The sequence below is a fragment of the Erinaceus europaeus genome, chromosome 13 (assembly GCF_950295315.1).
Source record: "Erinaceus europaeus chromosome 13, mEriEur2.1, whole genome shotgun sequence".
Classification (NCBI taxonomy): Eukaryota; Metazoa; Chordata; class Mammalia; order Eulipotyphla; family Erinaceidae; genus Erinaceus; species Erinaceus europaeus.
Window position 1 is genome coordinate 66,663,976 of NC_080174.1, and position 144,179 is coordinate 66,808,154.

The 144,179-nt window shown below is 41.8% G+C and overlaps 2 protein-coding genes, 1 non-coding gene and 1 pseudogene across 4 annotated transcripts; 2 read left to right on the plus strand and 2 right to left on the minus strand.

Annotated features, from left to right (window-relative positions):
• Positions 1 to 11,618: 11,618 nt before the first annotated feature.
• LOC132532529 (U7 small nuclear RNA) lies at positions 11,619 to 11,680 on the minus strand. Its single transcript, XR_009544477.1, has one exon. It is a non-coding gene; the product is annotated as a U7 small nuclear RNA (small nuclear RNA).
• Positions 11,681 to 26,605: 14,925 nt separating this feature from the next.
• PPT1 (palmitoyl-protein thioesterase 1) lies at positions 26,606 to 54,608 on the plus strand. The gene is made up of 9 exons (XM_060206147.1): positions 26,606 to 26,735; positions 32,742 to 32,851; positions 34,195 to 34,322; positions 34,644 to 34,714; positions 39,868 to 39,970; positions 41,437 to 41,527; positions 43,668 to 43,766; positions 50,975 to 51,046; positions 53,181 to 54,608. The coding sequence occupies exons 1-9, from the start codon at positions 26,612 to 26,614 to the stop codon at positions 53,301 to 53,303; spliced, it is 921 nt and encodes a 306-aa protein (XP_060062130.1). The 5' UTR covers positions 26,606 to 26,611; the 3' UTR covers positions 53,304 to 54,608.
• A 79-nt stretch (positions 54,609 to 54,687) lies between these two features.
• CAP1 (cyclase associated actin cytoskeleton regulatory protein 1) lies at positions 54,688 to 90,910 on the minus strand. 2 transcript variants are annotated; one of them, XM_016190001.2, is made up of 13 exons: positions 90,763 to 90,910; positions 71,494 to 71,615; positions 69,588 to 69,688; positions 67,463 to 67,540; positions 63,065 to 63,208; positions 62,883 to 62,968; positions 61,809 to 61,914; positions 59,697 to 59,874; positions 58,210 to 58,394; positions 57,906 to 58,029; positions 57,688 to 57,770; positions 57,219 to 57,362; positions 54,688 to 55,867 (listed from the first exon to the last, which is right to left on the minus strand). In XM_016190001.2, exons 2-13 carry the CDS (start codon positions 71,603 to 71,605, stop codon positions 55,784 to 55,786), a joined length of 1,425 nt encoding a protein of 474 aa, XP_016045487.1. In that variant the 5' UTR covers positions 71,606 to 71,615; positions 90,763 to 90,910; the 3' UTR covers positions 54,688 to 55,783. The 2 variants fall into 2 exon arrangements, with proteins under 2 accessions (XP_016045487.1, XP_007527141.1); XM_007527079.3 differs by having other exon boundaries at positions 90,745 to 90,908.
• A 32,912-nt stretch (positions 90,911 to 123,822) lies between these two features.
• On the plus strand, positions 123,823 to 124,573 carry LOC107522742 (large ribosomal subunit protein uL6-like; annotated as a pseudogene).
• The last annotated feature ends 19,606 nt before the right edge of the window (positions 124,574 to 144,179 follow it).

The following is a 144,179-nucleotide window of genomic DNA, read 5'->3' on the forward strand; positions in this document are numbered from 1 at the left end:
TCCACATAACAGTACACCCCCTACTAGGTTCTCTGCCATCATGCTCCAGAACTTGAACCCTCCCCCACCCCAGAGTCTTTTACTTTGATGCAATATAAATTCAAATTTTATTAATACATATGGTTCTGGTTCTCTTTGACTGAAACTTGGTATTTCTTAATACAGCATTGGCAACACATATTCAAGTGATGACTTTAGGCAGTTACATTTTATAGATTCATCTGTTCAGATTCAAAAAACATTGTAGAGAGCTGTGGAGATAGGACAGTAGGGCGGGAAAGATGCATAATGGTTACATAAAGCGATTCATGCCTGAGCCTCCAAAGGTTCAATCCCCTCCACCACCATAAACCACAGCTGAGCAATGCTCTCATAAAGGGAAGGAGGGAAGGAGGGAGAGAGACCGAGACCCCACAATGGTGTATGCAAATGTGCATGCCTTAAATTCTGAGGTTCCACCCTAAGCCAAACCTGAGTAGTGCTCTGGTTAAAAGAAAAAAAAAAAAAAGAAGCAGCAAATGAACAACAATATCAACAACACAACAACAAAAGCTTTATGCATGCCTACTATTATCCATACTAGTAATTTAGTCTCAGTATACGTAAAACAAACAAACAAAAAAGAGGGTTCTAGAATGTTCAGTTTATCAAATTTGAATCCTATTACTCATGCTCTAAATCATTCAATTTTTCTGAGCCTCAGGTTCATCGTGAGATGGATATACTGGGCAGGGGTTGATAGCGTAATGGTTACGCAAAGAAACTCATGCCTGAGGATCCAAACTCCCAGGTTCAATCCCCCATATCACCATAAGCCAGAGTTGAGCAGCGCTCTGGAAAAAAAAGAGAGAGAGAGAGGTGGAGAGAGATGGATACACTAATCATATGAATATCATAAGAATACCATTAAGTCTGATGAGATGTAGCTGAAGTTCCCAGAATGGGCCCAGGCAGACATAGAAAGCATTCGCTAAATATTACTATTAGTTTTATAAAATTTATCTCAGAGAATAAATCCAGCTTCTCTTATTGTATATCCTGCACATATTGACTGTGTAAATGACTTATTTTCATGGTGGTTTCTGTGAGTGGCAAAAATAATCAGAGGACAGATCCATTAAAGGAGTTGATTCATTAAAGGAGTTGATTAGTTTAGAATTTCTGGTTTCCAAGTTCAAGAACTTGATTTCTGACTTTTTACCTAAGTAGTGATTAAGTCACAAGAGTCTAATTTACTAATTTACCTAAGAAATATAATGGCATCCCTACGGAGAAGTTAACTTGGGAAACAAAATTAGCTTCAGAAGGTTGCTTGGGAAAAGCAGAATTGGTATACAGGGAGCTAGAAGGTCTTAAATCATTTTTGTTCCAACACCTAGGCTTCTTTAATAATTATTTTCTTTTTAAAAAAGATGCATTTTATTATTTATTCACAAGAGAGAAAAGTGAGAGGAGAGAGAACCAGAGTATCACTTGGCCACATGCTATTCTGGAGATGGAATTTGAGACTTTGTGCTTGAGAGTCCAACGCATAATTATCCATGTGCCACTTCTCAGGTCACTAATACTTATCTTCTACTACAATTCTTTAAAAAAATTTTTTTAACAAAAATTTATTTCATTGAAAATTTTAAAACCTAATTAGTAGTATTTTATGTGTTCATAAGTTCATGACACTTATTTATACATACTATTATTTACACCCATATAGCTATGTTATATGCATACATTTTTTTCCAAATGAATTTTGTCTTATTTTTTTTAAAGAATTTATTTATTTATTCAGGAGAAAGATAGGAGGAGAGAAAGAACCAGCCATCACTCTGGTACATGTGCTGCCGGGGATCAAACTCAATACCTCATGCTTGAGAGTCTAGTGCCTTAGCCACTGCGCCACCTCCCGGACCACTGTCTTACTTTTTTTTAGTGATTTACAAAACTACAAAATAACAGGGGTCTACCATCATTCTTTTCTTTCCTCAAAACCTAATCAAATGATATTCTAGTTTTTTGTTGTTGTTTTGTTTTTGCCTCCTGGGTTATTGCTGGGGCTCAATGCCTGCACCATGAATCCACTGCTCTTAGAGGTCATTTTTTCCCTTTTGTTGCCCTTGTTGTTGTAGCCTTGTTGTGGTTATTATTGTTGTTGTTGATGTTGTTCCTTGTTGGATAGGACAGAGAGAAATGGAGAGAGGAGGGGAAGACAGACGGGAGAGAAAGATAGACACCTGCAGACCTGCTTCACCGCTTGTACAGTGACTCCCCTACAGGTGGGGAGCCAGGTGCTCCAACAGGGATCCTTACACGGGTCCTTGCACTTTGCACCACGTGTGCTTAATCCGCTGTGCTACCGCCTGACCCCTGATATTCTAGTTTTTTTTTTAAATTTATTTCTTTATTGGGGAATTAATGTTTTACATTCAACAGTAAATACAATAGTTTGTACATGCATAACATTCCCCAGTTTCCCATTTAACAATACAACCCCCACTATGTCATTTATCATCCTTCATGGACCTGTATTCTCCCCACCCACCCACCCCAGAGTCTTTTACTTGGGTGCAATAGATATTCTAGTTTTTAAAAATATTTATTTATTCCCTTCTGTTGCCTTTGTTTTTTTTAATTTTAAAAAATATTTATTTATTACCTTTTGTTGCCTTTGTTGTTCTATTGTTGTCATTGTTGAATAGGACAGAGATAAATGGAGAAAGGAGGGGAAGACAGAGAGGGGGAGAGAAAGACAGACACCTATGGACCTGCTTCACCGCTTGTGAAGGGACTTGCCTGCAGGTGGGGAGCCAGGGGCTGGAACTGGGATCCTTACGCCTGTCCTTGCGCTTTGTGCCACCTGCGCTTAATCCGCTGCTCTACCACCCGACTCCTGCCCTTGTGTTTTTTTATTGCTGTAGTTATTGTTGTTGTTGTTATTGATGTCGTTGTTGTTGGATAGTACAGAGAGAAATGGACAGAGGAGGGGAAGACAGAGTGGGGGAGAGAAAGACACCTGCAGACCTGCTTCACCACTTGTGAAGCGACTCCCCTGCAAGTGGGAAGCTGGAGGCTGGAACCGGTGCACTTAACCCACTGCGCTGTCGCCCGACTCCCGATATCCTAGTTTTTAAAAAGACATTTATTTATTTATTTATTTATCTATTTATTTATCTTGCCTCCAGGGTTATTGCTGGGCTTAGTGCCTACACTGCGAATCCACTGTTCGTTTTTTCCTATTTTGTTGCCCTTGTTGTCCTTATTGTTATTGTTGCCATTGGTGTTGTTGGATAGGGCAGAGAAATCGAGAGAGGAGGGGAAGACAGAGGGGGAGAGAAAGATAGGCACCTGCAGACCTGCTTCACTGCTTGTGAGGTGACCCCCTGCAGGTGGGGAGGTGGGGGCTGGAACCGGAACCCTTACACCATCCTTGTGCTTTGTGCCATGTGCGCTTAACCCGATGTGCTACCACACGACCCTCATATTTGTTGAATTTAATGAAGAGTAGATCCCTTCATTGTGTCACCACTCTTAGGCAAGTCTATCTCTCTCTTGCTTGGTCTATTGCAAAAAGCATTCCAGCAGGTATCCCTGCATCTAGGCCACTCTGTTCAGTGCCTGATTCATCTTCCTAAATTTACCTCTATTGCTTAAAAATACTTTTTAAAATATTTTTATTTAATTTTAATGAAAGAGATGGAGAAAAAGGAAGAGACCAGAGAGCATTGCTCAGCTGTCTTATGGTGATGCAGGGATTAAGGACCTCAGGCCTCAGGCAAGAAAGTCTTTTGCATAACCATTATGCTGTCTCCCCAGCCCTGCATAAAAATATTAAGATCCTTCTTCCTTGGAAGAGGATACTAATCTTTGACCTGGCTTTTAAAGCCAACCTTTTAACTTGCTATTCCTAAGAGCACAGAATTGCTTGCTAGCTCCCCAAACGTGTCACCCCCCATTATATAAAAATTTTTCTGTTTATGTCTTTACTTAACATACCACATCTTGCTGGAACTCCTTCCAACATGTATGAAAGAAAGAGTACGGTGGGTGGAGAGACAGCACAATGATTATGTAAATAACCTTCATACCTGAGGCTTCAAGTTCCCTGGTTCAATCCCAGAACCACCATAAGGAGGAAGTGAGTAGTACTTTGGTTAAAAATAATAAAGTGGTCCTGGAGGTGGCACAGTGGGTAAGGTGTTGGACTCTCAAGCATGAGGTCTTGAGTTTGATCCCTGATAGCACATGTACCAGAGTGATATCTGGTTCTTTCTCTTTCTCCTTCTATCCCTCTTGCAAATAAATAAGTAAATATTTTAAAATAAAATAACGATAAATAAGTAATAACAATTCTGGAGGTGTTAGTGGATACGGTGTTACTCTCAAACTGATTATATCCCCCATTAATAAATAAATGAATAAATAAACTTTTTTTTTTTTTTTTTTTTTTTGCCAGAGCTCAGCTCTCACAATATGATAGTGTGAGGTTTGAACTTGGGAATCTCTGAGCCTCAGGTATGAAATTTTTTTTAAAGATTTTATTTATTTATGAGAAAGGAGGAGAAAGAACCAGACATCACTCTGGTACATGTGCTGCCAGGGATCGAACCCAGGACCTCATGTTTGAGAGTCCAAAGCTTTATCACTGCACCACCTCCCGAACCACAAGGCATGAAATTTTTTTTGCCTCACCATTATGCTATCTTCTTAGCTTCAAATAAATTTTTAAGATTTATTATTAGATAAAGACAGAGAGAAACTGAGAAGGGAGATAGAGAGACAGAGAAACACACCTGCAGCCCTGCTTCTCCACTTGTGAAGCTTCCCCTTAGAGGTGGAGACCAGGGGCTCGAACCCAGGTCCTTGCACAATGTAATGTGTGTGCTCAACCAAGTGTGCCACCATCTGGCCCCTAAATAAATATTAATATTAATGACATGTAGCATAGTTTCCATCTATAATGGTTTTCCTGGGCTGGGGAAATAGCATAGTGGTTATGCAAAAGGCTTTCATGACTGAGGCTTTTTGGTCCCAGGTTCAATCCTCAGCATTGCTGTAAGTCATAGCTAGGAGTGCTCTGATTTTTCTATTTGATTTCTCTCATTAAAATAATAAATAAATAAAATATAAATAATTATAGACACATCTGTCTTTCTTTTTATTTTTTTATTATCTTTATTGGATAGAGACAGGAAGAAATCAAGAGGGATGGAGGAGGTAGAAAAGGAGAGAGATGGGGACCAGGTGGCAGCATATTGGGTTATGCACACATAGCCTGAAGCGCAAGGACCGGCTTAAGGATCCCAGTTCGAGCCCCCGGCGCCCCACCTGCAGGGGGGGTCACTTCACAAACCATGAAGCAGGTCTGCAGGTGTCTATCTTTCTCTCCCCCTCTTTGTCTTCCTCTTCTCTTTGTTCTATCTAACAACAACGACATCAATCACAACAATAATAATAACCACTACAACAGTAAAACAAGGGCAACAAAAGGGAAAAAATAGCCTCCAGAAGCAGCGGATTTGTGGTGCAGGCACTGAGCTCCTGCAATAACCCTGGAGGCAAAAAATAATAAATACTAAGCAGAATGTTAAAAAGAAAAGAAAAGAAAAAGAAAGAGAGAGAAACAGAGAGACTCCTGCAGACCTGCTTCAGCACTGCAAAGCTTGCCCCCTGCAGGTGGGGACTGGAGGCTTGAACCTGGGTCCTTGTGCTTTGTAACTTGTAAGTTCAGCCAGGTGCACCACCACCAGGCCCCCACACACTTGTCTTTCCACAGTGTTAATAAACTTTTCTTCATTGGATATCATGCAAGAAAAAAAAGCAAATTCGTTAGTTATAACTCATGACATGCAGATAAGCAACTCAGGGAGATGAAAGGAATCTCAAAGTGACAGTTCCAGATAGGTGGGAGTAGAGACAGAATCTTGGGAGTCAAGGCAATTTCAGCTGTTCTCAGACGTCCTTCAGTCATGGAGACTAGATCACTGTTGCTTTGGAAAAGTGGCAGTATTCAAAGTGGTATTCAAAAAGTTCAATTTTTATGCTTTCTTTCTTGGCTGAAGTCCAAAGTTTCACCTTTTTTTCTTCCTTAGGACTCCACCATTTCCAGTAGCCAGTTTTCCCCTTCTTTTAACTTGAGAGGACAGAAAGAAATTGAGAAGGAAGGGGAAGAGAGAGGAAGAAAGAAAGAGATAGCAGCAGCACCGTTTTACTACTCATGAAGCTTCCCCTATGCAGGTGGGAACTTGGCCTAGAACTTGGGTCCTTACATGTAGTAATGTGTGTACTCAACTGGGTACTCCATGCCTGGCTCTCTAAAGTCTTATCTTTTTTGTTTCAACCTTTTTTTTTAAATTTCTTTATTGGGGAATTAATGTTTTGCATTCGACAGTAAATACAATAGTCTCTACATGCATAAAATTTCCCAGTTTTCCATATACAATACAACCCCCACTAGGTCCTCTGTCATCCTTCTTGGATCTGTATTCTCCCCACCCACCCACCCCAGAGTCTTTTACTTTGGTGCAATACACCAATTCCAGTTCAGGTTCTACTTGTGTTTTCTCTTCTTGTTTTTCAACTTCTGCCTAAGAGTGAGATCATCCCATATTCATCCTTCTGTTTCTGACTTATTTCACTTAACATGAGTCTTTCAAGGTTCATCCAAGATTGGCTGAAAATGGTGAAGTCACCATTTTTTATAGCTGATATATATATATACCACAACTTGCTCAGCCACTTATCTGTTGTTGGACACCTGGGTTGCTTCCAGGTTTTGGCTATTACAAATTGTGCTGCCAAGAACTTATGTGTACACAGATCTTTTTGGATGGGTGTGTTGGGTTCCTTAGGGTATATCCCCAGGAGAGGAATTGCAGGGTCATAGGGTAGGTCCATTTCTAGCCTTCTGAGAGTTCTCCAGACTGTTCTCTACAGAGGTTGGACCAATTTATATTACCACCAGCAGTGCAGGAGGGTTCCTTTGACCCCACAACCTCTCCAGCATTTGCTGCTGTTATTATTTTTTAAAAGATTTTATTTATTAGAAAGATAGGAGGAGAGAGAAAGAACCAGACATCACTCTGGCACATGTGCTGCTGGGGATCGAACTCGGACCTCATGCTTGAGAGCATTTTTTTCATGTGTTTCTCGGCCTTTGGGATCTCTTCTGTGGTGAATATTCTGTCCATGTCCCCTCCCCATTTTTGGATGGGGTTATTTGTTGTCTTGTTGTTGAGATTTGCAAGTTCTTTATATATTCTGGTTACTAGCCTCTTGTCTTATGTATGGCATGTAAAGATCTTCTCCCATTCTGTGAGGGGTCTCTTGGTTTGGGTAGTGGTTTCTTTAGCCGTGCAGAAGCTTCTTACTTTGATGTAGTCCCATAGGTTTATGCTTGTCTTAGTCTTCTTTGTAATTGGATTTGTTTCATTGAAGATGTCTTTAAAATTTATGCGGAATAGAGTTCTGCCAATATTTTCCTCTAAATAGCTGATGGTTTGTGGTCTAATATCCAAGTCCTTGATCCACTTGGAATCAACCTTTTTCTTTTTAATTTTTTATTATCTTTATTTATTTATTGAATAGAAGTAGTCAGAAATCAAGAGGAATGGGGGGATAAAGAAGGAGAGAGACAGAGAGACACCAGTAGCACTGCTTTAACACTCGCAAAGCTTTCCCCCTGCAGATGGGGACTGGAGGCTTGAACCTGGGTCCTTGCACATTGTAACATGCACTCAACCAGGTATGCCACCACTTAGCCCCCCTAAAGTCGTATCTTTAAAAAAAATTATTTATTTATTTATTCCCTTTTGTTGCCCTTGTTGCTTTATTGTTGTAGTTATTATTATCATCATTGTTGGATAGGACAGAGAGAAATGGAGGGGAAGACAGAGAGGGAGAGAGGAAGAGAGACACCTGCAGACCTGCTTCACCGCTTGTGAAGTGACGCCTCTGCAGGTGGGGAGCCGGGGGATAGAACCAGGATCCTTAACTGGCAGGTCCTTGCACTTTGCGCAAGGTGCGTGCGCGTTTAACCCGTTGTGCTACCACCGGACTCCCCTGAAGTCTTATCTTATGATTGCTGGCAGAGAGATCTCTGATGAGTGTCTGAGCAAGTTGTGGTCTATATACACAATGGAATACTACTCAGCTGTTCAAAATGGTGACTTCACCGTTTTCTGCCGATCTTGGATAGACCTTGAAAAAATCATGTTGAGTGAAATAAGTCAGAAACAGAAGGATGAATATGAGATGATCTCACTCTCAGGAAGAAGTTGAAAAACAAGATCAGAAAAGAAAACAGAAGTAGAACCTGAAATGGAATTGGCATATTTCATCAAAGTAAAAGACTCTGGGGTGGGTGGGCGGGGAGAATACAGGTCCAAAAAGGATTCAGAGGATCTAGTAGGGGTTGTATTGTTATATGGGAATCTGGGGAATGTTATGCATGTACAAACTATTGTACTTACTGTTGAATGTAAAACATTAATTCCCCAATAAAAAAAATAGTACTAAAAAAAAAAAACGGCTGGCATATTGCCCCCCAAGTAAAAGACTCTGGGGTGGATGGGTGGGGAGAATACAGGTCCATGAAGGATGATAAATGACATAGTGAGGGTTGTATTGTTAAATGGGAAACTGGGGAATGTTATGCATGTACAAACTATTGTATTTACTGTTGAATGTAAAACATTAATTCCCCAATAAAGAAATAAATTAAAAAAAAAGTGTTTTCAAAAAAAAAAGTGTTTTCAAAATGGGTAACTTATACTCTATACACCTTATTTATTTATTTTTTAAAATTAAAAAAATTATCTTTATTTATTGGTTAGAGAATGCCAGAAATCAAGAGGGAAGGGGGCTATAGCCTCTATAGAGAGGGAGAGAGACAGACACCTACAGCCCTGCTTTACCACTTGGAGAGCTTTTCCCCTGCAGGTAGGGACTGGGGGGCTCCTACCTGGGTCCTTCCGCACTGTAATGTGTTCGCCCAACCAGGTGTGCTATCACCTGGCCCCCACCTTTATTTATTTATTTATTTATTTATTTATTTATTTATTTGCACTAAACCACCAGCTTCTGGGAAGGACAGGTTTGAACCTGAAAGCTCTGTCTGTCTGTCTGTCTCAGAGTCCACAGGCAGAGTCACTACTCCAGCCCGGCAATATGCTTTATTTATTTTTTAAAGGCTTGTTTCTTTCATTCTTTCTTTTTTTTTTTTTTTTACATTTTTATTATCTTTACTTATTGGATAAATACTGCCAGAAATTGAGAGGGAAGGAGGAGATAGAGAGGGAGAGAGACCTTAAGTCCTGCTTCAGCACTCGTGAAGTGTTCCCCCCTGCGGGTGGAGACTGGAGGCTTGAACCCAGGTCCTTGTGCACTGTAATATGTGCACTTACTCAGGTGTGCCACCATCTGGTCCCTAAAGGTTTGTTTCTTTATTAACAAGAGAGAGAAAGGGTGAGGAAAGAGAGAATGAGAGCATCACTCTGGCACATGTGAAGCTGGGGATCAAACTTGCTGCTTGGGAGTCTAGTATTTTATTTGCTGTGCCACTTCTTGAGTTGCATCTTTATTTAACTTTATATTTATTGAGAAAGAGAGAGAGAGACTGAGAGAAAACACCAGAATATCACCCAGGCAAGTGTGAGAGATTAGTGCCAGGGATCAAATTCAGGACTACATGCTTGCAAACCCAGTGTTTTATCCATTGTGCTACCTCCCAGATCACACTCTATACAGCTTTAAATCTTATTATAATAATAATAATAAATCATCTTGATTTGGGTCCACACTCCTACGGGGATAAAGAAAAGGAAACTTCCAATGGAGGGGATGAGACATGGAATTCTGGTGGTGGGAACTGTATGGAGTTGTACTTCTGTTACCTTACTATCTTATTAATCATTATTAAATCACTAATAAAACATTAAAATAGTGTTATTATTTTCAGGCCTTTGTACTTGATGTGCTCTGTCTAGGATATTCTTTTTTTATAATTTTCTTATATTTATTTATTTATTATTATCTTTATTTATTGGATAGAGACAGCCAGAAATTAAGAGGGTAGGGGAGGTAGAAAGGGAGAGAGAGATAGAGAGACACCTGCAGCCCTGCTTTACCACTTGCAAAGCTTGAACCCGGGCTTGAACCAGGGGCTTGAACCTGGGTCCTTGAGTACTGTAACATATGCACTCAACCAGGTGTGCCAACACCTGGCCCTGTCTTTCTTTATTGGATGAAGACATCCAGAAATTGAGAGGGAAGAAGGATATATATATATATATATATATATATATATAGAGAGAGAGAGAGAGGGAGAGAGAGAGAGAGAGAGAGAGAGAGAGAGAGAGACCTGCAATACTGCTTCACTACCCACAAAGCTTTCCCCCGCAGGTGGGGAATGGGTGCTCAAACCTCAGACTTGTACAATATAACATTTGCACTCAACCGGGTGCGCCACCACCTGGCCCCTGTCTAGGATATGCTTTACATGTTGAACTCCTTCTCAATCTTCAGGGTTTCTCTATTAAAATAGGTCCCTTGCTTTTCTCTCTTCTACCATCCTGTTTGTCTTTCCACCATAGCTCTTAACACAACTTGTAACTACCCATTTAAATCTTCATTTATTTCTCTCTATATTATAAACTGGCAGACACTGCTCATGCCTGCTGGTTCCCTACTCCAGTTCAGTGCTTAACACAATGCATGATTATTTACTGAATGTAAGAGTGACTGAATGAACTACCCTGTATGGAACTCATAGGCAAGTATCAGCAAAATTCCCTATATCCTCAGTCTTCTCTGTCCTTTAATTTAGACTTGGTTTTCCCCAAAGCACATTTCTTCTCACAAATTTTGTCTTTTCTTTTTGTTCAATTCATAGATTGGGGCTTGGCACAGAGTAGTTGCTCCCTTCATGTTTATTTAATCAATTATTATTTGATATGTCCTCTTCCCTCTAGCTCAGTGAGTGGTCTGAGAGACAGCCCAAGAGGATGAAAGGCAGGCATTCCAAGTCAGACAGACTGAGATTGAGTCCTAATCCTGCTGTTGTCTAGCTGGTGATTTTTTAATTATTATTTGAAAAATGGAGAAGACACTGAGAGGTGAGACACTTGCAACATTGTTCTACTATTTGTGAAGCTTCCCCCCGTAAGTAGGGACCAGAGACTTGAACCTAGGACCACATGCATGGCAACATATATGCTCTACTGAGTGCACCACCAGTCTGCTTCACACTAGCTGGTGATACTAAGATGTTTTGAAAGACTTAGTTATTAGGGAGAGAAGTACTAGAGCAGCATTCCAGCATATGAGTTGCTAGATATCAAACTCAGGACATGCTTGAAGTCCAGACTTCCTTTGAGGCCCACCTCCCTGGCCCTGGCCAAGAAATGTCTAAAGTTCATTTCATTTATTACATATGATTTTTTACTGAGGGGGTGAATGCTCTGCAGTGGATTCATTGACAAATGCATGCACTTTCATTATGTATCAGGCCCCCAAAGTTTTCTCCCTCTCCTTCATCCTCTTTCCTCCCCATATGTATTGCTTTGGTGTAATACATACGAATTTTTTCCTTTTAGCTTTTTATTTTTTTTTTTTATTATTTTTTTTTTGGGGGCCTTCCGGTAGGAACCGGAAGACCTGCTAGACAAATTCTAAAAGAGCTGTAACACTATTAGCTTTTTATTTTTAATTAAAATTTTTTTTTTACTTATTTATTATTGGATAGAGTCAGAGAGTAGTTGAGAGGGGAGGGGGAGATAGAGAGGGAGCAAGACAGAGAGACACCTGCAGCCCTGCTTCACCATTCCTGAAGCTTTCCCCCTGCAGATAGGGTCCCAGGGCTTGAACCCAGGTCCTTGCACACTGTAATGTGTGTGCTTAACCAGGTGCGCCACTGCCTGCCCCCCCTCTTTAATTTTCATTATCTTTATTTATTAATTGGATAGAGACAGCCAGAAGTCGAGAGGGAAGGGAGTGATAGAGAGGGAGAGAGGCAGAGAGACACCTGCAGCACTGCTTCACCACTCACAAAGCTTTCCCCCTGCAGGTGCGGACTGAGTGTTAGAACCTGGGACCTTGCGTGCTGTAACATGTGCGCCCAACCAGGTGTGTCACCACCCAGCCGCTACGTATGAATTTTATATGAGACAACGGGATGGAGAGAAGCCAGAGCACCACTCTGGAATGATTATGGGGACCAAACCTCAGGCATGCAAGTCTGATGCTGAGCCATTTGAGGCATTACCCCAGTCACATTGACTAAGATTTTTTTTTATTTTTTCATTTTTAGTTCTTCTGAACTCAGGATTCATCCTTTAAAAACCGTCTCAGGTTGACCTAAGACATTAATCTACACTGCCCCCTAGAGGATTTTTGTTTCTGAGATAATGAACTCTTAAATCCCAGTAAAAACAGAGGATCTTTGTGAGTCATTCTGACTCCCTACAGAAGAATCTATTGCAGTCCTGCTAGAGTTACTCCCAGCATAGCACAGATGAAAATTACAGTGCTTTAGGAGAGAGTAGTACAAAATTCAACAAGGTTAACAACCTTCAAGCATGGGTTTGAGCTCTTGGTCACTGCATGGTAGTGCCTGTAGGAGCGAGTGCTGTGGTGTCTCTCCTCTCTCTGTCACTCTTTGCCTACCCCTTTTTCTTTTTCTTTTTTCTTTTTTTTAATTTTAAATTTATTTTATTTATTTATTCCCTTTTGTTGCCCTTGTTGTTTTATTGTTGTAGTTATTATTATTGTTGTCGTTGTTGGATAGGACAGAGAGAAATGGAGAGAGGAGGGGAAGACAGAGAGGAGGAGAGAAAGACATTGCAGACCTGCTTCACCGCCTGTGAAGCGACTCCCCTGCAGGTGGGGAGCTGGGGTTCGAACCGGGATCCTTATGCTGATCCTTGTGCTTTGCGCCACCTGCGCTTAACCTGCTGCGCTACAGCCCGACTCCCCTTCTTTTTCTTTTATTGAGAGAGATGAGGAGAGAAAGATGCCAGAGCACTTCTCAGCTATGGTTTATGATGGTGCAAGGGGATTGAATTTGGGATTTGAAGCCTTAGGCATGAAAGTCTTTTTGCATAACAATTATGTTAACTCTCTCTCCCTGCCTCTAATTAAAGGAAAAAACAGGGCTACCAGAAGTGATGGAGTCATGAAGGCACAGAGCCCCAGAAATAATGCTGGTGGCAAAGAAATCTACTACTACCACTACCACTACCACTACTACTAACTATTATTATATTAATAGTTGTTGTTATTAATGAACTGGACAGATAGCATAGTGCACAGTGGTCATGCAAAAGACTTTCATACCTGAGGCTATGAAGTCCTAGGTTCAATCTGGATTAAACCATGAACCAGAATTGAGCAGTGTTCTGATTTTTTTTTTAAAAATCATTGATGATAGAGAGAGCCAGAGCGTCACTCTGGCATATGCAAAGCTGAAGACTGAACTCTAGAACCCATGTCTGCAAGTTCAGTGTTCTATTCACTGTGCTACTTTCCAGATAAGTGGTTTTATTATTTTTTTAATTATTTTTTAAAATTGTCTTTATTTATTTGACAGAGACAGCCAGAAATCGAGAGGGGAGGGGTAGATAGACAGAGAGACACCTGCAGCCCTGCTTCACCACTCATGAAGCTTCCCCTCTACAGGTGGGGACCAGGGACTTGAACCTGGGTCCTTGTACACTGTAACGTGCGTTTAACCAAGTGCGCCACCACCTGGCCCCCTTGGTTTTATTATTTTATTAAATATTTTATTTAAGGATCTGGGACAGAGTTACTCAGAAATAACCATTATGATACAAACTTTATGTCATATATATATATATTTGTGTTTGGTGCTGGTACTACATATCCACTTCTCCTGGAAGCCATTTTTTCCATTTTGATTGGGATAGGACAGAGAGAAACTGAGAGAAGAGGGGAAGAGAGAGAGGGAGAGAGAGGGAGGGGTAGATAGCTGAATGGTTATACAAATAGACTCTTATGCCTGAGGCTTCAAAGCCCTAGGGTCAATCCCCCACGCCACCATGATCCAGAGCTGATCAGTGCTCTGGTAAAATAATAATAATAATAACAATAATAATAAAGGAAAGACACCTGTAGACCTGCTTCACCACTTGTGAAGTGACCCCCTTGCAGGTAGGGAGCTGGAGGTTCAAACCAGGATCCTTCCACAGGTCCTTGTGCTTTGTACTATGTTTGCTTAACCCAGTGTGCCACTGCCCAGCCCCCCAATTTTATGTAATTTTTTAAAATCTTTATTTATTGGATGGACACAGCCAGAAATTGAGAGGAAATTGGGTGATATACAGGGAGAGAGAGAGAGAGAGACAACTGCAGCACTGATTTATCACTCGTGAAGCTTTCCCCCTGCAGGTGGGGACTGGGGACTTGAACCTGGGTCCTTGCGCACTGTAACATGTACACTCAACCAGGTGCGCCACCACCCAGCCCCTGTAATTTTTTTTCTGTACTACACCTTGACATTATGCATATGCAATTGCACCAGTCACAGCCCAATTTCTTTATTTTAAAAGGACCTAAAAGGACCTAGCGGGGGTTGTACTGTTATGTGGAAAACTAGGAAATGTTATACATGTACAAACTACTGTATTTACTGTTGACTATAAAACATTAATTCCCCAATAGAGAAATTAAAAAAGAAAGAAAAATATTTTCATAAAAAGGAGTGAATATAGAGAGCAGCACTCAGCTTTGGCTTATGGTGGTGCTGGGAACTGAACCTCAGACCACAGGGACCTCAGGCATTCAAGTCTGGTATGTTACCACTGTACTGTCTCTCCAAACCACACTCATCGCCCCCCCATTTAAAAAAATTTCCAATAGAGACTGTCATAGAGGACAGAAAGATGGGGGAGAAACACTGCAACACTGTTCCACTGTCTATGGAACTTGCTCTGGTGCAGTGATATTCCTATGTGATACCAGGATTCAGATCCAGAGCTTCCTGGCCCTGGAGCTTTGTTCATGGTAAGGTTTCCACCCTACCAGGTGAGCTATCCTCCCTCCCTTTATATAATATTTTAATGCTTCTTATTACATGTAGTAGTTGTATTATTTTTTATCTTTTTTTTTTAGAGAGATGCGGGGGGGGGGGGGGGCAGGGGGGAGACAGAGAGGAAGAAAACACCCGAGCAGTGGTGAGGAGGATTGAACCTGGGATTTTGGAGCCTCAGGCATGAGAATCTGTTTGCATAACCATTATGCTATCTCCCCCACCTGTAGTAGTTGAATTTAATCTCTCTATCTTGATTTCTGGCTGTCTCTACTTAAACAAACAATTTAAGTACACTTTTAAAATATTCTTATATTTTTATTGTTTTTATTTATTTATTGGATAAAGACAGTCAGAAATTGAGAGGAAAGGGATGATAGGGAGGGAGGGATGGGGTGGGGGAGAGGGGAGAGAGAGAGACCTGCAATACTACTTCAACATTTGCAAAGCTTTCCCCCTGTAGGTGGGGACCAGGGGCTCAAACCCAGCTCCTTGTGCATTGTAACATGTGTGCTCAAACAGGTGCACCTGGCCTACCTTTTAAATTTCTTTACTGGGGATGGTAATCATTTTAAGATAGGAAGAGAGAGAGGAATGCCAGGGATTGAGTTTAGGACCTCATGCTTGATAGTCTAACACTTTAACTAATGCACTTCCTCCCAAACTGTTTTTTCTATGTTTTTGTATTCTTTTAAAAAATATTTTATTTATTTATTAATGAGAAAGATGGGAGGAGAGAGAGAGAGAAAGAACCAGACATCACTCTGGTACATGTGTTGCAGGGGATTGAAATCAGGACCTCATGCTTGAGAGTCCAATGCTTTATCTACTGTGCTACCTCCTGGACCACTGTTTTCATATTCTTAATATCTGTCCTATTCAATTTTATTGTCAATCCTTGGAGGACCCATGACTCCGTTATAGCTGGGCTAAGCACAGGATGGATGTAGTGCAAAACACTAGATAGATGTAGACTCTGCAATGTTGTGGTGGATAAGACACATGCAAATAACTCCACTTAGTGGGACTCCCACCTGACCCCATTTTTATTCCACTTTGATTGGTGTCTGATGCACACATACCTATTGAAAACTTTAAGTGATGGTGTAATAAGGTTTGTATACTTATGCAGATGTGAAAATGCACTCCTGAAATTTATTTATTTATTTATTTATTTATTGTTGTCATAGCTGTTGTTGTTGGATAGGACAGAGAGAAATCAAGAGAGGAGGGGAAGACAGAGAGGAGAGAAAGATAGACACCTGCAGACCTGCTACACCACTCCCACTCCTAAAATTTTACACTTAAAAACATTTCTACCATGAACAGAAAAGTCCCAGTCATTCTTAACAGAAAGTCCCAGTCATTCTCTAGAAAGAGATGTTTATTCCCTGGAACAAATGCTAATAAATAAGGAGACATGCCTCTGCCATAGGACCTGACCACAAGAGACAAAGCCTGGGTCTTCAGAATTTCCCGTACTGGAACAGATGACCTAAGCCCTAGATCCCATTTCCTTTAACTACTCCAGGAGTTAGCTCATGACATTACTTCTACATCATCTGAACTTCCCTTTCTACTTGATTGTTTTTTCATGGGCATAAAAAAATGCTATTGTTTCTCCATATTACCCTATCTCCCAGGTCCTCTTTAACTTTATAAGAGATCTTTCTCCCTTAAAGAGGCTAGCAAAATAGCTCACAGGCTAGTGCACTGCTCTCTGTTTTGCCATGTATACAACCCAGGTTCTAGTCCAGCCCCACCACATCACCATATTGAAAGAAGCTTTGATACTATGATCTCTTTAAGTCTCTGGTTCTCTGTCTCTATAAAAAAATAAAAATAACAGATGCTTAAGGATATAAGGTTCCAGGTTCAATCCCCCCAAATTCCACACCACTATAAGTCAGAGTTGAGCAGTGCTTTAGTAAAATAATAATAATAATAAGTAAAAAACCATATAAGAATACAAAATGGGGGCCAGAATACAAAATGCTGCAATCACATTATAGAGCACAAGGACCTGGGTTCAAGTTCCTGGTCCCCCACCTGCAGGGGAAAAGCTTCATGAGTGGTAAAGTAGGGCTGCAGGTATCTCTACTTCTCTATCTCCCCCACCCCTTTCTCCATTCCTATCTGTGTCTATCCAATAATAAATAAATAAATTTTTATTTATAAAAAGGAAACACTGACAAAACCATAGGATAAGAGGGGTACAACTCCACACAATTCCCATCACTAGAACTCCGTATCCCCTCCCCTGATAGCTTCCCTATTCTTTTTTTTAAAAAAATATTTCTTTAAATTACAGAATTACATGCTGTGACAGGGGTTTGAATCCACACCATTCCCACCACCAGAGTTCTGAATCTTCACTCTCCCCACTGCAATCCACCACAGTTCCCCTAAAGCTGTAGACATGGGCCGACCATCTTCTCTACAACTATCTGTCCACATTTATACAAAGTTACCCCTTCTTTTCCTGATTCAGTCTTCTCTTTCAATCTTCTCTTTTCCTCTAAACCACTCATGACATCAAAGCTACCTCCATATGTCCCTCTCCTTTTCCTTCTCTCTCTCTGGGTGCTGATGGAGCTGGAGTGTAGAGTTCCCTTATCTTCATCTTATCACTTCTCCCCTGTTGGAAGTATGGATCAAGGTTGTTTATGGGGAGCAGAAGGTAGGAGTTCTGGCTTCTGTAGCTGCATCTCTGCTGTTTTGTGAAGCTGCATCTTTGCTGTTTTGTCCTGTTATTGTGTGTGTGTTTTTTTTTTCCCTCCGATATTATCAGTGGGGCTCAGTGCTCCTGATGGCCATTTTTTCTTCTTTCTTTCCTTTCCTTTTTTTTGATAGGTCAGAGAAATTGAGAGGGAAGAGGGAGGGAAAGGCAGGGGTAGATAGCATAATGGTTATGCAAACAGACTCATTCCTGAAGCTCCAAAGTCCCAGGTTCAATCTCCCATACCACCATAAACTAGATTTGAGCAGGAGAGAGAGAGAGAGAGAGACCTGCAGGCCTACTTCAACACTTGTGAAGTATCCTCGCCTGCAAGTGGGGAGTGGGGGTTCAAACCAGGATCCTTGAGCGGGTCCTTGCACTTTGTACTATGTGTGCTTAACTCAGTATGCTACTGACTGGCCTCAGAAGCATGCTTTTCTTCATAGCTCTTAACTCTGTTACTATGTCAGTTGAGGGGACAGAAAATACTACTCTAGATATTTCAAGAAGGATAGAATTTATTTCAGGGATAGCTGTTTTACCAAATTATTAGGATAGCTAGAGAATTAAATTAAGGGAAGTTCATTGAAATTATTATTATTGCATACCACCAAGGTATGTGATTTGTGGGGAAATACTTGGAGACCACTGCAAAACTTTTTTTTAAAAGATTTTATTTATTTATGAGAAAGATAGGAGAAGAGAGAAAGAATCAGACATCATCACTCTGGCACATGTGCTGCCGGGGATTGAATTCGGGACCTCATGCTTGAGAGTCCAAAGCTTTACCAGTGCACCACCTCCCGGATCACTGCAAAACTTGTTTTACTTCTGTTTCTCAATAATATTATCTATAGGGCTGGGGAATTAGCATAACAATTATGTGAAACATTTTCATGCCTGAGGCTCTAGTCCCTTGGTTCAATACCCAAAGCACCACCATAAGCCAGAGCTAAGTAGTGCTCTGGCCTGTATGTCACTCATTAGAATAAAATAGAGAATTTTTTTTTTTAAAGAAGAGTGTCTGTATTTAAGGGTCTAATCACATTATTTAGCTCTACAGCTAATATTTATAGTGTGGTAAATATTGGGGTTTGGTTTTTTTAACTTCTATTGCTTTACAAGTTTTTTTACAAATTAACTTTGTAGTTAACTTAGTTAGAAAATAATGTAAATATTTACAATAAATGAAAATTTAGAGATGGAGAGAAGATGTGAAAGAAATGCAAAATTTGTTAATTTCTTTATCTTTTACTTAGGAGAGGTACAGTTTCAAATTGGTAGACCAATAAATAACTACACTGGCAGTGGGGGTAAGTAGCATAATGGTTATACAAAGAGACTCTCATGCCTGAGGCTCCAAAATCCTGGGTTCAATCCCCTGCACCACCATAAGCCAGAACTGAGCAGTGCTCTGGTTAAAAAAAAGAAAAGAATAAATAAATAAATACACTGATGGAAGAAATAATGATAAACATTTTAGGACAAATAAACAGCAGACTAGCAAAGGAAAGAATGACATTCCTTTGTATTGAGCAAGACAATGAAAGCATTTTCTCAACATGTTTTAATGAAGATGCCAGGCATAAGCGGCCAGGTGATGGCACACCTGGTTGAGTGCACATGTTACAATGCATAAGGATCTAGGTTCGAGTCCCCACTTCCCACCTGCAGCGGGGAATCTTCTTTAGTGGTAAAGCAGCAATGCAGGTATCTCTGTGTCTCACTCCTCTATCTCCCCCTTGTCTCTTGATTTCTGGCTGTCCCTATCCAATAAGTAAATAAATAAAGATAATAAAAAATTAAAATAAAAGATGACAAATCTAATATAAAAATCCTTACTACCCTACTAGGATTGTTGCTGGACCCTATACTACAAACCCACAAACCCTGGCAGCCTTTTTTATTTTTTATTTTTTATTTATTTTTTTTTTATCAAGTGAAGAAGAAAAGGGTTAACTATTTCAGTTTCATCCAGGTCATTTACTCCTATCAAGAACAGCTTTAAAAAAATGCATATGAAAACCATGTAAAATTTGTTTCCTTTATAGGAAGTTCGTGAAGATAAACTCCAGATGAAAATTTGAAAGGTGAATAGACCAGCTTGTATTTTGTTTTTTGTGCCCCATCAAGCTGACAGCTGCCACTGGCACAGATCCAGGGCAAGAATGCAGTCAAGGATATTTTTTTCAGCACCAGCTACCAGGCAGCCTTTTTTAAATTTAAATTTTATTTTTTATAGAGATGGAGAGAAATTGAGAGGAAGGAGACAGGGACAGAGAAAAAAAATGAGACACCAGCAGCCTCTGTGGGGACCTGGGTTCTAGCACATGACAACATGACTGCTTTGTTGGATGCCCCTCTACCTGACCCTAGTGTTTTCATTTTTAGCATAATTTTTTGTGGTTCTCAATAATTTACAAACCAAGAAGCACTGGTATTACTTTTTTTTTTTTTTTTTCTACCAGAGCACTGCTCATCTCTGACTTATGGTAGTTGTAGGGGATTGAACCTGGGACTTCAGAGCTTTAGGCATGAGAATCTGTTTGCATAACCATTATGCTATCTACCCTCAAACCACATTGGTATTACTTTCATCTAATATTGTTACCAGTATGGTGGTCTGATTTCATGGCTCAGTTTGTGAAAGTATATTGTTTCTCAGTCCAATAGTACTTATTTTTAAAAAGAATTTATTTATTTATTAATGAGAAAGGAGGAGGAAAGAGAAAGAACCAGATATCACTCTGGTACATGTGCTGCCAGGGATTGAACTCGGGACCTCATGCTTGAGAATCCAATGCTTTATCCACTGCGTCACCTCCCAGACCACCCAATAGTACTTATTACAATCACTTGGTCAAAATCTAATCTTACTGAAAAAACTAGTAGATATCTAGATCTTGATTATTAATAGGCTTGTGTAATAGTAAGCAGCTTTATTAAAATTTTGTAAAATATAAAATTTTTCTCATTTCTTGTGTGTAAGAAAGAAACTGAAATCTATCAACATTCAGCTACTTCTCTGTTTACATTGTTCCTTGTCTGGTTAGGGAATGACTTATCTTATTAAAGTCAGTACCCTTTGAAGTTACATTGAAATTCAGGCTTTGCAAGTTCTCGCATCCTATTATAATACTAATAAGTTTTAAAGCTACTTATTAAAATAACAACCTGGAATTAATTTAAACCAAGAGAACTTCCTTTGTCTTTTGGGAAATGATTCCTCTTAAACTTCAGAGGAAGTAAGAACTCATTTATTACTTCTCTGCATGAGTAATTTTAACTATTTGATTACAAACTGCTGGGGTAGTAGTGATAATCTCTGAAGAAGGCAATGGAAGACAGAGACCAGAGGCTGAGCTGTGTGGGATGGACTGTATTTGTTTAGGTTTATTAAGGATGGTGAGCCTATTTGAGATGGTATAAAATGTTCAGGGTAGGGACATGGGGGTTGCCTTACCTCATAGAATGCACACATTACCATGAGCCAGGACCCAGGTTCAAGCCCCTGGTCTGCACCTGCATGGGGGAAGCTTCATGAACAGTGAAGCATTACTGAAGGTGTCTCTTCTCTCTCTCTTTTTTTCTTTTTTTAATCTTTATTTATTGGATAGAGACTCTCAGAAATTGAGAGGGAAGGGGGTGATAGTGAGGGAGAGTGACAGAGAGACACCTGCAGCACTGCTTCACCACTTGTGAAGCTTTTCCCCTGCAGGTGGGTACCAGGGGCTTGAACCTGGGTCCTTGCGCACTGTAACCTGTGCACTCAACCAGGTGCGCCACCACCTGGCCCTTCTCTCTTTCTTTTTTCTTTTCTTTCTTCTTCTTCTTCTTCTTCTTTTTTTTTTTTATAATTTACTTATTTACTCATGAGAAAGGCAGAAAGAAAGAACCAGACATCACTCTGGAACATGTGCTGCCGGGGATTGAACTCAGGACCTCATGGTTGAGAATCCAATGCTTTATCTGCTGTGCCACCTCCCAGACCACTCACTCTTTCTCATTCTTTTTTAAAATTTAAACTTATATTGACATAATAGAGAGAAGTTGAGAAGGAGGGGAGAGAGAAAGGGAGGGAGAGAGAGACACCTGCAGCACTGCTTCACCACTCATGAAACTTTCCCCCTGTAGGTGGGGGATGGTGGCTTGAACCTGGGTCCTTATGCACAGTAATACATGCACTTAATTAGGTGCACCACCATCCAGCCCCTCTCTCATTCTTTACTAAAATATGTATATAGCTCCACCAGAAAACAATTTGGGTAAAGCAACGGTTTTCTTCTTTTCTTTAAAAATATTTATATTTATTATTTATTGGACAGAAACAAAGAAATTGAAATAGAAGGTGAGATAGAGAAAGAGAAAAGAGAGACATCTGCAGCACTTTTTTTTTTACTGCTTATGAAGCTCCCTCCCTCTCTCCCTCCCTCCCTTCCTTCCTTCCTTCCTTCCTTCCTTCCTTCCTTCCTCCCTCCCTTCCTTCCTTCCTTTCTCATTTATTTTGCCACCAGGGTTATTGCTGGGGCTTGATGTCCTACCGCCTTTATTTGATAGGATAGAGAGAAATTGAGAGGGGAGTGGGAAATAAGAGAGGGAGAAAGAGGAGAGACACAATTAGTACTTGTTTCACCACTCACTACTCATGAAGTTTCCCTCCCTAGATGGGGAACAGGGATCAAGCCGGGGTCCTTGCACATGGTAAGGTGTACACTTATTCAGGTGCACCACCAGCCAGCCCAAAGTAGGGATTTTCATGGAATGCTTTTTAAAGATCAGTTCTGTTAATGGGGGAGTAAAGGGAGATTGACTTGGCAAGAAAATTTTGGGGTTTTATTCTGGTAAGAAATCTTCAACAATATCCTGATGATTAGGGGAGAAATGTTGAAGGTTTGTTTACTTTTGCTTTAAGAAAATAAAGCCTACAGTTTAATAGTTAAAAGTCCTAAGAAAGATACAGACATCCTGAGTGACTTGGCTAAGTTTCTTAGTATCAGTTTCACAAACATAGATGTTTTGTTAAAGGCAGGAAACATACATCTATCCAAGAAACACGTAAAAATTGGGCTCAGCCTCACAGAAAAGGCCTGAATTTTCTTCAAAACATTGTCAAAGGAATTTACCTTTAAAAGTCTTAAGTTAAAAAAACATACAATACATAATAAACTTTTAAAAAATAAACTGCATAGTGTATCATGCTTTATGATTCTAGATTGTAATCCTTTTTGTTTTAAGATTTTATTTATTTATTAATGAGAAAGACAGGAGGAGAGAGAAAGAACCAAACATCACTCTGGTACATGTGCTGCTGGGGATTAAATTTTGGACCTCATGGTTGAGAATCCAGTGCTTTATCTGCTGTGCCACCTCCCGGACCACTCTAAGTCTTTTTTTTTTTTTTTTTTTTTTTTGATAAAGGGTGAAAGGTAGAGATAGAGAAGGAGACACCTGAAGTGCTGCTCCATCACTGTGACCTTTCCCCCTGCAGGTGGAGACTGGGGACTCAAATCCAATTTCTTTCCTTCTTTTTTAATTTTTAAATTAAAATTAAATTTTTTTTCTAACCAGAGCACTGCTCAGCTCTGGCTTATGATGGGATGGGGGAACTGAATCTGGGACTTTGGAGCCTCAAGGATGAGAATCTCTTTGCATAACCATTATGCTATCTACCCCTGACCTAAATCCAGGGTCTTATGCATGTTAACATGTGTGCTCTGTCAGGTGTGTCATCACCAGCCCTAACAGCATTGCATAAAAAGACTTGTAGCAGTTGTATAATCAGACTTTTATTTTATTTACTCATGAGGAAGACAGGAGGAGAGAAAGAACCAGACATCATTCTGGTACATGTGCTGCCAGGGATTGAACTCGGGACCTCCTGCTTGAGAGTCCAATCTTTATCCATTGCATCACCTCCTGGATGACACAGTCAGACTTTCCTTTAGAATCAATATATTGAGAATATTTTTGTTGTCACTATATATTTCTATTTTATTCTTTATGAAAACCATCTCATAATATTCATTGTATAGTGGATATACTCCAATTTACTTAATTTCTCTGTTAAAACTATTTCAATTTTTTTCTTAATTTTATTATCTTTATTTTTTTATTGGATAGAGACAGCCAGAAATTGAGAGGGAAGAGGGTGATAGAGAGGGAGAGAGCGGAGAGACACCTGCATCACTGCTTCACCACTTGCAAAGCATTCCCCCTGCAGGTGGGGACAGGGTCTCAAACCTAGGTCATTGTGCATTGTAACATGTATGCTCAACCAGGTGTGCCATTACCTGGCCCCACACAAACATTTTTTTTTTTTAAAAAAATAAAGGTCTGGGGGCCTGGTTGAGCACCCATGTTACAATGCACAAGGACCTGGGTTCAAGCCCCCAGTCCCCACCTGCAGGGTTAAAGCTTCACAAGTAGTAAAACAGTGCTATAGGTATCACTCCGTCTCTCTTCCCCTCTAGCTTCCCCTTCCCCCTCAATTTATGACTGTCTCTATCCAATAAATAAAGGTAACAGTAAACTTTTTTTGTTGTTGTTCTGGTAAGAATAGGGTTTGAACCTGAAGCCTTTTTGCCTCAGAGGCTATGTGCAGAGCCACTACACTAGATGAGCACTCTACACACACACACACACACACACACACACACACACACACACACACACAATTTAAAAAAGTCACTAGGGGGCAGGGTGGTAGCGAATTTGGTTGAGCGCACATGTTACAATGTGCAAGGACTGGAGTTCGAGCCCCCATTCCCCACCTGCAGAGGGAAAGCTTTGCGAGTGTTGAAGCTGGGCTGTAGGTGTCTCTCTTTTCCTCTGTATCTCCTTCTCTCTTCAGTTTCTGGCTGTCTCTATCTCTTTCTCTCTATCTCCTCTTCACCTCTCAATTTCTGGCTGTCTCTATCCAATAATAAATAAAAGGTTAAAAAAAAAAAAGGTAGGGAGTCGGGCGGTAGCACAGCGGGTTAAGCGCACGTGGCGCAAAGCGCGAGGACCGGCATAAGGATCGGGGTTCCAGCCCCTGGCTCCCCACCTGCAGGGGAGTCACTTCACAAGCGGTGAAGCAGGTCTGTAGGTGTGTGTCTTTCCCCCTCTCTGTCTTCCCCTCCTCTCTCCATTTCTCTCTCTCCTATCCAACAACAATGACAACAATAACTACAATAATAAAACAACAAGGGCAACAAAAGGGAATAAATAAATAATAACAAAAATCTTTAAAAAAAAAAAAAGGCAGAGGGAATCCGGCGGTAGTGCAGTGGGTTAAGCGCAGGTGGCACAAAACTCAAGGACCAGCATAAGGGTTCCGGTTTGAGCCCCCGGCTCCCCACCTGCAGGGGAAATGAAGCAGGTCTGCAGGTGTCTTTCTCTGCCCCTCTGTCTCCCCTCCTCTCTTTATTTCTCTTTGTCTTATGCAACAACAACAACACCAATAACAACAATAATAAAACAAGGGCAACAAAAGGGAATAATAAACAAATATTAAAAAATAATTATTAAAAAAAAAGTCAGTAGGTAAGGTGACTGTGTCTTACCGTTAGTGTATCCCAAGTCCAAGCCCTCACTCCATATAGGAGGTACCATACCACCAGAAGTCGTTGTCTCTTTTTCTGAATCTCTATCTGATTGAAAATGTTTCTACCAGGAGCAGTGAAGTTATATACGTAGTAGTCCTCAACTCTGTGGGAAATAATATATATATATATATAGAGAGAGAGAGAGAGAGAGAGTGAGAGAGAGAGAGAGAGAGAAGAAGGAGGAGGAGGAAGAAAAGGAGAAGGAGGAGGAGGAGAGAAATGATCAGGGAACTAAAATGATCAAAGTGTGTTGAGATAATCTGGGTGGTCCCAGAGGTGGTGCCGTGGATAAAGCACTGGATTCTCAACCTTGAGGTCCTGAGTTCAATTCCTGGCTGCAAATGTACCAAAGTGATGTCTGGTTCTTTCTCTCTCTCCTATCTTTCTCATGAATAAATTCTTTTTACAAAGAGAGATAATCTGGCAATAGAACATAAAATAGTGCATATGCGCACCTGTCTTCAATGCAACACTACTTACAGTAGCCAAGATCTAGAAACAAGTGTCCAGTGACAGATGTGTGGAAAAAAAAAGAACATAAAATAGAAGATGTGGAAAGGTAAATGAAACGATGGATGAGAAGCTCCTGTAGTAACCCTACTCTGAGATTAAACCAGGAAATGACAATGGCTTTTTCCATTACTCTTAAAACACTTAGCAGATGCTCTTGTCAGTCTGGAAGCCCTGCCATTTCTAGAAAACATACTGTACTTTTCTTCTGTACCTTATCTCTTTCCAGTTCTCCCACATTTTAGCTTTGCCGACTAAAACATCTCTTTATTTTAACACCTCACCCTGCTATGATGAACTCTGGCTGAAAATTATCCATCCTCTCCCATTCTGCTAATAGAGCGGAATCATTCATTTTTTCCCCTTTCGTAAAAACATATAGTATATTTTTGGCAAAAAAAAAAATTGTAATCAAATGGCAATAGAGTAGTGTGGCTAAGAGCACTGACTTTGGACCTTTTAACTTGCTGTTTGACATCTTTACCAAATTCTCAGAGCCTGACCTGTAAAATGGGAGGAAATGTTACGTGTGGATTAAATCAATTAACAACGGTAAACACACATTGAAGACTGTCGGTGGCGTCCTAGTAACGTTGAGTAAACAGTGGCATCCTCTTGCATTTTTCGTGGGACGCAGTGTACCAGAGCTGTGCGGCTGTACCCACGCGCACTTGACCGCGGGCAGTTTGGTGTGGAGGAGCCGGTCTGCCCCCGCCTGCCTGCGCAGGGACAGACTAGAGAGCCGTCACGTGACCAGTCAAGATGGCGTTGCCCAGCTGTTCCTGGCTCTTGGCTATCGTTCTCCTACCTGGGTTCTGCGGTGCTCGTGTATTTGGCCATCGCGACCCGCCGGCCCCTCTGCCGTTGGTGTTATGGCATGGGATGGGTGAGTGAGTGCGCGAGCCAGCGACAAGAAGGTCAAAAAGAGTTGGTGACACTTTCCTTCTCCCAGCCTGCGTTTGGGTCTGCAAAGCGCGAGTGTGAGGGGTGAAGATCCTGGTCGTGCTGCAGCAGACTACTGGCCTCATGTTTTAGAATCGCCCTTGGGTAGGGAGAAGGGGAAGGCTCTCTCTGTTGGTGAGCGCTCACAGAGTGAGCTCACAATGTGCTGTCTTTGTTTAAATCCTCATAGTGGTGTCGGGATGCAACATCCTGGACTTACTCTGGGGAGTTGGGCTGTGGCTGCCTTAACGAGTCTTTCATCTTTTTTTGTTTTTCATTCTCACAGTGAACAGAAATGTGTTAGACACCTGCATTTAATTTATACTTTTACAGGGCCAGGCGGTGGCGCACCTGATTAAGCGCACACATTACAGTGCACAAGGACCCCGGTTCAAGCCCTGGTCCCCACCTGCTGGGGGGAAGCTTCAGGATTGGTGTAGCAGGGCTGCAGGTGTCTTTCTGTCTCTCACCCTCTCTCCCTCTCCATTCTTCTCGATTTCTGGCTGTCTAATCAGTGAAGATAATTAAAACATAATTTATACTTTTACAACATGGTTACTAGCCATAGCTAGATGTTAAAGATACTGAAACAGGTTGAATTCTTTGCTCGTTTGGAACTTTACAATGGAATAAGACTATAAAGGGAATAATCAAGACATACAGTTTTATAGTTTTTTAAATGGTTGTTTATTATTTTTTAATTAAATTTATTGATTGGATAGAGACAGTCAGAAATCGAGAGGGAAGGGAGGGATAGAGAGGGTGAGAGACAGAGAGACACCTGCAGCACTGCTTCACCACTTGTGAAGCTCTCCCCCTGCAAGTGGGGGCTGGGGGCTCGAACCCAGGTCCTTGTGCATTGTAACATGTGCACTCAACCAGGTGCACCACCACCCGGCCCCACAGTTTAATGGCTTTATAAACTTACAGTTTTATAGAGCAAGGTCAGGAAAGGGTTCACCAGAGTCATCTGAGTAAAGATGTGAAATGGATGGGGAAAGGTGGCATATGAATATCTGGTAGAAGGGACAAGGAATGCAAAAATCCTGAAGCAGAACTATATCTTGTATATTCATGGAACAACATTTAGAACAATGTGACTACTGAATATAGCAAGGAAAATAAATTAAGACTTTCAGTTTGGTATGGGGTGCAGATACTATTAAGGGTATAGTAGAGAATTGGCTGGAATGGATGGGAAGCCTTTGGGAAGGGGGGAGGTTAACAGATGAATGATATGACCTGAATAAAAAAGAGAGTGTAAAAGAGAGAGAAAGAGAGAGAGATACACCTGCAGATCTGCTTCACTGCTTGTGAAGCTTCCTCCTTGTTTGTGGGAGCTAGGGCTCCAGTCCAGATTCTTGTGCACTGTATGTGTGCTCAGCTTAGGGTTTCACTGCCTGGTCCCCCTGATTTTTATTTCAGCAGGACCACTCTGGTTGATAATACTGAGAATAACATGTAGGGGAGCCTTTACATTTGAAGGGAGACCAGTTAATAAGCCATTGCAATAATTTAAATAAGAGAAAGAGTGTCTTGAAGCAGTATTCTAATAGTGTGGAGGTTGAGAGATAGTTAGTGCTTGGCATATAAGCCAGTAGGAATTGTTTACAGATTAGATTATGAAGAGAAAGAAAGGAGACAAAGGTGATGATATTGATTTTGGTCTGGATAATTATAAAGATGAGGGGTTGGGTGGTAGCGCAGTGGGTCACAAAGCACAAGGAACGACTGTAAGGATCCCAGTTTGAGCCCCCAGCTCCCCATCTGAAGGGGAGTTGCTTCACAAGCGGTGAAGCAGGTCTGCAGGTGTCTATCTCTCCCCCTCTCTGTTTTCCTCTCTTCTCTCGATTTCTCTGTCTCATCCAACAACAATAATAACAACAACAATAAACAACAAGGACAACAAAAGGGAAAAAAATAGCCTCCAGGACCAGTGTATTTGTAGTGCAGGCACCAAACCCCAGCGATAACTATGGAGGCAGAAAAAAAAAAGTTCATTTTACTATAATGGGAAACAAGTAAGTAAGTTGAGCAAATTTGGGCTGGGGAGAAAATGTAAGTCTACTTTTGGACTTACTAAATTTGAAATGGTTGTGAGACCTACAGGAGATTCAGTGTATTTGAGAGTGCAAAGGTTAGGGCAAAGACTAAATATTTAAATTTGGAGATTTTAGTGTATGACTGGTAATTAAAGCCAAGAGATCAGGCATGGTCATCTAGGGAGTAAGTATATTGAGTAGAAGAAAGAAGTTTTAGAATTGACCCCAGAGGTATTCTCAACATTTGGAAGTTGGGAAAATGAAGAGGAGTTAGAAATGGAGTCTTTGATGAACAGCCTTCCAGGAAGTTAGAGTACAACGTCCTGGAAGACAGATGCAAATATTTTAGGATAAAGGGTATAATTAGATGCATGGAATATTGTAGACCTGGGAAGTAAGATAAGGACTGAGAACTGATTATAGTACTTAGCGATATGAAGATCATTAATGGTCTAGATGAAAGCAGCTTTTGGGGAGTGGTGAGAATGAAAGTATTATAGGAGTGGGTTAAAGAACACTATCCAGAGGAATTAAAATAGCAGATATAGGCAGATCTTTCAAGATTTAGTGTTAGACCTTGGAGTTTCTACAATAGAGTTAAAGGAACACAGTGTACTTTTGCAGAGCATAGTTAGAAGTATATGCTTTATCAAAGAAATAGATGTCTAGGCCTTAACTTTACCTTCTAAAACTAATTCTAAAAGTAAAAACTAATTCTTAAACTACTTCCCAGAATGAAATAGGATGATAAAGTTCAAAATTGAAAATGATCTCAGTCTTCTTCTATTCCTCCTCCCCCTTCTTCTTGTACTGTGTAGGTTTGCTTCCTCCTTTAGTTCTGCTTCCTTAAAACAGGAAAAGAAACAGGGCTGAAACTCGAGTGAAGCAAGGAGGCCCTTGCTAGTGTAAGTTCAGGGCCAGTACTTGGAAGATCCTGAGAATGAGTGTCACCTTAAGTTTTGTGTCCCAAGTTCTTCAGTTGTGCTGATGAAAAGTCCTAAAGCAAAGTCAGATTTCCAAGAAATTTGAATTAACTCCAGATGTTCCAAATGATAAGGGAAGAAATATATACCTCAACTTACCTGTTACTATTATTACTTTTTTATCAGAGCAGTACTCAGTTCAGCTCTGGTTTATGGTGATGCTAGAGATTGAACCTAGGAACTTTGGTGCCTCAGGCATGGAAGTCTTTTGCATAACACCTATGCTATTTTACCAGCTGGCCTACTTATTTTTCAGTGGTAGATTTGATATCTCAGTTATATTTCATGAGGTTTTTGAAGAAGTGAAAATTTTTTTCTGATAATAATCAGTACACAAATACTACTTCAGTTTTTACTTTAATTCAGTTATTATTTTATCAGAGCATTGCTCAGTTGTGGTTTATGATGGTGCCAGGGATTTAACCTGAGATCTTCAAGCCTTGGACATGAAAGTTGGAGACTGGGAGCCGGGCGGTAGCGCAGCGGGTTAAGCGCAGGTGGCGCTAAGCAGTGAAGCAGATCTGCAGGTGTCTGTCTTTCTCTCCTCCTCTCTGTCTTCCCCTCCTCTCTCCATTTCTCTCTGTCCTATCCAAGGACGATGACATCAACTACAACAACAATAAAAAGACAACAAGGGCAACAAAAAGGAAGATAAATAAATAAAATTACAAAAAAAAAAAAAAAAGAAAGTTGGAGACTTGGGTTATTTCCACATTTGGGCTGTACAAATAGCGAACATTGTCATTAATGTAGCTGTGCATAGCTCTCTTTGGATAAGTATTTTTGTGTTCTTTGGATAGATGCCTAAGGAGATAAAGTGCCAAATAATATGGTAGGTTCATTTTTAACTTTTTGAGGAATCTTCTGACTCCTCCTTAGAGACTGGACCAATTTACTTTCCCATCAGCAGTGTAAAAGGGGTTCCTTTCTTTCTACCTCCTTCCAACAGTTTCACTTCTTTCTCCCTTCCTCCCTTCCTTCCTTCCTTTCTCTGTTTTCTTTCTTTCTTTCTTTCTTTCTTTCTTTCTTTCTTTCTTTCTTTCTTTCTTTCTTCAGAGAAGTCAAAGAGGCAAAGAGAGAGAGGGATAGAGAGAGAAAGGAAGGAGACTATAGCACCAGCAGAGACAGAGAAATGTGGGAAGAGGGGAGAGAAAGAAAGAGATTTGCCACATTGCTCTACTGCTTGCAAACTTTTCCTTGATCCTGGGTCCTTTCACATGGTAACTTGTAAGCTCTACTTGGTGCACCACACCCAGCCTCTTTGAGCATTTTTTTTTTTCATATGTTTGTTGGCCATCTGAACATCTCTTTGGTGAATAACCATCTCTTAATGTCGTTGATCTTTTGTATTGCTTTTTTTTTTTTTTTTTTTAAAGTTTTGGGATAGAACAAAGAGAAATTGGGAGGGGAGGGGAAGATAAAGAGGAAGAGAGAAAGACAGACACTTGCAGACCTGCTTCACCCCTTGTGAAGCGGACCCCCTTCCCCCCCCTGCAGGTGGGAAGCTGGGTGCTTGAACTTGGGTCCTTATATTTCATACTATGTGTGCTTAACCCGGTGTGCTACTGCTCGGGCCCAAAATATTTTTATTTATTATTGGATAGAGACAGAGAGAAATTGAGAGAGGAGGGGTAGGTAGAGAGGGAGAGAGACAGAGAGACACCTGCAGCCCTGCTTCACCACTCATAAGCTTTCCCCCTGCAGATGGGCACCAGGGGCTTGAACCTGGTTTCTTGCATACTGTAATGTGAGTGCTTAATCAGTTATGCCACTGCCTGGCCCCTATAAATATATTTTCTTCTGGTTTATGTTGATGCCTGGGATTGAACTTGAAACTTGGTAGTCTTAGGTATGAAAGTTTTTTTTTTTTTTTTTTTTGTTTGTTTTTACCAGAACACTGCTCAGCTCTGGCTTATGGTGGTTCGGGGGACTGAACCTGGGACTTTGGATCTCAGGCATGAAAGACTCTTTGCATAACTATTATCCTAGCTACCCCCACCCTCTTTTTTTGCATAATCATTTTGATATCTCCCAGGTGAGGAACAAATAGACATTTTTTTCTTTTAAAAATATTTATTTATTTTGGACAGAAACAGAGAAATTGAAAGGAGAAAGGGACACACACTTCACTGCTTGTGAAACTTCTCCCCTGCAGGTGAGGACTGGGGGCTTGATCCTGGATCCTTGCACATGGGAATGTGTTTGCTCTACAGGTGCACCACTGTTCACCCCCCCTTTTTTTTTTCTAAATTTTAAAATATTTATTTATTTATTCCCTTTTGTTGCCCTTGTTTTTATTGTTGTAGTTATTATTGTTGTTGTCATTGGTATTGTTGTTGCTGGATAGGACAGAGAGAAATGGAGAGAGATGGGGAAGACAGAGAGGAGGAGAGAAAGACAGACACTTGCAGACCTGCTTCACCGCCTGTGAAGCGATTCCCCTGCTGGTGGGGAGACGGGAGCTATCCTTAATGCTGGTCCTTGAGCTTTGCACCATGTGCGCTTAACCCACTGTGCTACCTCCCAACCCCCCCTTTTTTTTTTAAAAAAAAGATAGAAATATAGAGGTCAAGAGGCAGAGAGTGAAGGAGACCACATAACGGAAGCTTCCTTCTTTGTGGTGAGGGCTCTGCCAAGAATGTAAAAAGGATAATATAGGGGACTAGGCAGTGGCACACCTGGTTAAGTGCACACACTACAGTGCACAAGGACCCAGGTTCAAGCCCCTGGTGGGAACCTACAAGGGAAAAGCTTCATGAGTGGTGAAGTAGAGCTGCAGGTGTTTCTTTGTCTTTCTCCCTCTCTACCTCCTCCTCCCCTCTCAATTATAATAAATACATATAATTAAAAATGAAGTACCAAAAATTATTTTTAAATAAATACTGTTTTGATTCATGAGTTTTCTTTCTTCCCTTCACTGTCTAGGAGATAGCTGTTGTAACCCCTTAAGCATGGGTGCTATTAAAAAGATGGTTGAGAGTAAAATACCTGGAATCTACATCTTATCCTTAGAGATTGGGAAGACTCTGATGGAGGTAAGGCTGTTCTGTTCTTCTGAAGGTTTGCTGACTGATTTCATAGAGTCAGTACTATTAAAATGCTACTTTATATTTTTTAGCAGCAAATCATACAATCATACTTTAGCTTTTAAGTTAGTTATGTGAAGACACCAACCTGAAAGAATCAGAGAAGATGCCAGTATATATTTTTTCTGTTGGTCTGCTTCTAAATTCTGCTTCTAAGACCCCTTCTGTTTCATTGGTTTAATCCCCCCTGCTTAACACTGTATTCTATTTACATAACCACTGTTAACTAAGCACAACCCTGCCTCCAGGGCATTGGTTTAATCCCCACTGTTTTGCATGCTTTTTACTTCTCCCCACCCCCTATCCTATGTACATCCTCTTTGGACCTGACACTTCCACCTCAGGATATATAAGGACAGGATTGTGATTAGAGATAGCTTAGATTGCGCTGCGTTCCACAGCGCAATAAAGACTGAACTGCATACCACTCAGCGATGAGTCCCTGGTCGTCTCTCTCTCCCGCCTGCGAAGCCAGCCCAGCATAATGGCACCGAACAGGGACTGGGATTTTTCTATACCATACTTTCATTCCTCAGTGGCTTCTCTTTTATTACTATTATTATTATTTTCAATCAAATCACTTTATTAAGGAAATGTTGATTGATAAGATTTTTGTTATAGGAATGTAGTTTTCCATCTCCCCAAAGTAACTTTCTGAACCCCTTGCCCACCACCAGATTGTTACCTTATTCAACAGTAAGGACACTGGGCCCTCAACTTGGCTCTTAACTCTTCCTCTCTCTCGCTTTTGAGTTCATGGATCTGCTGAAACAGACCACAGCTTATTCATTCTTTGCCCTGTATTTACCATTGGTTTCTTTATTTCTTTTCATTTTTAATATTTTCTTCAAGAGCACTGCTCAGCTCTAGCTTATGGTGATTGATCCTGTGGCCTTGGAGCCTCATACATGAGAGTATTTATTTATTTATTTATTTATTTAATAAAGACAGAGAGAAGTTAAGAGAGGAGGGGAGATAGAGAAAGAGACAGACACCTGCAGCTCTGCTTCACCACTTGTGAAGCTTTCCCCCTGCAGGTGGGGACCAGGAGCTTGAACCTAGGACCTTGTACATGGTAACAGGTGCACTTAACCAGGTGTACTACCATCTGGCCCCAGCATGAAAGCCTTTTTGCATAACCATTACACAGTGTCCCTCACCTGATTTGTTTCTTAAATTCTGCTTATGACTTAGATAATCTGGAATTCCTCCTTCTCTTCTGGCCTGTTTCACTGAGCATGATTCCCTGCAGTTCCATTTTTGTTAAAACAAAAGTGTGACTTGTCTTTTAGGATGTGGAGAACAGCTTCTTCATGAATGTCAATTCCCAAGTATCAGTAGTGTGCCAGATTCTTGCAAAGGATCCAGAATTTCAGCAAGGCTACAATGCTATGGGATTCTCCCAGGGTGGTCAGTTTCTGTAAGTTTCTTGCTGTTACATCATACCACTTAGATGGGACTGTTTTTTTTCTTTTATTCATATCCAATCTTCTGATTTCTTTTGATATCTCCTATTTTGGCAGGTTTGCTATTCTAAAATGCCCCCCTGTAAGAAAATTTATGGAACACAATTCATTTCCTATGGAAGAATAAAGATTTTTGCTTGACTGTGTCATAGGAAAAATCCTGAAACTCTGTGGCTTTAGGAAACCACAGAGAATTAAGTAGCCTAATTGGGGAAGTGATTATGGATGATACATTTCCATCTGACAGAGCTATATATCTTTTTTTCTCTACCCAGGAGGGCAGTGGCTCAGAGATGCCCATCACCTCCCATGGTCAATCTGATCTCAGTTGGGGGACAACATCAAGGTAACTCTGGCCTCATTTTATTCTGTCTTAAGCCACGTGAACAAAGATTTAAAAAAAAAAATTTCTAGTCGCTCTATCTGTATAACAATTCAAGCATTCATGAGAAATCTTGTTATTTTCAGTTTATGGCAAGCTAGCCCACAGTGATGAAGAAATAGGAAGAGACTTAGGATTAGCAGCCTGGAATACTGGTGAATCAGAGATTAATATATATATTTATTTAAAAAAATTTTTTTTAGGTTAACATATTTTTTAAAAGAATTAATTCATGTATTCATGGGAAAATAGAGAGAGAGAAGGAACCAGAAATCACTCCACACGTGCTGCTGGGGATTGAACTCAGGACCTCATGCTTGAGAGTCCAATGCTTTATACACTGCACCATCTCCCAGACATGTAGATTGATATTTGCAGTTTTGATCACAATGGCCCTATAATACAATATGAGACCTGGGAGTTTGATGTGATATTTATTTAATTTAATTAATTAATTTATTGGATAGAGACAGAGCAATTGAGAGGGGTGGGAAAGATAGTGAGGAAGAGAAACAGAGACACCTGTAGCCCTGCTTCACCACCCGTGAAGCTTTCCCCCTGCAGGTGGTGACCAGGGACTTGAACCCAGGTCTTTGCACTTAACCAGGTCCACCACCACCTGGCCGCAGAATTAGTGCTTTAAGGGTGAGGGAGACAGCATAATGGTTATGCAAAGAGACTTTCATTCCTGAGGCTCCGAAGTCCTCTGTTCAATTCCTGAACCACCCTATGCCAGAGCTGAGCAGTGCTCTGGTAAGACACAGTTAGTGCTTGAAAGTTCTTCTTCCTTTCTTTCTTTCTTTCTTCCTTTCTTTCTCTCTGTTTATTATTATTATTATTGAGAGAGAAGAGCTGGGAGATTTTCATCCAATAGATCACACAGTTTACCATACATAAGGACCCATGCTTGGGGGGCCAGGTGGTGGCGCACCTGGTTAAGTGCACACATTACAGTGCATAAGGACTCAGGTTCAAGCCCCTGGTTCCCACCTGCAGGGGGAAAGCTTCACAAGTGGTGAAGCAGGGCTGCAGGTGTCTCTCTTTTTTCCTCTCTAGCTCCCTCTCCACTCTCAATTTCTCTGTCTCTATCCAATAATAAATAAATAATAATAAAAAAAACCCACAGTCGGAGCCCAAGCATCACATAGGAGTGCCACACACAGAGGAAGCTTTATGAGTGTTGGATGGTGATGTGGTGTCTCTCCTCTCTCTGTCACTCTCTTTCCTGAACTCTGTTGCTCTCTATCTGATATTAAGAGGGAAAGAAAGAATTCTCTGGGAGCAGTGGGATCTTGTAGATACAAAAAAAGCTCCAGTGGCTAAAAAGAAGAAAAGAAAAAGATTTCAGATTTCCATTCTACTATTTCATGGGGTTCTAGGGATTGAACTCAGGACTTCCCATATGCAATGCATATGCTCTGCCAGAAGCTACTTTATGTTTTTGCTATTGGGGCTTTCTGGGCCTGTGCAATTCTGTTGCTACTGGTGGATTCTCTCTCTCTCTTTTATTATCAGTAGAGACAGAGAGGGAGAAGGAAGAGAGACACCACAGCACTGCTCTACTACTTGTGAAATTTCTCCTGGGAATGATGCTTCTTTGTGGTTCTGAGGTCTTGTATCTGAGTCCTTGCACAAGATGAAGTGTGTGCTTTACGGGGTGAGCTATCCCCTGACCCGCTGGAATATACTTATTATTTTTTTTTAATTCATTTTTATTGCCATCAGGGTTATTGCTGGAGCTCTGTGCCTGCATAATTAATCCACCACTCTGGGCATCCACCCCCCCTTCTTTCCTTTTTTGTTTTTCCCCCTTTTGTTGCCCTTGTTGTAGCCTTGTTGTGGTTATTATTGTTGTTGATGTCGTTCGTTGTTGGATAGGACAGGGAGAAATGGAGAGAGGAGGGGAAGACAGAAAGTGGAAGAGAAAGATAGACACCTCCAGACCTGCTTCACCGCCTGTGACTCAACTGCCCTGCAGGTGCGGAGCTGGGGGCTCAAACGGGGATCCTTATGCGGGTCCTTGCACTTTGTGCCACGTAGGCTTAACCCATTGTGCTGCCGCTGGAACCCACTTTTTTTCTTTTCTTTTCTTTTCTTTTCTTTTCTTTTCTTTTCTTTCTTTCTTTTGATAGAGGCAGGAAGAAATTGAGGGAGGGAGGAGGTAGAGGACAAGGAGGAGAGACATCTGCAACATTGCTTCAGCATTCTTTTTTTTTTTTTTTCCCCTCCAGGGTTATTGCTGGGCTCGGTGCCTGCACCATGAATCCACCGCTCCTGGAGGCCATTTTTTTCCCCTTTTTGTTGCCCTTGTTGTTGTAGACTCGTTGTGGTTATTATTATTGCCATTGTTGATGTTTTTCATTGTTGGATAGGACAGAGAAATGGAGAGAGGAGGGGAAGACAGAGAGGGGGAGAGAAAGATAGACACCTGCAGACCTGCTTCACCGCCTGTGAAGCGACTCCCCTGCAGGTGGGGAGCCGGGGGCTCGAACCGGGATCTTTACACCGGCCGGGATCCTTACGCCGGTCCCGCGCTCTGCGCCACATGCGCTCAAACCCCCCCCCCCCCCCCCCCCCCCCCCCCCCCCCCGCTTCAGCATTCTTAAAGCTTATCCCATGTATAGGTATAGACCAGGACCTTGAACCTGGGTCTGAAAATAAAGTACTAGTATTATTCAAATGAAGAAGCTGATAGAAACAACTTACCCATTCATTCATTTATTTATTTATTCATTCATTCATTCATTTCATTTGGCAAACATTCTATAAACAAGATAGACAAGTTCCATACCTTCTTATAACTTCCATTCTAGGGGCAGGGTGAGTGGGTGGGTGGGTGTGTGGGAAATAAGACATGAAATGAGTAAGCAAACAAAATAAATGCAGATAGTGGTAAAATAAGAGAGCACTTTTGAGATGGAGAGTGCCTGTATTGGTTACAGGTGCGGGCTCCAGAGTCAAACTGCCTGTGCTCATATTCTGAATGTCTCACAAATTAATATTGGACATTATATTTAGACTCTTTATTACAGAGTTTTCTATTTGTAATAGGAGGCAAACGATGATTCTACTCCAGAGTGCAATTAAGGATTAGTTTCTTGGTCATATAAACTTGGAATTGATGGTGCCCACTCCCACCCCCAGTGTTCTTGATGAGGGTGAAAGTTTGACTGGGGAGAAGGAAGGAAGTGGTATTGGGTATCACTTGAGTTAGAGTAGTCAGATAAGACTTTAAACAATTTTTTATCATGATTTTTTAATATATGTATATATTGATTTATTGCCTTTTGTTGCCCTTGTTGTTTTATTGTTGTTGTTATTGATGTCATTGTTGGATAGGACAGACAGAAATGGAGAGAGGAGGGGAAGACAGAGAGGGGGAGAGAAAGATAGACACCTGTAGACCTGCTTCACCACCTGTGAAGCGATTCCCCTTCAGTCAGGGAGCTGGGGGCTCGAACCGGGATCCTTATGCCGGTCCTTGCGCTTTGTGCCACGTGCACTTAATATTATTATTTTTTATTATTTATTGCATAGAGACAGCCAAAAATTGAGAGGGAAGGGGGTGGTAGAGAGGGAGAGACACAGACACCTGCAACACTGCTTCACCACTCACAAAGCTTTCCCCTCGCAGGTGGGGATCAAACCTGTGTCCTTGTGCATTGTAACGTGTGTGCTCCACCAGATACTCCACCACTCAGCTTCCCACATAGGACTTTTTTTTTTTTTAATTTTTTTTTTTTTTTTTTTTAACCAGAGCACTGCTCAGCTCTGGCTTATGGTGGTGCAGGGGATTGAACCTGGAACTTTGGAGCCTCAGGCATGAGAGTATCTTTGCATAACCATTATGCTGTCTCCCCCGCCCTTTTTTTTTTTTAAACATTTATTTATTCCATTTTGTTGCCATTTTTTGTTGTTGTAGTTATTATTGTTGTTATTGATGTCATTGTTGGTTAGGGCAGAGAGAAATAGAGAGAGGAGGGGAAGACAGAGGGGGAGAGAAAGATAGACACCTACAGACCTGCTTCATTGCTTGTGAAGCGACTCCCCTGTAGGTGGGGAACCAGGGGCTCGAACCGGGATCCTTATGCCGGTCCTTGAGCTTTGCGCCATGTGTACTTAACCCGCTGCGCTACCACCTGACTCCCACAGATAAAGTTAAAACCTGAAATAAGAGAATGAGGCAGCCACTGAAGCATTAACAGAAATACTTCTTCCATGGAGAAGCAGGAGCAAAGGTCCTTAGGCAGAACAGAGTGGGAGCTCCAGGAATAAGTTGGTTATATCAACTCTCAATATATTCTTTTCTTGAGAGTTAAATGAGTAGAGACAGAATGGTGGCACACCTGGTTGAGCACACACATTACAATGCACAACACTGGGGTTCAAGCCCTAGTCCCTACTTATTGGGGGTGAGGGTGGGCTTCACTAGCAAAGAAGCAATACTATAGGTGTCACTCTCTTTCAATCTCCCCCTTCTCGCTCAATTTCTTTTTTTTTTTAAATTTATTTCTTTATTGGGGAATTAATGTTTTACATTCACCAGTAAATACAATAGTTTGTACATGCATAACATTCCCCAGTTTCCCATTTAACAATACAACCCCCACTTTTTTTAATGTATATTTTATTTACTTAGTATTGGATAAAGACAGGGAATTTGAGAGGAGAGGGGGAGACAAAGAGGGAAAGAGACAGATACCTACAGCCCTGCTTCACTGCTCATGAAGCCTTTCCCCTGCAGATGAGGACCAGGGGCTTCGACCCACATCCTTGCACACTGTATTGTGTGTACTTAACCAGGTATGCCACCACCTGGCCCCCTCTCAATGTTTTATCAAAGGACAGGGGTAGATAGCATAATGGTTATGCAAAGAGACTCTCATGCATGAGGCTCTGAAGTCCCAGGTTCAAGTCCCTGTACCACCATAAACCAGAGCTGAGCAGTGCTCTGGAAAAGAAAAAGAAAAAAACATTAAATTAGATAAAAATTGTAAAGGAGAGTTAAATGAGTGAGGTCAGGATCTAGCTATGGTTTGATACTAACTTGCGTAGTGCCTGACACTGAGTAGTACTTAGTACATGATTACTGAAAGGAACGGATATTTATCTTCTAGGTGTTTTTGGGTTGCCCCGATGCCCAGGAAAGAGTTCTCATATCTGTGACCTGATCAGGAAAACACTGAATACTGGGGCTTACAACAAAGCTATTCAAGAACGGTATGTATGGTTAGCTGAAAAGGATGCAGAACTGTCTCTGCATGGAAAGATCTGGTTTTCATGCTACCAGGGATTCTGGGAGTAGTAGCAGGTGACATTCAGATGAGATACCTTTTTGGAGATAGTTCTCTACTATCTGCTCATATTTATTTATTTATTTTTATTATTTATCTCCAGGGTTATCACTTTGATTATCACTACCATTAATTTTTTTTTCCTTTTAGTTAGAGAGAGAGAGAGATGGAGAGAAAGGGAGAGATACTTCACAAGCTCCACTGCTTGTGAAGCTTCCCAGATGTGGGCGCTGCTATGTGATGGCTGGTGGTTTGAACTCAGGTCCTTTTGCATGGTAATTGCTGCTGTGCCCTCTCTCTCTCTCTCTGACTCTGTCTCTAGAAAATAAATTGCATGACATACCTAAACCAGAATCCTGAAAAACTAGTACAGTCGCTTAACAATGTGATAAAATGCACTGTGATTAAAAGGTTAGACCTAGGGGGTCAGGCAGTAGTGCAGCGGGTTAAGAGCACTTGACCTGAAGCACAGGGACCAGCATTAGGATACCAGTTTGATCCCCCAGCTCCTCACCTGCAGGGGGGTTGCCTTACAAGTGGTGAAGCAGGTCTTCAGGTGTCTGTCTTTCTCTCTCCCTCTCTGTCTTCCCCTCCTCTGTCCATTACTCTCTGTCCTGTCCAATAACAACAACATCGGTGGCAACAATAACGACAACAAGGTAACAAGGTCAACAAAATGGGAAAAATAGCCTGCAGGAGCAGTGGATTCATAGTGCAGGCATCGAGCCCAAGCGATAACTCTGGAGGTCATAATAATAACAACAATAAAAAAAACCCCAAACAAACAAAAAATGGTTAGACCTCTACCCCTTGCCAGGCTAGCAAGGGGAGTGGCACAATGGCTGAGAGAGATGGTTGGGTGAAGAAGAGATGCAGGTGGTACTATCTGAGCTGTATCTTTTTTCCTCCAGGATTTTGTTGATGATCTCTTTTGATTTAATTTAATTTTTTTATTTTCAGCTATGGCTTATGGTGGTGAAGGGGTGGGGGGGATTGAGCCTGGTACTTCGGAGCCTCAGGCATGACCGTCTGTTTGCATAACCATTGTGCTATCTACCCCTGCCCATTGATGATCTCTTTTGTAGGTGAGTTTTATTTTCCTTACAGGTCAAGGCCTGGGGCTTGAAGGTTCTAGTCTTGTTCTTTTGAAGTCTCTTTGTGACTTATACACGGGAGCCAGTCCCAGGAGTTTTTTTGTTTTTTTTTTTACCAGAGCTCTACTCAGCTGTGGCTTATGGTGGTATGGTGGTCCAGGGGATTGAACCTGGGACTTTGGAGCCTCAGGCATGAGAGTCTTTTTACATAGCCATTGTGCTAGCCACCTCCCACCCTATCCCAGGCATTTTGGCGGACATGCATGTTGGTCACCTTCATTTCTTTTTCTTCCTGCAGCCTGGTGCAAGCAGAGTACTGGCATGACCCTATAAAGGAGGATACATACCGCAACCATAGTATCTTCTTGGCAGATATTAACCAGGAGAGGGTGAGCACCCAATCCAGTCTACCACATCTGTGCATCCATTTTGTTTTCTTTATTCAGTATATTATAAACTGATCAACAGTGATTGTTTAAGTTATCCTGGGCAGATCTTAGGAAGTACAAGTTCTATTGTGGGGGAGGCAGTGCGTACAAGATGCAGTTTATTTGAGAGAGGCTGAGTTTTATTTGACTTTCTTTATGTCCTTTCTCTTGGTGTTCAAGCAGGGTGAACTGAATAAGTTGCTAGCTGTTTTTTCTTTCTTTTTTAAATTTAGATTTATTTATGTTTACTTATTTTCTTTTTTAAAAATTTAAAAAAATATTTATTTACTTATTCCCTTTTGTTGCCCTTGTTGTTTTATTGTTGTAGTTATTATTATTGTTGTTGTCATTGTTGGATAGGACAGAGAGAAATGGAGAGAGGAGGAGAAGATAGGGAGAGAGAAAGATAGACACCTGCAGGCCTGTTTCAATGCTTGTGAAGCGACTCCCCTGCAGGTCGGGAGCTGGGGGCTCGAACCGGGATCTTTATGCTGGTCCTTGCGCTTTGCGCCATATGCGCTTAACCCATTGAGCTACTGCCCAACACCCTATTTTTACTTATTATTTTCTTAACAGAGCTCTGCTCAGCTCTGGCTTATGGTGGTGTGGAGGACTGAACCTGGGACTTTGTAGCCTCAGGCACAAGAGTCCCTTTGCATAACCATTATGCTATCTCTCATGCCCTTCATTTTATTTTTATACCAAGGTACTACTCAGCTCTGATTTATGTTAGTGTGGGGGATTAAACCTAGGACTTTGGAGCTTCAGACCGGAAAGTCTTTGCATGATCTTTAAGCTATGTCTCCCACTTGCAAGCTGTCTTAAGTGGAACTTCACAGCTGCTATTCTACTGTAAGAACCCTGGTGGGACCCTTTGGGCTCCAATTTTCTTAGAAAAAAAGATTTACTTAGAAGAGAGACTGTAGAGAGGGACTGAGAGTGCTGCACACAGGAGCCTGGCTTGGAAGATTCTAGTAAACAGGATGGTATCTTTTTTTCCTCCCTTAACTCCATTTATATTGGTCTTATCTGGAGATTAAGAAATTTTATTCATTATCTTTACTTATTTGATAGAGACAGCCAGAAATTGAGAGGGAAGGGGGTGGCTGGGAGGTGGGGGGTGGGCAGTAGTGTAGTGGGTTAAGTGCACTTGGTGTGAAGTGCAAGTATGGGTGTAAGGATCCCGGTTGGAGCCCCCAGCTCCCCACTTGCAGGGGAGTCTCTTCACAAGCAGTGAAACAGGTCTGCAGGTGTCTATCTCTCCCCCTCTCCGCCTTCCCCATATCTCTTGATTTCTCTTTGTCCTATCCAACAACAATAGTAATAATAACAACATCGGTAAACAAGGGCAACAAAAAAAAAAAAAGAGAGAGAGAGAAGGAGAGAGACAGAAAGACACCTGCAGCCCTACTTTACAACTTGTGAGGCTTCCCCCTGCAGGCGGGGACCAGGGGCTCAGACCTGGGTTATTGCCTACTAAAACATGTTTGCTCAACGAGGTGCATTACAACCTGGCCCCAGATTTTTTTTTCCTTTAAAACTTTTTTGAGGCGGGAAAAACAGAGTATTACAGTAGGACTTTTCAGAATTTTCACATTCTTATTTTGCATTGACTTTCTCTGGCTAGAAGTTGTTGACCTATGGAGTGGTGTGACAGATTTGTGGCCGCATCTGTATGTTCTGATTGAGGAGGCCCATAAATCAGATAGGCTGCAGAGAGTATATTCTGGGTGTGAAGCTGTAAGCATCCCAATACAATAGAGAATATATATGGTGGCCCAGATTCAGGGAGGCTAGAGCACTGAAAAGCTTTAACCGCCCCCCTTTTTTTTTTTTATCTTTATTTACTAATTGGATAGAGACAACCAGAAATTGAGAAGGAAGGGAGTGATTGAGAGGAAGAGAGACAGAGAGACACCTGCAGCCCTGCTTTACCACTCCTGAAGCTTTCCCCTTGCAAGTGGGAACCAGGGGCTTGAACCTGGGGCCTTGCACACTGTAATGTCATTGCTTAACCAGGTACGCCACCACCTGGCCCCAGCTTTAACCCTTCTGCCCCTTCCTGATGATGGCCCTGACGTGCTGCTGGTCTTTCCTTCAGGTTTTCAACCAATCCTACAAGAAAAACCTGATGGCCCTGAAGAAGTTTGTGATGGTGAAATTCCTCAACGATTCTGTTGTGGACCCTGTGGAATCTGAGGTGAGATGTGGTTCAGGCAAATTACATTCTGCCAGATCATAGATGCATGATGTTAAAAATCTGACTGTCAAGCCACCAAGGTAGTGCACTGGAGAGGGTGTTTGCTTTGTCATGTGCAGGACCAGGTTCAAGCCCAGCTGCTACTGCTGGGGAAAGTTTTTCTTTCTTCCACTGTCTGAAAAAGTCTGGAGTCATGAAGACCCAATAACAGCCAAAAACTAACATTTTATCCTTTCTACCAATTTGTATGGGTCCATGTATTTGAAGAGGGTTCTTTACCTAGGAGGTCTATAAATGGGACACTAAGCATGGTAGTAACCCTTTCCCTCCCAAAAAACTGTGCCCCTATGCCAGGGGTCTAGGCAGTGGTGCACCCAGTTGAGCTCACATGCTACCACACACAAGATTGGGTTTTAGTCCCTGCTCCCCACTGGCAGAGGGCAAGCTTCACAAGTGTCTTTCTCTCCCTCTCTGCCTCTCCCTCCCCTCTCAATTTCTCTCTGTCCTATTAAATTAACTAGAAAGGAAAAAAAGAAAAAATGAGGAGGCCAAGCGGTGGTGCACCTGCTTAAGTACACACATTACAGTGCACAAGGACCCAGGTTCAAGCCCCTGGTCCCCACCTGCAAGGGGAAAGCTTCACGAGTGGTAGAGCAGGGTTACAGGTGTTTCTCTGTCTCTCTCCTTCTCTGTCACCTCCCTTCTTTCTCGATTTTTGACTGTCTCTATCCAATAAATAAATAAAGATAATTAAAAAAGGCTTCTAGGGCCCACAAACATGGCAGCTGCCTGCAGCTGAGTTCTCCTGCACGGGGGAGTCAGAGCTTCTGCGGCTGCAACTTGCAGGGGACCCCTCCCACCCTCCTACCCTCCCCCACCTCGAGTGCAACTTCAGCCTCTCTCACTGTCAGGGCACAGTGATTGTGGAGTGCTGGTGGAAGGTGCTGCTGGCACTCGATAGATATCTTGCCATTCTCTTCTGGTCTGTAGTGATTGTGTGGAGAAATCTGCTGCTAATCTTAAGGGTTTTCCTCTTTGCTTTTCTCTTGCAGCCTTCAGGATCCTTTCTTTATCCTTATTCCTTTTCATTCTAAATATGATGTGTCTCAGTGTCTTTAAGTCTGGGTTAATTCTGTTTGGGACCCTCTGGGCTTCTTGAACCTTTATATCTTTTATATTGTCTGTACTAGAGAAGTTCTCATCTATTATATCCTGTAGAATGCTTTCTTCCCCTCCCTCTCTTTCTCTGGTTTTCCTATAATGTGTATATTATTTCTTTTGAGGTTATTCCTCATATGTCTCTGTTGTTGTTTTCAGTTGTTTTGTTAATCTCTTTTTGAGATCTCTTACTTCTTTCTGATTTTTCTCTAATTCTTCCTCAATTTTTCTGTTTTTTTTCCTGATTTATTCTATTCTCTCTCCCCTCTTTTGTTGTCTGTAGCTCAGCTATTTTGTTACCCTGTTCTGATACTGTATTCGCTTGTTCAGCTAGTTGTGCTCTTAGCTCAGCTATTTCAGCTTTCAGCTCTCTAATTACGTCAAGATAGTGCTTTCTTTCAGAATCTCATTTGTTGTTTCTGCATTTCTGATGACAATTCTTTCAAAGTCTTCCCTCACTCCTGTCACCTCAGCTAGCACTTGGAGGTTGATCTCATTCTTCTGTGCTTCTACCTTTGGAGGGATTTTAGCTGGACTTTTATCCTTGTTCATTTCTCCAATGTTTCTCCTTGGTTTAACCATTATTATAGTGTGTTATGACGTCCTTCTCTCAGTACTTTTCAGTCCACTGATCACTCTTTCCTGGATTGACTTGTGTCTAAGTAATTACTTAAAGAGTTCACAGTTGTGGAAATTAACAGTTGTTTCAATCTTATCTCAATCCCTGAGTTGAAGCACAGTGGCTGTTAAATCCTCTTTTGCTCTTTTTCTTCCCTGTAGGTTATGGGAACCTGAGGGCTTTTTACCTATAAGTAGGTTTCTTAGCTTAACCACTCACTCCTGACCTAGAGACAAAGTGGAGTGGGGGGAAGATAGTATAGTGGTTATGCAGAGAGACTTCCACACCCCAAGGATCCAAAGCTCCAGGCTCAGTTCAGCTTCTCTGCCAAGCTGGGCAGTACTGCTGGGTCCTGTGAGTTTCTAAACAAGTCCTGGTCATAGTCTGTGGGTTCTGAGGCAGTTATTCACCATGTTCTCATCAGGAGAACATTGTGCAAAGGCTTCCACTATGTAGCCCTGCTGCTAGACTGCCAGGGTATAGATCTTCTCTTGAGTTTCTTGGTCAGTTCTCTGCCTCCCAATGTCAGCACAGGGCCTCCCCCCTGCTGCTCCAGCCTCTGAGGGCAGTTGCAAATGGAGACTCACAGTTGCATTTGGTGAGTCTTATGAGAGTCTTTTCCTCCCCTCAGCAGTCTTTTTGTTAGTAAAACAGACTGGACGTGGCACCTCAGCTGGTACACTGCTGGACTGTTACCAGCTGCTCAGGAGTATATACGGGCTCCAGCCCCAGGGATCTCGCCTTCGGCTCCTCTCTGTCCATGAACCACACGTGTTTTCACTCGCCAGTGACTTGGTGGGCTCCCAAAGTAGTTCCAGTCCTGTCTTGTTGCAGTCTCAGGTGATCTTTGATATCCCTTGTTCTTTAGAGAAGTTTCTCAGCTGGGTAGAGCTGGAGGTCTGGGCAGAGTTGTGGTCTCTGGATGCTCTGGTGACTTGGTGGGTTCCCAAAGTCATTCTAGTCCTGTCTTGTTGCGGTCCCAGGTGGTCTCAGTATTCATAGCTGACTGAGGAGAGAAGAGAAATGCAGCTGCTGCTACTCTATAGCCCTGCCTCTAGAAGTGGAGTCTGTCATTTTTATCAGATTTTTAAAAATGTAGGGTTGGGACATGCACTCAGGACTTTATGCAACTGTGATATCTCTGTGTGGCCTTCCAGGCCCTTTTTTTTTTTTTTTTCCACTTTTCATTTTTTATTTTACCAGAGTGTTATTCAGCTCCAGTTTATGACAGTGCCACCAGGGATTGAACTTGGGACCTTTGGTGCCTCAGGCATGTAAAGCTGTTGCATAAATTTCTGATATTGCCTCCAATTTTTTTTCTATCTCTTTCTCCTCCCCTTTCTTTCTCCCCATATTTCTAGCCTAATCTACCTTCACTACCCACTTTACATACTCTGATCAAGCCATATTATTCTCCTTGAACTGCCCCACACTTGGTCTGTGCTTTTTCTCTTGTATGATTTTTGTTTTAATTGCCACCAGGGTTATTGCTGGGGCTCCATGCCTGCTATGAATCCACTACTCCCAGAAGATATTTAAAAAAATTTCAAAAAAATATTTATTCCCTTTTGTTGCCCTTGCTGTTTTATTGTTGTAGTTATTATTGTTGTTGTTATTGTTGATGTCCTCGTTGTTGGATAGGAGAGAGAGAAATAGAGAGAAGAGGGGAAGACAGAGAGGGGGAGAGAAAGATAGACACCTGCAGACCTTCACCGCTTGTGAAGTGACTCCTTTGCAGGTGGGGAGCTGGGGGCTCGAACTGGAATCCTTATGGTGTCCTTGTGCTTGGCGCCACATGTGCTTAACCCGCTGCGCTACTGCCCTACTCCCTTTAAAATTTTTTTTTTTAATTATGCTTATCTACTGGATAGAGACAGCCATAAATTAAGAGGGAAGGGGGTGATAAGGAGAAAGGGCCAGGGTAGATAGCATAATGGTTATGCAAAGATACTGTCATGCCTGAGGCTCTGAAGTCCCAGGTTCAATCCCCCACACCACAATAAGCCAGAGCTGAGCAGTGCTCTGGTGTTTCTCTGTGTCTTTCTCTCTCAAAAGTAAAATAAATAATATACTAAAAAAAAAAAAAAAAAAAGATAGACACCTGCAACACTGCTTCACCACTTGCAAAGCCTTCCCCTTGCAGGTGGGGACTGGGGCCTTGAACTTAGGTCATTGCACATTGTAACATGTGTCCTTTACCAGGTGTACCACCTCCTAGGCCCCACCCCTTTTTTCCTTTATTTTGATAGGACAGAGAGAAATTGAGAGAAGGAAGGAAGATAGAGAGAAAGAGAGACAGACACCTGCAGACTTGCTTCACCACTCATGAAGCGTCCCCACTGCAGGTGGGCAGGGAGCCCCAACCCGGGTCCTTTTATACTTTTCAGGCTTCTCCTGAAATGCTCCTATTCATCTGTCAAGATCAGATTCAAAGGTCACATTTTCTTTCTAAGGTGCCATCACTATGCCAAGTAGAATTTATTTCCTCTTTATAGAATTTTCAGATGACTAGGAACTAACAAACTCAGCTTTGCAAGCCAAATCCAGCTTGCCACCTGTTTTTGTATAACTTATAAACCAGATATGGTTTTTATCCCTTCCCCTGCCCAATCCAGAGCCTTGCTCAGGTCTGGCTTATGGCTGGTACTAGGGACTGAATCTGGTGCCTTCAGCAGCTCAGGCATGAAAGTCTTTTTTGCATAACCACTATGCTATTTCCCAAGTCTGATTTCTACATCTTAATTTTTAATTTTTTAAAAAAATTTATTTCTTTATTGGGGAATTAATGTTTTACATTCAACAGTAAGTACAATAGTTTGTACATGCATAACATTCCCCAGTTTCCCATTTAACAATACAACCCCCACTATGTCATTTATCATCCTTCATGGATGTATTCTCCCCACCCACCCACCCCAGAGTCTTTTACTTTGGTGCCAATACACCAATTCCATTTCAGGTTCTACTTGTGTTTTCTTTTCTGATCTTGTTTTTCAACTTCTGCCTGAGAGTGAGATCATCCCATATTCATCCTTCTGTTTCTGACTTATTTCACTCAACATGATTTTTTCAAGGTCCATCCAAGATCGGCTGAAAACGGTGAAGTCACCATTTTTTACAGCTGAGTAGTATTCCATTGTGTATATATACCACAACTTGCTCAGCCACTCATCTGTTGTTGGACACCTGGGTTGTTTCCAGGTTTTGGCTATTACAAATTGTGCTGCCAAGAACATATGTGTACACAGATCTTTTTGGATGGATGTGTTGGGTTCCTTAGGATATATCCCCAGGAGAGGAATTGCAGGATCATAGGGTAGGTCCATTTCTAGCCTTCTGAGAGTTCTCCAGACTGTTCTCCACAGAGGTTGGACCAATTTGCATTCCCACCAGCAGTGTAGGAGGGTTCCTTTGACCCCACACCCTCTCCAGCATTTGCTGCTGTTACCTTTTCTGATGTATGACATTCTCACAGGAGTGAAGTGATATCTCATTGTTGTCTTGATTTGCATTTCTCTGACAATCAGAGACTTGGAGCATTTTTTCATGTGTTTCTCGGCCTTTTGGATCTCTTCTGTGGTGAATATTCTGTCCATGTCCTTCCCCCATTTTTGGATGGGGTTATTTGTTGTCTTGTTGTTGAGTCTGGCAAGCTCTTTATATATGTTGGTTATTAAACTCTTATCTGATGTATGGCATGTAAAGATCTTCTCCCATTCTGTGAGGGGTCTCTTGGTTTGGGTAGTGGTTTCTTTTGCTGTGAAGAAGCTTTTTAATTTGATGTAGTCCCATAGGTTTATACTTGCCTTAGTCTTCTTTGTAATTGGATTCGTTTCATTGAAAATGTCTTTAAAATTTATGTGGAAAAGAGTTCTGCCAATATTTTCCTCTAAGTATTTGATAGTTTGTGGTCTAACATCCAAGTCCTTGATCCACTTGGAATTTACTTTTGTATTTGGTGAAATACAGTGATTCAATTTCATTCTTCTGCATGTTTCAACCCATTGTTTCCAACACCATTTGTTGAAGAGACTCTGCTTTCCCCATGTAATAGTCTGGGCCCCTTTGCCAAAGATTAGATGTCCATAGGTGTGGGGCCTCATTTCTGGGCTCTCAATTCTATTCCACTGGTCAGTGTGTCTATTCATGTTCCAGTACCAAGCAGTTTTGATGACAGCGGCCCTATAATATAGTTTGAGATCTGGGAGTGTGATGCCTCCGGTTCTGTTCTTTTTTCTCAAGATTGTTTTGGCAATTCTAGGTCTTTTCTGGTTCCAGATAAACATTTGTAGCATTTGTTCTATTCTCCTAAAAAATGTGCTTGGGATCTTGATGGGGATAACATTAAATTTGTAGATGGCTCTGGGTACTATATTCATTTTGATGATGTTAATTCTTCCAACCCATTGTCTTTATTTGCATTTCTCTGACATTCAGAGACTTGGAGCATTTTTTCATGTGTTTCTCAGCCTTTTGGATCTCTTCTGTGGTGAATATTCTGTCCAAGTCCTCCCCCATTTTTGGATGGGGTTATTTGTTGTCTTGTTGTTGAGTCTGGCAAGCTCTTTATATATGTTGGTTATTACACTTAATTTTTAATTTTTAAAGATTCATTAAAACAACAGAATGAAAAACACAGCATCACTTTGGCATATATGATGCTCAGGTTCAAACTTAAGACCTCAGGTACAAGAGCCTGACACACTGCCCACTGTACCACCTTCTGAGCCATAGTTTTTACATTTTTAACTGGTCTTAAAAATATCAAAAGAACATCATGCTATTGGAAATATTATGTAAGATTAAAGATTTCAATGTCCATAAATAGTTTAATTGGAATATAGCCATACTCTTTTTTTTTTTTTTCTGCCTCCTGGGTTATTGCTGGGGCTTCATACCTGCACTATGAATCCACTGCTCCTAGAGACCATTTTTTTCCCATTTTGTCGGCCTTGTTGTTGCCTTTGTTGTTATTGTTATTATAGCTATTGTTGTTGAATAGGACAGAGAAATTGAGAGAAGGGGAAGACAGAGAGAGGGAGAGAAAGACACCTGCAGACCTGCTTCACCACTTGTGAAGTGACTCCCCTGTAGGTGGGGAGCTGGGGGCTTGAACCCTGGTCCTTGCACATTCTAACATGTGCACTCAGCCAAGTATGCCACCACCCAGGCCCCAACACATGTGTTTTCACAGGTTAAATGCTCAGTAAATTACAGGAAGCAGGAATTCTGGGGAGTTGGAAAGCTCTTAGGAAAAATTAACTCACCCCTTAGGTTTTGCCCTTAACAGAGAAGATTCAAGGTATTTCTCCTTCCTCCTCTAGCTTGATGTTTAGTTTGTTGGTACTCTTAGCTCACAGGCAATCTTTGCTTAGTTTGGCAATGAGCATGTGGGTGAGATTTAAATTTATTTCTTTCTCCTCTCCTGCAGTGGTTTGGATTTTATAAAAGTGGCCAAGCCAAGGAAACCATCCCCTTACAGGAGACCCAGCTATACAAAGAGGTAAGTGGGGAGAGAGGTGCTGTCATTTTCAGCTCTTGACTCCTATTCTGTGTAGTCCAGAGCAGTAGGCGCTCAGCACCTACCTGGCCTGTGCCTTATGTGGGTGAGGCTTTTTAGACTGCTGATTGTTGCACTAACATGAACACCAGCTTACTTCTTAAAGACTGCTGGACCTGTACCACCGGATTTTCAAGCTCATGCAAGGGACACTTCATCTGTAACTACTGATAATAACTGGTAATCCAGGAAGCCCTCATGCCTGATGACAACTTGAGAAGCGTGTTACTTGAAAAGAACTAATAAATGTAGAAGTTTTCTTTTTCTTCAGGAATTTTAAACCTTATTCAGGAAAATTGAGAACACCCACATGCTGGAGTACACGTGGGCCATGAGAGAGGGAGAAGGAGAGGAAAGCCTGAGGGCCCTTTACTCAAATGATGGCGGACCCACCTAAGCAGAGCCCCAGCACGCCTATAGGTCTAGTTTATATAAACATCCAAGCCCTGTGGGCACCTTGGAAGCCACACGCACACCTGTTACCTCTGCCTTTTCCTGTACAGCAGTCTGCATGCCTGGGGAGAAGTCTTATTTTTAAGTTAGGCATTCACAGCAGTAGCTGCTCCTATAGGCAACAGTAGGAATAGAATTGTGGATTTTGTTTAGCTGTAGGGCCTGATTTTCTTTCTTTCTTTTTTAAATTTTTTATTTAAGAAAGGATTAATGAACAAAAACATAAGGTAGGAGGGGTACAACTCCACACAATTCCCATCACCCAATCTCCATAACCCACCCCCACCCCCCCATGATAGCTTTCCCATTCTCTAGCCCTCTGGGAGCATGGACCCAGGGTCGTTGAGGGTTGCAGAAGGTAGAAGGTCTGGCTTCTGTAATTGCTTCCCCGCTGAACATGGGCGTTGACTGGTCGGTCCATACTCCCAGTCTGCCTCTCTTTCCCTAGTAAGGTATGTCTCTGGGGAAGCTGAGCTCCAGGACACAATGGTGGGGTCTTCAATCCAGGGAAGCCTGGCCAGCATCCTGGTGGCATCTGGAACCTGGTGATTGAAAAGAGAGTTAACATACGAAGCCAAACAATTTGTTGAGCAATCATGGAAGGGCCTGATTTTCAAGCAGAGTTTGCAGCATTTCACCACCTCCAGTCCTGGGGCCTTACACACTCTTAAGGATTTTATGTTGGAGAAATTATTTTTTTTATTTTTATTGCCACCAGGTTTATTGCTGGGGCTCGGTGCTGGCACTATGAATCCTTTTTTTCTCTCTAATTTTTATTAGGTCACACACAGAGAGAGGATAGGGAGACAGGGGAAGAAAGACACCTGAAGATCTGCTTCAGTATTTGTGAAGCTTCCTCCCTGCAGGTGGGGGAAGCAGGGGCTTAAACCTGGTTCCTTGCACTTGGTATGTTTGCATTTAACCAGGTGTGCCGCTGCCTAGCTTCACAAGGGTTACTTCTGAACAGTCTCTACTACAGTTCTTCTAGGTGATTTTGGAGGCTCTTCTCTTAGCTTTTCTCCTGCATATGATGCCTCCGCTTGAAACAGATAAAAGAAAAGGGAGACTAGGGTCTGTTTTGAAGCTTACAACTGAGAACTTCTTGACAGTCAAACTCAAGATGATGCTGAAGCAACATTCTGATGGTCCCATATGCTCATCTTCTCAGCCATACTTGTTCTGCAGCACCCTGTGGATGAATTTTTACTGTCAGGTGTGAAAGTATCTGAGATTTCTGACCTAAGGAGTGGATGCTTTATCTATGTAACCTGGTCCCACTGAGACTTTGAGGCAGTTTCATCTGTGACTTGCCCAACTATGGGTAGTCCTGCAGAAGCTGTAATAAAATTTCCAGAAAGCAGAATATTAAATTCTATACAAAATAAAAAATAATTGCATATGTTTTAATTTTTTTAAACATTTTTATTTTATTTTCCCTTTGTTGCACATATATATTTTAATGCTTAGGCAAGAAACTTTTTTTTTTTTTTTGCATTTTGAGACAGCATACCTAAATGTTTATATGCAAGGAAAAGATGCATTTTTGAGTATAAATGCTATACTGACATTCTATGTCTTTGTAACTTTTTATTAAACCTTGATTAATTATGGCCTTTTTCTACAGGACCTCCTGGGGCTAAAGGAAATGGACAAAGCAGGAAAGCTAGTGTTTCTGGCTGTACAAGGGGACCATCTTCAAGTGTCTGCAGAATGGTTTTATGCCCACATTATACCCTTTCTTAAGTGAAACCCTGGTAGTTTGTACTAGGGCTCAGGGAGCACATAGCACTTCCAGTGGGAGACAGTTCCCTTCATGTCTAAGCCTGAGCTCAGATCCAGCTTGCAACTAATCCTTTTCTTTCCTCCCATTCTAATCATCTAACATGTTCTGCTTGGAAAGATACAAATCTAATCCTTCACTTCATCTATCAGCATATAGTGTTGAATGCAACTTTAATTACAATTAGCTAATAACCATGGAGATTGTTTTACAGTCCTTCGATGTGGTTCATCTATCTTAGGAAATAAAAGAGTCTGCTGTAGGTCAGTGCCAGAAGTGTGCCCAGACCTAGGAGAGACTGAACAAATTCAAGTAGTAAGGCCAGTAATAAGGGGACAACTTTCTCAGCAAGAGAAAGCCAAGAGGCAGCCAGTATCCAGGCCTGCAGTATTTACATAAATTTTTAAATTTTGCTGGTAGATTTAAATAGCTCTTGGAGAAGAATTGCTTGAATGTTTCTGTGTAATTCCTTAAGCCTCCCCAGGGTCCTGGAACTTGCCTTGATAGCACTGTCTCTTCACACAGTGATGAATTAGTTCAGCCACAGGAGGGAAGTAGCACTCACTCAACTGGGTTGCTTAAAGGGGAAGTGTATGTCTTACTTAACTTTGGGGTGAAGAAAAGTATACAAGTAGAGATGAAAAATGAGGCTGCTGGTTCTTTCTCCTCCATGCTGTTAACCTGTCTTTGCTTGGTAGGACTAGGGGATTCAAGAGTCACTTTATTGCTAAAGATAGTGGTGTATGGGAGGGAAACTGCGAAGAGAAGAGGCTAACTTATACACACCTCCAGTTTTATTAACTAGTACATTCCAAGCAATTAGTTTTATGGTGTGTGTGTGTGTGTAACAGAATTTTAAAGGACCTTTGAGAATTTGTACCATATAGAAAACTACCCTGGGGAGGGTCGACAGCATAATGGTTATGCAAAGACTTTCATGTCTGAGACTCTGAAGTGTCAGGTTCAATCCCCCACACAAGTTAAGGCTGATAAATGCTCTGGTAATAACACACACACAACCATTTTCCACACTGTGCTGTGTGAGAACATGGACATTTCAGCCCTTATTCCTCCATCCTGTGAAAACCTATTAACACTTTGGGAGAATGTTTTGTAGAATGCCATTTTGGGGGGAATGATTAGCTATGCTTTGACAGGAGCATCCTGTTAGAAAGTTTCCTTCATCTCTCAAACTTTTTTTCAACTGAAAAAATGAAAATTATGGGGGAAGTCAAAACAATGTAACTGTCTAAAATAAAGAGTAGTTTCTTATTTTGGGTTCTTTGGTGTCTTCCCCCCCCCATTTATTTTTTACATTTCTGTATAACAAATATCATAGGTAAACACAAAGCAAGTTTGGTATTAATTTTATTCTATTTTCTGTATAACTTTAAGTACATAAAGGTTTATTTCCACAGGCCTCAGGAAATGGGTAGAAGTCACAGGACAATTTCTCTTCCCACCAAAAAAAAGTTGCATATTTTGGTATGTGTTTGTCCTAGAGGGAAAAACTGAAATTTACATTAGCAATGCTATGCAAGATTCTTACATTAAGACCTAAAACCAGTCCTTGGTGGAGGTTTCAGTTCTCTGATTAAGTACCCCAACAGAAGCCAAAAGCTATTGAGTGTGACAGAGCATAGGGGGCAACGAAGATGGATGACCTAGCATGAAAGGAGGAAGGAATGCCAATTTACATGGAATGCTGTGTCATTCTCCTTTTTCCTTTAAAGTCATCTCTGCAGGAATGTGGTGGGCAGGGGTCCCAGAGAAAGAGTCTCAAAACTCCTTTAAATGGCCTAAGTACAGGGTATTGCCACAGAAGCTGGTATAGGAGAACCTAGTATCTTAGGTTTAGGCAGACCCAGAATGAAATGCAGATAAAGAAATGCTTACAGCAAACAATTTTGCTCGGAATGCTATACAGCCAAGCTTCAGCCTTTGGGCCAGTGTAACCCTTATCTCAGTTATCAGCAATAAAAAATTAGTCTGATTAGAAGAACCAACTAGAATCACACCAGCTTCTGCTACCTTCATGCTCATTGTTAGGAAAAAATTAACTTATGTGAACATTTTGATCTGTTAGTTCTTGGGGACTACTTTGTTCTTCCTAAAAGACTGTTGGATGAATAAACCCCAAAGGCTGAAAGCCAAAACACCATTCTTGGTCTGCCGTTCCTTAAGAATGGACTGATGGTGTGGTTGAATGGATATGGAAAAGCTGCACCTTCCTGCAGAAGATCAAATGACCTGCTATCCCACCCCAAATCAGCCTGAGGTATATTTCAGTGAAGGCAGGTAGCTATGCTTCTCAAAGAAGAGAAGCAGTTTAAGAGCAGAAAGGTAGAGGAAATCTAAAAAAAAAAAAAAAGAAGAAAATAATCATCTTGATACACATTTTCCCCACGGTGTGACAAGAGAGGGCAAAGACCTCAGTGGCACTTCGCTTATCCAGCAATTTCTGTCACTGTGGTGACCAACTTCTGCCCATTCCATAGGGTCTTAAACTGCTCAGGGACTGGAAACTCATTCTGCAAATAAACAAACGAGTTTAAGAAAAAAGAAAACCAAACTGGGGTTAAATCTTGTTTTTTTTAATATTTATTCCCTTTTGTTGCCCTTGTTTTATTGTTGTAGTTATTATTGCTGTTGTTATTGATGTCAACGTTGTTGGATAGGACAGAAATGGAGACAGGAGGGGAATACAGAGAGAGAGGGGGAGAGAAAGAGACACATGCAGACCTGCTTCACCGCCTGTGAAGCGACTCCCCTGCAGGTGGGGAGCCGGGGGCTCGAACCGAGATCCTTAAGCCTGTCCTTGCGCTTTGTGCCACGTGTGCTTAACCCACTGCACTACCGCCTGGCTCCCTTGTTTTTGTTTTTTTTTTTTTTTTTGGCTTCCAGGGTTATCTCTGGGGCTGGCTGCCTGCACTACAAATCCACTGCTCGTAGTGGCCATTTTTCTTTCTTTTTTAAATTAAAATTTTTAAAAATTATCTTTATTTATTGGGTAGACTTAGCCAGAAATCGAGAAGGAAGGGAGAGATAGGGAGGGAAAGTAACAGAGAGACACCTGCAGCACTTCTTTACCACTCACAAAGCTTTCCCTCTGCAGGTAGGGACCGGGGGCTTAAACATGAGTCCCTGTGCATTGTAACGTGTGCTCAACCAGGTGCTCCACCACCTGGCCCCATTTTTCGTTTTTATTGGATACGACAGAGGGAAACTGAGAGGGGAGAGGGAGACAGACAGAGAGGGAGAGAGAAAAAGACATCTGTAGCCCTGCTTCACTGCTTGTGAAGTGACCCCGTGCAGATGAGGAGCCGGGGGCTCCAACTGGGATCCTTGTGTAGTTCCTTATGCACCTAACCCGGTGTGCCACCACCCGCCCCCCAAATCATATACTTTTCTACCTGTGCTTGCTTTCATTAAACTCTGAGAGCAGTGAGAGAAAATAAACCCATCTGAAAAACATGCTACTTAAATGGTAATGCTCAGTTTTACATTACCGCTCCCACCACTGACACAGCAAAGGAGTATGCAGTGTAGGAATGAGAACAAAGGCTCCATAGCTGACAGACTGATTCAAGTTTGGATGTCTTCTACTGTTCACTGACCGAGACAGGCTGTTAAACTTATGAAGTGTAGGTGAGTGTATAGGCTGTCATAGCATGCTAAGTTATTTCCTTTCCTTTTTACTACTTTGGGCATGTTTGACTTGATAAAGGCAGAAACAATGCTACTCTGGAGCTCTGCTCTGTGGCACTACCTCATGCTTCTGTAGGCCTGAGGCAGAATGCCCATCAACTGGCTTTCTTAAAGGCAAGAAGTCTGTCCCTTCTGTTTTTTGGACCACACTACGAAATAGATAAAAAAACTTACAAAGTCACCACTTTCTGTAGGAATAAGGACATTCATCTCAGAAGACTTGGCACTGACTATCTCACAATCCAGGGAATTCTTGCTCAGGTAAGCATGGCAGCCATCTGTTTTGTTGATGGAAATGGTTGGCACTTTACCCATTACCTGCAGAGGAAAAACAAGAACACTGAGCAGCAGGAACTGAGAACAACAGTGAGCTGTGGGAAAAACTCTCACTGTTTTATGTGATTCATCAACTATATGAAAAGCTCACAGGTGCACAACAGACACTGGATACTGGGGCGAGCTGGGATGGATGCTGGAAAGAGCTCATTTTAAAAGCCAACTTCTTTCCTGCCACATCCAAAGTGGCTCAACTTACAGCCTTTGTAGAATCAGATTTCCTACCACAGTAACATCTGTGGGTCGGCTGTGTCTTTTTCAATTAATTCCACAGGGACCAAAGGAAGGAGCCAAGATCTCGAGTTACCTGAACTTTGACATCCCTACTATTGATTATCTCCACAATGCCCACTACGTCATCAAACACCAGGCCGAGTTTCTTACAGTTATCTAGGAGAAGAAAGGGAGCAGGTCAACAGTGTAACTTCAAAGGAAACTAATATATTTAACTATCTTTAGCGTTAGAGTAGCTAAAACAGTTCCAACCCTCACAGGCTCCAGGATAGAGAGCAAACAGGAACTCACCTACTGTAATAGAATTAATTTTGCCTTTTATTTGCAATGTTGTGTTGACACACTTGTATATGTAAGCCACCTGTTTCAACTCTGTATCGTCAATCACCAGGTTGGAAACATTCTCCTGATTTTCCTGTTAAAGAAATATCTCTTTCAGAAACCTCACCACTAAACATACACCAACCACCCAGAAGACAGGATATGAGAGGTTTTATTCTCATATATTCCAGTCCCCTGCACTCATTTGGCTGTGCTGTTGTTAAGCCCGCTATCCTTACTCCTTGGTCCCTTAGTCTTGGCATCTTTAACTCACCACCCTCCACTTTTTGCCCTCCAGTTCAAGTAGAGCTGGCTCCTTCTTTGTGGTAGGTTTGGGAGATGGGCTGACTCCTGGCTTAGGTGCAGAAAATGGTTTGGGGCCACTGCGCACTGGACCGCTCTGAGCCTTCAGGGCTGGGTTCTTGTGAGTCTTCATATCGTCAGATACATGTTTCAGGGCTGTAAGAATAGTAACTGCCTTGTTACTGTCCTTCATACCATGGCAAATAACTAGCTTCAGCTCTCAGAGTTTAAACTGATCCTTAACTAAAAATTCAAAGCCCCAAACTAGAGACTTTTAGATGTTGGTCACAAGCAGTTTGAGAAGCACTTTTGTGAATTCTTGCTAAGGCTAAATTATACAGTTCCATCTGAAAAACAAGCAAACAAACAAACAAAAACTGTGTATGTGAAAGTTAAAACATACAAATATTTAGAAAAAGATCTAGGACACACACCATATGAACACTTGTAAAATGTGTGTAGCTTTTAAAACAGAAAAAATATGATAGCAAAGAAAAATTAGTAAAAGGAAAAACTTGTAGGCCTCCAGTCCAATGTTAGTATTTGAAACTCCTAATTTCTCAAGTTAATGCATAGTCTAACATGTGTAACTAAAACTGAGTGACTTTTTTTTTTTTTTTAATAGTTCTATCCTCCTTATGGTTGTGGGTTTTTATTTATCTTGTGGAGTTAGAAAGATACCACACAGCACCAGAGCAGTACTGGGGCATGATCTTGGGCCACATGCATGGCAAGGCACATACCCTTCCCCTGAATTTTCTTTCTGGTCCTAAATGTATTTGACAAAACAGATTTTCCCCAAGCATTGCAAGGTTCACATGTAGAAAAAAGTTAAATGACTACATAACAATTCATCAAGAGGACATGCAGCCAATCATTTCTCTAACTATATTGGATATGCAGGATGTACTTTTTAATAACTATAAATAACACTATAAAGTGTGTCCTTTATTTTGAGTACTTTTATTGGTAGATTCCTAGAAGAGGACTATATAATCAGACTTTCAGACTTCCATATGCTGTGTATAATGTTGTCTACTTTTCCTATGCCAATATTAGGTAATGCTAATGCAAACTTTCCACATGACTAACATATCTTCTGAGGAAATTTACCCTCAATATGAATCCCCAAACAGACCATGTGACAACAGGAAAAAAGCTCAGGGAATCTGCCAGCACCATGTCTTGGCACCACAGGGCATTCTATCTGTACCATGTAATATTAACCCACTTTTCTACAGAGCAGAGGGTTTCCTCCAACTATACTCATCTAATTTTTCAATTTCCATTTAAGCCAGTTATTCTGTCTCTCTGGGCAACCTGAAAAAGCATAACAAGTCCAAATGAATTCTCCTATACACTAGCCAGGATTCTGGTTTATAAATTGTCAGGTCTCCAGTTGGTAAGATCTGGCCCAAACAACTTGCTGCTCCAACTCTTGCCAAAGTATTCACTTACCATGTGTGATACTTTCCCCCTGATTAATTTGCGCAAACAGTGCTGAGCGTGAAGCAGAGTCATCTGAGCCTGAACTAGTGGGGACTGGGGGGGGAGGTGGCCCTGGTGGAGGGGGAGGAGGGCCTGATCCAGCAGAGGGTCCAGATGGCAATCCACTTAGTTCTTTTGCAACAGGCCCCTGGAACAGTAACACAGACATCACAGTTATCTTCTTTTCTTTCCCTCTGTACCACTCCAAATCTATTTATGTTCATGGCACACAAGTACCCACTATTTGAGACAATGATTAAATGCCTCCTTTCCATACCCAACTTATTTTTATTCCTTCATACATTTTATTATCTTTATTTATTGGATAGACAGCTAAAAATCAAGAGGGAAGGGGTGATAGGGAGAGAGACAGACAGGCACCTGCAACACTGCTTCACCACTCATGAAGTTTTCCCCATGCAGGTGGGGATCAGGGTTCGAACCCAGATCCTTGTGCATTGTAACATGTGCACTCAACCAGGTGTGCCACCAGCTGGCCCCTCCTTTGGATTCTTAGGGATCCAACTTTGGATCCTTAGGGATCCAAATGAATTCATTTTTTTACTTCATATTTTTCTTTGGCCTCTAAAGCCAAAGTTCTAAAAATCAATCTTAATGTATCACCAGTAAATATCTCAGACTCAACAAGTCCAAGACTGATTTTTATCATCTCCTGCTTATTTCCCTACTTGGACATCCATCCCCTTGTCCCTGTTTTAGTGAAAAGAACTTATCACCCAACCCTGATTGTTCAATTTTCTGAGTCTTCCAACTACTTAAATTCCTTAAACATATTAACTTGGTTGTATCTTGTGAAAATTCTTTCCTACCAGTCACTGTCTCTAACATCATGAACATTTCCATAGTCTGAACATGAGCTCTTATATCTAACCTATAAGTCAAGGCTCTTTTAAGGGAAAAATCCAATAATAAATCATCCTCTATGCAAATACCCAAGATAGTATTTATTTCAATTGAGTACTACACCTGTTTCAAAGTCTAGAGGTCTCAATTTCCTTTCCTTCTCTTCCCTTCCCTTTCCTAAAACTCTATTAATTTCTTACTGAAGCCAGGTGAGCAACCTCTACATTTCTTTTGTTTAAGCTGTGCTATTTGTTAGAATCCCCATCTCTCCCATTCAAGGTTTTATACAAAAAGTCTCAGAGTGTATCTCTTCAAAGCACAATCTCTCTCAATACAAATTACTTTTCATATTCTACAGTCCATATCTTTATTAGAGCAATTAGTTTTGTGACTTGAATTAAGGGTTTATATCTAAACTGTTAAACTTCTTAAGGGCTGGGACAGTGTAATTCATTCATCTGTCTCCCCTTTAGTACCAACCAGTCACTCCCAGGCCCAAAATGGAATGCAACTGAATATTCCTTTTATGATTTTCTTTACTGTTTTTCCTTTCTTTCTGTTCTCCCATTCCCACCCCCTTCCTTTCCTGCTGCTTCTCTTTTTTCTTTTTTAAGGGTTTATTAGAGAGTGTGTCCAAAAAACAGTAATAGAACATCACTCCACATATGTGATGCCACAGATAGAAGTTGGGACCTCATTCCTATAAGTTCAGCACTCTTTTTTTTTTTTTTTTCTTTTTCCTCCTCCAGGGTTATTGCTGGGCTCGGTGCCTGCACCATGAATCCACCGCTCCTGGAGGCCATTTTTTCCCCCCTTTTGTTGCCCTTGTTGTAGCTTCGTTGTGGTTATTATTATTGCCCTTGTTGATGCAATTCGTTGTTGGATAGGACAGAGAGAAATGGAGAGAGGAGGGGAAGACAGAGAAGGGGAGAGAAAGATAGACACCTGCAGACAAGCTTCACCGCCTGTGAAGCGACTCCCCTGCAGGTGGGGAGCTGGGGGCTCGAACCGGGATCCTTATGCCGGTCCCTGCGCTTTGCGCCACATGCGCTTAACCCACTGCGCCAACGCCTGACCCCCTAGTTCAGCACTCTTAACTACTGTGCCCACCACCTTCTGGGATGTTTCTCCTCTTTTCCTTTCTACCCTGCATTAAAATACTAGCATTCTCTTTGACCTTGGGTGGGTGGAGGGAAGTCGGGGAGAGATTTCTCTAACCGTTTTGCTCCAGGCCAGTCCAGTGGTGTGGAACTCTTTAATGTAAGCTTGTAGCTCTGTCCATATACTCAAGTAAGCTTTGACCCAATCCACATGCTTCTTGTCCCTGGAACAATTAAAGAACTCATCACAGGTAGTCAGCAACATTATGGTAACATTTCCAGACCTCCTGTTGCAGCATTTTTAATAAAGGCTGTGCTCAGTGGTGATTATCCTATCACACTGGGGCTTTCTTTCTTGAAAAAGTAAACAAACAAATAAATCCATTTTATTTTCCTAATTAGACCAAATTCCATTAGCGTAGGGACCCCAAGATTATATCACCATAGTAAGCATTACTCCTCAAACAAATTTTTTTTTTCAAGTAGCAAAATCATTTTTTCAAAGTAGACCTTGGGAAGAACCTTATATTAAAAACAAACAACAACAACAACACACACACACACACAAACTGTGCATGAAGTCATAGGAGAGATCACTTAAGCATTACTGTGAAAACTCAACTGTCCTGCAGCAGTGTTTTAAGTCAGAGTATATTCCCTTCCAAAACAAAAACAGAAACAACTTCACTTTTGAAGGAAATAACCAGCATTAAATCACAGAAATAAATAGCCTTATATTGTGGTTCAAGTCTCCTTTTTTGGTTTGGGTAGCTAAGCTGCTAAGTAATAGCTGTTTGCAGTCATCCTAGCTCACAACCAGCAACAGAGAAGTCAGGACTGGTGGCATATGTGCTCGGACACACAATGACTCTCTTACTGACTTGCACTGGCCAATCAGCCTTCCTCTCACTTTATCTGTCTATCTGGTCAGAGTAAATAAGTTAATTAAACAATTTTACCCTCTGTAGATGTCAGGGTAGGGTAAAGGTTAGAAGACAAAAGAACCTCTATAAAACCCAGAGAAAAAGCAGAAACATTTTGTGCTTACAAATACAGCTTCTATGAGCCAATATCTAAAGCAGCCCAGAGACTGGAGAACCAACATAGTAAAAACAGGCAGCCTTAGCCTCAGTGTGCTACTCTAGCACTGGCTGGGTTTGTTCTTTACCCCTTGAGGCAAAGATGGACTTACACATCTTTGTATTCCTTGAGGACTCGATTTGTATAAAACATGGCAGCATCATTCATCTCTTTCACATAGGGGCCAGGTTTGGGAGCCTACAGAAAGAGAAACTCAGTGACTCAGAACCTCTCCACTCATACCTCCTTCACCATCTCACTATCCCTCCCTCTCATAAGAGTTGTGCTGCTCACCATAGCCACCCAACCCAGGGCCTGGATGCTTTCGCTGACAGCTGAGAGGTGATTGAACAACTTGCTGCCTCGATTCTTCTCCCGAAAAGTTAACACTTCTTGGATCTGCTCTGAGATGGGTGCCAACAAATCAGAAAGCTTATTCTAGGAAAAGACACAGGAAAAGAATCCAGTTAATGCCTGTCTACAAAAGCCTGCCATGTTTAATTCTTCCTAAGGGAAGAATTCTTATGAATTGCAATGAGCACCCAAATTAACTTTTTATCCTACATAGATTCGATGTCTAAAATACTGTTCATCATTTTATTCTCCTCAGAGAGTTTCAACACCTCAAGCTTTACTTTGTGTGTTCTTCATGACCAGGACTCATTCTCTGGCTGTACCACAAAATTCTGCCATTTTAGCTACTTGTCTCTTTTTTGTCCCACTAATAGATAACCTGTTCACTTCTGGTCTTTATCATAGTGGTCTCCCCCGCCCCCCAACTATCCAGTTGTTCTTCCTGCTTTATGAGAAACAGTACTCAGCTACATAAGCCTCCAACATTTATAGACTGTATCATTTTTGACACCCTGTCATACACCAACATAAGCTATCAACAGACCTATGTGAATTGTTTTTTCTTATTAATTCTTCAAAGGTCTTTGTCTTAATACTGTTAATACTTAATACTGTTCCATAATCCTTTGGCCCTACTGTTGTTAGCCACAACAGTAGCTGCTGTGTAGAGATCGGATGAATCAAATGATTAGTTAAGGATTTGGTATTTGAAGTGGTGGATCAACAAAACTGGTGAATTCTGTGCTTGTATGTGTATATGAATTCTTAATGGGGGGGTGCAAAAGGGAGAAAGAAGAGCCACACAATTGCATCCCTCCCCCAGTATCATCCATGGTGCTCCCATATAGTGTTGGGCCTCAAGCCCAGGGCATCCTACACAGCAAGAACCATGTACTACAAGACAAACTCTTTTCTGGTCCCTGTTTCTGTGTTTTTATTCTTCCTCCAAAAATCAAAATCAAAGCGTTAAGGACTGGTGGAAGGGTCTCGGTTCGAACCCCAGGCTCCCCACCTGCAGGGGAGTTGTTTCACAAGTGGTGAAGCAGGTCTGCAGGTGTCTATCTTTCCCCCTCTCTGTCTTCCCCTCCTCTCTCCATTTCTCTCTGTCCTATCCAACAGTGACATCAATAACTACAACAATAAAAAAAGAAAAAGCAGTTATCAGCAAGCTTTCTATAGACAGTCAGAGTAAATATTTCAGTTTCTGTAGGTCATATTGTCTCTGTTGCAGTTTCTCAAAATCTGCTGGTACAGTGCACAAAGTAGCCAAGAGACAATATACTTAAAGTGTGTGCAAAGCTGTGCTCCCCAAAAATTTCATCTATAAAAGAGATGAGGACCAGATTTGTTCCAAGTGCAGTACATACTCTACCAGCTCAGCTGAAATGAACAAAATATGTGTCATCTGTTGTGAAAAGTATGAGCTTGGAGAAAAGATTTAGACAAAATACTTTTACCATTCAAGAGATTAATATATTAGTATCTTCATGTTACTATATTAAAATGACATTTGAGTATACTGACACAAATACTGGTACCATTAATGTATTTACCATTATCTAATGTTATTTTTTAAAGGTTTATTTAATAATGAGAAAGAAAAAACCAGAGCATCGCTCTGGCATATGCGATGTCAGGGACCAAACTCAAGACCTCATACTTGAGGGTCCAATACTTTAGCTATTGCACCTTAAGGACCACTATTTTTTTTTTTATTGGGGAATTAATGTTTTACATTCAATAGTAAGTACAATAGTTTGTACATGCATAACATTCCCCAGTTTAAGGACCACTATTTTTATCTTATTTAGGCATATTAAGAGTGTGGTGTGTGTGTATATGTCAGAAAATCTTATTTTATCACCTCTCTGCCTAGGAAAGCCTAGAAGAAACAAAAACCGCTGAGTCTTTGAATAAACCAAGCAATTTTTCCTAATTCACTTTAGCTGGCAGCATGAATTCCCCCCCTACTTTAAAAGGAAGACCAGATCACCACTCTGCCATCTTACGTGGTAAAGGAGATAAAACCCAGGGCAAGATGTGCACTCTACTAAGTCACCTACCCAATCCTGGGCAGTATTAATTTTTTAAAATTTCTTTATTGGGGGATAAATGGTTTATAGTTGACAGTAAAATAATCATTTATACATGCACACACCCACTTCTCAGTTTTCCACATAATTAAACCTCCACTAGGTCCTCTTCTGCCATCATGTTCCAGGACCTGAACCCTCCCCTCAATCCCAGAGTCATTTTTTAAAAAATATTTATTTTCCCTTTTATTGCCCTTGTTTTTATTGTTGTACTTATTGATGTCATCGTTGTTGTTAGATAGGACAGAGAAAAATGGAGAAAGGAGGGGAAGACGGGGAGAGAAAGACACCTGCAGACCTGCTTCACCGCCTGTAAAGCGACTCCTCTGCAGGTGGGAAGCCAGGGGCTTGAACTGGGATACTTACGCCGGCCTTTGCGCTTCGCACCACGTGCACTTAACCTGCTGCACTACTGCCCGACTCCCACCCCAGAGTCCTCTACTTTGGTGTAATACACCAACTCCAGTCCAAGTTCTACTTTGTGTTTTCCCTTCTGATTTTGTTTTTTAATTTCTGTCTATGAGTGAGATCATCCCATATTCATCCTTTTGTTTCTGACTTATCTCACTTAACATGATTTCCTCAAGCTCCAGCCAAAATGAGATGAAGAAGGTGAAATCACCATTTTTAATAGCTGAGTAGTATTTCATTGTGTATATACCAAAACTTACTCAGCCACTCATCTGTTGTTGGACACCTGGGTTGCTTCCAGGTTTTGGCTATTACAAATTGTGCTGCTATGAACATATACACAAATCTTTTTGGATGAGTATGTCTGGTTCCTTAGGATATATCCCCAGGAGAGGAACTGAAAGGTCATAGGGTAGTATAAATTGTTTTTAATTTATTTTTTAATTTTTTCTCTTTTGTTGCCCTTGTTTATCATCATTGTTATTATTGGTGTTATTGCTGTCGTTGTTGTTGAATAGGACAGACAGAAATGGAGAGAGGAGGGGAAGACAGAGAGGGGGATAGAAAGACAGACACCTGAAGACCTGCTTTACTGCCCTTGAAGTGAACCCCTTGCAGGTGGGGAGCCGGGAGCTCAAACTGTAATCTCATACTAGGATCCTGATGCTGGTCCGTGTGCTTTCCACCATGTGTGCTTAACCTGCTGCGCCACCTGGCTCCAGGCAGTATAAATTTTTAAGGTAGCTAAGTGTTTAAAGGGAGATGCTCTAGGGTGAACAAGTTAGCTTACCTAGATTGTTTTGTCACGCATATGGTCTATGTTCAAGCCTGACTTCTACTATAAAGGAGGAAAATTCAGTGCTATGGTATCTTTCTCTCTCCTGCTGTCTCTATCTGAAAAAGTTGACCCAGAATGATTACCTACACATGCACCAAAAAAAAAAAAGGGGGGGGAGGGAGGGTAGGAGAAGACCATTTGGTGAAGGAGGGGAAAGACATACATCAGTTCTAGGATCTTTACAGCAGTACTAAGACCTGAAGAGAGTGAAGGAAGAGAATCATTCTTTCATTTATTTATAATTTACTTTTTCTTACCAGAGTACTGCTTATGGTGGTGCCAGGGATTGAAGCTGGGACTTTGTAGCCTCAGGCATGAGAACCAATATGCTATCTACCCATTTCCAAGAATGGAATATATATTTGTCTCCAGGGTTATCGCTGGGGCTTGGTGCTGGCAGTAGGAATCCACTGCTCCTGGTGGCCATTTTTTAAATTGGATCGGACAGAGATAAATTGAGAAAGGAGAGTGAGATAGAGAGGGAGAGAGAAAGAGACATCTGTTGCCCTGCCTTCACCGCCTGTGAAGTGACCCCCCCCCCCAGCAGATAGCCAAGGGCTTAACCCAGGATCCTTGTGCGAGTCCTTGCACTTCGTACTATGTGTGCTTATTTCAGTGTGCCACTGCCCAACCCCCAAGAATCACTCTATGACCCAAGGGACAATGTGATTAATTTGGGCTCAGCCAAGAGGCAAACAAAACAAAACAAAACAACAGAAAACAAACAAAGCACAAACCAAAAGCAGTTTATTAGGAGAGTAAAGTCCCCAAAGCAACAACAGTCCTTGGCAAAATGACAGAAAAGAAGCCCGGAGAGCTTAATCCTCAATGGCATATTCCCATATGAGGCTTTTAAAATCTGACTCTACTTCTGGGACTTAGAATGTACATACACAGGCCTAGTAGGTCTATTTTAGGATACTATGCTAGCTTAGCAGAAACCTCTTAAAACTTATCCTGAGCATAAGAACAAGACTAAATCAGTAGTGAACTTACGCCTGCTGGCTGCTGGCACTGAGAGGCTGTAACCAAGAGAGCCCGCTCCAACTTCAGACCTGTATGGACCATCTCCGCCTGCCGGGAAGGAGAAGATTCAGCTATCAATGACACATTACAACTGAGAAGTCCTGATAAGAATAACCTGAAACCTCCACTTCCATGTACGCTGGTAGCAACCTTAGGCACCTTCATGTTGCTCTCCTCAGGTACTCACTCCAGATTTCAGGAGCTGATAGCAAAATTACATACATCACCATTCCTATTGAAACTAATTAGGAATCTGCATCTAAATTAAATAAATACAGGGCAGGGTGGTGGTGCACCTAGTTGAGTGCACATGTCAGTACATGCTACAATGTGCAAAGACCCAGGTTTGAGCCCCTGGTCCCCAACTGCAGGTAGAAAGCTTTGTGAGTGTTGAAGCAGTGTTTCAAGTGCCTCTCTCTCTCTCTCTCTTTTTTATTATTATACTAGAGCACTGTTCAGCTCTGGCTTATAGTGCTGTAGGGCACTGAACCTGGGACTTTGGAGCCTCAGGCATGAGAGTCTCTTTGCATAACCATTATGCTATCTACCCCTGCCCCATCTTTCTCCCTATCTCCCCCTTCCTTCTTAATTTCTGGCTGCCTCTATCCAATAAATAAATAAATAAATAAATAAATAAATAAAGATGTGGTCCGGGAGGTGGCGCAGTGATAAAGCTTTGGACTCTCAAGCATAAGGTACCAAGTTCGATCCCCAGCAGCGTATGTGCCAGAGTGATGTCTGGTTCTTTCTCTCTCCTGTCTTTCTCATAAATACATAAAATCTTTAAAATAAATAAATATAATAAAATTTGAAAAAATATAACTGAATACAAAGGAAATCAGAACAAGTTTTTAGATGAAGTTAAATCAGCAACTATGCATATGAACAATTTCATATGAAATACAGAGAAAAGTTTCCTACCTCTTATTACCAAAGGAAAACAACTGTTTTTCTCAAAAACTAGTGGTAGGAGTAAAAGTCAAAGAGCTAATTTTTGCCTAAAAGTCACAAGATATTTACTCATTTAGGTTAGAGCTGTTTCTGAAATGTTGGATTGTGATCCATTCACATAAACTAATTAAATCAACTTAGTGAGCTGTAACCAGCACTTTCTGAAGTTAAATGTAATAGTGAGTACAGCATATCACTTTGAAATTTTCAAGTAAAAAGTGAAAAAAAAATGCAGTACAAGTAGGCTAAATACTATTTCTGAAACACATCTCAATTACAAATATTTTTACTGAGGGTCATGGTAAAAAAGTTTCAGAAATATGAGGCTATAAGCAACTACTAAAATGTAAAAATTCAGAGTAGGCAATCTAGTGTTTCTGGTTTTGCATTTTAAAATATGCAAGTGATATATATATATATCTTAAAATCTTTTCAGATGTTAAAGATAAAGTAAAATGCATGACCAAGCAACTCTAAGTCCCAGTCCCACTTGAGAATTAATACTATTACTGACAGGTGGTAGAGAAGAGGTGAAAAGAGATCTTCCATAAACAAGTAGCCAGTCTTGCTGAAGGGTCCTAAAGATCCTATAACTGGTTACTGCTTACAAATGACCAGTTAGTTAACTGGCAGGAAGATTCTGAATCCCAGAGAGACAGAACCTCTTATCAGTGTGGGGTGGTGGTAACAATGTAGGAGGCAGTGCATAAAAGGAGTGGGTAGAGAGGCACCTGTCACTGTCTACTTCATATTCTTGCTGTGGGCTAAGTGCGAAAATAACCCATATTAGCATATGTAATGACTAGCAGAGTTTTATAAATGCTAAGTCAGGTGGATGACTCCTTTCAATAAGCTACTCTGGGCTGGATTATGTAACATTTTGGGATGAAACATGTTCTCACTGCAAAGACCAACTGAGCTGTGTTTTATGCACCAAGCAAACTATCTGTGTGATAAAAACTGGGGGGGGAGGGAGGCCACTGGAAAACCTAAGGAATAGTTTCTGGGTCCAGGATGAGCTGCTAAATACAGGTAGAGAAGAGAGAGTGAGAAGCCTCTCAGGGTCTCAAATTGAGAATCAAAGGTAAAAAGAAATTGAAGTCATCAATCCTTAAAAGAGGGGAAAAGGGTGAAACATGCTCACATGTTTTTGCACATCTCCCCCAATCTCTTTACTCATCTTCAGGTACTCTGCCACAGGACCTGCAAGCAGTGAATCAAACCCTTGCACATATGGAGCTGCTCCTGTTAAAGACAAACATACCACAGAGATTCAGCTATGCATCAGAAGGATTGATTCACAAATACAATTCCATAACATTCCCACCACTAGAGTTCTGGGTCCTCATCCCTTCTACTGGAAACTGCACTAGTTCTCCCTAGGTCTCAGATATGGGCTGACTTTTTATAATTATTTATCTCTACTTATCTAGCTATATATCTTTTGGCTTATTTTTTCTATAGCTTTGCCTTGGTTTCCTTTCTAAGTCACACCTATACCTGTTATTACTTCTGAATTTCCTCTTCTCTCTCAGATAAGAGAAACCTTGCCTGGCTTCCTCTGGTATTTTCTAGATTTGCTTCCCTTCCAGTAATGGTATTAAAAAAAAAATTCCTGGGGGTCGGGTGGTGGCGCAGCGGGTTAAGTGCATGTGGCGCAAAGCGCAGGGACCGGCATAAGGATCCCGGTTTGAGCCCCCGGCTCCCCACCTGCAGGGGAGTCGCTTCACAGGCGGTGAAGCAGGTCTGTAGGTGTCTATCTTTCTCTCCCCTTCTCTGTCTTCCCCTCCTCTCTCCATTTCTCTCTGTCCTATCCAACAACGAACTGCGTCAACAAGGGCAATAATAATAATAACCACAACGAAGCTACAACAAGGGCAACAAAAGGGGGGAAAAAATGGCCTCCAGGAGCGGTGGCATGGGTCAGGCACCAAGCCCAGCAATAACCCTGGAGGAGGAAAAAAAAAAAAAATTCCTGATGACAAATGTTTCGGGATCCTGGTGGAATTGGGATTCAGAACCGGCTAGTCTCCTTCTTTCACTATTCTCTGCCCTTTTGGGAGTATGGGAGTTCTTTTTAGGGTGCAGAAGCTGGCAGTTCTGACTTCTGTAATTGCTTCTCCGCTGACATAGGGATTAGTAGACTGATCCATACTCCCAGCCTATCAGAAGGACAATTCTTTAAAAGGCACTTTCAGGTTGGGGACACTGCAGCTGGCAGAGTGCCAGACCTGGCATGCCTAAAGCTTCCTGTTCAATACCCAGAGCCATATGTACCAGGAATGGTGCTTTGACCTAGTTATTTCTCTCTCACGTGAACACAAACTGTCTCCATATCGCATATGAAATAAATAAAATTAAAGAAATTTAAATACAGTGGTCGAGGAGATGGCACAATAGATAAAAGCATTGAACCCTCAAAAGCATGAGGTCCCAAGTTCAGTCCCTGGAAGTACATGTACCAGAGTGATGTCTGGTTCGTTCGTTCTCTTTTTCTCCCTCCTATCTTTCTCAGTAATAAATAAATAAAATCTTAAAAGGAAATTTAAATACAGTAAAAAAAGAATACTGGACCTGGAATCAGGAAACCTAGACTTTTGCTACAGTACTACTACTAATAGAACTGTAAGTTCATTTTCTTCTATGAGCTTAATTTTTTTAACCTATAGAATAAAAATAATATGATTCCCCAAAGTTCCTTTTATGTATAAGAGCCTATAACTATATGTATAAAATGAATGACATGCCCATCACTTGAAGAAATTTAAATTTTACTTGTCATTTGGTTTACACTGGAGTCATACTGCTGAAGAAAGAACAGGAAATATGACAAACAGGAAGTTCTGGTGTTAAAATAACTTAACCACAGACCTCCCTGCACAAGTCACTTCCTCCCTTATCTGTTAACAGCAATGACAGGAGAGAAATTATCTGTGTGAAGCATTTTGGAAAGTTAGCTCCAAGGGAGAGAATACATTATAGAAAATCTCTAGTCAAGGCACTGAGTTTTCTCTCAAAGTATCTTGCTGGGCAGGCTGCATACTGCTTACCTTTTGAAGAACTGTCTCCATGCCCACAGTGCATGTCAGAAGCATGAGATACTGCCTCCAGGCGGCCTACTGCTCTCTCCAATCTTTCGACCAGATTTTGCATGTCAGCCATAATGTACCACCTGTTGAAACAGATTGTCATTTGTTTTAATATACATAGCACATAAGGAGAAAATAATGTTGAGGGGGGTAGAAAGGGCGCCAATGCTAAGGAACAGAATCATTTAATAGTAAAATAAAACGAAAAATAGCTTAGCATATTTGAAAAACCATACAGGCCTTAGTAAGCAAGATAAGTACCCAGGAAAAGTATTCTCTAAAAAGTATATTCCCCTTGCAGGTGGGGAGAAGTTGGGCAGTAGCACAGCAGGTTAAGTGTATGTGGCACCAAGCTCAAGGACCGGCTTAAGAATCCCGGTTCGAGCCCCCAGCTCCCCACCTGCAGGGGAGTCACTTCACAAGCGGTGAAGCAGGTCTGTAGGTGTCTATCTTTCTTTCCCCCTCTGTCTTCCCCTCCTCTCTCCATTTCTCTCTGTCCTACCCAATGACGACATCAATAACAATAACAATAATAACTACAACAATAAAACAACAAGGGCAACAAAAGTGAGTAATTTTTTTAAAAAAATATTAATTGGGGGACTGGGTGGTATGCACATATTATCAGGTGCAAGAAACTAGGTTCAAGCCCCTGGTCCCCACCTGCAGTGAAGCACAGCTGCAGCTGTCTTTTTTTCACCCTCTCTCTCTCTCCCTTCTTAATTTCTTTCTGTCCTATCAATAAAGTAAAGTAAGGGCTGTGTGGTAGATAAGGGATTGGACTCTCAAGTATGAGGTCCCAAGTTCAATCTCTGGCAGCACATGTACCACAGTGATGTCTGGTTCTTCCTCTCTCTTCTATCTTTCTCATAAATAAATAAATAAAATAAATAAAATCTTAAAAAAAAAAAAAAAGGGCCTGGGTAGTGGTGCGACTGGTTGAGCACACATGCTATAATGGGCAAGGACCTAGGTTCAAGCCCTCATTTCCCATCTGCAGGGGGAAAGCTTCACAAGCAGCTAAATAGTACTGCAGGTATCTCTCTCCCTTACTCCCTCTCCCTCTCAATTTCTCTTTGTCCAATACATAAGTAAGAAATTAATTAGTTCAAGTAACTGAAATTGAATGAACTCTTTGAAGCTGTCTAAAATGACCAAATTCTCTAAATACGAATATATCAGAATATCTCAATAAATTGCCATTCCCGTGGAAGAGGAAAAGTAGCAGAAAAAATAAAGACAGTATAATTCCTTGTTCCATTATTTTCTGTGCACCTCTGTTCATTCTGTTCTAAGTTTTTCTGGGCCTAGTGTCTCACTAGGAATACTGCTGAGGAGGGAGGAGGGAGTAGAAACGGAAAGAGAGGGGGAGGGAAAAGTACAGAAAAAGCAGATAAACCCTTCCATTTCTCAACCTGGAGAAGTAGCAGAGCCTCTAAATCTTTGCTCTAATCACAGAGTATAGACTAGAAGCAGCCAACATACTTTCCTTTATGTTATGCCATCATCACTAAATAGCTGCCCTGTTCCATTCTGGGTACTGTGCAGGGACAGACTCACATACAAGCCACCACACTCTAGAAACCTCAGAAGGAAAGGCAGGGAATGCAACGAACTCCCAAGCTACCTTCTATTAATAGGCACCACCCATTCTGTTATAAAACACATTCTATTATAAACAATGGATGCTATAGGCTGAAGCCACTGTTAACATGGAAACACGCTATAAATTTCTCTAAAGGCTGACAGAGTTGGTGAAGCCTATCAATATTTGTTGTTAATTTTTTAAAAAAATTTTCCCTTTATTTGATAGAACAGAGAAATTGAGAGGGGAGGGTGAGATAAAAATAGAGATAGGGGAGGCGGGCGGTAGCAGCAGGTTAAGTGCACATGGCACAAAGCGCAAGGACCGGTAAAAGGATCCTGGTTAGAGCCCCTGACTCCCCACCTCAGGGGAGTCGCTTCACAGGTCTGCAGGTGTCTATCTTTCTCTCCTCTCTGTCTTCCCCTCCTCTCTCTATTTCTCTCTGTCCTATCCAGCGACGACGACATCAATAACAATAATAACTACAACAATAAAACAAGGGCAACAAAAGGGAAAAAAATATTAAAAAATTAAAAAAAGTTAAAAAAAAAAAAAGAGAGAGATAGGGCTGGAGAGAGAGCAGAATGGTTACACCAAAGACTTTCCCTGCCTGAGGTGCCTAGGTTCCAGGTTCAGTTCCTAGTACCACCACATGCTACAGCTGAGCAGTGCTCTGGTGTCTTTCTCTCTCATAAAGATAAAAATATTAAAAAAATAAAGAGACACAGGGGGCAGGTGGTGGCACACCTGATTGTGTACATGTTATAATGCACAAGGACCTGGGTTTGAGACCCCTTCCCCATCACCACTTCATAAGTGGTGAAACAGTGCCTTCTCAATTTCTGGCTGTCTCTATCCAATAAATTATATATATATCCAATAAATAAATTATATATATAATTATGTGTATGTGTATATGCTTATATAAATATATATAAATAAATTATATATGTATAATTTATATATGGGAGGGAGAAAGACACCTGCAATACTGTTTCACTACTTGTGAAGCTTTATTCTCTGCAGGAGGGGATTTGGAGTTTAAGCCTGGGTTCTGGCACATGGTAATGTTCGCACTCAACTAGATGTGCCACTACCCAGCCCCTCACACCTACCAACCTTAAAAAGTTAGTAATACAATTCCAAGAAATGTGTTTTCTTACTTTTCTGTATTTTACTTGTTAGGGTTTCACTGCCAAACAAGTTACAGTTCTTTCTCATATAATCAAAATGAAAAGGGACAATGAGGCTATTACGCAGCTAATCTTATTCTACCACAACATTCCACATTACCTAGCATATTCAGCTTGGAGATAAGAGTAAAATTTGAAATACTATGGGAAATAATATTCAAAATTGAAGGAGTTGGGTTGGTCAGTGGTGCATCCAGTTAAGCACACATTACCAAATGCAATGACCCAGGTTCGAGCACCCACTCCCACCTTTTTTTTTTTCACTCTCCCTCTCTATCTTCCCTTTCTCTCTCAATTACCCTCTATCCTACCAAAACTAAAAAAAAAAAAAAGGGGGGGGGGGATGGCCACCAGGAACAGTGGGCTCATAGTGCTGGCACCGAGACCCAGCAATAACCCTGGTGGCAATTTAAAAAATTGTTTTTAAGGAATCACACACACACACACACACACACACACACACACACACTCTCTCTCTCTCTCTCTCTCTCTCTCTCACCTTATTTTATTTTCTGAGTACACAGTCATGCAGCCTGAGAGGCAGTAGCACTGGACTTTTAAGCATGAAGGCCAGAGTTTGAGCCCTGGCATCACAGGTGCCAGAATGGTGCTCTGGTTCATGGTCTCTCTCTCATTAATAAAAATCATTTTTTTAACTGCTTCTAATTTATCATGAGTTACTCCTCATAATGTCAATCACAGCTGGTAGCCTGGAACCAGGCTGTTGCTGCAGTAGTAGAGCTTGGAACTTACAAACATAATGTTTTCTTTTTTTCCTCATATAAAGAATATAAATAATTAACAAGTATGTACAAAGTCACAGTCTATGGGAGGTCAAATTCATTCCTAAATCTTCAACTACTATTATCACAGCTAGTACCAGCTAGTCCGGAGCATTCTATTGTGATTCAGAGCTTTTTTAAATTTAATTTTATATATTTATTATTGAATAGAGACAGAGGAATTGAGAGGGGTGGGGGAGACAGAGGGAGAGAGACAGAGACACCTGCAGCCCTGCTCTACCACTCGTGGCTTTCCCCCTACAGATGGAGACCAGGGGCTTGAACATGCAACCTTGTACACTGCAATGTGTGCACTTAACTAGGTGTGCCACCGCCTGGCCTGTTTCAGAGCTTTGGATCCATTTCCTAGATATCTCTACCTGCATGTTCCAAAGGCACCTCAAACAGAAATGTTTAACAGAGAATCTATCATCTTTCCTTCATTATCTTGGTTATTCAGCAATACCAGTGATTGCCTGATTAACCAAGCTAGTAAACTGTAAACTGTTAGGCAATATAATCTAGTGGTTAGGAAAGAGGTCTTTAGAGAAGTCAGATCACAAGTTAAAATAACAGCACACAGGGGCTCCGTGACTATGAGCAGTACCAAACTTTTTGAACCTCATCTTCCTTGTCTGTATAATGAGGACAATGACAGTACAAATTCCAAATGGGTACAGTGAGAATGAGGAGGGCACATATAAGTGCTTGGCTAGGTCATGAAAAGTAGTAAGGATTTCATAATCATTAACTAAATTATCTTCCTTCAGCAAATCTAATCGGTTGTCAAAATCTATAGGCTCTGGGCAGGGGTATGTATTTCAAGAATAGATGCCCTTTGCCTTTATTCTAATTGACAAAAATTAGGTCATGACTGTGCCTCATTTACTGCAATGACCTTGCTAATTACAGTAATTCTTAAATGTGACCAGAATTATGATTACTGTTCACTACTCCCCAGGACATTCAGAGTACTAAGTACAAATCTGGGTCTCCATAATCTGGTGCTGTTTTATCTTCTACTACTCTTCCAATTCTGTCACTAGCCACACCTTTCTTCTGCACACTAAGCAACTTAAGTGTACTTATATTTTCAGACAGGTTTTCTCTTACTTCTGAGCCTTTATAATGCTATCTACACTGTGGTTGCTCCCTCCACCTCAAATTGGCCAACTGAATTTTCATGTTTGCGACCCCAGGATTTCTAGGTTTAATCCCTGGCATGACCTTACAGTATAATTCCTAAAGAAAACTTTTCCAATTCAGTATGCTTTTCCTTCACATCTGCCCCCTCTCCAGAATTCTACTTGTCCACTAAGCCTCAGCTAAGGTATCACCTCCAAAGACGCAATTCCGTAACACTATACACTATTCTCTACCACATTGTTTAAAACAATTTACTTGAGTGGCTCAGGAGGTAGTACAGTGGATAAAGCATTGAACTCTTAAGTATGGGGTTCAAGTTTGATCCTTGGCATCTCATGTGTAAGAGTGATACTCTGGTTCTCTCTCTCTTCCTCCTTCCCTCTCATTAATAAGTAAATCTTTAAAAAATTAAATCATTCATTTAATAGTGAATCTCGCCATTTCTTCTGTCAAATTAGGGAAGAAAAGGTTTCAAATGTTTTGCCTTTTTGGATCTCACAAGCACTCCCATCTTTCACATAAATGCTGCCTTTTGGGGCACAAATCACTTTGCTATAAGTATCTACAAACCAAATAACATAAGGAAATCAATTTACTGGATTATAAAATAGCAACTGAAATAATACCCCAAGAGCCAGGGAAATGAGCTCAACTAACAGCATCAGACATACAAGTACCAGAGTAGTATTTGCTCTGTTTTATATGAAACTTTTTCATATCTAATATATAATAATATTCCTCCCTTATAGTTGCCAAGTGCTTTAATATCACCTAACTGACGCTTCTTCTGAAACTTAAAGTACTTCTGATATGTTCTGAAGATACTAATCACCATATTCAGAATAAAGAAACTGACAAAAGCTATAAATAAGTTTACCAGACATCAAAAACCAGTGAGTAGATAACATGAGCCTTAAGCAGAAAAAAAATTTTTTTTTACATTTTATTATCTTTATTTATTGGATAGATAGCTGTTGTTTTCGACGGGTTAGGTTGTTTCCGCCAGGCTGGCTTCACGGGCAGGTAACAGACGACCAGGGACTCATAGTTGAGCTGTAGGCAGTATCTCTTTATTCATGCAGGACGCAGCACAATCTAAGCCAAGCTGAGCTAAACTAAAGGTAAAGTACTCTAAAACTCACAATGCTGTCTTTATATATACTTGACAAGTAGGGTGGAAACAGGGTGTGACATAGAGAGGGTGGAGAGAAAAGTGACTGGTGACAATCAGAGTGTGACAAGGAGGGGGGGTGGAGGAAAAACATATCATGAAACAGTGGGGATTGAACCAATGCCCTGGAGGGAGGTGCTTGTTAACAGCGGTTATATAAATAGAATGAAGTGGTTATGTAAATAGAATAGTGTTAAGCAGGGGGGATTTAAACCAAATGAAACAGAAGGGGTCTCATGCATACCAACAATTCCCCCTTTCTTTTTAACTAATGGCCATTGTGGGGTGAACAGAAACGTATATCCTACAGGCGTTTTCAAAAGAACTGGCATAAGACATGGAAAACAAAATAGGCGAGCAGCAATAATCAGTGTGATGCCAAGTGGAGCTTTTCTTGCCTCAAAGGGCAAGGCCTAGCAGGTGAAAGGGCATTTCTTGCCTCTGGGAACGCTTCACGCCTCTGGGGGCATCTCTTGCCTCAAAGGGCGTTTCCTGCCTCTGTGGGCATCTCTTGCCTCTTGGGGCGCTTCATGCCTCTGTGGGCATAACCTAATAAGGAGGGGGAGTTTTCTGCCTCTGGGACAGAGCCTGCAGGCGAGGGGACATGGTCTATAAAGTCTCAAGGCAATTGGCTGAAGTTAGTCTTTGAGAAACACAGCTGTGTGTACCAGTAAGTCCGATGGAGGTGTCAGTCCAAAGTAGCTGACCACAGAAGAAAATGCCGGAGGATGAAACGCTGCACGTCTGTCTCGATGGGGAATGTTGGCCACCAGAATTCTGCTTTTCTGTAGAGAGTGAGCTTTCGAGTCTGTGAATCTGTTTCTTCAGGTTGTGCCAGGTCACATTATTGGTTTCCGGGGGCGATGTCAGAGAACAGGGGTCCAAATGGATTTCCGGGAATTCCATTTGAGTAGATGCTTTTTCATGTGAAGACTTGACAGCTGAAATTCACTTACTTGTCAAACAAAACTTGTAGCAGATTAGAAGTTTACTATAATTGATAACTCCATTATAATTGGAAGTCCTTTCTAGTATGATTTTAAGGTTGTTTAAACAGTTTAAACTCAATAAAATGTGGAAAGGTAAACAGAAGAACCACAGTTAAAAGCCTCAAGCATGAGAATAATTAACATAATCATTGCACTATCTGCCCCACCCATAACTCACACAGTTTTCAGGATTAAACGTTGCAGATTCATGTCAAGACGTAAAAGAGAAATCAAAGGAGGAAAAAACAATTTTTTGGATTGTTTCTGGATGTCTCTAGAAATCATGGCTGCGTCCAGCATTTTTTTTTTTTAAGTCAATGTCAAACAAAAATTCAGTCATTCAAATCATTCTCTTATGAAACGCAACTTGAACCAGATTATCAAGATCTCACCATGTAGGATTAAGAATCCCCGGAGGGCGACCTAGTTCAAAAAGCTCCTCGAAATTCCATTTAGGGTGTTTCTGACTATTCCTGCTGGATTGCTTCAGGCACCCATTTTTAAAAGCGTCTTCCCATCGAAGAAAGAATCCAATCAGGAGAGTAGAACTATCCACGTGTCTCCATACTTGGGAACTGCCAGGGTACTCGAGAATGTTCTTCAGATTAGAGTAGTCCTTCTCCATGGGAAACATTCGAGAAGAAGTCCAGAAAGTTCCAGGGGAAATCCCCATGCATATCCCAAGGTCTACGATCACGGTCATAAAGAACGAAATTATGGCCTGGAGCGAAATGTAGTCCTTTTCCTCGGGAAACATGAGAGAGGGAATCCAGAAAGTCCAAGGAGAAATCTCCTTGCATCTCCCAAGCTCTATGATCCCGGTCATAAGAAACCAAAGTTCCCGGTCAGGGAACCGAAATGTGGCCCAGAGTAAAATGTTCCAGAGACAGAGAAACTGTCTCATAATGAAACAGTAGAGGCTTTGGCAAACCTCTTCGTAAGTAGAAGAGAAGACCATAGTGCATAGGTAGGCAAAGTCTTCACTTATCTGGGAGTTGCGCAGGTCTGGTCCCACGTTGTTGCGCCATATGTCGTTTTCGACGGGTTAGGTTGTTTCCGCCAGGCTGGCTTCACGGGCAGGTAACAGACGACCAGGGACTCATAGTTGAGCTGTAGGCAGTATCTCTTTATTCATGCAGGACGCAGCACAATCTAAGCCAAGCTGAGCTAAACTAAAGGTAAAGTACTCTAAAACTCACAATGCTGTCTTTATATATACTTGACAAGTAGGGTGGAAACAGGGTGTGACATAGAGAGGGTGGAGAGAAAAGTGACTGGTGACAATCAGAGTGTGACAAGGAGGGGGGGGTGGAGGAAAAACATATCATGAAACAGTGGGGATTGAACCAATGCCCTGGAGGGAGGTGCTTGTTAACAGCGGTTATATAAATAGAATGAAGTGGTTATGTAAATAGAATAGTGTTAAGCAGGGGGGATTTAAACCAAATGAAACAGAAGGGGTCTCATGCATACCAACAGATAGCCAGAAATTGAGAGGACAGGGGAGGCAGAGAGGGAGAGAGACAGAGACACCTGCAGCACCACTTCACCACTGGTGAAGCTTTCCCCCTGCAAGTGGGGACCAGGGGCCTGAACCTGGGTCCATGCACACTGTACCATGTGCACTCAACTAGGTGTGACACCACCCAGCCTCCAGCAGAATTTTCTAAATCCTAGTCTGAGAGTATTCTAATCATTCTACCTGGCTTTTAAGCAATTAAATGACTATGTTATTCATCACAGCATCAAGCCCTCACTAGTTGCCTAGCCCAGCAGGTGAGTTCAAAGTCTCTATGGTATCTTTACTCATTACTGGCAGCTTTCAATTATCTCTACGGAGACCATACTTTCCTTCCTTCCTTCCTTCCTTCCTTCCTTCCTTTCTTTCTTTCTCTCTTTCTTTTTTTTAAACATGATTTCCCCCCCTTTGTTGTGGGATTAATGTAATATAATGACCATAATTTTCAATTATATTCAAGACAGATGACACATTTGGAAGAAAGATATTTAAAAGGGGATTAAAAAAAAAATACAGAATTGCCACAGTAGAAAACTCCAACTCAGCCTAATCTTGCTCCTTGACATTTCTTTCTTTTTTTTGCCCCCAGGGTTATTGCTGGGGCTCGGTGTCTGCACCATGAATCCACTGCTCCTGGAGGCCTTTTTTTTTTTTTCCCCCTTTTGTTGCCCTTGTTGTGGTTATTGTTGTTGTTGTTGATGTAGTTCGCTGTTGGATAGGACAGAGAGAAATGGAGAGAGAGGTGAAGACAGAGAGGGGGGAGAGAAAGATAGACATCTGCAGACCTGCTTTACCGCCTGTGAAATGACTCCCCTGCAGGTGGGGAGATGGGGGCTCCAACCGGGATTCTTATGCCAGTCCTTGCGCTTTGCACCACCTGCGCTTAACCCACTGCGCTACCGCCCGACCCCAGCTCCTTGACATTTCTTATTGACAATAGAACTCCATGGACGCCTCCATAATTCCCAATTACTTAACTAATTCCCAATTACTTAAGCATTCATCACAAAAACTTTCAAAAGAGGCAATCCTAAGTATACATGTCTAAGGAGTCCCAACTGCATTACATACTAACTGTGTAACTTTAGGATGTCATTTAATGGCTCCTTAGCTAGCACACAGAGATATAAAGATCAAAGGAGTACAAGAGTCACTTTGCTAGCTTTAAAATGTAGTTCAATGGGGGTGTGGATCCACCTGTCAACGCCCATGTCCAGCGGAGAAGCAATTACAGAAGCTAGATCTCCCACCTTCTGCACCCCATAAAGGTCTTTGGCCCAGACTCCCACAGGGATAAATAGTAAGGAACCTTCCAATGGAGGAGTGGGATACAGAACTCTGGTGGTGGGAATTATATGGACTTATACCCCCCTTATCCCACAATCTTGTCAATCATTATTAAATCACTAACAAAAAATGCAGTTCAAGTGCGAAATATCACCACTGCACACTGTAAGCTAAATATGGCATTTTAGCCATTTACCTCCTACTCTTTCCTACCACCCAGTCCCATGGAAGCACCATGGACAGCCCAGCATGCAGACACTGCTAATAAAGTGGAAGAGCTTAGCACTGTTGTGGTTACTGAAGAAATGAAGACACAGTCCCTGCCTTCCAGGAGCTTTCATTATCACTGGGAATGTTAACAAAAAAGAAACATCAATGAGATAAGCACTGAAGTGGACAAAGTACAAGCACATGTGATTTTGAGTTCGATCCCTGTCGTCCAACCTGCTAAAGTGACGCTGTTTCTTACAGCCTCCATTTTGCTCCTTTATAATCTTAAAAAACAAAGACCTACTTCAGATTATGTAACTTTTTTTAAAAAGAAAAAAAAAGGAAAAGTTAAACTATCAGTCTATATGTCAGTTTTTTCTTTTTAAGATTTTATTTATTAATGAGAAAGATAAGAGGAGAGAAAGAACCAGACATCACTCTGGCACATGTGCTATTGGGGATTGAAAACAGAACCTCGTGCTTGAGAGTCCAATGCTTTATCCACTGTGCCATTTCCCAGCCCACTCAGGATTTTTTTTTCTTCACAGCATGTTGTATGATTATTAATTACATAGTACAAATAGCTTTAGGCTGAATAAATATCTCACCAGGTAGGACACCTGCCCTGCCATACATGCAGTGTAAACTTCAGCCTCAGCAGCAAATGGCAGGTGCTGTGGTGCCTTTCTGTCTCTCTGACTGTCTTTCCTTTGAATGAAATAGTGAGCCCACAGTGGTGAAATCGCACATACACAAGGTCTGGGTGACACATACACAATTAAAAACTACATTTTTTTTCTAAGAAAAATCTTTTATTTTACACACAGTAGAAAGTATACCCACTAACATATTATGTACAAAAACACTATTTTATTTTTATTTTTTTAATATTTATTTTACTTTTGAGAGAGATGCAAATAAAGAGACACAGAGAGAAACACCAGTTCACTGCTCAGCTCTAGCTTATGGTGGTGTGGAGGATTGAACCTGGGACTTTGTGGAGCCTCAGGCATGACTGTCTTGTTTGCATAACCATTATGCTATCTCCCCACCAAAAAAACTACATTATTTTAAAAGAAACCACTGAGGATTGAAAGTAGTCTAGTTTTAAGGGGGAAGTGGGGTATCTTGATGGAAGGTAAGAAAGGCATTCCAGAGCATCAAAAGCAAGAAGGGGAGATCATGTGCAGAAAGTGTGAACAGGTTAATCTACATAGAACATTCAGTTTCATGGGGGAAAATGCTAGTGGGCCAGGAGGTAGTACAGTGATGGACTCTAAGCATGAGGTCTCAAGTTCAACCCCCAGTACTGCATGTGCCATAGTGGTGCTCTGGTTCTTTCTCATAAATAAGTAAATATTTTTAAAAGAGAGGGGGGGAGGAGGCAGGGGAGTCTTGGTAGGGATGCAAGGCTTGAGGGAATTCAGTATCTGAATTTGATATAACAAACATGTTAAGCAAAGAAGTGTTAGGGGCCGGGTGGTGGCACACCTGGTTGAGTGTACATGTTACAATGTGTAAGGACCTGGATTCAAGCCCCTGGTCCCCAACTGCAGAGGGAAAGCTTCACCAGTGATGAAGCAGGGCTACAGGTGTCTCTCTGTTTCTGTCCTTCTCTATCTATCCCTTCCTCTCGATTTCTGGCTGTCTCTATCCAGTAAGATTTTTAAAAAGAATACTTTATAAATTTCTAGTGTTTCAAATAAAACCCACATTTCTATCAAATCACATAAAAACTAAATGAAAAAAAAAGTAACCTACAAATAACCATTTATAGGCAAGTAAGTAGAACTTGAATTAAGTCTGTGTGTGTGTGTGTGGTGGTGGTGGGGGAAGCAGAATAGTTTTTCTGCCCTAAGGAAGTTACCTTCACTAAATCACTAGATCTCAGCCTTAGGAGGGATTCTAGAAATCATCTTGTAAAAAAATACCAAACAGGGCTTCCAATAGTTTCAGCAACTAGGTAACCTCTGTTAAAATGCATTCAATGTAGAGAGTCCAATACTTTGGGGAGTATTTAAAAATTCTTCCTTATTTGGGAGCAAAATCTGCCTCCTTGTAATTTCCACCCACTGCTCTTAGCTCTGCCCCTGGAGGTCACACAAAACAAGTGTGCATTAAACACAGAACAAGTATTAACTGTGTCCTGCTGACTAATGAGCATAGCAGCATTCAGAGAAGGGAAAGATGACTCCAGAACTGTTAATTCAGAAGCCTAAGATAATGATGATGCTGTAGGCTGAAACAGGCTTCTGGCATGTTCCAGTTTTGGTCTTTTGGGGTCAATTTGGATACATAGATTTTAAAGAAAAGATTAAGTTTCCAAGGGGAAATGTCCAATAAGTAGTTAGAAATAAAGCTTGTGAAAGGATCAAAGTTGGAAATAAGTATCTGCAAGTTTTAACAACGAAATGTCATTAAGTCACAAGAATGGATAAACTCTTGGATGAATATCATTGGCTTGATTCACCAGCAATTTCTTTTGTGGTTTGAAAATGTATGTATCAGAAATGGGTAGTGATTCCTGATAAAACTGCTTCATCATTCTAACAACTCAAACACCTAATTCCTTCATACTGTCAAGGAAGTTGTACAGCAGTAAATGGAACCAAGTTACTCCTGCCATTATTGTCTCATCTCACCAGGTAGTTAAAGTGGTATAAGGAGCTGGGTGGGGGCACTCCTAGTTGAGAGCACACATTTACAGTGTGCAAGGATCCCAGTTCAAGCTACTGGTTCCCACCTGCTTCACAAGTTATAAAGCAGTACATGTCTCTGTCTCTTTCCCCCCCTCTTTATCTCTCTTCACTCTTGTCTCTATACAAATACAGTGTGTGTGTATGTGCTGTGAATTTCAACTTGAGGAGGAAATGGCTCTGCTTAAAAAGTTTTCTGCTTTGGCAATTACTCCTGTAAGTTATACTATTGAGTAAAACTGAAGACAAAGCAACTATATAATTAAAGTGTATATACTGTAACAGACATATTGGTCTGCTTCAAAATGCTCCTTTTGGACTTGATTTTTTTTTAATGTTTGTTTTTCTTGCTGGCGCCTGGAGCTTGTCCAATACCACTGCTGCTGGTGGGCTTTTTAGTTTGCTTGCTTAAAGATTAATGAGGGGAGGAGAGGGGAGAGAATCTCTGTGATTCTCTCTCTGAGAGAGAAAAACACTGTTCTGCACTTCTGTTGCTGGGAACTGAACTAGGGATCTCATTATTTGAGAGTCCAACTCATTCACAGCTTCACCTTCTGGGCCAAGGACTTAGCTTTTTAATTCTATGCTTAATTCTGTAAGGTTATATTAAAGAAATAGCCCTGATGTAGGAAAAAAATGATAACTATGAAGTTGCTCAACGTAACAGAAGCTTAGACTTCTAAATATAGGGCAACAGCTAGGTGCACTATGGAAAAGGTTTGAAGAAAACACAAGTTTTACTGTTATTTGTCACATCAGAGTGATGAGATTTTGGACAATTAACATATCTATATATTTTCTTTATACTGAAAAGCAAAAAACCTAGATCCATTTGATATCTCTAGTTACCACTAAGCTATAAGGCTAGTTCTATTAACAATATAAAAAGTCTTATCATTAGGCTCTAATGTAACACAAAGCACAAAGCAAAACCTAGACAGGCTAATAAAAGACACTTATAAGTTGTCTGGTTTAACCTAGAAACCAAAGAATAGATACCACATTGGCCCATTAAAGATGTCATCTAAATCTAACCCAAATCAGGGGCTACTGTTCTTCCCTAAGCATTTGGTTTCTCTGATGAAACCAATGACATTTAGTGCTTGAGTCACTGCCACCCGAGGTTTAGATTCAAAGAGAAAGAAATGCCTGTCTTCTAGGGATGGAAGCAATCCAACCCAATATCAGTACTTGTCTCCTATTCCCTTGGTTAAGATGGCCCTCTATCTCAAACTCCAGTAGTGAGTAAAGCTAGAAATAGCATACATGCTGCCATTATAGACATAGGGACTAATTTCTACAATCTAGGGGAGATAACCTGACATGACTGTAAGTTCCCCTCTGATACTTAAGGAATACTACAAAGTAGCTGCATAAGAGCATGCAGCAAACTTCTTTTGTAATAAATCACATTCTAGTATATAAAGAAAACTTCAGTTGGGGAAGTGGCTCAATGGATAGAGATCATTCCTTGCATTTTGTGTGGCACCAAAATTCCATGCCTGGCACTGAATACAACAGAGTGGTGCTCTGGTCTGCATCTCTCTCTCTCTCTCTCTCTCTGACTAAATAAATAAATCTTTAAAAAGTAGAAAGAAAACCTGCACTGGCTGAGTTCAGTTGGGTGGCTGCCTTAAATAACAGTACTTCCCATTCTCATGTAAAGATAAATTCAAGGATGGCATTTGGCCCTAACCACCATTCAGCCACAACTAGAAATATAAAAAGATCTGTGACTGTGAGTCTATAAATAACTTAAAATATAGGAAATGTAAAGACCTCTGGAGAAAAAAAGAAAAAAAGACAAAAACAATCCCAAATAGCAAGCTCACTTTTTCCACTAAACATTTTAACTAAAACTATTTTCCAGTGGGATGGAAAAGTTTGACATGACAAGTCTGGTAGCACAAGGCAAATAAATGCTGCACTGTAGCTGAAGGACTTAGACTCTTTTTGTTGGGTTTACATGATCACATACCAGAAACAAATAGCTTCTTTTTTTCCAGCTTACCAGAGATATAACTGACATAACAGAGTGCAAGCATATAAGCTTTTGATTTCATAGGTATATATTACAAAATGATTACTATTACAGTGTGGTTAATATTAGTTTATAACACTCCACATATCAATCACATATCATTTTTTTATTGTTGTAGTTATTGTTGTTATTGATGTCGTTGTTGGATAGGACAAAGAGAAATGGAGAGAGGAGGGGAAGACAGAGGGGAAAAGATAGACACCTACAGACCTGCTTCACCGCTTGTTAAGTGACTCCTCTGCAAGTGGGGAGTCGGGGGCTCGAACCGGGATCCTTATGGAAGAATTGTTTCATGATGAATGTTGTAGTTGTATTTAGAGAAGGTGAAACTAATATCAAAATAAACACTGAATATTAACATAATAGACCATACACAGTTTAAAATAAATGAAAAATATGGTCCACCAATCCAAAAAGTCTAAATGCTGGCAACATGAACAAAACAAGAATTTATAGATCCCTAATAATGGGACTAAACAAACCTGCTGATTTACACTATCAACAGCATAAACCTAACTTCCAGTAAGTGCCTAATCAGTGATATCTATTAGGATTATATACTCTGAGGAAAAAAAAAAAGAACATGTTTTCAAAGACCACCCAGGAATTCCTTGAAGAAATAATTCTTGATTCATCCACTGCAGATCACCACTATACCATAAAGCCTGTTCTCAAGAGAACTTAGCTGGTGAGATAACGCATCATACAATCATAGCTATGATAATTCTAAATGCAGTAGTCCTAAACCAGGGATGTACTGCTGTCTTCCAAGAGGCATCTGGCAATGTGTGAAGGCATTTCGTTGTTACAACTGAGGGAATATTACTGGAATCTAATAGGTAGAGGCCACAGATATTGCTAAAAAGCTGCAATGCACAAGACAACTTCACAAGTGAATTATCCTGACGGAAACATCACCTGTGCCAATGTTGAGAACCCCTGTTCTACTATCAGGAGAAAAAGGGAAGCACAAAATGCAGTAATTCTGGACTTCTACAGTTAGAATACCAATATGTACCAATATGTACCATCCAATGATTAGGGACGGGCTTGATTGTAGAAAATTTAATTGGACAATGGAGTTTTGGCTTCTTTGGGAATATGAAGTCAGCTAGAGGTAACATGATGAAGATGGTTATTTTTAAAATAGCAGTTTTTCTTGTAAAACTGAGTTTCCCCAATAAAAATTAAATTAAAAATAAAACAGTAGCCTGGGAGGTGGTACAATGGCTAGAGTTCTAAACTTACAAGCATGAAGTCCTGAGTTTGATCCTTGGCATAACATGTACCAGAGAGAAACGGTGGTTCTGTAGCATGTTCTCTCTCTCTCTCTCTCACTAATACATAAATCTTATAAAAAAAATAAAATCAGTCTGATTGTGGCTGGCAAGAAGCTGAAAAATAGGTACAAAAGCAAGGGTTGCACAAAGTAAAGGCACTGACAATAATTCAAATAGAAGACGAGGACTGGGTACATTGTGTTTTTGAAGGCCTCAGATTTCAGATCTTAGGGAGTTCAATTAAAATGAATTTTTAACTATGTGCTCCACAGAAGTGAAAGGAGGAAGTTTAAAAAAAAAAAACCCTATATATTTATTACTGAATAAAGACAGAGAAATTGAGAGGGAAGGAGTGAGAGACAGACACCGACAGCCCTGCTTCACCACTTGTGAAGCTTCCCCCCTGCAGGTAGGGACCAGAGGCTTGAACCCGGGTCTTTGCACACTATAATGTGTGCACTTAGCCAGGTGCGCCACTGCCTGCCCCCCTCCCTTAAAGTCTCAATCCTTAGTTTAAAAAAAATGCAACTAAACAAATGTATAAATGAGAAAAAAGATCACCCTAAAGCTAACAGCTAACCTCAAAGCAAAAAAAAGACTTGACTAAATTTTAACAATACCACCACTTGCCATCTGCATGACAGGTTGTGCTCAACAATGTACGTTCACAGCTACCAACTTACTTAAATTCCAGAGACATAAATTATGTCCACCGGATTGATGAAGTTATTTTTAAGGAAGGAAAATATAGGAAATCCTTATAGAAATGTCTTCATGCTGAATCTCAGCAACTCAGACACACTAATTGCCAGTCACAGAATAAAATCTGAACACTTTAGACCCACCACAACCTGGCAGCTATCTACCAATTTTTTTTCCCTCCTCCCTCTGGCCTTATCTTCTATCACAAACTCCAGGCTCCAGGCTTCACTAGACAATATAGCCCCTACCTTCCTCCATATCTTCACTCTTGCTGTCTTCTCTAATTGAGACCTTCTATATTAAATAACTGCTTGGGTGTGCAGCAACCGACTCAAACTCAAAATGTGTTTATTTTCTTTCTATGCAAACTTCCCAACCTATCCTTCTCTCACTCTCTTGATAAATGGTACCACTCAATTCCCAAAGCAAGAAAGCGAGCCAGTTTCCTACACTGTTTTTTTTTTTTAATATTTATTATTTAATCCCTTTTGTTGCCCTTGTTGTTTTATCGTTGTTGTTATTGATGTCGTTGTTGTCGGATAGGGCAGAGAGAAATGGAGAGAGGAGGGAAAGACAAAGAGGGGGAGGGAAAGACAAAGAGGGGGAAAGAAAGACACCTGCAGACCTGTTTCACCGCCTATGAAGCGACACCCCTGCAGGTGCGGAGCTGGAGGCTCCAACCGGGATCCTTACACCCGTCCTTGCGCTTTGAGCCACCTGCGCTTAACCTGCTGCGCTACCGCCCGACTCCCTCCTACACTATTTCTTCATTCCCACAATCACTCTCCAATTCTAAATATTCCATCTTTTTAATATGGCTCAAATTTGCTCCCTCCTCTCCTCACTGCTACTGTCTATAATGGTAGCTTCCAAACACCAGTCTACTTCCCCATTACGTCCCTTCCTACTGAACAGACTGAACTTTCAAAAACCTAAATTCCATCACATTATTTTCTCTCTGTTAAAAATCCTTCAAAACCTCCTCATGGCTTTTAGGGTAAGACCTAAGTTATTTAGTGTGGTTTACAAGGACCTTCAGTATTTGACTTCACCACTTCTATGTCCTCAACTTCTCCAAGCAACCCTGGAATTACAGGCACACTAAACTAGTCACCTTTCCATGACTCCATGGCCATGCACTTTTGCTCTGCCTGGAAATTCCTTTTCCTGTTTCAACATATGGTTAATAAAATTCTGCAAGATTTTGTCTTCCATTTCCTTTTCTGAGAATGCTAGAATGCTGGTTCAGGTATTCCTTCTCTTCTCTCATAGCCCTCTGTTTACAAAGCACCACAATATCATAAGCCATTATTGAATTTCTTGACTTCCTAAGAACAACTGTATTCTTGCTCATCAAAGCCAAATGTCTCAGTGCCTGACATGATATAGGATCGATAAATGCTTGGTAAATGATGAATGTACTGGGCCACCCCATTTTTTACTTGAACAGCGATCGCCCCACAGAGCTTCAACCAGTCTCTTGATACTGACTTCTGCATTAGTTCTCCCCCTCTTCATCAAGCTCTTCCGATTCATCCTCAACACTGATTTTAAACATTCAAACTCTGCTTCTGCAGAAGGAAAGTCCCTCAATCCCTTGTCACATATTTCACCAGCACCCGCTCGCTCTTCTTTCCCAATGTTCTGCGCATTTACAAGTACTCCTCAAGTATTCTAAACACCACTGGCCCCAGGAGGACAGGATCGAGCTTGGTTTTTCTTCCCCAAAACTACATCCCCTGGATATAACAGGATACCTAACGGAACAAACACAATAAATGTGTTATACCGAGTATGACCCTACGAGGTGAACTGAGATCTCCACTGAAAAGATGGGGAGAGAGAGAAGTGAGGCTCAGAGAACTTAAATAAAGCATCTACGACGACAGATACTTCGCAGCCTAGGAAGAGAACAAACCAACGAGTCACCTGATCTCAAGTGCGGAAGTTAGCAACACCTTCAATAAAGTTAACCTGACTTCAGAAGAACAGACTGTGCAGAAAGGGAAGGGTAACTTGAACACAAACCCACAGTCCTGCTCCCTCTTTTTAAAACCCTCCAGGCACGTCAAACACCGCATTCGAAAACAAAGTTTCCACGATGTGGGTATCCCTGCAACTGCCCTGCCCACTCGGAAGACCACTCGGAGACACAGCGAAGTTCTGGGGAAAGGAAGAGGGGCAGGATCTCAAGCGGAACTCTCTCTCGCTTCCGATCCTTTCCCTCACTAGCTCCACCCTGGACCAGCTGCTGCCCTCAACCTGCCCATCCGTGCAACGGGGACATGGTGGGGGGACAGGCAAGACTGCAAGGTCTTCAGAGGTTCCTTTCCGTCGAGGCACCTTAGGGATCGGGCGTCTGCTGAGGCTGACAGCCGGGACTGAGAAATTCAGCCGAGATGCTTCCACAGCAGAGCCAGGCTCGGTTGGTCACCCTGGCCCCACCTCAAGAGACCGCGCCCAGGATCCCGGGTCAGACGGAGGGCTTTCGCCTCGGGCCCCACAGAACAGTCCACCTCACGCATAAGAGCCACAAAGGCCATTCACAACGTCAGCAGCCAGGAGACCGCACTGTGGACCCCCCAGCCCCTGCCGTGCAGCACACCCTCACCTCAGAGCTCTGCCTCACCTCCCGACTGCGATCAGCCACTCTCCACTTCCGGCAAGAACCGCCCAGCAATCTTCGCGCGACCCACTTCCGGGCCCTCACTGGGCGCGGCACCCCCACCGGAAATGCACGGCCGCTGGAAACGCTAGGCTAGAGGGATGGGGGAGGAAATCTGGTCGCCCCGCTCGGCTCGTGACTCCGCCCCCCGTTTACCACGCCCGCAAGAGAGGGTCTTCGCGAGTCCCCGGGTGTGCGTAGAAAAAGCCCCGCCCCCAAGCGGGAGAGTTCTGGGGGGCGAGCTCAAAGATAGGCCGCGCCCCTCAATTGTCAGAGCCGGAATCTCGCTGGCCAATGAAGGAGCGGAGTTACTGGCTAAGCTCCACCTCCGGAGGAAGACGGCAGATGAGTGGCTGATTCTCCTATCAGTTTGGCCTCTAGCGGCAAAAGTCTGTCCCTTTGCTCGCGGGTTTCGCAGGGAGGGTACTCTGAGGGCGGGAACCCAGGGACCGTCAGCTTTCCGTGGGTGATTCAAGCTGAGCCCCGCCTCTCCCTGGGCGTGCTTTCCTCGATTTACCCGTAGGAGACTGGGGAAGCAGTTAATTGGTCAGAACAAATTTCTTGGGGAGTTGGCGGAGGCTGCGTATGGGGAGAGTGGGGTGCGGACGCGGTGGGGTCCAGCCGCCACCCGCTGGCCCTGCCGGGCACGGGAAGGTAGTAGCTCGCCTCACTTCCTGTTTGCTGGGCGCGCTGTGACCATAGATGGTCAGGTCTGGGGCTGCGCACGGCAGCCTCCGCCCTGCGGCTTTGGAGTCCTTCCTCCCAGAGCTCTGGGTGTGGCCCCCGTAATCAAATGAGCGGAATCAAAGGGGCTCCTGCCCGCCCTACTCCTGTAAAGCCCGGCGTCCGAGGCAGCTGTCCCCGCTCCCCCCACCCCAGGCTGGAAGTGCCCAGTCAGCTACCTCTCAGAGCTGGGGGTGTTCTCCGCAGGGACTGCAACCCGCTTCCATGCTGCCTGGGTACGGGGACCAGAGCTTTGTTCCCTCAAGGCTCACACTTTCCAACCGGTGATTATCCTCCCACAAAGATTTATTTACAGAAAAAAAAAAAAAATTGGAGAGTGCTGAGTGCTACTGTTCCTTCAGTTGAATGACTGTGACAGCTCCAAGCTTCAAGCTGAATGCAGGCGTTATAATGCCTGAGTAACTTTCTCAACACACGCAGTTCTTTTAAAATATTTATTTATTTATTTATTCCCTTTTGTTGCCCTTGTTGTTTTATTGTTGTAGTTATTATCGTTGTTATTGAGTCATCGTTGGATAGGACAGAGAGAAATGGAGAGAGGAGGGGAAGACAGAGAGGGGGAGAGAAAGATAGATACCCGCAGACCTGCTTCACCGCTTGTGAAATGACTCCCCTGCAGGTGGGGAGCGGCTCGAACCGGGATCCTTAAGCCTGTCCTTGCCCCACATGCGCTTAACCCGCTGCACGCAGTTCTTATAATAGCAGCTACCATTTGCTGTGAGCTGACTGCATGCCAGGCTTGTCCTGAGTGCTTCAAGCGCATTTTCATTTAACGCTAATAGGGACTCTCTATGGCAGGCACCATTAAAGTCTCCAGTTTCCAAAAGAGTAAGCTGAACAACAATGTGCCAAGGTCACAAATTGGCAATGTAAGAGCTGGAACGTTGAAGGTAACCCATCTACCTGACAGCAAATGCCATTAAGTGTTAACTCCTGTGATAGGTCCTACAGGAATCATTAGACACAGTGTTGAGGCAGCGATATTTCTGGATGAGATATCCTGGCTTTCAGTCCCAAACTGCAAGGTTTTACTTATCTGGTTTCTCTGATCCTGGTCATCTTCTCAATTTTCTGACTTCCAGTACGTTTAAAAGAAAAATGGCAACCTGATAAAAGGCCTAGCCTGTTTTTATATATTTACACCTAACAAAACATGATCACCCATACTTTCATTTTGTTTAGATATAACACTGAAAAGTTATATTTGAGTGTTTCATGTATGTGAAACCCAGGGCAAATGACCTCCCTGGCCCTAAATAATCAGTTCTACAGTTAGCACTTCTAAGTCTCTTTTTGGGTTAGAAACAAAATACCTGCGTCACACATAAATCTTAGAGGAGTGGAAGAGAGGGGAGACAGGGAGAATGGGAGTGAGGCAGACAAAGTTAGGTTAGGACAGGAAAACACAAGATAATTATATCATTGCCATGCAGTGAAATAGCACTAGGGGTGACTAAAAGGAACCGTTTAGGGTTGGCAGGATAGTTCAATTGGAAGGATGCTTGCTTTGCCATATGTTCCATCCACGTTTGAACCTCAAGTACACCAGAGTACTTCGGTGTCTCTCCCTCTCTGTCTCTGTCTTTCTTTTTAAAGATTTATTTATGCATGAGAAAGGGAAAGAGAACTGGAGAATCACTCAGCCACACAGGGTTTGAACTCAGGACCTCACAGTTGAAAGTCCAGTGTCTTATCGGCTATGCCATTTCCTGAGCCACATCTCTTTTTTGTACAAAGCCACATCTCTTTTTTGTACAAAAAAGTTGATCTGGAGCAGTGAAGCTCCAGTATTGGCCAATAATATAGCCATCGAAACATTGTTTTCTTTTTTCTCCCTTCCTTCCTTCCTTCCTTCCTTTCTTTTTTTTTTCTTGCTTCCAGGGTCATCATTGGGGTTCTATGCCTCCATGGCTCCACCTTCCCATTGGTTGTAATGAGAAACAGAACATGTTTAGTGAGTGCCTTGAATTCAGCATAGTCATTTCCTGAGCTGACGTGTGGATAGAAAATTGAACAGTAAACAAAAGTACAAAGTAACGGAGATAACAGTCTGTAACTGACTGAGGCAAAAGGTTCCTATAGGTAAGGAATGGGAGATAAGACCAAAAAATAAATGAGGCTGGTCAAGCTATGCCAGGCAAAAGGTAAAATATTAATGTGAAAGCAAGGAGGAGCTGGTTAGATTGCATTTTAGAAATACAACTCTAGCTGTGGTGTAGAGGATGAACATAAATGGGCAAAAGAGGTTGGGCGGGGGTGTAGAAACCTGTTACATCAGAAAAGGTAACAGCAACAAATGCTGGAGAGGGTGTGGGGTCAAAGGAACCCTCCTGCACTGCTGGTAGGAATTTAAATTGGTCCAACTTCTGTGGAGAACAGTCTGGAGAACTCTCCGAAGACTAGAAATGGACCTACCCTATGATCCTGGAATTCCTCTCTTGGGGATATAGCCTAAGGAACCCAACACATCCATCCAAAAAGATCTGTGTACACATATGTTCTTGGCAGCACAATTTGTAATAGCCAAAACCTGGAAGTAACCCAGGTGTCTAACAACAGATGAGTAGCTGAGCAAGTTGTGGTATATATACACAATGGAATACTACTCAGCTATAAGAAATAGTGACTTCACTGTTTTCAGCCGATCTTGGATAGACCTTGAAAAAATCATGTTGAGTGAAATAATTCAGAAACAGAAGGATGAATATGGGATGATCTCACTCTCAGGCAGAAGTTGAAAAACAAGATCAGAAGAGAAAACACAAGTAGTTGGTGTATTGCACCAAAGTAAAAGACTCTGGGGTAGGGGTGGGTGGGGGGGGAGAATACAGGTCCGAAAAGGATGACAGAGGACCTAGTGGGGGTTGTATTGTTATATGGAAACTGGGTAATGTTATGCATGTACAAACTATTGTATTTATTGTCGAATGTAAAACATTAATTCCCCAATAAAGAAATAATAATAAAAAAAGAAATAGAAGGAAAGAAAAAAGAAAGAAACCTGTTACAAGATAGGGACAAAGATGTAACAGGGCTATGATATGATGATAGGGAAATAGAGACAATATAAAAGACAACTTTCTTAGGGGTTAAAGGTTAAAGGAGGAAGACAAGTGGAAAAGGGATACTTTGAATATGGACCTTTAGATCTATTTCACTAGTGATAAATTTCCATTGACTATCACTTTTCTTTACTCGCAGATATCACAGTCCTAATCAAATTATTTTTTGTGCAGGACCTGGAAGATAGTATAATGGTAACACGAAGGACTTTCATACCTGAGGCTCTGAGGTCTCTGGTTCAATCCCAGGCTCCACTATAAGCCAAAACTGAACAATGCTGTGGTTAAAAAAAAAAAAAAAGTCATTTGTGCAGTCATCTTTTAATATTTTCACCCTCTACACATTCTTGGAGGTTAGAATTACTTACTAAAAATCTAGGCTTAGATTTCAAAATCCAGCTTGGGTAGAGAAAGAACAAGGAGTGCAATTAATCAATTACAAGCAAGTATTGTCCGGAAAGTCAGTTGAGTCTTACACATGACCTTTTTTTGTGTCTTTTGCCTGAATTTTATCACATTCCAATTCTGCAGATTCACTTTGTCTCTGAGGGTGCCACCCAAGATTCTTCCTTATCTCACAGTGTTTCAGACACAGCAGTCTGTCGGTTTATCTGGAGTGTTTCCCAGCCTGGCTCAGAGGATTGCCTGCAACTGTGCAGCCTGGATCAGAGCCTGTGTCCATTTGGACAGAGCTTACATTCCCCTGTTAGAAGGGACTCATGACAGACAACAATATATATGATCCTATCTTTCCTTTTTATATATATTTAGTTATTCCCTTTTGTTGCCTTTGCTGTTTTAATGTTGTAGTTATTATTGTTGTTGTATTGATGTCATTGTTGTTGGGTAGGACAGAGAGAAATGGAGAGAGGAGGGGGAGACAGAGAGAGGGAGAGAAAGATAGACACCTGCAGACCTGCTTCACTGCTTGTGAAGCGACTTCCCTGCAGGTGGGGAACCGGGGGCTCGAACCGGCATCTTTATGCCGGTCCTTGTGCTTTGTGCCATCTGATCCTATCTTTCTTCTCCTTGCTAGGACAGGGCTGTAGACTGTGGCCCGAGTTAGGGGGTCTCAGATTCAAAGACTGGAAGTTGGCAAGAGATATATGGGCAATACAATGTAGTGGCTGAGATGTGGCTTTCATGTCACTCTGACCTAAACATGAATCCCAGCAATGCTACGAATAACTGTGAGTGATCTCAGTCAAACCAGTTAACCGCAGAGATGAAGTTTCATGTCTGTCTTACTGGGTTAATATGATTAGGTGAGAAAAATTATAAAACACTTGAATGGGTAAATATTCAATAAGTATTGATAATCATTATTCAATACTGAAAATCTACTGTCTGTGTCCATGATGAAGGCAAGCAGAAAGCAAAATAAAGTCTGAAGTATCAACACACTGGATGGTGCAACCAGAATCACTACTACCTCACCCACTAAAAACGGCAACATAGAGGTTCCCCACAGTGTCCTTTGCTTCATATCACCTTTTTTTTTTTGAAGCTGCACTGCCCATCCACAGCTATATATATATATTTTTTGTCATTCTTTTGATTTCAGATAGGTAGAAAGAGATGGAGGGAGAGAGAGAGGGAGAGGGAGAGATCGAGCTATCATAGCACTGCTCTACCATCTGTGGAACTTCTCTGGTGACATGGTGCTCCTATGTATCGAGTACTAGGTAAGCTCTCTTCCATCCCCTATTACTGTCCTCTGATCCAAAGCCTGAGCTTGTGTCCTTGACTGCCAATAAAACTGGATAAATCTGGGTTCGAGTCCCCAGTCCCCACCTGCAGGGGAAAATCTTCAAATAGTGAAGCAGTGATTCAGGTGTGTTTCTCTCTCCCTCTCTATCCCCTCCTCTCCCTCTCGATTTCTCTGTTTCTATGCAATAAAAAAGACTAGATAAATCAGGAATATGACTGCTGTTGGCTGCAGATAACAGAAAGCTTGAGTGTTGTGACTTTTTTCCATTGTAAGTAGGCAGTTTAATATCTCTGTGGTTAACTTACCTTTGTAATTGCAAGTTGACTGTTGAAACCCAAGCCATGTGTCTAAGGAAAGAGAAAGGGGAAGCAGCAGCATCTGCAAGTGGGAAGTTAAAGTTCTCTAAGCAACTGCACAAAGCATACCCTGCTCTCTGTCTCACACCCAGAACCCACAGTCAATAAATACTTCATCTTCCTTGCTTTTCCAAAGGATACTACCAGGGTCTGCTTTTTTATTTTTTTATTTTAAGATTTACTTATTATTGGATAGAGACAGAAATCAAGAGAGGAAGAGGAGATAGAGAGATAGACACTTGCCACCCTGCCTCAGTGCATGTGGGGACCAGGGGCTTGAACCCAGGTCCTTGCTCACTGTAATGTGAGTACTCAACCAGTTGTACCACCTCCTTGCCCCATCAAAGTGCATGTCTTACAGTGTTTGAAAGGATTTCCAGAGGCACCAAGCCCCAGTTGCTCATAGCAGTGAAAGCCACTCATTGATGTTCTCTGTATTGACTGCTCAGCAACTCATTGGTCTCAGGGAACCCAAACTTTTCGGTTTTCAATGGAAGTGGCTGGCAATGCTATATGAGGAAAGTAAGAGCAGCTTTTGTGTTGCCCATATAAGATGCATTCTCTTTATTCGGACCTTGAGAGCTTGTTTGGAGGTTCTAGCAGGGGAACGCAGCTACTCCTATACCCTCCACGGAAGACCAGTCAGTCTCTATTTGAGGAAGACCGTCCTCTTTGACAGAGCACGCAGCTTTGGGAGGGACGCACATGGAGTGGTGAGGGAGGAAGGGGATACCCACCTAGCCAGCCAGATCAAATCAACTCTGGCAATCAGTGGAGGGACAGATATCGCAGCCAGAGCACATCCAGTATTCTCTTTATTTGGAATATTGCCCATATATGTGAAAGGGACAAGGGTGCTGAGTATCCAAAAGAATGAGAGATGTCTGTTCTAACACCCTCTGAGACTATTCAAGATAACCATATACTTCTGTCAGTATTTGAACTTCAAAAAATAAACCTAAATTCCTAACCAAAATAGCCTACTTTATGCTTAAATTGTCACTACATTCATTCCCTCAAACACCCAAAGAGACCCAACCAAAGGTTCTTTTTGTTTCTTCTTCTCTTTTTTTTTTTTATTATAGGGGAATTAATGTTTTACATTCAACAGTAAATACAATAGTTTGTACATGCATAACATTCCCCAGTTTCCCATATAACAAAACAACCCCCACTAGGTCCTCTGAATCCTTCTTGGACCTGTATTCTCCCCACCCACCCACCCCAGAGTCTGTTAGTTTGGTGCGATATGCCAATTCCATTTCAGGTTCTACTTCTGTTTTCTTTTCTGATCTTGTTTTTCAACTTCTGCCTGAGAGTGAGATCATCTCATATTCATCCTTCTGTTTCTGACTTATTTCACTCAACATGATTTTTTCAAGGTTCATCCAAGATCGGCTGAAAATGGCGAAGTCACCATGTTTTTTACAGCTGAGTGGTATTCCATTGTGTATATATACCACAACTTGCTCAGCCACTCATCTGTTGTTGGACACCTGGGTTACTTCCAGGTTTTGGCTATTACAAATTGTGCTGCCAAGAACATATGTGTACACAGATCTTTTTGAATGGGTGTGTTGGGTTCCTTAGGCTATATCCCCAAGAGAGGAATTGCAGGATCATAGGGTAGGTCCGTTTCTAGCCTTCTGAGAGTTCTCCAGACTGTTCTCCACAGAGGTTGGACCAATTTGCATTCCCACAAGCAGTGTAGGAGGGTTCCTTTGACCCCACACCCTCTCCAGCATTTGCTGCTGTTACCTTTTCTCATATATGACATTCTCACAGGAGTGAAGTGATATCTCATTGTTGTCTTTATTTGCATTTCTCTGACAATCAAAGAGTTGGAGCATTTTTTCATGTGTTTCTCAGCCTTTTGGATCTCTTCTATGGTGAATATTCTGTCCATGTCCTCCCCCCATTTTTGGATGGGGTTATTTGTTGTCTTGTTGTTGAGTCTGGCAAGCTCTTTATATATGTTGGTTGTTAAACTCTTGTCTGATGTATGGCATGTAAAGATCTTCTCCCATTCTGTGAGGGGTCTCTTGGTTTGGGTAGTGGTTTCTTTTGCTGTGAAGCTTTTTAATTTGATGTAGTCCCATAGGTTTATGCTTGCCTTAGTTTTCTTTGTAATTGGATTTGTTTCATTGAAGATGTCTTTGAAATTTATACGGAAAAGAGTTCTGCCAATATTTTCTTCTAAGTATCTGATAGATTGTGGTCTAACATCCAAGTCCTTGATCCACTTGGAATTTACTTTTGTATTTGGTGAAATACAGTGGTTCAGTTTCATTCTTCTGCATGTTTCCAGCCATTGTTTCCAACACCATTTGTTGAAGAGACTCTGCTTTCCCCATTTAATAGTCTGAGCCCCTTTGTCAAATATTAGATGTCCTTAGGTGTGGGGGTCTTTCTTCTTTTTTTCAGTTCGGTAGGACAGATATAAATTGAGAGGGGAGAGGGAGAGAGAAAATCACCTGTAGATGTACTACACTGACAGTGAAGCGTCCCCACCATCTCTGGATTATGTTGGTGCAGGGGACTAAACCTGGGACCTCTGGTTATTTAGGCATGAAAGTCTGTTATACTACCAATAGTCCTGTCTTCTTGGTCTCTTTTAAGATTTATTTATTTATGAGAGGAAGAGAAGTTTGGGAAACAGTTTAGTGGATAAAACAGCCTTGGATTCTCAAACTTGACATCTATTACACACAGAGAAAGAGAGAGAAGGAGGAGGAGGAGATGGAGAAGGGAGAGAGAGAGGAAGGGAAGGGAGAAGAGAAGAGAGAAAAGAGGGAAGGGAAAGGAAGAGGAGAGAAGAGGAGAGGAGAGAGAGGAGAGGAAAAGAGGTATGGGAAGGGAAGAGGAGAAGACAAGGGAAGGGAAGGGAAGGGAAGGGAAGGGAAGGGAAGAGGAGAAGAGAAGGGAAGGGAAGGGAAGGGAAGGGAAGGGAAGGGAAGGGAAGGGAAGGGAAGGGAAGGGAAGGGAAGGGAAGAGGGAAGGGAAAAGGGAAGGGAAGGGAAGGGAAGGGAAGGGAAGGGAAGGGAAGGGGAGAAGAGAAGGGAAGGGAAGGGAAGGGAAGGGAAGGGAAGGGAAGGGAAAAGGGAAGGGAAGGGAAGGGAAGGGAAGGGAAGGGAAGGGAAGGGAAGGGAAGGGAAGGGAAGGGAAGAGGAGAAGAGAAGGGAAGGGAAGGGAAGGGAAGGGAAGGGAAGGGAAGGGAAGGGAAGGGAAGAGGAGAAGAGAAGGGAAGGGAAGGGAAGGGAAGGGAAGGGAAGGGAAGGGAAGGGAAGGGAAAGAAAAAGGGAAGGGAAGGGAAGGGAAGGGAAGGGAAGGGAAGGGAAGGGAAGGGAAGGGAAGAGGAGAAGAGAAGGGAAGGGAAGGGAAGGGAAGGGAAGGGAAGGGAAGGGAAGGGAAGGGGAGAAGAGAAGGGAAGGGAAGGGAAGGGAAGGGAAGGGAAGGGAAGGGAAGGGAAGGGAAGGGAAGGGAAGGGAAGGGAAGGGAAGGGAAGGGAAGGGAAGGGAAGGGGAGAGGAGAAGAGAAGGGAAGGGAAGGGAAGGGAAGGGAAGGGAAGGGAAGGGAAGGGAAGGGAAGGGAAGGGAAGGGAAGGGAAGGGAAGGGAAGGGAAGGGAAGGAAAGAGAAAGGAAAGGAAGAGAGAAGAAGGAAGGGGAGGGGAGGGAAGGGAAGGGAAGGGAAGGGAAACCAGAGTAGTACTCAACTCTGGCACAAGAGATGTCAGAAATTGAACCTATTTCCTCTGGGGTCTCAGGCATACACATTTTGTGATCTAACAGGCTGAGATATCTTTGTGGCCCTCACTGACTAGAACTTAATTATATATCACCTTGATGGGGCTACAACTGAATTTCCCTTCCTCCCTTCCTTCCTTCCTTCCTTCCTTCCTTCCTTCCTTCCTTCCTTCCTTCCTTTTAGATATTACTTTAAAAAAGCTTTTAAAAATATTTACTTCCTTTTGTTGCCCTTGTTGTTTTATTGTTGTAATTATTATTGTTGTCATCATTGATGTCGTCATTGTTGGATAGGACAGAGAGAAATGGAGAGAGGAGGGGAAGACAGAGAGGAGGAGAGAAAGATAGACACCTGCAGACCTGCTTCACCGCCTGTGAAGCGACTCCCCTGCAGGTGGGGAGCTGGGGGCTCGAGCCGGGATCCTTATGCCAGTCTTTGTGCTTTGCGCCATGTGCACTTAACCTGCTGCACTACCACCCGATTCCCTTGATATTACTTTTTAATTGTATTTATTTTGGATAGAGACAAAGAAATTGAATGAGAAATGAGAGAGAAAGAGAGAAGGGGGCACTACAGCATTGTTTTACTACTCATGAAGCTTCCTTGCGCGTGCCCCCCCCCCCACTTCCGCAAGTGGGACTTGAACCTGGCCCTATAACTGAGGTTTCTATAGGCAACCCAAATTTACATTCTTGGGAGATTAGATGTTTGATAGCCCTGTCTATATAATGTTCCCATAGTTTTCTTCACTAAACCTGGCAGGAGTAGGAGATATTCTAGGAAACCTCTGAATTATATCCATAATACTCCCTTGATTACATGACAGCTCTCTTGCTTTGACACCAGAGTAGGTTCATTTACCGCAGGCAACCATAATAAGCAGGTACATGCAAGTAAAGTTTGATAATAGGCTTGTGGGGAATAAAAGCCTTGATTTATAGAATGTACCAAATTCTTTAGTGAAGTGTTCCCACCATAGCCAATTTTAAACTACCAATGTTCTATCACTGATAGAGTTGAAAAAAAAAATGTACTGTAGTATGAGGCAAGTATAAACCTATGGGACTACATCAAATTAAAAAGCTTCTTCACAGCAAAAGAAACCACTACCCAAACCAAGAGACCCCTCACAGAATGGGAGAAGATCTTTACATGTCATACATCAGATAAGAGTTTAATAACCAACATATATAAAGAGCTTGCCAGACCCAACAACAAGACAACAAATAACCCCATCCAAAAATGGGGGGAGGACTTGGACAGAATATTCACCACAGAAGAGATCCAAAAGGCTGAGAAACACATGAAAAAATGCTCCAACTCTTTGATTGTCAGAGAAATGCAAATAAAGACTATGAGATATCACTTCTCTCCTGTGAGAATGTCATACATCAGAAAAGGTAACAGCAACAAATGCTGGAGAGGGTGTGGGGTCAAAGGAACCCTCCTACACTGCTTGTGGGAATGCAAATTGGTCCAACCTCTGTGGAGAACAGTCTGGAGAACTCTCAGAAGGCTAGAAATGGACCTACCCTATGACCCTGCAATTCCCCTCCTGGGGATATATCCTAAGGAACCCAACACATCCATCCAAAAAGATCTGTGTACACATATGTTCTTGGCAGCACAATTTGTAATAGCCAAAACTTGGAAGCAACCCAGGTGTCCAACAACAGATGAGTGGCTGAGCAAGTTGTGGTATATATACACAATGGAATACTACTCAACTGTAAAAAATGGTGACTTCACCGTTTTCAGCCGATCTTGGATGGACCTTGAAAAAATCATGTTGAGTGAAATAAGTCAGAAACAGAAGGATGAATACGGGATGATCTCACTCTCAGGCCGAAGTTGAAAAACAAGATTAGAAAAGAAAACACAAGTCGAACCTGAAATGGAATTGGAGTATTACACCAAAGTAAAAGACTCTGGGGTGGGTGGGTGGGTGGGGAGAATACAGGTCCATGAAAAATGATGAATTAAATAGTGGGGGTTGTATTGTTAAATGGGAATCTGGGGAATGTTATGCATGTAAAAAAAAAAAAAGAAGTAGAAACGCAAAGCAGAAATTGACTGAGTTTGGAGTATGGCACCAAAGTAAGAAAGCAGAAGTACACTAGAGTTTGCAGTGAGTACCTCCCTAATACTTCCTCTCCACTTTTCCAAGTTTTGGGTCCAGGATTGCTCAACAATTTGTTTGGCTTTGTATGTTAACTCTCTTTTCAGTCACCAGGTTCCAGATGCCATCAGGATGCCGGCCAGACTTCCCTGGATTGAAGACCCCACCAATGTGTCCTGGAGCTCAGCTTCCCCAGAGCCCCACAAAAAAAAAAAAAAAAGAAAAAAAGAAAAAATCATGTTGAGTGAAATAAATCAGAAACAGAAGGATGAATATGGGATGATCTCACTCTCAGGCCGAAGTTGAAAAATAAGATTAGAAAAGAAAACACAAGTCGAACCTGAAATGGAATTGGAGTATTACACCAAAGTAAAAGACTCTGGGGTGGGTGGGTGGGTGGGTGGGGAGAATACAGGTCCATGAAGGATGATAAATGACATAGTGGGGGTTGTATTGTTAAATGGGAAACTGGGGAATGTTATGCATGTACAAACTATTGTATTTACTGTTGAATGTAAAACATTAATTCCCCAATAAAGAAATAAATTAAAAAAAAAAAGAAAAAAGAAAAAAAAAGTACTGTAGTATGGAGGATAATAGCTCTCTAGAGATATTTGCACCCTAATTTCTCTAACCTATGAATATGCTACCTTAAATGGCAACAGGGCCTTTGCAGATTTAATCATACTAAAAAAAAAAAAAAGCTTAAAATGAAATTATCTGGGTGGTTGTTCACCAACTGGCAGGACAAGGCTAAACTGGCAAATAGAAGCCTTACTTTCCAATCCAAAGGAGCCATTTTTATGTCTTCTTAAAAATAAGAGGGGGTGGAGGTAGATAGCAAAATGGTTATGATAAGAAATGCTCATGGCTGAGGCTCAAGAGTCCCAGGTTCAACCTCCTATACCACCATAAGCTAGAGCTGAGCTGTGTTCTGGTAAAAATAAATTAAAAAATGAGGGCGAAGGGGTGGAGATTTGACAAGATAGCTCACTTGGGTAATATACCTGCTTTGTCATATGCATGATCTAGGTTTGAACCTGGCCCACACTACACCTAGGAGGAAGCCTAGGTACTGTAATGTCTTTCTGTCTCTGCATGGATGACTGAAAAGTTGACCTGGATTGGTGAAGTCCTAGAGACTACAACTATTTTATTTTATTTTATTTTGTTTTATTTTATTTTACCAGAACAGTGTTCAGCTCTGGTTTATAGGGTGCGGGGGGATTGAACCTGGGACTTTGGAGCCTCAGGCATGAAAAGTCTGTTTGCATAACCATTATGCTATCTACCCCCACCCACTACAAGTTATTGTTATGTAAATCATTGTGTGTGGGTGAGAGAAAGAGAGAGAGAAAGAGAGAAGCTAGAACACCATTTGCATATGTGGCTCCAGGGATCAAGCAAGAACCTCAGACGTGAAGTCCTGTGCTCTACCAGCTGAGCCACCATTTTCATGTCTTGTTGTGGAAGCATTCCTCCATGGACAAGACAACTTGTGAATAGTCATACTTCAGAATCACAGAGACGGGAAGATAAATATTCAGTTAGTTGGTCTGGGGAGACAGCATAATGGATCTGCATAAACTTTCATGCTTAAGGCAACAAAGGTCCCACATTCAAATCCCAGCACCACCATAAGCCAGAGTTGAGCAATGCTCTGTTAAAAATAAATTCGTTTTAATAATAATTAGGTATCCCTGGGGGTGGTGCAGTGACTGGAGCACTGGGCTTGAGAGTATAAGGTCCCAAATTCAATCCCCAGCATCAGGATTATACTCTGGTTTTCTCTCTCCCTCCCTCCTTTTCTCTCTTGTTTAATAAATAGTTTTAAAAAAATTTTTTTTTAGGGGAGAGGATAGTGTGTTAGGTGGTTTAGTGTATAAAGTGTTGTACTCTTCAAGCTTGAGGTACTGCATTTGATCCCCAGCACTGCATGTACCAGAGTGATGCTCTTGTTCTCTCTCCCTCGCTTTCTCATAAATCTTTAAATAAAACAGTAAAAAGGGATAATAATTTAGGTATAATTGAATTGCCACACCAAATTTTTCCTTTTCCTCTGGGATCTATTTTCTGCAAGTCCCATGCTTTAAATCTTGAATTATTTCTCCAGTCAGGACTCTATTTTAGCTACAAGTTACAAGACACCACACAGTTACTTTTGTGCTCACTGACCCACCTTTCTGCCACCCAACAGTCCCAGGCTTTCATTGCTTCAGCCTAATGCCTCTTGCTTTCAGCTCATAAGGTGTTGGTGCCTCATTGCACAGCCCTTTTGACAGGTGAAATTGTTGGCTAAAAAATGTGTGGGAGTTAATCAGCAATGAGGAGAACTTTGACCAGTGAAGGCCAGGAGCTGATCAATAAATACTCTTCTTTCCCTTGGTTGGCAGTTAAGAGGTATTTTCTACAATGCCTTGGAATATCTTTGGGGGGCCATGCTCCAACCTGTGACCTTTTCCTCTCTCGTCCTCTTACTGGTTTTTTTAGATTACTTTTTTATTTTTTAGATTGATAGAGAGAGAGATAGAGAAATAGGGAGGTAGGTAGATAGATTCTATAGCACCAAAGCTTCTCTCAATGTGTGTGTGGGGGGGGGCTAGGCTCAAAGTGCATGCCAAAGCAGCACACTAGCCAAGTGAGCTATTTCACCGGTTTAATATTAAAGACAATGTATTTAAGAGGTCAGGTGGTGACACACCTGACTAGGTGCACACATTATCACATGCGGGGACCCTGGTTTAAGACTATGGTCCCCGCGGGGCCAGGCTGTGGTGCACCTGGTTAAGTGCACACATTACAGTGTGCAAGGACACAGGTTCAAGCCCCTGGTCCCCACCTGTAGGGGGAAAGCTTCACAAGTGGTAAAGCAGGGCTTCAGGTGCCTCTCTGTCTCTCTCCCTCACTATCTCCCCCTTCCTCTCTCAATTTCTCTCTGTCCCTATTCAATAAATAAATAAATAAATAAATAAATGTAAAAAAAGACTCTGGTCCCCACCGGCAGGGGAAATAAGTTTCATGAGCAGTGAAGCAGGGCTGCAGGTGCGTCTCTTTTTTCCCTTCTCAATCTCCACCCCCCCCCCTTTTCCTCAATTTCTATGTCCTATCAAGGAAGAAGAAAAGGGAAAAGTATGTTTTAATGAGGAGAAGCAGAACATTACTCTGGCATATGTGATACTGGGAATTGAATTCAGGACCTTGAAAGCCTAACACTTAAATCTTTTTCAGCACCTATCTGACTGCTCCTGATTTACTCTTCCCAGTCTCAATTTATGTTTCTTGGGATCACTTCTGAACATGAACTACTTTGCATACCATTTCTCAGGCTCTAATTCTGGGAGAAATTAAGTCTAGAATATGTGGTAGTAGAAGTGACCCTAGAAAATAACACTGAGGTTTTGGATTAGTAAGCAATGAGAACCCCATTTCTGGTTCTAAGTGGAGTGATGCTAACCTATGACATGCGGTAGTCACATTATGACCAAATTTTTTAAAAAAATTATTGATTGATTCATTGCCTCCAGGGTTATAGCTAGGGCTAAGTGCCTGCACTACTGTTCCTGGAGGCCATTTTTACCCTGTTGTTGCCCTTGTTTATCGTTGTTATTGTTGTTGCTGTCATCGTTGTTGGATAGGACAGAGAGAAATGGAGAGAGGCGGGGAAGGCAGAGGGGGAGAGAAAGACACCTGCAGACCTGCTTCACCGCCTGTGCTGCAGACGGGGAGCCGGGGGGGGGCTCCAACTGGGATACTTAAGCAGGTTCTTGAACTTTGCGCCATATGTGCTTAACCTGCTGTGCTACTGCCCAGCCCACTATGACCAAATTTTTTTTTCGTTTTTATTTTATTATTGGATAGAGACAGAGAAATTGAGAACTGGGAGAAGAGGGAAAGAGAGACAGAGAAACCTGCAGCCATTCTTCACCACTTGTGAAGCTTTCCCCCTGCAGATGGGGACCAAAGGCTTGAATCTGTGTCCCCATGCACTATAATGTGTGTGCTTAACCAGGTACACCACTGCCTGGTCCCCCATGACTAAAATTCTTACCAGTGATATATTAGAATAAGGTGTAAGGTTAGTAGAATAACTTAGTTGGATAGGCTAGTGCACTGCTTTGCAATGTGTGAGATTCGGGTTGGAGCCTGGACCCCACTGCATTGCAGATTTCAGTCCTATGGTCTCATGTTTATTCCCTTTCTCTCTGTGTCTTTTTGCCTCTCAGTCTCTATCTAATAATAAAATATGTAGGGGGCTGGGCGGTAGGACAGCAGGTTAAGGGCACATGGCGCAAAGCACAAGGACCAGTGTAAGGATCCCAATTGGATCCCTCAGCCCCTCACCTGCGGCAGGGGGTGGGGGTGTGGGGTGTGGGGGGTTGGTGTGTGGGGGGTTGGTGTGTGGGGGGTTGGGGTGTCTTTACAAGCTGTGAAGCAGGTCTGCAGGTGTCTTTCCTCCTCTCTGCCTTCCCCTCCTCTCTTGATTTCTCTCTGTCCTATCCAACAGTAACAATGGCTATAACAACAACAGAAATCACAAGGGAACAAGGGCAACAAAATGGGAAAAATAGCTTCCAGGAGCAGTGGATTTGTAGTGCTGGCACCGAGCCCCAGTGATAATCCTGGAGGCAAATATATATATATTACAAAAATAAAATAAAATAAGTTGTGGAAAGACAGCAAAGGTGGGGGTAGATAGCATAATGGTTGTCCAAAGAGACTTTCATGCCTGAGGCTCTGAAGTCCCAGGTTCAGTTCCTGAACCACCACAAGCCAGAGCTGAGCAATGCTCTGGTAAAAAACAAACAAACAAAACTGCTAAAAAATAAATGATAATAAAATACTTTTAAAAGAAAGGCTTTTGAATAGTTAAAAAAAAGTGACAGTGTAGGGTGACATTTGAATAACCTGGAACAATGGTGTTATAAGAATTACAGTGTTGGGAGTCGGGCGGTAAGGCAGTGGGTTAAGCACAGACTGCGCAAAGCGCAAGGACCCAAGCAAGGAACACGGTTCAAGCCCCCGGCTCCCCACATGCAGGGGGGGGGGTCGCTTCACAGGCGGTGAAGCAGGTCTGTGGTGCCTTTCTCTTCCCCTCTGTCTTCCCCTCCTCTCTCCATTTCTCTCTGTCCTATCCAACAACGACAACAATGAAACAACAAGGGCAACAAAATGGAATAAATAAATATTTAAAAAAAATAAGAATTACAGTGTTGGGGCTGGGAAGACAGCATAATAGTTATGCAAAAGATTTTCATGCCTGAGAGGCGCTGAAGTTCAATCCCCAGCACCACCATAAATCAGAGCAGTACTCTGGTCTCTCTCTGTATCTTTATTTATTTTTTTAGATTTTATTTATTAGTGACAAAGATAGGAGGAGAGGAAGAAAGAACCAGACATCATTCTGGTACATGTGCTACTGGGGATTGAACTCAGGACCTCATGATTAAAAGTCCAATGTTTTATTCACTGCTCTACTTCCCGGACCACTTCTCTCTGAGTCTCCCTCTCTTTTGTTAAAAAAAAAAAAAAAAGGAATAAAGTGTTGCAGATGTTAGCAGGTGTCTTGGACACAAGCATATCAAGGTAAGAAACATACATTCAAGTCAGCTATCAACCAGCCCTCACTTGAACGAAGACTGAGCTACTTCTTCACTTCTTCATAGGTCATCTCTCTCTTTTACTGATTTCTCTGCCACACGTGACAGTTTGAAGATGTTTTAGTTTAGTTTCTGTTTTCCTTTATTCTTTCTAACATTGAACTGCCTTTGTCTTATACCTGTAGTTAAAACCTTTACCCCACTATCTCTCTGCTGTGTTACCTCTCTTGTTAAGGTAGGTTCTTGAAAATACCGCAAATTCACTCACTTTGGACAGTATGCCAGTAAATCACCACAAGATGGCAGTCTTGTTAACTTTGGCTGCACTGAAACTAGTCATTCATTCCTTACAGGAGGGATAGGAAGGTCTTCTAAAAAGACTATGTTTAGGACTGGGGAAATGCGCAGTGATAGCACACAGGACTTGTCTGTGAGAGGTGTTAAGTTTGATTCCTGATACCATATCATGCCAGAGATGATGGGTATACTGGTCTCTTTCTCATGAAAGTAAATAACTCTTAAAAAATATTTTAATCTTGGACTGGTCAATGATGCACACCTTAGAGTACACATATCACAATGCACAAAGATCTGAATTGAAGTACTTGGTGCTCATGGGTACAGGGAAAGCTTCATAAGCAGTGAAGCAGTGCTACAGGTGTCTCTCCTCTAACTCCCTCCTTTACTCTTGATTTCTGTCTCCAACAAGTAAACTATTTTTTAAAAAATTTCAATCTTGTTTATTTAACATTTGCTGAAATCTTTCTCAATACCAAGTCTTTTAAAAATATATCAGCATGATTTTTTATTTAATTTATTGATTTCCCTTTTGTTGCCCTTGGTTTTTTTTTATTGTTGCTGTAGTTATTATTGTTGTTGTTATTGATGTCATTGTTATTAGATATAGGACAGAGAGAAATCGAGAGAGGAGGGGAAGACAGAGTGGGGGAGAGAAAGACAGGCACCTACAGACCTGCTTCACCACCTGTGAAGCAACACCCCTGCAGGTGGGGAGCCGGGGGGCTCCAACCAGGACCCTTACCTAGGTCTTGGAGATTTGAGCCTCCTGCACTTAGCCTGCTCCGCTACTGCCTGACTCCCAGCATGACTGTTTTATTTTTTAAAATATATATTTGTAGCAGCACAGGAGGTGATGCAGTGAGTAGTGTTAGACACTTAAGTATGAGGTACTAAGTTTGATCCCCTGCAGTGTGGGCTAGGGAGGTAACATAATGGCTATACAAAAAGACACCTGAGGCCTCAAAGATTCCAGATTCAATGATTAGCACCACCATAAGCTGGCACTGAGCAGTGCTCTCTGGTTTAGGGGCTAAAAAACTTCCCCACTAGTACATATGCTAGAGAGTAATGCTCTTGTTCTCTCTCTCTCTTTCTCATAAATAAATCTTTAAAAAAAAATTACAAAACGTTGAGTATAAATACTTTGCAATCAGACAGGTCTGTAAAATAGTGGATTCTGTAGGTACCACTAACTTACAAATCTGTCAGAAAAACTCAGAGAAAAATGTCTAAGAATCCTTATTGCTGGTATGCACTTCTTACAAAAGCAAACTTTTGCAAATGGAATTTTCCTGTTTTTTTTATTTTTAAAATTGTATATTTGTAACAAAGTATGTTGAAAAGTGAAGAACAACAAAATCACTTTGCAAGCTAGAAAACTGTTGAAAAATGGTTAACTTTCTGGGAATCAAGATCACAATCTGAAACTGGTTTTTCTGATTCCAAAGCCAATTCTCTATTATATAAGCAAATCTCAAACTGCAACTGTATTATTTAGGTTTTCTTCTTTCCTTTTGATTTTAATTGCAAGTAACAGAAAAGCGACATGAGTCAGTTTGACAATAGCACAGCTAAGCCTTTGGGTGTGTCTTGTAGAAACCTAAGCAGAAACTCTGGCTTAAAAGAGAAAATAGAGCTGGGAACTACAAAGTCTTTAAGGCTTGAGGCAGTAGGGACAGAAAAATGGAGAGAGGAAAAGAAAAGAGAAAACTGAAGAGGTCTAAGAAATGAAGCTTGACCTCCAACCCCATTCAGTTAGAATAGCCCTATTTAAAAATAGATTTTACATATTGGGCCCCCTGCAAGGTTTTGTTTGAAAAAAATAAGGACTTGGATCAGGAGATAACTTATTTGGCAGGGTGCTCACTTTGGTACATGCATAGCTTGGGTCTGAGTGCCACAACACCAAGGCAAACTTCAGTGCCCTAGTGACTTTCTCTTATCTGAAAAAAGAATGTGGAAAAAAAAATGTTGCCTTGGTAATAATGAAATTGAGCATGCTCAAGGCTACAGCATGGGTAACAGGGAAAAAGAAAGACACATATGGTTTAGACATATAAGGCAATGTTTTCATTTGCTAGTGTAGTATGTGAAGTCATTCCCTCATTGTTGCACATATAAAGGCTTTTGTATTTTACAAATTGATATTGTATCAGCTAGCATATCAGGTCACAGAGTACTTGCATTTCCTCAGCTCCGCACAGCTCTCCTTAGTGAAGAAAGCAAAGGGGAGGTGTTCAAAGACTTGGAATACTTGGGCCTTCCTTGATTGTCAATGAGGACAAAGAGATCTAGTGAGCATCTAACTACATGTCAAGCACTACTGGGCATTGTGGATATATGAGTGAACACAAAAGCACAGTCTGTCATCACAGAACTAGCCATATGTGGGGAAGATGGTTATGGTAAGTGATCACAAGAATCATAAAGTACTGTCACACAGAAGTTCAGTAGGTTAAGGAAACACAACGGAGTAAACTGACTTAATCTGGAGAGATTAGAGCAGGCTGCTCTGAGGAAATGCTATTTCGTCAGAAACGTAATGGCTGAGTATGAGTCAGTCAGATAAAGAGAATGGAGAAAAGCTGTATGAGAAGAGAGGGGGGGAAATGACCTCCGGGTCAGGCAGTGGCGCACTGGGTTAAGCACACATAGTAAAAATGTGATGATCTATGGGTAAGAGAAAACCCAGCAGGTTCAAAGGAACCTGAGAAAAGATCAGAGTAGCTGGTCACAGATTTACACTCTGTTACAAGTGATTAAGGCAAGAAAAGTATTAGTTCATAGCATGTATGGTTTTATGAACTATACTAAGGATTTTGCAACACACATTCTAAGGTTATACTGAGGTCATAGAAAGACTTAAAAGTGAAGAAGCACATGGTCCAGAAAGAAAGCCAGCAGGACTGGTGGGGTACTTACTGATTCAGAACTCCATGTAAGAGAATATCATGACTTGGTTAGAGTGGTAGCAGAAGATGATGATGTTTCTTCATAGGGGGCTAGGGAATTAGCATGGTGGTTGTACAAAAAAACTTTTTTTCTTTCTTTCCTTCTTTCTTCCCCTTTCTTTTTTCCTTCCTTCCTCCCTTTCTTATTTCCCTTTCTTCCCCCTTTTTCTTCTAGATCAAGGCAGAAAGAAAATGAAAGAGAGGGAGTCGGGTGGTAGGGCAGTGGGTTAAGCACAGGTGGCCAAGGACCGGAGTAAGGATCCTGGTTCGAGCCCCCAGATCCCCATGTACAGGGGAGTCTCTTCACAAGCGGCGAAGCAGGTCTGCAGGTGTCTGTCTTTCTTTTCCCCTCTGTGTCTTCCCCTCCTCTCTCCATTTCTCTCTGTCCTATCTAACAATGACGACATCAATAACAACAATAATAACTACAGCAACTAAACAAGGGCAACAAAAGGGAATAAATAAATAAATATTTAAAAAAAGAAAAGAAAATGAAAAAGATTACAGCACCAAAATTTCCTTCAATGCAGCAGGGGCTGGACTTGAACCTGGATTGTGCACATAGCACTATCCAAATGACCTATTTCACTTACCTCACAAAAAGAAATTCTTCATGCCTGAGGTTCTGAAGTCTCAGGTTCAATCCCTGGTACCACCATAAGCCAAAGTTAACCAGTCTGGTAAAACAAAACTAAACAAAACGGGCCAGGCAGTGGTACACCGGATTAAGTGTGCACATTACCATGTGCAAGGACTTGAGTTTGCTCCCTACCTGTAGGGAGAACACAAGTGGTGAAGCAGATCTAGAGGTTTCTCTCTCTCTCTCTCCTTCTTTGCTCCCCCCCCCCAATTTCTCTTCATCCTATTAAAAAAAAAAAAAACACTGGGAGCAATGGATTTGTAGTGCCAGCAACTATTCCCCAGGAATAAACCTGGTGGGAAAACACACACACACACACACACAACAAAACAAGCAAACACTTCATGGGTTGTAGCCCAGAAGGTGGTGTAGTGGGTAGAGTGCTGAACTTTCACACAAGAAGTCTTAAGTTCCATCTCCAACATTACACACATCAGAGTAATACTCTGGTTCTTTATTAAAGATCAAGTTCACACATGTTAATAAAGCCTTTGAAATTACTTTTGCCACCAGGGTTATAGTTGGAGTATGTATATGTCTCCACCACTCCAGACAGTCATTTAAAATTTGTTTTTCTTTGATAAAAAGTGAAGCAAACCCCACCTGCAGTGGAGTCACTTCACAGGTGGTGAGGCAGGTCTGCAGGTGTCTTTCTCTTCCCCTCTGTCTTTCCCTCCTCTTTCCATTTCTCTCTGTCCTATCTAACAATGATGACATCAATAACAACAACAGTAATAACTACAACAACAATAAGAGGAGCAACAAAAGGGAAAATAAATAAATATAAAAAAGTGAAGCAAAGGGGAGTCGGGCTGTAGCGCAGCGGGTTAAGCGCAGGTGGCGCAAAGCACAAGGACCGGCATAAGGATGCCGGTTCGAACCCCGGCTCCCCACCTGCAGGGGAGTCACTTCACAGGCGGTGAAGCAGGTCTGCAGGTGTCTACCTTTCTCTCCTCCTCTCTGTCTTCCCCTCCTCTCTCCATTTCTCTCTGTCCTATCCAACAACGACAACAACAATAATAACTACAACAATAAAACAACAAGGGCAACAAAAGGGAATAAATAAATAAAATAAATATTTAAAAAATTAAAAAAAATTAAAAAAAAAAGTGAAGCAAAGAGAAAGACACCTGCAGCATTGCTGTACTCCTGAGGTTCCCCCACTGCAAGTGGAGACTGGGGACTTGAACTCCCAGATCCTTAAGCATGGTAATGTGTGCAATCTACCAGGGTACCACCACCCAGCTCCAAAAACACAGCAACTAGAAATTAAACAAAATAAACAAATAAACAAAATGGTTTTTAGTATAGTCACAAAGTTCTACAACCACCACTACTATCAATTTTAGACCATTTTATCACTCCAAAAAGAACTCATCACCCATTAGCAGTCATTCTGTTTCCCCCACAATTGTCAATGTCCAGCCACAAGCAACCACTAATCTACTGTCTGTCGCTATAGATTTGCCTATTCTGGGTATTGCATATAAATAGAATCGTCCAGCATGTGGTCTCCTTTATAATTAACAGTGGTTTTAATAGGTTATTTCTCTCCATTCTTCACTAGGCAGTGCTCTTGAGTATTTTGCCTAGCACTCTCCTCAGATCACTGAGCCCATTTTCTTTCTTCTTCTTTTTTTTTATTTATTTATTGATGAGAAAGATAGGAAGGAAAGAGAGAAAGAACCAGACATCACTCTGGTACATGTGCTGCCGGGGGCTGAACTCAGAATCTCATGCTTGAGAGTCTAACACTTCATCCACTGCGCCACCTCCCGGGCCACCCATTTTCTTTCTTTTTCTTTTTTTTTTTTTTTTCCAACTGGAGACCAGAATCCCATTTTCTTTCTTAAAAAAAAAAAAAAGTACTTTTATTTTGAATAGAGACAAAAATTGAAATTGAGAGGTAAGGGGGAACTAGGGAGAAGAGAGAAATGTAGTATTGCTTCTTCACCCCTGAAGCTTTCCCCCTGCAGATGGGAACCAGGGGCTTGATACAGGGTCCTTTTGTTTGATAATGTGTACGCTCTACCGCACTGGGTGTGTACCCAGGCCCCCTATTTTCTACTTTCTTTTTTTTAATATGTATTTATTTCCTTTTGTTGCCCTTGTTTTATTGTTGTAGTTATCGTTGTTGTTGATGTCGTCGTTGTTGGATAGGACAGAAAGAGATGGAGAGAGGAGGGGAAGACAGAGGGGGAGAGAACGGTAGACATCTGCAGACCTGCTTCACTGCTTGTGGGGAGGCAGGGGTTCCAACCCAGATCCTTGAGCCAGTCCTTGGCTTTGCGCCACCTGCGCTTAACCCGCAGCGCTACCGCCTCCCTATTTTCTACTTTCTATACAACCTCAGGGAACAGTGTTGTCACACTCTGTGGGCAAGAATCCCCTTTTTCTCTTTCCTCCAACTTTTGATAAAACCTTCCTCACTTACCTTTGTGCTTTTGTTCACAACCTCAAGGCCTTCTAAGATTTAACAGACACTGTCACTGAGGCCTTTTGACCTTTATTTATTTATTTATTTATTTTATTATTATTATTTTTCCTCCAGGGTTATTGCTGGGCTCAGTGCCTGCACCATGAATCCACCGCTCCTGGAGGCCATTTTCCCCCCTTTTTGTTGCAGCCTCGTTGCGGTTATTATTGCCATTGTTGACGTTGCTTTGTTGTTGGATAGGACAGAGAGAAATGGAGAGAGGAGGGGAAGGCAGAGAGAGAGGGGAGAGAAAGATAGACACCTGCAGACCTGCTTCACCGCCAGTGAAGCGACTCCCCTGCAGGTGGGGAGCCGGGGGCTCGACCCTGCGCTCTGCGCCACGTGCGCTTAACCCACTGCGCCACCGCCCGACTCCCCTTTTGACCTTTATTGGAAAGGGCTTTCCAACCAGTAACTGCTACGATAACTGCTACGAAGTTGCAAAACTCTTGCCACGATTTAGGATTTTGTTATGATAACACCCATACCGAACCATCTAATCATCTGTTGCTACATAATGAATCACCCCAACGCTTAGAGGTATAACCCAACTCTGAATAAGCCTAGGCCACATGAACCAGAAATAGCTCAGTTTTTTTCCTTTTTTTTTTTTTTTAACAAGGGACCTTGGGTAGAACACAGGACTTGAATGTGTGAGGCCCCAGGTTTGATCCCCATGCCAGAGTAATGCTCCTTATTGAGACATTGATCTCTTGGAGCTGATCCACAATGTGATGAGAAGTTGGGAGCTTAGGGAGGATGAAAGTATTTTGCACATTTGATGGATGTGAATTGTTACTGTGTCAGATAGTCCTTAAATATGTATACACCCTGGGTGGGGGACAGGCGGTGGCATATCTGGTTAAGTGCCCAAGGACCCCAGCTGTAGGGGGAAAGCTTCACAAGTAGTGAAGCAAGTATGGCAGGAGTCTCTCTGTCTCTTTTCCTCTCTATCTCCCTTCCCCCTTTCAACTTCTCTCTGTCTCTATCCAATAACAAACAAATAAAAATATTTTTAAAATATGTATATACCCTCTGCTTCTGCTATATCTGTAAGAGGTCTCTCTCTTTTTAGTGATTTAATAGTGATTTACAAGATTATAAAATTAATGTCTTCTTTTTAAAAGATGATTTATCAGAGACCTGGACGATGGTATAGTAGTAAAGCTTTGGACTAGCATGCATGTGGTCCTGAGTTTGAGTCCTAACATCACATCTGCCAAAGTGCTGCTTTGATCTCTTACCAGTCTCTCTGTCTCTGCCTCATGAAAAAAATAAACATGATTTCTCAACCCTGTAAATCAACATTCTCTCAGTAAAGTCATACTGACAGTGGTTCACTCTGAGCTGAGGACCTGAAGAAGATCTGAGGAAGTTGCCAGAGCTGAGCAGTACGCTGATCTCTCTCTGTGTGTCTTTCTCTCTTTCATTAAAACTAAGGTATTTTTAAAGAAATAGTGCTAGGGAGATGGCAGGAACTGTGATAAACACTCCCATTTAAAAAGTAGGGAGACATGATAACGATCATGTAAATGACTTTCATGCCTGAGGCTTCCAGCTCACAGTCCCCAGTACCACCATAAACCAGTATGCTAGTGAACAGTATGCTAGTGAAAATAAATAAAGGAAGAAAGAAAGAAAGAAGCAGGAGGCACACTAGCATTGTTTCATAGCAAGCACGAAATGCCAGTCATTTTTCTAGATTAGGACCCAGTGTTACTCCCCGGGGGGACTTTAATATATATGATCAGAGGTTACCATGAATTAAGGAGCATGTGACTGTATCTGTTTGGACCCAACCAAGAAACAGAAATCACACAGTTATTTATCAAGAAAGTTTAATAGAAAAAACTTAAAAAAATAGAAGTAAACAATAACCCTGGAGGCAAAAGAAACAAACCAGGAAAAATGAAAACAAAATCACCTGTTTGCTTACTTATTAAATATATATTAGACAATCACTCTGACACATTTGCTGCTGAGGTTGAACTCCAGACCTTATGCATTCAAATTCATCACTCTGATACCTTCTAGGCTGCTCAAATATTCTTACTTGGGACAAGCTTTGGAGGTGGCATAATGGATAAAGTGTTGGACTCTCAAGCATGTGGTCCCAAATTAGATCCCTGATATTCCATGTCACAGAGTAAAGCTCTGGTTTTCTCACAAACAAATCTTTAAGGGCCAGTAAAATAGCTCACTTGGGTAGTGTGCCTGCTTTGTCATACATGCAACCTAGGTTCGAGGCTGGTCCCCCACCACATTGGAGTAAGCTATGGACAACAATACTATGGTATTGTTCCTTTCTGTCTCTGTCTCTTTCTACATGAAAAAGTTGGCCTGGAGAAGTGAAGTTTCAGCAGTGGTGAGACAAAGCAAAACAAAACAAGAAAAAGCATATTCTTTTTTTTTCAATTTTTTTTATTGTTGTAGTTATTATTGTTGCTGTTATTGATGTCGTTGTTGTTGGATAGGACAGAGAGAAATGGAGAGAAGAGGGGAAAACAGAGAAGGGGTGAGAAAGATAGACACCTGCAGACCTGCTTCACCACCTATGAAGTTGAAGTGACTCTGCAGGTGGAGAGCCGGGGGGCTTGAACCAGGATCTTTATGCCTGTCCTAGCGCTTTGTGCCACATGCGCTTAATCTGCTCAGCTACTGCCCGACTCCCCAAAAGAAGCATATTCTTACCTGGGACTTTTTTCACTCTAAATTAAGCCCGTAGTCTCAGGAAAATGGGTATCTTTTTTCCTTTCCTAAACTATACTTATGAAGTCCTGAGTTTAATCTCTCATACCACATATGCCAGTGTAATATTCTGGCCTTCTCTCTCTCTCCTCTTCTCTTGAATAAATAACTTTTTTTTTATATAGGACAGAGAAATTGAGAAGGAAAGGAGAGATAGGGAGAGAGACAGAAAGACAACTGCAGTACTTGTTTCAGGACTTGTGAAACTCTCCCCATGTAGGAGGAGCTTGAACTGGGGTCCTTGTGTATGGTAATGTGTGCTTTATGAGGTGTGCCACCACCTGGCCCCAAATAAAACTCTTTTAAAAATACTTACTTATGGGGGTCCGTCAGTAGCGCAGTGGGTAAAGTGCATATAGCACAAAGCGCAAGGACCCGCTCATGATCCCTGCAGGGGAGTAGCTTCACAAGCAGTGAAGGTCTGCAGGTGTCTGTCTTTCTCTCCCCCTCTCTGTCTTCCCCTCCTCTCTCCATTTCTCTCTGTTCCTATCCAATAATGACGACGACAGCAATAACAACAACAATAAACAACAAGGGCAACAAAAAGGGGAAAATGGGCTCTAGAAGCAGTGGGTTCCAGTGCAGGCATTGGGTTCCAGTGCAGGCACCGAGCCCCAGCAATAACCCTGGAGGCAAAAAACAAACAAATAAAAACAACAAACAACTTATTTATTTGAATGAGAAGGGGGAGCAAGGGAGAAAGAAAGAGAGAGAACCAGAGCATCACTCTGGCACATGTGATGCTGAGGATCAAACTCCAGGCCTCATGTTTGAGAGTCCAACACTTTGACCACTGTACCACTTCTCAGGACACAATAAAGAAAATACCTTTGTAGCTGGGGAAATAGTTCGACTGCTAGAGCGTTGAACTTGCATGCTTGACATTCCCAGTTTATACTCTTGTATCCCAGATACCAGAATGGCGCTCTGATCTCTTCTTTTCTCTCTCCCCTCTCTCTTGTGCATCTCTTTCTCTCATACACAATACATAAAATAATTTAAAAATATATTCAGGAGTTAGGGTATGTGTAGACCTGCAGGTAACAGAAACAAATAATCCTTTCAGGGTGTTGTCCCAGAATGAACCAAGTTCAAGTTTCTGTCCTCTATCATCCACTAAAATATTCTTCCAAAGTAAGTATTTCCAATTAGTGCCATTGAGACTGAATTCCATCCTCTGACAAGAGAGAGGCAGAAAACAGTGATTGACAGTCCCATCAAGCCAGTGGCTGTGGGGGAGGAGGCATTCTTCAAAAGGAGATAGAATGCTGATAGAGGAAAACAACAGATGTAGTCTGCATTCCAGCCAGGGGTTGCTAAGCAACGGCTTCCCACTTTTTTCATACTGTGTACAATTTTTAAAATGCCTCTGCTTAACATAATGTAATTATCTCACTTGCAAAGAAAAAGACATGCTGAACTCCTTCCAAAAGGAAACAACCTTTTGTCCAATGAGGGCATCTTTTCCTTCCCTGGTTTCACCCTGATTCCCATTCAGATTTTGCAACTTGTGGACAGAAAAAGACAGAGTTAGCCCTCACAGATCCACACTACATGCAATTCTAGAGGGAGAGGAAGGGAAGGAGAAATATATTTGCGTTTCTACATGGATGTAAGTCTGAAAAAGAAACAAAAATCTGTTTTATTCCTATGCCACTACCACACACTCTCATAACACCAGATGTATGGGACCCCCCCTCCCCAATACACACACAACAAGCAATTCTGTGTGACATCAGATGGATGTCCTATAATTTAACTCAGTTCTGAGACTATCTGCTTAGAGATCACATATGTGAAGGACTTAGTTCCTACAAGACTACTCCATTCCCTCTGGTTCAGAGGCCAATGACAAGTTCAGGTGCTTCTAACTGATAAACTATAATTAATCGGTTCCCAGAACCCTCTCTTTTGTCTCTATTAATTTGAAAGATTGACACTTAGGACTCAGGAAAACTGCTCCCTATTTGTCAGTTTATTTTAAAGGGTCTGGTAAAAGATACAGATGACCATCCAAATACAGAAGGTGCATAGGACAAAGTTTATGGGAAAGAGCACAGAATTTCCATTCTCTCTTCCTCTCTCTCTTTTTTCATTGTCTCCAGGGTTATTGCTGGGGCATGGTGACCGTATGATGAATCCACCTTTCCTAGTGGTCATTTTTCTTTCTTTTTTTATTTATTTGGTAGGACAGGTTGAAATTGCCGGTGGTGGGGGTCTGGGCAGTAGTGCACCTGGTTGAATGCAAGTACCTGGGCTCTAGTCCCCACTCCCCACTTGGAAGCTTCAAGAGCAGTGAAGCATGTCTGCAGGTGTTCTTTCTTCCTTTCTCTCTCTCTCCCCTCTCAATTTCTCCCTGTCCTATCAAATAAAGTAGAAAAAAAAACCAAAAAACAAAGTCTGCTAGGGGCAGTGGATAAATAGTGCCTACATCAAACCCCAGCAATAACCCTGGTAGCAATAAAAAAAAAAAAGATATTTAAAAAAAGAAAAAAGAGAAAGAAATAAAGAGGGGGTGGGAAAGATAGAAAGGGAGAGAGAGGGAGTTGGGCGGTAGTACAGTGGGTTAAACTCACATGGCACAAAGCTGCAAGGACTGGCTTAAGGATCCCGGTTTGAGCCCCCGGCTCCCCACCTGCAGGGGAGTCGCTTCACAGGAGGTGAAGCAGGTATGCAGGTGTCTATCTTTCTCTTCCCCTCCTCTCTCCATTTCTCTCTGTCCCATCCAACAACAATAAAAATAAAAAGTGACATCATCAACAATAATAACCACAACAAGGTTACAACAACAAGGGCAACAAAAGGGAGAAAAAAAAAAAAAGGCCTCCAGGAGCAGTAGATTCATGGTGCGGGCCCCAGCAATTACCCTGGAGGCAAAAAAAAAAAAAAAAAGAAAGAAAGAAAGAAAGGGAGAATAAGAACCACCTAGAGCACTGCTTCACCAATTGTGAAGCTTCCCCACCTCCAGGGGCTTGAACCCAGTTAAATTGTGCGGTATACCATCCCCTGGCCTTCTTTTATGCCTATTCTCATGACCCAACATCTCCAAAATTTTATTTTTTTAATTATTTTTTATATTATTATTATTATTGTTTACCAGAGCACCTCTTAGTCTGGGTTATAGTGGTGCAAGGGATTGAACCTGGGATTTTGGAATCTCAGGCATGCAAGTCTCTGCCATTATGCTGTCTATGCCCTCATCTCCACATGTTTACCAACGTAGGAGCTCTCCTAATCTTATACTTACAAAATTTTCTTGGGGACTTTCTATACCTTCATTAGTTATCAACTCTATTTCCAGATCCTCTTGCTTTTCTGGAGAAGGGAGGGTAGGGTGGGAGATTCTAAGCTTTTAATCATGGTTTGTTCTTCCTGTTGACCACTCTGCATTCTGGAACCCATTAAGAGTCACCTCATGGGCGGGGGAGACAGCATAATGATTATTCAAACAGACTCTCAGAGTCTGAGGCTCCTAAATCCCAGGTTCAATTCCCCGCACCACCATAAGCCAGAGATGAGCAGTGCTCTGGTGTTAAAAAAAAAAAAAAGGTCACCTCATTAGAACAATAGACACTACTGTCACCCAGGGATTTAGGGACTTTACCAAAAACAAGAAACAAAGGCCAACTATTAGAACAAAAGATGTTCCTAGAGTTATTACCACTTACAAAGTTACAAAGATTTTAGAAACTCTGTGACAGGAACAGGGGTACAAAGACCCATGTACCTTGAAAGTCTCCAGAAGAAGTAGAATTTGATTATGCTAATCTAGTTGTCACACTGACAGGACAGGAACTCCTGCATGTCAGGGTAAAAGAAACTACATTTATTTATATAAATATATGATTTGCACTGGCATTTAAAGATTCTCTTTAATGGGTGATTTTTTTTTTTTTTTTTTTGCCTGAGGGTTATTTCTGGGGCTTGGTATTAACACTAGGAATCCACTGCTCCTGGAGGCCATTTTCTCCATTTTATTGTTGTTGTTACTGTTATTGTTGTTGTTGGATAGGACAGAGAGAAATCTGGAGAGGAAGGGAAGACAGAGAAAGGGAGAGAAAGACAGCTGCAGACCTACTTCACTGTGAAGTGATCTCCCCCCCCTCGTAGGTGGGAAGCCAGGTCTGAACCGGAATCCTTGCCTGGGTTCTTGCCTGGGTCCTAGCACTTTGCACCATATGAGCTTAACCAGGTGCATTACGGGGGTGGGGGGGGGGACAGTGGGTGAATATTTTAATGACTGGCAAAAAAAATTGCATTGCTTACAGTAGGTGTAGAGCCAGAGAAACGTTTATCAGTTTTAACAAATGCCTTGCCACGCACATGGTCCAGTTTCATGCTCTAGTGCTGTGGTGTCTTTCACCTCTCTCTCTATCTCTCTATCTGAATGAAATTGCACATGTGGGAGGACTCAGCTCTGAAAACAAACAAGCAAGCAAACAAATCACAGGTGTCCCATAGAATGTAGAGTTTGACTTGGTCAGTTGCATAATCAAAATAAAATTCCTTTTCTACTATGACCTCTACCACAGTGGCAATCTGACTTCTCTTTCTCTTTTTGTCATGTGGAACACTACCTCATAGAAAAGAAAAGAAAAGGAAAGGAAAGGGGCAATTAAAGAAAACATAATTCAAATGAAAATTCTCGATTCTCTTTTTCTAAACTCTCATCATCTTCCCCTTTTCTATAATTTCGTCTAGCAGGTCAGACTTAAACCCTACAAAGTCACCTTACATCTTTTCTCCTCCACTCCCCAGCTATACTCCACATCCAATAAACTAGCAGTCCTGTTGATTTTCACTTCAAAAGGTATCCAGAAGCCATCATACCTACCAAGTTTGCACCTCACTGAAAATGTATTTTGGGCAATACTCGGCTGGCAGTGTCTGGAGGACCCGAGAAAGTAAGTCAACTGGCAGCAGAGAAAGTTATAAAAAACATTAACATTTATTTGAATAGGTAAGTCAAAAGATAGTCACCAAGGGAGGAACAGGCAGAAAGTGAGAACCAGATACTGGAAGTGAGGCAGAAAGAGGGTAAGTTGACAAAGAGGAAACTGACTGCCCACTGTCTTATATACCTTAGTAAGCAGAGGCAGAGGTTTATGCCCTGAGCTACTCTACCACCTGGAGTCAGGGCAGGAATCTTAGTTTCTATCACCTGTGAATAGACCCACTTACTAAATTACTAAGTGTGGAGGCAGAAGTTCACTTATGTTTTACTATCTGGGGTAAGGACCGGAGCCTTCTCTATTGGCATTCTTAATTAAGGTGGCTGTCTTTACTTGCTCATGTCTTTTCTTTCTTTCTTTTTTTCTCCTATTTTACTTGTTTTATTTGAGAGAGAGAGAGAGAGAGAGAGAGAGAGAGAGAGAGAGAGAAAGAGAAAGATACACAGAGAGAAATACAGAGCTCTAGACCAGAGCACTGCTCAACTTTAGCTTATGGTGGTGCTTGGGATTGAGCCTGGGACCTAGGAGCCTTAGGCATAAAAGTTTTTTGCATAACCATGATGCTATCTCTCCAGCCTACTTGCTGGGCTGAGGTTTTTCTTCTTCTTCTTCTTCTTCTTTTGTTTTTACCAGAACACAGTTCATTTCTGGTTTATGCTGGTGCGGGGGATAGAACCTGGGATGGTGGAGCCTCAGGCATGAGAGTCTGTTTGTATAGCCATTATGCTATCTACCCTCCGCCTGAGGTTTTTCTTCTGGCTAAGCTTTTGAATTGCTTTATTTCATCAGCTTGGCAAAAAGCCATATTTATAAATTTATGCCTTAGCAGTCACCACCTCGTACTTTACCTATTGAAGTAGCCCATAATTTATCTGCCTGTTTGTACTCTTGTTCTCACTCTCAGTTCTCTACACAACAATCAGAAGGAACTTCTCAAAATATAATTCAGACCATATCAGGAAAAAGGCAACTGGAAAACTGAGCTTCCTGTGTTACCCAGGCCACATTCTAGAAAGCAAGAGACCATCTCATAAAATGATATTATGCTCTATTCTTATAAGTAAAAAAAAAAAGGGGGGGGGAAATGGGAGGATAGCACAGTAATTTATGCAACAAGCTTTCATTCCTGAGGCTCAGGAGTCCCAAGTTCAATACTTGGCACCACTACAAACTAGAACTGAGCAATGTCATGGCCAGAAATCAATGAAAATAAATTGAAAACAATTAAGTGTTGGGGGCTGGGCGGTAGCACAGCAGGTTAAACACACATGGCGCAAAGTGCCAGCTTAAGGATTCCGGTTCGAGCCCCCAACTCCCCACCTGCAGGGGGTCGCTTCGCAAGCAGTGAAGCAGGTCTGCAGGTGTCTGTCTTTCTCTCCTCCTCTCCGTCTTCCCCCTCTTCTCTCTATTTCTCTGTCCTATCCAACAACAAGAAGAACAGCTACGACAACAATAACAACTACAACAAGCACAGCAAGGGCAACAAAATGAGAAAAATGGCTTTCAGGAGCAGTGGATTTACAGTGCAGGCACTGAGCCCCAGCAATAACCCTGGAGGCAAAAATAAACAAATAAAGTGGTTTTGTTTGTTTGTTTTTTGTTTTTGCTGCATCTACTGCGTGAATGAAGACCATTCTCAGCATCCAGACTGTTGACATTCCGGAGAATGTTGACATCTCTCTGAAGGGCTGCAGGATCATTGTGAAAGGCCTCAGAGGCACCCTGTGGAGGGACTTCAACCACATCAGCTTAGAGCTCAGTCTCCTCGGAAAGAAAAAGAAGTGGCTCTGAGTTGACAAATGGTGGGGAAATAGAAAGGAACTGGCTACTGTTAGCACTATCTGCAGCCATGTACAGAACATGATCAAGGGTGTTACACTGGGCTTCCCATAAAAAATGAGGACTGGTTATGCTCACTTCCCTATCAACATTGTTTGTTATTCAGGAGAATGGGTCTCTTGTTGAAATCAGAAATTTCTTGGGAGAAAAATACATATGCAGGGTTCGAATGAGGTCAGGTGTTGCATGCTCAGTATCGCAAGCCCAGAAAGATGAATGAATTCTTGAAGGAAATGACATCAAACTTATATCAAATTCGGCCGCATTGATTCAGCAAGCTACAACTGTTACAAACAAAGATATCCGGAAATTTTTGGATGGCATCTATGTTTCTGAAAAAGGAACAGTTCGGCAGGCTGATGAATAATCTCTGAGGTGTCCAGCCACACAAGCCGCAAAATAATGGGATGACGTATGATCTCTTAAAAGATGCATTAAAAGCCATTACTGGTTTGGAACTTCTCCTTAAAAAAAAAAAAATTAAGTGTTGTTTCTGTGTTAAGTTTAAATAGCAGGATCTGAACTAATAGTGTTGATTTTCTCCAACTCCAAAAGTCATTGTATAACATATAACCTCTGAATGATCAGCATAAATATGCTAAAAAAATAAGTCATAATTGGCTGCTGTCTTCCACATAAGTTCTGTTATTCAACTTGCTTTTCTTATTACAAGGTTGACTTTTGATAAGCTTGTGAAAGGCTGGTTCCTGTGATGATCCAGGGTTGCTGCTCTGATGTTCCTTCCACTCAATAAGAAAGAAAATGGTCACTTTTGCCCTTTATCACAATGTGTTTTAGAAAGACCACTGGTGGGGCCGGGTGGTGGTGCACCTGGTTAATTGCACACATTACAGTACACAAGAACTTAGGTTCAAGCCCTCAGCCCCCATCTGCAGGGGGAAAGCTTCACAAGTGGTGAAGCAGGACTGCAGGTCTGTCTCTCTCCCTCTCTATCTTCCCCTTCCCTCTCAATTTCTGGCTGTCTCTGTCCAATAAATAAAGATAATAAAAAATATTTTAAAAAAAGAAAGAAAGGGGCCAGGCGGTGGCACACCTGGTTGAGTACACACATCACAGTGCACAAGGACCTAGGTTCAAGGCCCTGGTCCCCACCTGCAGGGGTTAAGCTTCATGAGTGGTGAAGCAGGGCTGCAGGTATCTCTCTGTCTCTCTCCCTCTCTATCTCCTCCTCCCCTCTCAATTTCTCTCTGTCATTATCTAGTAAATAAATAAAAAGGAAAAAAATTAAAAAGAAAGAAAGAAAGACCACTGGTCAGAAATATAGTGGGCAGAAGGCTTTTTAAACCTCCATATAGAATAATTCATATAGATTTAGAACCTTGAGGTCAGGAATGTAACTCACAGTAGGATGCATGCTTCACATGTATGAGGCCACAGGTTCAAGACTCTGCACTAAAGATAAGTTTATTGTGTTTTTTTTCTTGCATAAGATCCTTCCAAGGCCATGTAACTAGTTTTATATTCCTATTTTTGCATTATTGTGACATGTGCTCTTAACCAGGTACACTGCCTGGCCTTATATTTTTGCATTATTTAAAAATATTTTTTATGGGCTGAGGAGATATCATAATAGTTATACAACAAACTTTCATGTTTGAGATTCTTGGGTCCCAAGTTCAATCCCTGGCAGGACCATAAACTAAAGCTTAGTAGTGCACTGGTCTCTCTGTCTTTCTCTCTGTATCTTTCTCTCATTAAAATAAAATAATATTTAAAATATATTTTAATATTTTAACACAAGAGAGAACCAGAGCAACACTGACATATGTGTTACCAGGGATCCCAATCAAGACTTCATGCTTGAGGGCCCAACACTTTATCCACTGTACTGACTCCTGGGCCCATTTCTTTCTCTTTCTCTTTCTCTTTCTCCTTCTTCCTTTCTTCCTTTCTTCCTTTCTTCCTTTCTTCCTTCCTTTCTTCCTTTCTTGCTTTCTTTTTCTTCCCTCCCTTCCTTCCTTCTTTTCTTTCTTTCAACCTACTTGTTTGCAAACATACTTACAATCCCTCATACCAGGTGTTCTGACAGCTATCAAAAGAGAAAGAGATTTGAGATGTTGGTAACATAAGCTAGGAGAAAAGAATAGCAAGTGAGTAGGTGCTGTGTACCTGGGCCTTTTACTGTTTTTTTGACACTCTTTCCCCAGAAACATGTGCCAACCACAAAGTCACTTAAATCCCACACTGTTAATACAACCACTACTTTCTCAATAATCAAATTATTTGAACATCCAGGAAATCCCACTAGAAAAGATAATCCTTGTATATTACACAATGATTTGGAGAAAGTCAACACGATTAAGGCAGAGTGTACTATTTATAACAATATAGAAATTATGGAACTGTGTCAGCTTGTCATCACTTTTCTACAGAATAGCAAGGGACCAATTTATATTAGGTAGTTTCACTTGGCCTTCCCCCTCTATTGTCTAAGATATGATCTGGAATTCACTGAAGCCTTGGCAGGATGTATTTGAACTTCTTGGAACACAGCAGACCCTCTGACTCATAAAACTTAACTAGATTGAAACTTTATGCTTTGATCTCTACCTTTGAATCATGATGATCAAAACACTCTTGATGTGCTTTGATTTAGGTAGAAGCTTCATCTTCAGGCAAAATTGCACAAAGTAATATAAGTAATGTTAGCATTTGTCAAGTTTAGTTCTCCTTCCCTTCCTCATTTCCAAACTAGAATTTTGAAGTATCTCTGAATTACATCTTTAACAAATTCTTTCTATATATTTATTATTTTTTGGCTAGAGACAGAGATAAATCAAGAGGGAAGTGGAAAGTAGGGAGGGAGGAGGCAGAGAGAGAGAGAGAGAGAGAGAGAGAGAGACTTGTAGCACTGCTTCACCACTAATGAAGCTTTCCCCTTGCAGGTAAGGACCAGAGGCATGAACCCAAGTCCTTGTGCTTTGTAACATGTGCACTCAACTAACTGTGCCACCATCTAGCCCCATCTTTAAAAATTCTTATCTTGGTGGCTGGGCGATATAGCACAGCGGCTTAAGCGTACATGATGTGAAGCACCAAGGTTCGGTGCAGGGATACTGGTTCGAGGCTCCGGCTCCCCACCTGCAGGGGGGTTGCTTCACAAGTGGTGAAGCAGGTCTGCAGGTGTCTATCTTTCTCTCCCCCTCTCTGTCTTCCCCCTCTTCTCTCTATTTCTCTCTGTCCTATCCAACAACAAGAACAACAAGGGCAACAAAATGGGAAAAATGGCCTCCAAGAGCAGTGGATTCATAGTGCAGGCACCAAGCCCCAGCGATAACCCTGGAGGCAAAAAAAAAATATATTTTTTTAAAGTTTCTTTTCTTTTTGGGGGGAGGGGATTAATTGTTTACATTTGTTGGTACAGGTGCAAAATTTCTCTGTTTTCTGCAAAACACTCTCACCCCACCCTAGGTCCTCCTCCATTATCATACACCAGGACCTGCCCCTCCAGAATCCTTTACTTTGGTGCAATACACCAAACCCCTTTCTGTTCTCCTTTCCTTCCTTCTTTCTTTCTTTCTTCTTTCTTCCTTTCTTTCTTTCTTTCTTTCTTCCTTTCTCTCTCTCTTTTTAAAGATTTTATTTATTTATGAGAAAAATAGGAGGAGAGAGAAAGACCAGACATCACCCTGGCACATGTGCTGCCGGGGATCAAACTCGGGACCTCACACTTGAGAGTCCAAAGCTTTACCACTGCACCACCTCCCAGACCACCTGTTCTTGTTTCTTAACTTGTTTTCAACTTCCATAAGTGAGATCATCCCATATTTATCCTTCTCTTCCTGGCTTATCTCACTTAACATCATTCCTTCATCTCCATCCAAGATGAGGTGAAGAAAATGAATTTTTAAAAAAGATTTTATTTATTTTTCAGGAAAATAGAAGGAGAGAAAGAACCAGACATCACTCTGATACATGTGCTGCCAGGGATTGAACTCAGGACCTCATGCTTGAGAATTCAAACCTTTATCCACTACACCACCTCCTGGATTATAAGAAGATGAATTTTAAATTTAATTTATTCACCATTTTTAATAGCTAAGTAGTATTCCATTGTGTATATATACCACAACTTACTCAGCCACTCATCTGTTGTTGGACACCTAAGTTGCTTTCAGGTTTTGGCTAGTAATTGTGCTGCTGTGAACATAGGTATACACAGATCTTTTTGGATGGATGCATTTGGTTCCTTAGGATATAACCTCAGGAGAAGAATTACAGGGTCATAGGGTAAGTCCATTTCTAGCCTTCTGAGAATTCTCCAGACTGCTCTCCACAGGGGTTGGACCAATTTACATTTCTACCACAGTGCAGGAATGTTCCTTTGCCCTCACAACCTCTCCAGTACTTGTTACTATCCTTTCTAATGTATGTCATTCTCACAGGAGTGAAGTGGTATCTCATTGTTGTCTTTATTTGTGTTTGTTTGACAATCAATGAATTGAAGCATTTTTTTCCATATGTCTGTTGGCCTTTTAGATCTCTTCTTTGGTGACTATTCTGTTCATAACTTCTCCTCACTTTTGGATGGGGTCATTTGTTTTTGTTTTTGTCTTTTTGTTGCTGAGTTTGGTGAGCTCCTTATAGATTTTGGTTATTAGAGAAGACCAGGCTCTTCAGCTGAGCATGCAGCTTCAGGAGGGTGGGAGAGGCACCCTTACAGCCAGCCAGATCAGCCAAATGAACTTTGCTGATCAGTGGCTGTGAGAGATGTGGCCAGATTGCCCTCACATCTCATCAAGTTTAGAATTGGGTGTTTGAGGCAATTTCGAGTAATTACAAATAATTTGGGAATTGTGCTGCATATTTAGTCTGTATGTCTGACCTTTCTTTTTTCTCATCTAACAAGATGTGTCTCAAGATGGAAGAAGATAATGGGCTTCACTTTACTCTATCTTTTTTTGTGTTTTACTCCTGTTGGCAGATGATCCTAGCAGCCCATTTGTCTGCAGTCTTCTTCTTCTAGCGTTTGCCCTTCTTCCGTAGCCAGTCAACAGCGTCAGGTTGAGCCTGATGTAAAGTTTCGAGACCTCCTTTGAATCTGGAGAGGTGGCAGTCGTTGACTATGTGGGTCATAGTCTGTCTGGAGCCGCAGGGGCAGTTCGGGTCGTCTCTGGCTCCCCAGCGATGGAACATAGCGGCGCACCGGCGCACCGGCCATGGCCTGTTCGATAGCGATTGAGGAGGGCCCAATCATAACGTGCTAGGTCAAAGCCGGGTTGACGCTTGCAGGGGTCTGTGATGAGGTGTTTGTTCTTTACCTCAGCTGACTACCAGCTCTGTTTCCAAGAGTCTGGAACAGAGAAGTTCAGTGTAGGCGTAGGGGACCAGATTGGGTGACGAAACGTCAAGCGTTGGACAGGGTGGGCGAAGATATCCGCGTATATTGGCAGGTCTGGTCGAGCGTAGACGTGGGAAATGAACTTAGATGATGCCGCATCCCGACGAATATCTGGCGGGGTGATGTTGCTAAGAACTGGCAACCATGGAACCGGGGTGGAACGGATGGTTCCAGAAATTATCCTCATGGAGGAATATAATTTGGAATCGACCAAGTGGACATGGGGGCTACGGAGCCATACTGGGGCACAGTATTCTGCAGTGGAATAGCATAATGCCAGAGATGATGATCGTAGTGTGGAAGCACTGATAACACTCAGGACCACTGAGCATAGCCTTGGATGCCCCTTCCATATCTGTCCTATGCAACGTCTCCTTGTCTACCTTTCTCCCCTGGAGAATTATAATATTAATTATAATTAATAGACTTATACAATTTGAGTTTCACTAATTGTTCCTGCCTTAGCAACTCCACCTCATCTCTCCCAACCAATTTGCTAAGCTGATTTTCTCACCGTGGATTTAGAACTTGTATTTGCCATGCAGAACACTTGTAGTTATTTGTTTGAGTTATGAGTAGGCCTACTGAAGAGTTAGGTACTGTTTAATGACAGTACATGAAAGCACAAAAGCCTTGTCAAAGCTTTAAAACTAAACCCTTAGTTGTACCTGTTATATAAAGAGGAAGCCTAAAGAAAGGGATAAAGAGAGTGTTCTTTTTTCCCCCCTCTAATAATTATTTGCATGTTCTGGTTTTTCTGAAATGAGTATAAAGAGGCTAAGGGAGGTTATTACTTGCCCAAGGTCACACTGCTAAGAAGTGATAAGCTAGAAGTCAGTCCCATCCTAAAAATTCAAATCTGGGGGCTCTTTCCACGAGAACTGAGCTGTCCCTGGAAAGTTGAGGCTGATGCCAGGATAGTAGTAGAGAGAGATTTCCTCATAAAAACAAAGACATTACTGACCCATAGCCAGTGAAAAATGCAGTATAGGTTTTAAGTATCTCTGCAGTCAAAAGATTTCTGATACTGAGGAAATGACAACTGGTAAAGCAGTAGACCTACGTGCCTTAAGATTCCCAGTCTGATGTATGGTATCGTATTTACCTGAGTGATGCTCTGACTTCTCTCTACATGTATCTCATGAATCTCTGTCTCTCTCATGTGTGATAAAAATAATAACCTTTAAAGAGAAAAAGATTCCTGGTTGGACCAGTGATGACTTTCTGATTCTAGTTAGGTTCATTGATTCTCTCTCTCAGGGAATCTGGAGTTAGGATCAGAAGTGTTCAATTCACTATATAAAGGTCACGTGAACAGAAAAGATCTGTGCTTGAGGGCCAACTATCTTCTATATGACTTGGAATAACAAGCTAAAAACTGAGTGCTGAGCGAAGAAGAATGACATGTAAGAGGAAGAATTAGTGTGGCTAGGTGATGGTGCACTTGGAAAAGCCTTCATGCTACCTGCTTCAAGATCTGGACCCCCACCTGCAGGGGGGAAGCTTTATGAGGTGGAGTAGTGCTACAGGTGTCTCTCCATTTTTTCTCTCCTCTTTCTTCCTCTCTCCCATATTGTCTTTCAGCCTCTATTAAAAAAAAAAAAAGATTTCTGAGAGCAATGGCGACATTGACAGTGTGTAGCCACCAAGGCACAGCAACAACCCTGGTGGCAAGTAGCAGCAAGGGGAGAAGGTGGAGGAGGAGTATGATGATAAGAAGAGGAGGAGTAATTAGAAAGAGATTCTCAATGTCTTTAGTGTTTGGTTGCAGTAGTTTGGGGAGCTCAGATGAACTGGGTCACTGGACACTACACCCCAAACAGTCATTTTCAAACAGTGAATCATGACCAATGACCATTTACCCATACTTTTTAACCATGGCACTGTTCAGTTCTGGCTTATGGTGGCATTAGGGATTGAACTTGGGACCTCAGAGTCTCAAGCATGAAAGTTTTTTTTGCACAACTATACTGTCTCACACAGTCCTATCACACATGCTCATATAATAATAGTTAAATGTCCTAAGGAAGAACAGACACTCTGGGTGACATGGCTAAGTTTCTTAGTAACAGTTTCCCAAACATAAAAGCAGTATTTTTCCTCATATGATTTTTGTGATGATGAGATGAATGAATATATTAAAAGTCTTCAAGATAATGACTAGAACATATAATGCAATATATAAATATCAGCTGTTGGGAGTCAGGTGGTAGCGCAGCAGTTAAGCGCAGGTGGTGAGAAGCGCAAGGACCAGCTTAAGGATGCCAGTTCGAGCCCCTGGCTCTCCACCTGTAGGGGAGTCGCTTCACAGGCAGTGAAGCAGGTCTGCAGGTGTCTCTCTTTCTGCCCCCCTCTGCCTTCCCCTCCTCTCTCCATTTCTCTCTGTCCTATCCAGTAATGACAACATCAATAACAACAACAATAATAACTACAATAACAACAACAAAACACCAAGGGCAACAAAAGGGGAAATAAATTAAAAAACAATAAGTAAATTAAAAGGACTCTCAAATATGAGGTCCCAAGTTCAAGCCCCAGCATCGCACGTGCCAGAGTGCTGCTCTGGTTCTCTCTCTCTCTCTCTCTCTCTCTCTCTCTCTCAAAAATAAATAGATCCTTAGGAAAACAAAATAAAGAGAGGTGGTAGAGTAACACTTTCCTGCCTCAGCTCTTGGTTAAAGAATCGGGCTATTTCAGCTTGATCTTCCAACTGGGCACCATGCCTGTACAATGAGGAAAAGAAAGACTTGTTACCTAAAGAAGGTTTGTCAAGCCTGGCCCCAATCAAACTGGAGGAAGCTTGGGTGGTGTAGTATCTTTCCCCCTCTTCCCGTCTCTTAGTTTCTATATATATTCCTTTTGTTGCCCTAGTTGTTCTATTGTTGTAGTTATTATTGTTGTTGTTATTGATGTCGTCATTGTTGGATAGGACAGAGAGAAATAGAGAAAGGAGGAGAAGGCAGAGATGGGGAGAGAAAGATAGACACCTACAGACCTGCTTCACCATCTGTGAAGCGACTCCCCTGCAGGTGGGGAGCTGGGGGCTCAAACCAGGATCCTTACACTGCTCCTTGCGCTTTACGCCATGTGCGCTTAACCCGCTGTGCTACTGCCTAACTCCCTGTCTCTTACTTTCTATCTGACAAATCCTCAGTCATGACAACATAAATTGATAATAAAAACTGGACAATAAAAATGGCTGGGGAAATAGCTCAAGAGGAGTTTGTTTGAGGTGCCCCAAATGAATCCTAGCACCATAGGTACCAGAGTGGTGCTCTAGCTTGTCTCCTTCTCTGGTGCCAGTATAGTCCAAGAAGATGGCAGTCATGTCGGAGAGAGAGAGAGGGGGGATGGAGGGGGAGGGGGGAAGGGAGAGGGAGAGAGGGAAGGGGGGGCTCAACATCTCAAGCAGCAATCAGGGTTGTTTAGAGTAAGGAACAGGGAGGTTGGGGTCAGAGAGAGGTTGCAGATGCAGACCCTGGTTTTTCTCAGGAAGCCCCCAGAAAGCCTTCAGTTAGGCTTCTATTAGACTTGAGAGACTGAGATGAAGTTGCAGTATTTTATGTAAGAGCTCCAGGTGTGTTCTGATCTGCTTAACCTCACGATCAGTCTAAACCACAATAAATTTGTCACTGTTCTCAACCTCAGCCTCCAGTTCCTGGAATTCTGATATGTGGAGAACAAGATGGAATTTGTAATGCTCACTAACAGACTTAATAGTGATGATAGAAGATTTTGAGATGTATTTTTGTTTTTTATTGTTTTATTTATTGGATAGAGACAGAGAGATCAAGAGGGAAGGAGGAACTAGAGAGGGAGAAAGAGAGACACCTGCAGCACTGCTTCACTGCTTGCCAAGTTTTCCCCTTATAGGTAGGGGGTGGGGCTTGAACCCAGGCCCTTGTACATTATAACATGTACATTCAACCAAGTGCTCCACCACCACCACCTGGCTCTAGAGATGTATTTTGCAAAGAATACTGTCACTAAAAAAAAAAAATGTTTGCCAATGTTTAGGAAATCAGGAACTACAAGGGACAAAGGGAACTACTACCCCCCCACACACACACACAAAATGAGGAACAAGATAGTTCACTTGGATAAGGCACTTGCTTTGTTACTCCCCGACCCAGGTTTGAGTCTAGTTTCCACAACATTGAAGAACACTTCAGTGCTGTTGTGTCCTTTTTTGACTCCTTCCTTCCTTCCTCCCTTCCTCCCTCCCTTCCTTCCTTTATATTCATTTTTTTTATGGAGTGTGTGTGTGTGTGTGTGTGATAACAATCAAACACACGTAGGGGGAAATTAAAGACTGAGATAAAGGTTGATTTTGCAGGGGGGCAGAAACAAATACTTTCAGTTATTGTTTTGTGGGCTAAACATACACAGATTCAGGGGGACAGAGAATTTATGTTAGAGGAAGGCAGGTCAGCAAGATAGCTCACCTGGAAGGTCATGTGACTTACCATTTCTGTGGCCCATAATTTCTACAATTATGTAGAAATAAGAACAAAATGCATGTCTTTCGTGATGTACTGCAGGTCAGTCACAGTCACAGCACTTGCTTTTCTGGTCAGTGTTGGCTAAGCATAACAGAAAAGGGCAAGGAGCAGTGACCTCTCAGCATCCTTGGTGCGAGTGGTGGAACACACACAGCCTGTAGTGTATGACTTCGCTGTGTTCAAGGCAGGCCTGGGAGAGTGCAAGGCAAGGCATGTTTGGGCCTTTCCCATTGTTTTGATCAGCTCAGGCATGGCAGTGACATCATCAGTGAGGAGCTAAAGGGACCCCTCAAGAGACCCAGGTCTGGGAGCTTGTTTGGGCTGGGCTCCAGTGACCAGTCTAACAGGAGTGGAAATAGGACTCCCTGTGGTTGGGGGAAGCGAGATCATTGCTGATGATTCTCTCTACTCAGCAGACATGATGAAGACTCAGTGGGGCCAGGAACTATGTTAACTTGTATTTTCATGAAGTCTGTTTTATAGCTTTTGTTTGTTTGTTGTCTGCTCTGTTTGTGACATCTTCCCTTCTCATTTCCAAAACTCGGAATCTAATGCACCACCTAATGAAGATCTGGGTGAAGTGGTCCGAGAGGTGATGCAGTGGATGAGGCTTTGGATTCTAACACATGAGGTCCTGAATTCCAATCCCCCACAGCACATGTACTAGAGTGATGTCTGGTTCTTTCTCTCCTATCATTTCTCATGAATAAATAAATAAAATCTTAAAAAAAAAAAAAAAAGGTCAAGGTGAAGCCCTGCCCAAATTACTGGGGCTTCACCACTCTGGGTCCACTTTTTCATATAGAAAGGAAGAAAGAGAGAAAGAGAGAGGCCTAAGCACTAAATCTTCCTCCCAGTGCAGTGGGGGCCAGATTCCAGCCCAGGCTGTGCACTGTACAAAGCAGAGACACTCCTCAGCTGAGCCTTCCTTGTTAGCAATGCTTTTTAAAATACCGTTTTCCCTGGGAGGAAGCCTGGGAGGTTTGCAGTGGCTATAAGCAACAGACTTATAAGCAGGGGGTTTTGAGTTCCATCCCTATTGAACTGCCTATATCTGATTCACTCCCTCTGAGTCTGTCTCTGGTAAATAAGTAAATGTATATCAATGAAGCGGGTTAAGTGCATGTAGGTTAAGTGCATGTGGCACCAAAGGCAAGGACCACCATAAAGATCCTGGTTCTAGCCCCCCGGCTCCCTACCTGCAGGGGAGTCGCTTCACAGGCGGTGAAGCAGGTCTGCAGGTGTCTATCTTTCTCTCCCCCTCTCTTTCTTCCCTTCCTCTCTCCATTTCTCTCTGTTCTAACAATGATGACATCAATAACAACAACAATAATAATTACAACAATAAAAAAACAAGGGAAAATAAATAAATATATATATATATATATGAAAAAAAGTTTACAAAATGAAAGAAAGAAAGAGAGATACCAGCAGACTGTTTCACTACTCATGAAGTTTCTAACCCTACAACTGGGGACCAGGAGCTTGAACACATGTCCTTGCATGTGGCTGGCATGTGCATTCTTCCAGGTGTGCCACCGCTGGTCCCCAACCCATCCTTCTTTTTTTCCTGTCTTCCTTCTTCTTCTTCTTTTTCTTTTCTTGTCATTAAAATTTCAAGTCTCCAGATTGACTTTTTCAGATAGAAAGATGAAGACAGACACAAAGAGACAGAGCGAAAGATCCCATCACACTGAAGCTTCCTTCAGTATGGTGGGGAATGGGTTGAAACCTGGGTCATAAGCATGACAAAGTAAGCATACTATACAGGTGAGCTGTCTTGCTGGCTCTCCTTTCTGGTAGAGAGAGAGAGAGAGAGAGGGAGAGAGAGAGAGAGTATGTGTGTGTGTGTGTTTTCCTTTTAACAAAGATGTATTCTTTTAAAGATGTATTTATTAATTGGTTCTGGGGGGAGGAGAAAGAGAGAACCACTGGGGTCAGACTCAGGAACTCTTGGTAGTGCTCTACCCCCTGCGCTATCTCTTTGGCCTGCAATTTTGTGTATTCTTTTTGTTGTTTTTGTCTCCACTGGGGCTTTACCATTCTAGCAGGATCTTTTCAGGCAGAAAGAGAGAGAGAGAGAAAAAATGACACCACAGCACTGAATCGTTTCCTAGTGTAGTGGGGGCAGGGCTCAAACTTGGTTCATGCACACGGCAAAGCAGGCACTTGTACTTTCCCAGGTGAGTGAGTCCTTGTCCCCCATTCTCCTCCTCCTCTACCACCTCCTCCACCACCACCTCTTCCTTCTCCTTTTTTTTTTTTTTTCAAAGATAGAAACAGAGAGGGAAAGTTTCCTTCAATGCAGTGGGGACCAGACTTGAACCTGGGTCACGTGCATGGCAAAGCAGCACACTATCCAAATGTTGCCGGTCTCCCTCTACATTCTCAGTTCAACTTATAACAACATCTTTATTCATATGAGAGATAGTCATATCACATGAAGGGCAACATTAATGCTGTTTGAAAGCTAAATATGGGGAAGGGGCACACAGAGAGAAGTTTACCAGATACAGCACCTACCTTAACATGTGAGTGATCCTGAGTTTAAGCCTAGGCACCAAATAGGAGCATCACTGTATCAGGGGAAGCTCCATGGGTCATGAAACAATTCTGTGGCTTCACTCCTATTATTATTATTATTATTATTATTATTATTATTATTATTATTATATTATTTTTACCAGAGCATTGCTTAGCTCTGGTTTATGGTGGTGTGGGGAATTGAACCTGGGACTTTGGAGCCTCAGGCATGAGAGTCTCTTTGCATAACCCTTATGCTATCTACTCCCATCCAATTTCTCTCCCTTTCTGTCTATTTCTCTTTCTCAATCTGTGTACGAAAAAAAATTGAAAAGAAAAGAAAGAAAAAGTTGACCTGGGAGCTGTGAGATCACACATGCCCGAGGCCCAGGGACTACATAAAAAATTGAAGTTGGGATAGACGAGAGCATGCATTCCATTGACTAGGCTAGGAAGTATGCTGCAGTTTACTGGCATCTCAGCATTATCTCACTTACATGAGTTACTTTGTATCTGGAGTGGAGCAGTACAGTCTTTTGGAGACTGGAAGTCTCTAAACTCTATTTCCCAGAGTCCCTTGACAGAAGGGCGCTAGGTTGCATTCTACACATTAATGCTACTCACCTGAGATTGGAAGGTGGTTGGTAGAGTCCATTACTGTTTTATCGGTAGTGAAGAGACCGGGGACTTCTGCAGACCACTGGTGGGTTTTTGGCTTGCAGTTTCCAGGCATCTTCCTGTGAATGACTCACTAGGGTGCCTGTGGTAGCTGACATCATTGGTGGTGGTTCCTGTTTTTTTTGTTTTTTTTTTTAATTATTATTAGAGAAAGAGAAGGGCCCAGAAATACAGTGAATAAAGTGTTAGGCTCTCAAACATGAGGTCCTATTCTTATACTTTTTCTTCTTTTTTATTTTTTTTGTTATATATTTTGGATAGAGACAGAGAAATTGAGAAGCAAAGGGGAGACTGAGAGGGAGAGAGAGACAACTGCAGCATTGTTTCATCCCTTATGAAGCTCCCCCTTGCAGGAGGGGACCAGAGGCTTGAACCCATGTTCATGAACACTATAATGTGTGCACTCAACTGGGTGTGCCACTGCCCAGGCCCTCTGTTTTCACATTTCCATGCCTTGGTTTTCACAACACTATATATTTTTTGGTCTGTCCTACTTTTCTGTCTTGTATTCTTATGGTCTGCCTTTATAATGTATGTCTAACCAAGCAGAACACCAAGGTCAAACATCATTATGATGGGACAGATGACTTGTAAAATCATTCAGAAATATAGATATATATTTAGATATATAGACAAATATAGATAAAGGAAGGAAAATACCATTGTAAACCAGATATAAAATTTTCTGTATAACATCCAAGAGGTGGAACAGTGAATAGTGTTGGATTCTCAAGCATTAGATTCTCAACATGACCTCTGGCATCAAATGCCAGAGTGATGCTCTTGACCGCTCTCTTTAATAAATAAATCTTTAACAACTTTTTTCCTATATAAGCTCTGAGTTCCAGGTGCCTCTTTTTTAAAAAATATTTTTATTTATTTATTGTTGGATAGAGACAGAGAGAAATTGAGAGAGGAGGGGTAGGTAGAGAGGGAGAGAGACAGAGAGACACCTGCAGCCCTGCTTCACCACTCGTGAAGCTTTCCCCTTGCAGGTGGGGACTAGGGTCCTTGTACACTGTAATGTGAGTGCTTAATCAGGGTCACCACCACCTGGCCTTCTCTGCCTCTTTACCCTTGGTTTCTTTGCCTTTTGTCTGCTGTACTTTGCTGGTCAGTTTTTTTTTCCTATTCACCACTCTCTGCTTCCTGCCCTAGTCTGTTGTTGGGGAGTTTCCCAATAAAAATTTCCTCTGCTTCTTATCTGTTGTAAATCCTTTCACGGACCCTCAAAACTGGCCATAGGCAAACACACCTCACTAATTTTCTCTGGTTTTTTTTTTTCTTTATTGGAATGATTAATGGTTTATAGTTGACAGTAAAATACAGTACTTATTTTTTTTTGTCTTTAGTCACTGGGGCTCGGTGTCGACACTATAAATCCACTGCTTCTGGTGGCCTTCCTCTCCCCCCTTTTTATCTGATAGGACAGAGAGAAATTGAGAGAGGAGGGGAGATAGAGAGAGGGAGAGAAAGATAGACACCTGCAGACCTGCCTCACTGCTCATGACATACCCCGCTGCAGGTGGAGGTTGGGGGTTAGAACCCTGGTCCTGTACACAGCACTATGTGCGCTTAACCCCAAATATAGTAGTTTGTATATATGTGACATTTTTCAGTTTTCCACAGTTTTCTAATCCCCTCTAGGTTCTCCTCTCTCAGCAGATTTTTAAAAATATTTATTTTATTTATTCCCTTTTGTTGCCCTTGTTGTTTTATTGTTGTAGTTATTATTGTTGATGTCATTGTTGTGGGATAGAACAGAGAGAAATGGAGAGAGGAGGGGAAGACAGAGAGGAGGAGAGAAAGACAAATATCTGCAGATCTGCTTCACAGCTTGTGAAGCGACTCCCATGCAGGTGGGGAGCCGGGGGCTCGAACCGGGATTCTTCCGCAGGTCCTTGCGCTTTGCACCATGTGCGCCTAACCCACTGTGCAACCACCCGACGCCCTAGATTTTTTAAATAGTACTCCCTGTAACTAGCTTAAGTGAGCTGTAGAAGAGCCAAGTGAAAGTGTGACTAGAGACAGTGGAACAGATACGACCTTTTGAGATGTCTTACTATACAGTGGATTAGGGAGATGAGGTTAGTAGCTAGAAGACAGTGTGCTGACAGGGTAAGGCAGGCAAGCTAGATAGTGATAGGAGAATGGAGGGAGAAGGACTGTATCATTGCTATGGATATAGGAAATCACTAAGAAGGAATAAAGGAAACCACCGGAAACATCTATTTAAAAAAAAATTGCTACCTGGGGGGCCCTGGAGGTGACACAGCAGGTAGAAGTCTAGACTTGCAAGCATGAAGTCCTGAATTTGATTCATGACATTGCATAAGCCAGAGTGATGCTATAGTTAACTGTCCCTCTCCTTCATCTTGTTTCCTGAATAAATCAATTAATAGATATTTTTATTTAATATCACCAAGGGGCCAGGATATAGTTTACCCGATAAAGTGCAAAAGACCTGCTCGGGGCTGGGAGGTGGCACATTGGGTTAAGTGCACACAGTGTGAAGTACAAGGACTTGAGCAAAGATCCTGGGTCAAGCCCCTGGCTCACCACTGGCAGGGGGTCACTTCACAAGTGGTGAAGCAGTTCTGCAGATGTCTATCTTTCTCTCCCCTTCTCTATTTCCCATTCCCTCTTCTCCTCTCTCAATTTCTCTCTGTCCTATCCAATAAAATGGAAAAAATGGTCACCAGAAGCAGAGGATTAATAGTGCTGGCATCAAGCCCCTGGAGGAAAAAAAAAAAACAAAAACAAACAAACAAACAAACACCTGCTCAAGGGCCCACACTCTAACCCTGACATCATATAGGAAGTACAATGGATGGCACCAGGGGAAGCTGCACAAATGGTGGAGCAGTGCTATGGTCTGCCCTCTTCTCTCTCTCTCTATCTGTCTTTGTCTGAAATTAAAAAAGAATGAAGAAAGTAAAGTGGACATGCAATAATGCATGAATCATGAATGTGTGAGGCCCATGTGCTGTTAACGAGAAGCAAAACAGGGACTAGTGAACTATAATTGCTCACCTGGGAGGGTGTCCACTTTGCCCTGTATGCAGTCCAGGTTGAAGCCACTGGAATACCATATGGTAATACTGTAGCCCTGGAGTGGGCTCTGGCGGAAGAAACTTTGGTGCTGTGAGAGACATACATATCTGAAAAAGCCCCAATAACTACAGAATAAACTGTCGTCTAAGTCCTTCAGATTTTCATTCCTATTATTCATAGAATTCCAGCATCCATCAGGGTGATATTCTTTTTTTTTTTTTTTTTTTTTACTTACTTATTTATTTTTTCCTGACAGAGAGAAGTGGAGAGAGAGAGAGAAGGAGAGACACCTGCAGCTCTGCTCCACCACTCGTGAAGTTTCCCCTGCAGGTGGGGACTGGGGGCTTGAGCCCAGGTCCCTGAGCATGGTCATGTGTGATTCAACCACTGCGCCATACTTAGCCCCTAGGGCGACATTCCTGAGTGAAGATCCTGTCACTAATGATTGTTTTGCTTGAATTTGGGTCCTTTACAAAGCTACATTTTGTTCATTTGTTTTTAAAGATTTGGTTATTTTATGGGGACACAGAACTTTGGCGTGTAGAACTATACCCTGTAATCTTATAATCTTGTAAACCACTATTAAATCATTACTTAAAAAAAAAAACACTAAAGTGAAGGAAAAAAGATTTGTTTATTTTAATCAGAGAGAACAGAGCCCTGGTGATCTCTGGCTCATGGTAATACAAGGGACTGAGCCTGAAATATAAGGACCTCAGGCATGAAAGTCTAAGGTACAAATCACCGTATATCTATCCAGCATTCCAGTTGCCTTGCAATTAACTGGATTCAGGTGCTCTTAACTATGAGTGCCTGAAGTGCATTGCTCTGCGACTCTCAGAAGTCAGTTTTTGTTCCTGGACTATTTTTTAAAATGCAAATAATCAATTTATTTATCACACAACACAACAATTGATAAAGTTCATTTCCACCCTTACAGATCAACCCTGTTTCCTCAGAATGTGCTTGATTGTTACGCCCCTCCTAGGTATGCTCCATGGAAAACTATGTATGCGATGAGAAGGGTATTTTCTCATTTTGAGTCAGGCCCATATTCTGACTGAAGACTGTGTCTGGGCTGGCAAAATAGTAGCCCAAGTTTGAGCCCAGCCACCACAGCACTGGAGGAGGCTTCTCTGTTGTGATTTCTTTTTTCTTTTCTTTTCTTTATTTTTCTTTATTTTTTTTATTCCCTCTTGTTGCCCTTGTATGTGCTGTGATTTCTTTCACTCTCTCTCTTTGCCTCTGTCTCCATGTAAAAAAGTAGTCATCTTGGAGCTATGAAAAAGATTACACTTTTTACTTTTCATTAACTAAGCACATTTCCTAATTCATGTGCAACATTCCTCTTAGTCAAGACCATACAATGCCTGGAGGACATACCTTTTCATTTATTTATTTTTTCTTTTTTATTTTAGTTAAATATATTTTTCTTTTGTTATTTATGTTTTTTAAAAGAATCTTGATACTTTAAAAATATTTTAGAGAAAGAAAGGAGGAAGAGAATGAGAGAGAGAGAGAAGGAGGGAGGGAGAGAGAGAGAGACCACTCTGGTATAGGTCATGTTAGAGATTGAAGTCAGGACCTCATGCTTAAGAGTTCAACATTTTATTCACTGCATAACTTCCTGGGCCAAAGCACTTTTTTTTTTTTTTTTTGCTTTGTGTATGTGTCTTTTCTTCTTTTAATTTTTTTTGTATTTATTACCTTTTGTTGCCCTTGTTTTTTAATTTTTTATTTTTTATTTATTTTTATTTTTATTTATTTATTTTTCCTCCAGGGTTATTGCTGGCCTCGGTGCCTGCACCATGAATCCACCGCTCCTGGAGACCATTTTTTCCCCCTTTTGTTGCCCTTGTTGTTGTAGCCTCGTTGTGGTTATTATTATTGCCATTGTTGATGTTGTTCATTGTTGGATAGGACAAAGAGAAATGGAGAGAAGAGGGGAAGACAGAGAGGGGGAGAGAAAGAGAGACACCTGCAGACCTGCTTCACAACCTGTGAAGCGACTCCCCCGCAGGTGGGGAGCCAAACCAGGATCCTTACGCAGGTCCCTGCACCTTGCGCCACATGAGCTTAGCCCACTGCACCGTCGCCCAACCCCCCTTTTTTTTTATTGTTGTTCTTATTGATGTTGTTGTTGTTGGGTAGGACAGAGAGAAAAGGAGAGAGGAGGGAAAGACAGAGAGGAAGAGAGAAAGACAGACACCTGCAGACCTGCTTCACGGCCTGTGAAGCGACTCCCCTGCAGGTGGGGAGCCAGGGGCTGGAACCAGGATCCTTGTGCCAGTCCTTGCACTTTGTGTGCCACCTGTGCTTAACCTGCTTAACCCAACCCTTCCCTTCCCTTCCCTTCCCTTCCCTTCCCTTCCCTTCCCTTCCCTTCCCTTCCCTTCCCTTCCCTTCCCTTCCCTTCCCTTCCCTTCCCTTCCCTTCCCTTCCCTTCCCTTCCCTCCCCTCCCTTCCCCTCCCCTCCCATTTCCTTTTTTCTTTTCTTTTCTCTTCTTTTCTTTTCTTCCTTTCCCTTTTCTTTTCTTTTCTTTTCTTTCCTTCCCTTTTCTTTTCTTTTCTTTTCTTTTCTTTTCTTTTCTTTTCTTTTCTTCCCTTCCCTTTCCTTTGCTTTTGTCTTCAGAGCTCAGTCCTGGTTTATGGTGTTACCGAGAACTGAACCTGGGACCTTTGGTGCCTGAGGCATGAAAGTCCTTTTGCATAACCATTAAAGGTGTCTCTCTTTCCCTTTTTTTTTAAATTTTAATTATCTTTATTTGTTTATTGGATAGAGACAGCCAGAAATCAAGAGAGAAGGGGAAGGTAGAGAGGGACACCTGCAGCACTGCTTCACTCCCTGCAAAGCTTTCCCCCCTGCAGGTGGGGACCAGGGGCTTGAACCTGAGTCCTTGCACATTGTAATATGTGCACTCAACCAAGTGTGCCACCACCTGGCCCCATGTCTCCCCTGCTCTTCTCTTCCTTCCTTTTTTCTTTTTTGCTAGAGATGACAGGGCAAAACTCTGGATTGTAATGAAGGGTTACTACAAACAACTGAAAAAAAATGTCCAGATGACTGACCAATCAACTGAAATGTGGATATGTGCAAGCAATGTCTGTCTCCGAGAAACACTGTGACTTAGAACACTGTGACCCAGAACAAATGGCAAAGGGTCAGAAAAAATAATTACAAATTGCTGCCCAAGCTGTCATAGATCACTTTAATGACCCAGTCTTTCTGCTGTATAAAAAAAGAAAAAGACTCTTCGACACCATTCAGCCTTTGGGGGCCTGCGAGTGTCTCTGCAAATATCTTTTCATCTGCTTCTCATCCTTGAGAATCTACTTGTGCCTATCTATGCACATACTTTCCTTTGTGTTCCTACTCTTTCAATAAACACTCAGCTAGCCTGAACTTGATGGTAGCTGAATGATTCTTCCTCCAACCTCATGTCAGAATTTTGGGGACAACCACATTGCAAAGGAAGAAGGCACTTAATGGCAGAAACAGCATCATTCATGGGGCCACTTAAGAAAGAATTTCAGATAACAACAACAATAATAATTACAACAAGGGGAACAAAAGGGAAAATAAATAAATAAATATATTAAAAAAAAAGAATTTCAAGGACACATGATAACACCATAGTCCCCAGTTACATTTTTTTCTTTTCTTTTTTTTCCCTTTATTTTCTTCCTTCTTTCTTCCCTCCCTCCCTCCCTTCTTTCTCTCTCTCTTTTCTTTGCCATCAAGGTTATTGCTGGGACTTGGTGCTGGCATTACAAATCCACCACTCCAAGAAGCCATTTTTTCCATTTTTTTTCTTTTCTGTTTTCTTGGACAAGACAGCGAGAAACTGAGAAGAGTAGGGGAGATAAGAAGGGAGAGATAAAGATAGACACCTGCAGACCTGTTTCACTGCTCATGAAGCATTCTCCCTACAGGTGGGGAGTAGGGGGTTCAAATGCAAATCCTTGCTCATGATTAATGTGTGTGTTTAACCTGCCACACCTCTGCTCAGTCCCCCATGTTT

Coding starts and splice junctions, on each gene's coding strand:
- PPT1 (XM_060206147.1), top strand. CDS start 26,612: ATGGCGTTGCCCAGCTGTTCCTGGCTCTTGGCTATCGTTCTCCTACCT. Junction 39,971..41,436: donor AACAAAGCTATTCAAGAACG/GTATGTATGGTT, acceptor TTCTTCCTGCAG/CCTGGTGCAAGCAGAGTACT. Junction 51,047..53,180: donor AGACCCAGCTATACAAAGAG/GTAAGTGGGGAG, acceptor CTTTTTCTACAG/GACCTCCTGGGGCTAAAGGA.
- CAP1 (XM_016190001.2), bottom strand. CDS start 71,605: ATGGCTGACATGCAAAATCTGGTCGAAAGATTGGAGAGAGCAGTAGGC. Junction 61,915..62,882: donor CTCAAGGAATACAAAGATGT/GTAAGTCCATCT, acceptor TAATTGTTCCAG/GGACAAGAAGCATGTGGATT. Junction 57,771..57,905: donor AATTAATTCTATTACAGTAG/GTGAGTTCCTGT, acceptor TTCTTCTCCTAG/ATAACTGTAAGAAACTCGGC.